Raw genomic sequence first — 144179 nt, forward strand, 5'->3', positions numbered from 1 at the left:
ATATCCGTCAATTTATTAAAAACATATTTGGACTTCATAAATTAAAGACTATCGAACCATCAATTCCTTAGAAACTTTGAGCTTCATAAAAAGAAGTACGACTCCCATGAAAACCCATTCTCATGAAGAAACAAACAGGTTTACACTTGCAATTAGACCTGACAAACATGTCGTGTCGTATCTGGTTCGTGTCGTGTCAATACATGAAATTTATAATAAATAATATATAATTAAACGGGTCGTATTCGAGTCATCTTCGAGTTGAAAGTATTGACCCTAACCTTATCCGTTTAATTATTGTGGCGTGTTGTGTCAACCCGTTTACATAAATGTGTCGAAATCTCTGACCCTAACCCGCTAATTTCGTGTCCGGTTTTCGTGTCATGTCATGTTTTGTCAGGTATACTTGCAATAATAAATGAGATAAAAATTTGTCAATTCAATTGCAAAAACACAAAATGCTATATTTTGATTTTCGTGAAAGAAAATTAACTCCCACCAACCCATTAAATAAGCGGAGGGGAACCCGTGGGATTCGGGTTGCACTTGTGATAACAAGTGGTGATAAAATAGTCAATTCATATCAAGTAGCTTGTAAACATCTATAATTGGATTTCGGGAGATGAAAACCAACTCACACCAATACTCGTCGAATAGGTAGTGAGGACCTAAAAAACTGAAGTGAACTTGAAAAAACAAGTTAATGAGCCGTCAATCCTTTAATAATTTTGGCATTCGTAGAAGGAAGCTCAATTCTCATCAACCTATCGAATAGGCGACGAAGAACCCGCCAAAGCAGGTCAATCCCAACAAAATAGAACAACAAACATCAACCAAGAGATTTGAAATTCATCACAAAACTTAATGTAAATTTGCCTTTTTAAACTCAAAAATCATATAAAAATTTTAAAATTAAGGGCAAAAATAAGATTTTTAACTCATTTAGTGATCATAAAATGAGCACTAAACAAACTTCAAAGGTGAACATGTTGAAAGCGCAATAATAGTTCTGAATTAATCAATATATAAAAATATAAATAAAATTTTACAATGTAATTAAATATTAATAAGTAATGGATAACTATTTGATGCCTGTACTCATGAGATGAGATGCAATCTTATTGATTGATTTTTTTCTTCACAAATATTTGGAATATTAGAATGTATAAATTTTATTTTTTAATTATATTAATAACTTGTTTAAAAGGGTTGTTGGTATTGAGAAAAAACATTCTTTTGGAAGGATGCTTGGTGTGGTACCATGGTTTTGAAGGACTTATGTCCAAATCTTTATGCCTTGGAGGAGAATAAAAATTGTTTGCTTATGGATATAATCAATTTTAATATTGATTTAGGATTAAGGTAGAACCGGAGATGGTCAATGCAAATTAGAAAAATGAGGGAGGAAAATCAATTCCCTGTTTTGAATAGGTATGTGGCTGACTTTCAATTTAATAAGGGCTGTGACAAATAAATTTAGAATGGAAAAGGTGATAATCATGTGTTCTTGATGAAGGCTTTTAAAAATCTTATTGATGATCCAGATGTTGGTAACGAGCATAAATTCACTTGGGTTAATTATATTCCAATTAAACTAAACTGCTTTGTTTGTCGTATGATGAAGAATTGTATTACTTTACAAATCTCGTGATGCATGAGATAGCTGCTACTATGTGTCCTTTCTGTCTAAGCTATGATGAAAATCTTTATCACATGTTTTTTACATGTTCTATTGCTTTTAAGCTGTGGGAGTGGCTGATAAAATGATCTTCAATCCTCAATCACATCCCTGTTTTGTGTGCTGATCTTGTCGAGATGCTGGAGTTGAAGGATAGAAGCTAGAAGGTGACCAAGTTGAAGTTGTCGTTGTTGTATAACACTGTGGATGCTATAGAAAGAAAGGAATGAAATCATTTTCCAAAAAAAGGCGATCAATTATGTTTATTACAGATGATATTAATACATGCACCTTTAATTATATCAAACATAGATCTAAGTTGAATTGCTTGATTGGTTTTGTTGGCATACGTCTCCTATCTCTAACATTATTTTGTAATCTACTAGAGCTTCTTGCTTTAACGTGTTTTGTTTTGTTCTAATATAATTGCTTGTCGTTTAAAAAAAATTATCAAAATTAATAAGATTATCATTTAACGTTATTCTCTCGAAAACATTTTTTTTATTTTTTATGAATCAATTATCAAAGAAATTAAAAAAACAATATTTTTAGAGTATTTATATTCTTATATGAATAAAATACCCTTACTATATGAATATTGTTGTAATCTTAAACGAATAAAACAAAATCTATAATAGAAATACCTCATAATTACAAATAAATAATATATATATATATATATATATATATATATATATATATATATATATATATATATATATAACAAAATAAAAATTACACTGTAGTAATAAATTATTTTACTATAATCATAAGTGAATACAAAATAAATAATCAAATATTCAACAATTTTTTTTTTATAATTATACATGAATTATCTATGATATTTTCCACTTTGTAGTGTTTGGATGTATATTAACATTCCAATATTGTATTTCAAAATAATCTTATTTTCAATGTACATTTTCAAATAAAAAATAAATATTAATTAGGTTAAGTAAATAATTTGTTTTTTTTTTTTTGGAAAAACTCATCGACTCCTTATCATAAATGAGTAAACATGAAAAAGATATTCAATACATCTAAATTCCTAAATTTATTATTATATTTATAAATAAATATACACCTCTAATTATAAATAAATACACCATTATTCATGAATAAATACAAAGAGTATAGATTATATTTGGTTCTAAAATACAAGATATATTTTCCAACCTTGATAAGTATAAATTTAATATGGTTTAATCTTAACAAATCAAGATGAGTTTTCAACGTATTATTAATGTGAAATTGCTAAAAATAACTTTCACAACATAAGAACTAACCCTCGATGCAATCATAATAATAATAGCTATAAAGATTGGCTCACGTCAACACCGCCTCTCTGTATTTTTTTCAATGATCCAGTTCTATGTGAGATTTTATTGGAAGTCATTTCATCCTCTTCAAATGCACTGAGAACGATCTGAATTAATTTAACCAAAAGTCATTACAGAAGAAAGACCATACAAAGACTAAATACTTGGACAATTATACATAAATGACAAAAAGAGTCCTTCAACTATATTTATAAATATATTAACACCCCCCTCAAACTCAAGATGGTTCATGAGGGACCAAATTGAGTTTGGAAAGTAGAATAGAGAAGCGTCTTGGATGATGAGCTTTAGTGAAGATATCAGCAGGTTGGTCGGTAGATGAGATTGGAGATAGAGTAATGGTATTGCGAATGACATGTTGTCGAACAAAATGGCAATCGATCTCAATGTGTTTGGTGCGCTCATGGAACACGTCATTGTAAGCAATCTGAATGGCACTTGTATTATCACACCATATGATGGTCGGTGAAGAAAGAGAAAGACCCATATCTGATAGAAGCCAACGCAACTATACAAGCTCTTGGGTGGTGTCAGCAAGAGCCCGATATTCAGCTTCGGTGCTAGATCTGGCGACTAATGATTGTTTCTTACTACGCCATGAAATTAGCGAATCACCAAGGAAGAAACAAAATCCGGTGGTAGATCGACGATCTGTGATATCCCCATCCCAATCTGCATCCGAGAAGGCACGAAGCTCTAAAGATGAGGTGGATGAGAAGTAGAGACCATGGAATATGGTACCTTTAATATACCGTAAGATACGCAACACTGCAGTATAATGAGTTGTTCGAGGAGAAGCCATGAATTGACTAACAATATGAACAGCAAACGCAAGATCGGGACGCGTAACGGTTAGGTAGACAAGTGAACCGACGAGCTAACGGTAAAGGGTAGGATCAGAGAGGAGAGAACCATCACCCGATGATAGATGAAAGTTAGGGTCTAAGGGTGTATTAGCAACCTTACAATCGGTAATACCGGCACGTGAAATAAGATATGATGCATATTTTGCTTGAGATAAATAAATGCCAGTGTCATGAGGAAGCACTTCAAGACCAAGAAAATAGTGAAGTAAACCCAGATCCTTCATCTCAAAATAAGAACTAAGTGACTGTTTTAGATTAAGAATACCATGAGCATCGCTACCTGTATATGAGCTCGATTACATCATCAGAGGTAAAAGTGTTGAGGCTCTGAGCTGTTGAGGACCCCAAAGGCACATTGGAAGAATCTGGAGCACAAACTGTTGCAGTGATATTTTTGATGCGATCTGGATTCTTAAAACAGTTAGATGCAAAGTGCCTAGGATGTTTCTTTTGACAAAAAATACAAGAACGGTTTGGACAATCCAATAGTTGATGACCATTATCATGACAATATGAGCACTGAGATGATTTTATGTTGTGTGGAAACTGAGCTTTGTTGGATGTGAAGTTTCGAACGCCTTTGTGGAAAGGTACAGCAAGAACTCCATCAGTGGATAAACTAGTTGATGAAGTAGGAACTCCCAACCTGGTTTCTTCTGAGATAAGTTCAGCTATCGCAGCTTCAAGAGTAGGAAGAGGAGACCTATGTAGGAGAGAAGCTCGAACAGGTTCATAAAGATCTTGTAGCGCCATAAGAAAGATCATGAGATGTTGTTTTTGATGGGTAGTTGAAATCATAGCATCCTCTTGACATTTGAAAGTGGGTCCCGCAAGAGTCAGTTGATCCCATATAACTTGTACTTCAGATAGAAATGCACTGATGGTTTGACCTGGTTGTTGACGTTTGCTAAGAAGCCCAGACAAAAGGTGATACTGATGAGCCATATCAGTGGTGGTATACCTATCTTTAAGAAAATCCCATATTTCTTTACCAGTGACAAAAAGCCCAAATTGTTGATTGATTTCTGTTGTTGAAGTATTATACAGAATGGTGACAATTTCTCCATTCTTACACAACCAATTTTCTTCTCTAATGTCAAAGGCATCTTGATCTTCCCTTTCTTTTTGAACTGGTCTAGGTATAGCACCTGTAACAACCCTCCATAGTTTGCGAGATTGAAGATAGCTTGTCATATGTCGAGCCCATATAACATAATTAGATCCATCTAATGTAATTGAGATTGGGCGAGGTGTGACAAGAGGAGTTGTCATTGTTTAGGAAGGAAATACAAGAAAGGAATGAGAAACTTGTAGAATGTTTTGGAAACCTCGTGAACAGTATAGTGAGTTCAATTTTACCAGAAAATAGGGGAGATAATGGTTGCTCAGATGTTATTACGAGAGATAGCTGCTACAGGGGTGACGATGAGAGATTGAATCGACTATTGTTGTAGTGGTAATGAGACACACCACAAAAGTCGACCAGTCAACCGGAGATGGTGAGAGGAGACAAACTTGGTAGCCACTGGAAGCCCTAGCGATTTGGAGCCCTAAGCTCTGATACCATGAGAACGATCTGAATTAATTTAACCAAAAGTCATTACAGAAGAAAGACCATACAAAGACTAAATACTTGGACAATTATACATAAATGACAAAAAGAGTCCTTCAACTATATTTATAAATATATTAACATGCACAATGGATTTAATAAGAGCTTATCTCAAGCGTCGAAAGATATGGTTATTCAGGAGATCACTTTGGAAATTTCCACCAAACTTTGTTTCCGCTTCATCATTCACACATGTCTTTCCTCTCCGTTAATCTCAACTTCATTTTTTGCTACATCCATGATAGATAGATAACGAATAGGTATTTGGTATTTGGAATATATTTTAAGAAAGAAACCACTCCAATGTTTATATCGCATACATATTATAATGACAATATTTAACTATATATTTTTTATGAGAAATGAGCCCTATGAGGGAGATGGAGAGAGCGGCGGCGGGAGATAACATAGAAGGTTGGCAGGAAGTTCGTAACCGGAGAAGACGACGGGAGGAAGACCATCAACTCATTAGCAGGAATGCAATCACCTACTTTTTCCAGAACTTCCCAGAAGATTGGGACGAGAAAGCTCTATGGCATACTTTCCAGCAATATGGTATGATCGTTGACTTATACATAGCAAAGAAGAGAAGCAAATCGAATAATAGATTTGGTTTCGTGAGATTCATTAGAATCAGGGATCCTTCAGCTTTCGCCCGGAAGCTTAACAAAATCTGGATTGGTAGCTTCAAAATAAGGGCAAACATTGCACGGTTTCAAAGAAATCCCCACCTCTTCCATACTCCCATACCTATGAACCACCCACATCTCAACTAGAATTCCCAAAAAAGACCATCAGCTCGCAAACAACCGCACCAAAATTCCTTCCAATACCCACCACCTAGAACGACCTATCAAGAAAGTAATCCCCATATGAATAGAAACTTTTATCAAGTAAACAAAAGCTTTGCAGAGATAGTCTCAGGTAGAAAGGCACACCCCCAATCGCGTGATCAACAACCTCCCCCAACACCTTCATCCCCCAAGATAAAAATGACCTCCACTTTTGAAACTCTAGAGTTCATGCAAAGAGCGCTCGTTGGGGTAATGGAGAATTTTCAAGCGCTAATGAATGTAAAAGCCTTCTGTGAAGTAGAATAATGCCCTACAATAATGATGAGGTACTTAGGGGGACTAAAGATGCTTGTGGAATTCGAAAGTAAGCAGGAGAATGAGAAATTCTTAGTTGAAGGAGAGCAAATTTGGAAACCATGGTTCAAGGAAATGTATCCCTGGGATCCAAAAGAAAACTTCACAGAGAGGATTGCGTCTATTTTAATTTATGGAGTGCCTCAACATGCATGGTGTGAAGAAGCATTTTCGGCCATAACGAAGACTTGGGGAAGGGTGATAATTCCAGACGAATGCTCAACGGATAACACGAATATGGCATTTGGCAGAGTGGGTATTATAACCTCTCAACCAGGATCCATCAGCCAAACTATCACTATTAAGGTTGATAATGATGTTTTCAACATAATCGTTATGGAAGATATACTAGAATCGAATAGACTCAATCCAATAATAGCAACTAATGATTTTATCACTTCTCCTGTTTGGAAAGATTGGGGACGTAACTGTGATTACAGTGAAGAAGAAGAAGACGAAGATGATGGGGAAGAAATTCGTGAATGGGAGTACAATGGAAACAATCGATCGCCGGAGCAAGCTCCGACCAAATCCCGGTGGACGGAAAACTTCAAAGCTGGAATCGAAGAGTCGCTGCCTCATAATGATTGGGGAAGGGAAGATGCACATTCCAAAGCCTCGAAACCTGAAACACCGAACAAATCTCTAGATGATGCGTCGCCCACCTCTGATGCACATTCCAACCGTTGGTCAAAAATGACCAACCCACATAACCTTGACCATATAACCCAAAATACAGACAGCCCAATCCAAGAATCAACAACCCAGGTGGCCTAAAATTCAAGCCCAGTCCCTGAAACCCAAATTAATTCGGAGAAATAGCCTTCCCCTAGCCCAAGAACCAACAATCCTCATGATGCTGGAAATAAGATCTCCAAAACCCAATGCCAGATCGCCAATACAAACCACCCTAAGCCCCAAAAGCTCATCGATCTCAACTCAATACCGGATACCTCAGGGAAAGCCTCCCATCACGATCAAAATGCGCAAACTTCACAGATTTCTTCAAACAGGTCACTTAACAAGGATGATGCCATCACAAACACAGACGAGAAAGTCTCATAGACAATTGCTATTGAGGAGGAAATTGGGTTCCGGATTAATGGCTTCGAAGACCAACTCAGGAATGTAATAAAGAAAAGGAGTGTTAAAATACAAGATCAATGAATATCATGTCATTAAACTGTTGTGGGATTAGGTGCGAGGTGAAAAGGGATTGGATTAAAAGCCTTAAAATAAAAAACCAATTATTTTTGCTAGGTTTACAGGAAACAAAAGTTGTTGGTTTCAAAGGCTGTCTGGATAAAACTGTTTGGGGAAGCAACATGTTTCAATGCGAAGCTAGAGAACCAACGGGTCTCTCCGGTGGTATAGCAACCATATGGAACCCAGACCAATTCAAGCTCTTGCAATCGATCATTGACCATGGATTTCTCATAATTATAGGAGAATGGAGTGCCTCAAAAGCATCATATGGATTTGCTAACGTGTACGCCCCCAACGATCCAGGAGAAGGAAGGAACTATGGAAAAAACTAGAAAGGATAATTAATGAAGATAATGACACGAGATGGATTGTATTTGGGGACTTCAATGAGGTCAGATTCCCGTCGGAGAGAATGGGTTCACAATTCTGCCAATCGGCGGCTACATTCCTCAATAATTTCATCTCAAAAGCAAGATTAATTGACATTCAGTTATGTGGTCGGCGTTTCACATACATGAGCTCGGACGGATCAAATCACAACAAATTAGATCGATTCATGGTAACTCACAATACTATCACGGATTGGCCCCACCTAAAAGCGAACACGTTGCCCAGACTTTACTCCGACCATTGTCCTATCCTTTTAACAACTTGTATGGCCGAATATGGCCCATTCGCATTCCGATTTTTTAACTCATGGCTCAACGATGAATCCTTGGAAGTAGTCGTAAAAGAGGGTTTGGCCGCTGATATGTGCAGTAGTTTCTTCCAGGCATATCTGGGTGCCCGACCTACCCCTTCGGTCCTTACAACCGGATACTGCCAGACATATCTGGGTGCCCGGATCTACCCCTTCGGTCCTTACGACCGGACACTGGGGACTATTTCACCCCCTACTACTACCACATAACACATAGCACATAATCATATCATACTAACACATAAACATGTTACAGATAGTAGCAACCTTAGATGAGCATCACGGAGACAATCATCTATCATACGACTCCTACTGGTGGGCCGGCATTGTGGCCGTAGACCCACCGCTACTGGAAGGTAACTCACCTCAGAGTAGTTGTTGATCTGCGCGGGCACTGACTGTCTGCTGATGCTGCTGCCCCGGAAATCCTCCGCTCCGGCTATAATTCCCACGAAACACTCAGTCAAATACTGCTAACCGACCCCAGGGTAAAATGACCATTTACCCCTAATCAACCAAGAGTCAAAGTCCAAGTCAACTGCCAGTTGACCTGACTCGCCGAGTTGGCTTGCCAACTCGCCGAGTCCCTGTCCCTTAGTCTGACCATAAGTGTGTCTCTACTCGTCGACTTAGGCATTGACTCGACGAGTTTTCCTTCTATACCCAAGGCCAATAATCCTTCATCCTACTCGCCGAGTTGTATGAACAACTCGCCGAGTTCATCTTCATCCGAAGAACACTCTAAGCTGTGACTCGCCGAGTTGTTCTTGAGGCAAGAAGATTGCCTTGAACTCGCCAAGTCATGGCATTGACTCGCCGAGTTACTTCACGAGTGAGTCTAGCTTCCGACCCGCTGATTCCTATCCCACGACTCACCACTCCACCCCGCAAGCACGAAAAGGGGGAAACTCGGGGACTCGCGACTCGACTCGCCGAGTCAGATGAACGACTCGCCGAGTCGACCACATGCAAATACTATACACGCGATTCTGCTTGAATCCAGCTCATGGTATTCATAGATATGGGTTTCTAGGGCATGAATAACACGTAAAGTTTCCAACTTTACGTGTAAATATTCACCAATGAAGGTTTTAGGGCTCAAAATGCACCAAAAAGAGTAGATCTAGGGCTTTCATGCAATATGGCTCCATAAAGGCAGTAGATCTAAGCTCCTGGAGCTCAATCACACCTAGATCTAGAGGCTAACAACTTATTACAAACCATAAGGCACAAACAAGCTTGGGGAAAAACTCAAGAAGGACTTCCATGGAGCTAAAAGGGACTATAAGCATGAAAACAGAGGGAAATCGAGTTATACCTCAAGGAAAAAACTGAGAGCTCAAAGATGCCTGGCCTCTTCCTCTTCTTCTTGATCTACTCTTCTTCCCTCTCCAAAACTTCAAGAAAACACACCAAATGCTTCAAACTCACAAGGAACAAGACTTGAACGAAGTATAGAGCTCTGAGGGTGAAGGGGGCGAGCTTAGGGGCGGATAAGAGGGTTTAAATAGGGTGCAAACCCTTGAAATTTAGGGTTTCATCAGACAGCGGGGACTCGCCGAGTCCAGAATATGGACTCGCCGAGTCGCCAACTTAAACGTGTTCCGGATCCCGTCTCTACTCGGCGAGTCGGACCTACAACTCGCCGAGTCCAAGGCTAAAAATGAAAAACACTAAGATAAATTTTACGTACCAGGAACTAGGTGCTACAAATGTAATTATCCAAAGTAAGTGTTTATGGTTATGTAGTGGGACCCAATTATTAATTGGGTGATGTTTTGATATTGACAGATCGGGGATCTGTCATCCAACAGCTGGGGTTGAGTCCGCGGGACTTCAGCAGTGTGGGATTGTGTCTACGGGACTTCAGCAGTGTGAGGTGAGTTACCTTCCAGTAGCGGTGGGTCTACGACTATAATGTCGGCCCACCAGTAGGAGTTCTTGTTAGATGATTGTCTTTGTGATAATTTTCTATGTTTGCTACTACCTGTTATGTTTATGTGCTAGCATGATATGATGTTATGTGATAGTGGTAGTAGGGGGGTGAAATAGTCCCCGGTTACCGGTCGATAGGGCCGAAGGGGTAGATTGGTACCCAACTATGCTAGACAGATTATGATATATGTGATATGATATTATGTGGTAGTAGTAGGGGTGAAATAGTCCCCACTTACCGGTCGACATGACCGAAGGGGTAGGCCAACACCCATATATGCTAGGCAGTATATGACTTATGTGTTTATGCTATGCTTTTATGTGGTAGTGTTAGGGGTGAAATAGTCCCCGGTTACCGGTTGAAAGATACCGAAGGGGAAGCCAGCACCCAGATATGCTAGGCAGTATCTGGTCGAGAGGACCGTAGGGGAGCCCAGCACCCAGGTATGCTAGGCAGTATCCGGTCGAGAGGACCAAAGGGGAGGCCAGCACCCAGATATGCTAGGCAGTATCCGGTCGAGAGGACCGAAGGGGTAGGTCGGGCACCCAGATATGCCTAACAGTATATGTATGTTATATGATCGTATGGTATGTGGTATGATGGGGGAACTCACTAAGCTTCGTGCTTACGGTTTTCAGTTTTGGTTTCAGGTACTTCGTGTTTAAAGGAAAGGAGTCGGCTTGATCGCAGCGCATCACACTATGGTTTTCCGCACATGAGATCTTTGGGATTACACTCTGATATTGTTTTATGATAACATGTTTGATTATTTCTACTTTGGTTTTGACATGACATGATATTACAAATGTTTTATTACACTGTTGGTTTTATAATGACGTATTTAAAAATGAAATTGTTGGCCTGTATTTTTGGGATGTTACAGTTTGACTGTCTCTGATTTCCACGAAGTCCAGATCACAAACTTTCGAAGTTGAGGGTTGATTAGTATCAATCTTAACCAACAAATCATTAACTTTTTCTTTCCCTTTAGATGATGATGCAACATTAATAATAGACAACTGGAAACAATTGACATCCTCAAGTTCACTAATTTCACTGATATTGTCAGAATTATCCTCAATATCAGCAAAATTAGATTGAGAACTAGATGTTGAATTCTCAATCTTTTTCAAAATGTGAATTTGTTCAGACTTAGTCAAAGTATCATTTACAATATTAACTAATTCAGTTGTATCAAGACATTCATCTACTTTGACTATTCCATATATATATCTATCATCAGGAACTTTGTCAAATTCAGCTATTTCTTTCTCACAATCATACGAAATATTATCTACCTTAGCTCTTTCGTAAGCTAAAAAAGGCAATAATTTTCTATGTTGTTCTTTGCTTATTTCGCAAGAATGATGTAATTCTGTTAATTTCCCATACAATCTCTTAGCCGAATTACATTAAATGTTTCTTTGAGCTAACAACAGTTTTATTTCACTCGACAAATTATTGCTATCAACCATAATGTTTGTAATCTGAAGTTCTAAACAATCTACTTTAGTATTTTTCGAATATAACTTCTTCTCTGTCTCTAACAACTGCATAGAAAGCTTCTTAGCCTCATTGCTAGCAGATACCACAATTAAATCAAAATAAGTAACAGTTTCATCGAAAGATACCAATTCAGAATTATAAGCATGTACTGGAATATTAAAAGATTCAAGAATATTATGTACCTTTGTTGTCATTGGAGATTTGTCTGCAGCCTTTGATATGAAGCATCTTCCTTTTACTTCGTATGCTTCTTCATCAGATTCCTCCTCCATCTTTGCAAACATTGCTCCATGTGTCGGATTTCACATCTCCTCATCATCTGATCCAGATGACCAGACCTGATAAGTTCCATCGTCTTCTTGTTCACCCATGGCAACCAATGACAAGTTTTTCGCCTTCGCACGAACTTCCTCCAATCTTTCAGCATAATATGCTTCATCTTTTATCTTATTCTTCTTATCATCCTTCTTCCTCAACATGCAATCATTGGCTAGATGATTAGCCCTATTACAGTAGTGCCAGTCTACTCCAGCATCTCCCTTCAACTTCTTCTCACTCTTTCCCTCAACAAGCTTCGCATCCTTCTTCTCATCACTTGCAGTTATATTCACTAAACTTCCTTTTATCTCAGTTGACTTAATCTTCGGATTGAATGGCTTTTTGAAGAACTTTTTGACATGGTTGTTCGAATAAAATGCTATCGCTTCATCATAATAATTCATGATGAATCCCTCTTCTTCATCATAATCATTTTTCTCATGAATTTCTTTCTCAGTCATTTTTGAAACTCAAGCCAGTGGACCTCCCAAACTCACCTTCGTTTCATCAGCAATTTCGTTCACTTCATTTTCGTTTGTCACACCCCCAAACCAAGGATGGCGGAAACGTCCGGGGGTGGATGACTTCATGTATAGTATCACAACAACGAGTATATTAGTGCTCAAAGTAAATACAACCAATCATATATATATATATATATATATATATATATATATATATATATATATATATATTCGAAAGAGCTACATCATTGTATGAATTACATGTTCTAAATCAATTACAATATGTAGATAATAAGTATGAAATGTTTGTCGCCTTAACGTCCCATCCTCAAAAGCACTTGGTTACCTGTTTATTGTTTTCCTGAGATTACAAGTAGTTTTGAAAAAGTGTCAACACAAAGGTTGGTGAGTTCATAAGCTTTTGATGGTAAGAGTTTAAAATATCATCTTTGTAAAACGAGGTATGATACCCAGAAAATCCAATATTTTCCTTATAAAAGTTATGTAGTCCTAAGTACCGGGACCAGAAATGAACAAGTATTTGTCATACTTAAAGATGTAAAGTGGTTTTAAATTGGCGTAAAAACCCTTCTAAATTTGAGAAAGACACGTAATGAATGATGTGTAGTCTTAAAATACCAAGACCGAAAGTATACCATAATACCTGTAATTATTGATATAGAAAGTGATTTTAAATCGACATAAAATCCCTTTTTGATTTATACAAAAAAAGAAAAATCTCGTAAACTTTATGTGTTGTTAACTCCCTATGTGAGCGCTATAATCATACTATGACTAATGAACATGCCACGACGTTTCTCAGGCGTCGCAAAACTGATATGACATTTGTCACCCGTAGACCTGCAGGTTCCACTGTAGCTAGCAGCAAGGTGTGGGGTGTCAAACCCAATATAGATCTATACACAATTATCACGTTCTCCCTACAAGAGACTCTGATTATAACTACCAGGAATTCTAACTCGTACTCTAGGAGTACTGAGAAGGATAACTCACAATTTAAGCTAACAAGTTTATGTGTGGTGTGCGTGAGTGTAAAAACCCTTTTTCTATGGAAATAAAACCTTCCGAAATGTATTTGTTGTGTTAATGGAAAACATAAACCATACCTATTATAGTTTATCCGAAACGTTTGTAATGATGATGTACGTAAACTATATTCAATGTAGTTTATTCAATTGTTTAAGTAAAATGGATGTACCTTGATTTAAAACAAATGTGTTATCCTTTATATTCCGGATGTATTTTCAATATATCAAATCCATTTATTAACTGATGCATGTTTATAAACTAAGGCAAAATGTCATTTATTTGCAATAACACACATTCATATAAAGATATACACCTTGCTCAACATGTTACAAGGTGATAAGAAATTGTTAGCATTTTTCTGTTATTACTAGTTTCGATCGTTATTATTGGAACATTTATAAAAACTTCTTAACAGGTCCAAATCAGAATCCGTAAATTCCGGGAGTTTGGAAAATGAGTCTAGTTTATTCATAAATTTTTCCATGATTTTTAGTGACATTTAACTTGTGTGATCAGATCCATAATCACAGACTGGTCCGGTTTGATGTTTGAAATGATAGACAGTTTTGTAAAAATCACCATAAATTGTAGAAAATCGTATGGAGATGTGCAAGTAGTCATTTTAAAGCTAGAAACTTGAACTACATGCACCTAAAACAGTTTTAAAAACTAAAATGTTTAAGTTGACCAAAACAGTCCGTGAATGGAGTCCAACTTTTCTGATGAAAGCTGTTAGGAAATTTTAGTTATGTTCTTGGTGTTTTAACTTGTATTCTCCCCCTTAAAACTTAAGAAAACATGATAATGGAGGGGTATGAACTCACCTTGAGTGATTTCAGTAGATGGATGTTGAAGAATTGAAGTGTTCAACTCAAGAACACTTGAAGAATCACTTGAAGGTCCGAAGATCTAACAAGAATGTGATGATGTTTGTGTAAGAAATCAATGATTTGAGTAGAATGAAGTGTAATAATCACAAGGAGGATGAATTATACTTACCAAGAGAAGAATAAGGCTTGAAAATCAGCCTTGGAGACTTGAAATGGAGAGAAAAAGTTTGAGAGAAAAGTGGTGTTTGATTCTTGGTGAAATGAGAGCAAATGAGAGAAGTGAGGAGAGAGGATGAATATCCAGCTCTCAAAAACGTGGGAATAACTTTTTAGAGAGATAAAAAGGACAAGGAAGTGACAAGGTATGGTGGGGAGGAGTGTGGGTTAGTCATGGAGTGGGTATGGTGGTTGCTTGAGTCATAGAATAAAGGAAAGTCAACACTCCACCTCTTGTACTTCACCCACACTTTTTGGATAAGGTTTTATCCTTAAAAACGTGATAAATTAATAATTATGGGTCCTTATATGTTAAAATAAAGTTTTGGGTGAAAATACCGCGTTAAAATAATTAAAAACGGGCCTTAAACGCAAAACTACGCGAAAACCGGGAGAAAATGAGTTTCCAGCGAGACCTCTTGGTCCTAGGCCGAGGTTCGGTCCTTGCTGTGGCCGAATCCGAAATGAAGCGAAACAGAGGGAAGCGAAGGGAGGGCTCGGGTTCGCATGCCAGGCTCGGTCCGAAGGTAAGAGGCGAAGATGGTCAGACCCGAAATGTACCGAAGGTTCGGGTTCGGGTGATGTGCGAGGTTCGGTTCCAGGAGCCTTCGGGTTCGGTTCTTTGAGTGAGGTTCGGTTCAGCAGCCTTCGGCTCAGAAGGGTTCGGGTCCTAAGAGGACTTTCGGGTCCTAAGAGGGGTTTCGGCTCCTTAAGTCCGTTTTTCGCGTAGACTTCCGTTTTTGGGCTGTTTTCGCCAAATTCGAGGGTCAGAATGCCCCGAGTGATTATAGAAAGTTGAGAGAGATTTCGAGAGAGATTTGGGAGAGATTTCACATACTTAGAGAGATTTGGGAGAGATTTGACATTCTTGGAGAGATTTCTCATACAAAGAGATACTTGGGAGAGATTTCACATACTTAGAGGGATTTGGGAGAGATTTGACATTCTTGGAGAGATTTCTCATACAAGGAGATATTTGGAAGAGATTTCACATACTTAGAGAGATTTGGGAGAGATTTGACATTCTTGGAGAGATTTCTCATACAAAGAGATATCTAGGAGAGATTTCACATGCTTAGAGAGATTTGGGAGAGATTTGACATTCTTGGAGAGATTTCTCATACAAAGAGAGATTTAGGAGAGATTTCACATTCTTGGAGAGATTTGGGAGAGATTCTCGATAAGAAGAGATGGAGTGAAAACGATTGAGAGCGGTTTTGTGTGTGACGAATGTGAGTGTCCGGCTTCGCAATGCAAGGTCCGTAAACCCCGTTAAGCCTTGTTTAAGGATCTTGCATACTCCCGATGAGTATGCAACATTGTTTTATCGGTTTGGCTCGCCACGTACCATAGTTTTAGGTTAAGGAGATCTAGATGTACGCACTTTTCGATTTATGATCTCTCATTAGAATAGCGAGTTGTTTAGAAATTACATAACGTAAACTCTAGTACCTACGGGCAAATCGAGTTGACCGGTTTGACTTGTTGACTTTAGTTGACTTTGACTTGACTGAAAATTGACGGTTGTCACATCGTGTGATTTTAACTGATTGTACAAGTCATTCAAAGTTGACGTATCAAAGCTTTGTTGATTCTTAACCATCATGCTTGCACTTCGCCACTCCTTTCTAAGACCCATAACGAAGATAAGATTGAACTCCATGACTGATCTGGTGATTCCATATCGGTTGCATCGATAGATTAATTCATTCAAATTATCGTAGTATGCCTCAATAGTTTCACCGTCTTTCTGTCTGAAGTCTTTCAGTTCAACCAAGCATTGTTTCACTGAGTTAACTCTCGTCTTCTCGCTTCCTTGAAATTTCTCTTTTAGATTGTTCCAGATCTCCTTTGCAGTTGTACAACTCCTCACATAGTTGTACACAAATGGATGCAAAGCTCCTCGCAGTTCTCTCATGCATCTCTTCTCCAGCTTTTTCAGACGATCAGATTAATTCTCTACCACAGAACTTCCAGAAGAAGCTCCAATTGGTTGAACATTCGATGGAGGATTGAGATTACCAGAAATACAAGTCCACAATTCTTCATCCAAACCATTCAGATAATCCTCCATACGATCAGCCCACTGATCGTAATACTCAGGGATTAGCATCGGAATTTTTGTTGATGATCCTAACAAATGAGAAAATGAAGTCATGGAATTAAGATTGAATAACGTCATTGTTGTACGGAAGAAAACTTTGAGAATTTTGAAGAAACTTTGACAATTTGAAAGCAAACTAGTTGATTTAAATTGAAATCACTAGATGAACACTCGATTCAACAATTCAAGTGCAGAATCGAATCACAGACTTAGATCCAATGAATTTTTCACTTTTTAAAAAGTGCGGAAACTTTTAAACCAAAAAAATTGATTTAAAAACTTTTGAAAAGATGAAAATCAGATCAGAGATATGATTCCTTCTCTAATACCAAATGAAGAATCAAATAATCGAGTATGAATTTTAATCAGAGTTTGAAATAAAAAAATGTATGTAAGATTGAACACCGATATAAATAAGATCTTGTTTCAGCTCAATATTACGCTTTTAGGTTTACAGAGTGCAAAATAGACAAGACTGTAAAAACCTTATCTAACTCTAGTAAAGACTCCTATTTATAGGAGAAGAAAAGCGTACAAAAAATATACTAAGGACTAGACCATTAAGCTTCGAATAATGTGCACTAGTAAAATAGATTACAGAGAATATGAAGACTGTACTATATACAAAGACCTATGACTCTTCGACTAATTACAACCAATTTAGCCCTTACAGCTTCCATTTTATGTAATAACCATTTTGAGAGATTAGTCAAGTGAGAGAATTATTACATAACCCACTTTGTAATAGCTTACTAGATCTAATGAGAGCTTAAACATGTTTGTTTATATTGTGTGTCTTCGTTATTGTTTTAGATTCACTTGATCATTACAATTCAACATACGCCATCATAATCGGGTCACTACACTCATAAAAGAAATTGCATTATAACTTTCCATGAAAACAAAGTTATAAGAAATCAATAATTTTCCTACATAAATGGTTATTCTTCTTGCAGCTCTAGAGTTGGCCCACACCGGCCCATCCATGTTAAATGGAAAATTAGGTAAAAGATAATTTTTTTCCTTGAGAGATGCAAGAGCTTTCAATATACATTGAAATTGAAACTCTCAACTATAGATTTTAAGACTTGGATCCTTGACCCTTTTTTAAATATACCTCCCAACCGACTTCAGTTAGGTGTGTAAACATGTAGTACATGCATAAATAAAAGCTTTGTGTACACGATGAACATATTTAAACTTTAGTACACTGGACATGCAAACACTTGAATTTATGACACATATTTAGTACATTACAGATGCAACCACTTGAATCTAGGGATTTAAGACGCTACGAAGAAAGCATGAACGCATACAATAAGAACATGTTTATAGCAAAAACTCAAACCAATAGAATTTTTGACAAAATTATTAGAGTAATCGGCATATTTTGACCAAAACGGACGAAGATGCCCGAACCCAATCTCTAGCTATGGCTTCGATGCTTGTGCTCTTTTGGTAGCCCAACCCCAACACTTGCTATGATGGCTCAATTGTTTGAATTTGACCACTAAATGCAATAAATTTTAAATAACACAAAATCCTTAGTTGTTTAAACACCCCAACATCCATGACATACAGTACCTCTAATTTATAAAAAAAGCTAAGTATTTCTATCATTCTTTTAATTTAGCTGTTTTACCAAATCTTCTTAGTGATTATTTTTTTTTCTTAGTGATTAAATGATTCTATCTTTTCTGATTGTTTGATGAGAAAAACATTTTTTCTGATACTGAAAAAGGGAAAAACAACACATGTATTCATTAATTTATAAATTTTGCCACTAAACTATTAGTTTTCATTGATTGTTAAGACTTCAATAACTAAATCAATAAAAAAAACCGCTAGTTGAGAGTATATTAAGAAAAGGCTAACCTTTTTCTTGAGGTGCTTGGTTAATACCTACATGCATGGTTGTAATGCTACAAGGAACATCACAAAACTGACTCATGCATTCTCCAACCGTTTTACTGTTCTCCAATACTTTTCCATTACTAATTAATTTTACATCTTTTATCGTTCTTGGAGCATTTTCCTTCCCTGTAGAAAATAAAACATAGAATTCTTTCATTTAGTCAAGAAAGAATAACAATATGTTTTCTTAATGCAAAAATAAAAGTCTGTTTAAATTGATGGAATGGAATGACGAATAAGGAAAATATCGAAGAAATGGAATGATCAAGTTAGTAGAATAAGAAAGATAACGAAATGAGTCATATATATTTGTGATCATGTTGGGTTGCTTAGATTGAATGAAAATTATTTTCATAATTAAGAGTATTTAATATTTATGTAAATTCTAAGTCTTGTTTTAATACTAGTCTATATGTTATTCAGCTGTTATTATAGAAATTATTATTTACAATACAAAAAATAACAGTAATAATAAAAGCTATAGAAACCACATTAAAATAACAAAAATAAAAGTTCTGGTTATTTTTAGAAAATAAAACTACAATTTAATTAAAATCATGACTCTCAAAAGAATATGTGACATTGAAAGTTCTATAAAATTTTGGTTATATTACAATTTTCCATTCGACAAATAAAAAAATAAAAAAAAAAACTTCACTGACACTCCCGTGACACTCCCGCACGAGTCAGGAATGACATTTGACAAAATATGAGAAATCAGGTCCAATCCATTATATCTATATCTGACAAAACTTTGATTCCAATACAACAAATCATTTTTTTTATTCAATCATACCAAACACTACCCCAAAAAATGCATCAAGAAAAAAAATATTTTCCAACCTTCAGGCCATTGAGAAATGATACTTTCTTTCAAAGAAGCCACACTTGTGGCTATTGGGAAGCTTGAAGGACCAATAACCGATCCGTCAATCAAAAGAAACTTGATCTCAAGTGAATCTGGCACCCCTGACACTAAAAACACGATAATCATGCAATCATTTTCTAAAGACACATCCAAAACACCCTTAGTTGTTATGTAATTATTTAAAGAAAAAACAAGAACAATCGTAGCCAAAAAAAACAATTATATTTACTCAATACAAATGCAAGAATCAAGGTGGCCAGAGTTTTTATGAGTATTTCAAGGAAGTTAATGAATCAAAACCAAGTAGGTTAACAAAATGTATCCCAAAAAAAGTCATGAAACCACCAAAGAATATTATTAGAAAGGCATTATTAAATTAGTATTTAGTATATTATTGGAATTACTAAATTAGATTCTAAAAGTGTTGGTAGTATATTAGGAATCCATATGCTTTTGAATAAAATATAGATAAGCAATTGATTCAGAAACTTTTAAATATACCAACTATTAAACTTCCAGTAGGATTTAGCTTCAAATAAAGAAGCACACAACTTTTTAATATGAAATTTGCAAAATTAAATAATTAATGCCTTCAAGAAAAGTCAAGAGTCGATCAACCACCTAAGAACATAGCTTATAGTAAAATTCTCAAGGGTGTTAAACTTAAACCTATAAATCAAGAAAAGAAGAACTACCCACAAATCTTTAGATTTGTGTAGTGAAATCGTTAATTGGAGCGTTCGAATTAATATAAACAAAAGCCAATAATCACCAAAAACATCTCATCTGCTAAAATTCTCAAGCGGGTAACATCTATACCACAAGTCAAGTCAAAATTAAGAACAAAGTCAAGATCCAAATCTTCATTTACATGTACAATGATCATAGAATAGAAACATATTACATGGATCAAAAGATGCTTACTTAGATCAAAGAAATCGATCTGGATTCTGGATTCAACTACAGTGATGAATTTCGTGAGAACAAAGACGATAGGTTTTCTTTGCTGATGAATTTGAAAGAAAAAAACAGAGGTTTATATAAATCGCGTGAAGAAAATAATAGGAAATGTGTAGGAAAGGAGACTGTAATTTCTATGAAATTTGAACTTTGTGGGGTCATATCAATCGTGTGAAAGAAAGAATGAGAAAGGACTACTGAAGACTTGTTGATGCATTTACACTGGCTTTTCAAAGAACTTTCATACACTTTTTCAAATGACATGGAAAAGACGCTTCATCATATCACGTGATCCCTTGGAAGATGAATTCATTTAATTTTGATTAAGATAACTTCAAACAATGAGTGAGGATAATAATATTGTTAAATGTGGTTACTAAAGTTTTGATTGATGATCTCTAGTTAGAAACTAGGGATGTTTAGCCATCTTTTTCTTGACTAGTGAGTGGAATCCAATTTCAATCTCTTTTAAAAGTTAGGCATATTACTATAAACAAGTTAATATTTCCAGTGATGGTTTCATATTTTTAGTAAAACTATTAAGCATTATTTACTGTTAAATTAACATAAGTTTTATTTCTAGCTTCTACACTTACATTTTCTAAAAAAATGAAACATAAACCAACAATAGTGTATGGTCGAAAACCATAATCAATTTACAAGATATAGCAATTATTATCTTATAGTTAAGTAAAATATCCAACAACGTTAACCAATGAGCGTTTAATTAAATCTTGAGCGATATATGTCGTCCAATTCATTCATTCATGAGATGGTGTCTCTACTTTCCTTGAAGTAGTTTTAGTTATGAAATATACCAAACAAAGTTAGTTGATTGTGTATAAGAATTTATATACAAAGTTTCCTTTGATGTTTTTTTTCTATTTTTTTAGTAAAAAGAAGCAAAGCCTCTGGCACAAGGCACGAACATGGAAGTAATGAAAAAGAAAAAGTTTTGTAGTTAGACCATTCGTTCTATCCATTCTAGTGTTTCCTTCTATAGAGAAGATGAGACCCTAAAAGTGAAAGTGTTCGCAACGCATACCGAAAGGGTATCAATGAAGCCGAGTAGGGCACAGAACAATGGATCAATTTATTCAACAAGATCCATTCGAATCAAACCAGACCAGGGTGAATGGGATTGGTTTGACCTCTCGCTCGGAATTCACCCACCGCCGACAGATGTCCCTTGCCATGTTTCGTGAACAGTTATGCCCGAGAATGAATGAATTGTGATATAGCGCCAAATAAGTCACAGCTCTGTAACTAACTTGAAATCCATAAAGGACTTTAAGTGAGAGAAAATAGGGGGCCCTAAAATGCCTCAGAACGACTGCACATTACATCATATCAGCACGACCAAATGGAGGCGGAAAGCTGATGGGCGCTAGCGCTTTATATTATATCAATAAAATTTGAATTCAATTAAGTTAAGATTTTTTCCTTTATTAGTAAAGTTGCTCGAGGCTGGAAAATGAGAATACAATCTAGAAGATTTGGTCGAATGGTAGAAGAATATATGGATTCGTTAGGAATTGATAGTCGTTGGCTAGACATACAAGTCGCAGCTGGCCGGGAATAAGAGGGATCAACGACGTTGCTACTAGCTACTAGTATCCACAAAAGGCCCAATCCACCACAACTTAACTAAAACTTTTTCACCCACTACAAAAAACTCAATCCACAATGAAACTAAAACTCTTACACTACAATAGCTGGTGAGATTTGGCCCCTTTCCTTTTGCCATAGGTATACCACCTCAAAACCATGTATGTTAGACCATGTAGGCAAAAACGATCAACTTCACTTAGGCACATTAGGCCTTCCGGTATACGTGCAACAAGGTGTCTTGTGGTTGAGGTGGACCACGACCACGGCCGTGCACACCATCCCGACCGATCATAGTCGTTATGGTCCATATTCCCGACGACGAAATGAAATGGCCAATGAAAACGTTTTCCTTTCTTTTGACTGTTCAACGGTCATTTTTTAAGTTTTAATTTTTTTCTTTCAAAAACTCAATACATATATCTAATAAAACCATCACATTTTACTCTCGTTCTATAAACCAAAACACACATGGAGGATTTGGAATTGTTAAAAATTCTTGACTCGGATGATGATGGGGAATTCATCTCGACCTTCTTCGATTTTGTGCAACACATTCACGATGAAGAAAGTTCGAATGTTACTTGTACAAGGGTGGTCGTCAATCGTGATCGCCAAACCGCACACAAATTATTGGTACATGATTACTTCGCCGATAATTGTATTTAGAATGATGACGCATTCGAATGTCATTTCCGTCTAAATAAGGCTACGTATTAGTAATGATTTAGAAGTTCGTTATGATTTTTTCAAACAAAAACCCGATGCTAGATGAAGAATGGGTTTTAGTAGTATACAAAAGTGTGCGACTGTGTTTTCAGTTTATCAATAATCACAAGCCATAAAATAAACGCATGGCTCGCAATATTATCACCAAACCAAACAGAATCCGACCAGCTCACCCTCATCCTACTATCCCTTATATCATTCCAAACACATTGAGTAGAAAACGGACCCTTAACTCCCTTATTATCCACCCACACAATACTATCTTTTTGATTATGATTCTTTATAACAAATCTGTCCCCAAAAAAATCTTGATTACATTCAATCCAATTATTTAGCCAATTAACATTACATCCTTCAGCTAAATTAGCAACTTTAGTACTATCAACAAAACCAGCCTCTCTAATCATTCTTCTTGTTATAACCTCACTCAAAACCCCTTTCGGGTACCACCAATCATGCCATGCAAAAACCTTATCACCAATTCCAACTTCATGAAAAATATGTTTCCTTATAAATTGCCTAATGTTCAAGAACCTTTTCCACGTCCAGCTCATATTATTCTTATTCATAATATCCCAAAAATTCCTATCCTTCACATGGTAATCCTTGACCCATTTCACCCACAGCGAATTATGCCCACTAATAATTTTCCACACATGTTTAGTAAGTAAAGCAATATTCCAGGTTCTTAGATTCTTTATTCCCAATCCTCCTTCCTTCTTAGGCATACAAACATCATCCCATTTAACTTTAGCATTCCCTTTTTTCAATTCCCCACCACTCCATAAAAAACCCCTTATAATCTTTTCAATTTCATAAATCGTATTAGCAGGAATTAAAAAAACAGATGCCCAATAAACATGCATTGTCACAAGGATAGAATTAATAAGTTGAATCCTCCCTGCAAAAGACAACATTTTATTCTTCCAATCCTGAATTCTCTTTTTCACTTTATCAACCAAAACCTTACAATCACTAATATTAGCTTTACCAGCTGTTAATGGCACCCCCAAATATCTAACAGGCAATATACCACTCTTGAATGGTAAGATTCCTAAAATCAACCTTCTCATGTTTGGTTTAACTCCACAAAAGAAAATTTGGCTTTTTGGAATACTAATACTCAATCCCGACACCAGTTTAAAATCATCCAAAGCTTCCTCAACAACACGAACTGAATGAGTATTGCCATAATAGAAAATTAACAGATCATCCGCAAAACTCAAGTGAGTAATTTTCTGAGATTTGCATCTCCAGTGGTATTTAAAATCACTATTATCCATAATTTTCTTCTTAAGAAGTAAGCTGAAAAATTCCATAACAATGGTAAACAAATACGACGATAGCGGATCACCCTGCCTCAGCCCACGTTTTCCTTCAAAAAAACCATGATCAACACCATTGATACAAACCGTAAATTTAGGTGTCGACACACAAGTCATGATCCAGTTAACCATGAATGGGTGAAATCCAAATCCAACTAGAGCCCACTCCAAGAACTTCCAATCCACAGTGTCATAAGCTTTCTGGATATCAATTTTCATCGCACACCGAGGAGGACTCTTATTACATTTATACCCCTTCATCAAATCTTGAGACAACAAGATGTTTTCAAAAATCGATCTTCCAGGGATAAAAGCCGATTGGTTTTCATCAATTATACTTCCCAAACAACTTCTGATTCTATTAACAATAACTTTGCTGATACACTTATAGATAGTGTTACAACAAGCTATTGGTCTATAATCCGTCACCTTCTTAGGCGCAACAACCTTTGGAACTAAAACAATTCGAGTAGCATTTACCTCCTTTAACAATTTTCCACTCCAAAAAACTCCCTAACAGCCTTACACACATCAGATCCAATTATTCCCCAAGCTGCCTTATAAAATTTTGAAGAAAAACCATCAGGTCCAGGAGCCTTCAAGTCATCAATATCGAACATTGCATCACGAATCTCTTTATCTGAAATTACACGAATCATGTCAGTTGCCATATTCTCATCTAATTTGTTCTCAAACAGCGCTCCAAAAGTAGGATTTATCTGGACAATATTTTCCAAACCCAGAAAATCCCTAAAATGTCCCACAAATCTATTTATCATATCTTTCCCTCTAATCCAACTTCCTCCCTCATCCAAAACAGCTTCAATTTTATGCCAATTCATATTACTCCTAAGAGTATTATGAAAAAAAGTCGTATTTTTATCTCCTTCACTAAGCCATTTTACTTTAGATCGTTGCTTCAAGAATTTCTCTTCATCCACACATAAGGAATAATACTCATTCATCACATTAGCGAGATCACCTCTAACTGCCTCATTATCAGGATTAGAATCCAACAAACTTTGGATATGATCCATATTATTCCTTAATTCTTTTTTCTTAGCTTCAAAGTTACATGAAAACACAGGATAAAATGAAAAAATGGGGAAAAAAAGATGGATTGGTTTGTGTTTTTTTCAAAAATCAAGAAGATTCGGTGAAGCATTTGTTTTTTGAATGTGAGTTGCCTAAAAAATTGTGGATTTTTTCAAAAAGTAGAGCTGATATTGGCAATTGTCCTAATAATTAGGATGATGTGCTAAATTTTTTTGTGAATAATGTTAAAGGGAAAAGTTTGAATAATGTTGTTAAAAGATTGATTTTGGCATGCACAGTTTATTTTATTTGGAGAGAGAGGAATGGAAGGTTATTTAGTAATAGAAGGTTGGAGTTTGATTCTATATCTAAAGAGATTGAGGACTCTATTAGATTGAAACTATTAGGAATGAAGAGGCATAAATTGGTTTCTAATCTTGATTTATGCAGTAAATGGGGAATTGTAATTAATAGGAGGAGAGGAATACAATTTTAATTTGAATGTTTCCATGGAGTGTGGGAATAAAGTTTGGAGCTGTATGATTAAGCTGGTGTTCAGAATTGTCAACTGGGTGTGTAAGTGGAGTATTTGGACTAGTGTAAATTCGTTATTGATCCCTAGTAAGTATTGGGATTCAATTGAAAGTGTGAATAGTTTTATAACCAAAGGAATTGACGGATTAGGTGTTAAAGGAAGTTTATCTCTCTTTAATACTTTTTGTACCTCTCAAAGGAATATAAGGAATATGATCTTTTTAGAGATTATTCTTTTATATTGCTTTGGACACGTGATTGATGCCGTGTCAAGTCTGGAACTTGTTAGAATTGACGGAAGGGGTTTCGGGGTTCATAGGGGCATTTTTGTCTTTTGGTATTTCTTTTGTTTAGGTGTTTGCAATTGGGAGTATAGGATGTTATTTTTTGAGGAAAATATTCTTTGGTTTGATTTGTTTGTTTGTGGAAATACAATTTTGGGTTTTTTTAAGGGTCATAACTCTCATTGTTTTGTTATATATAAGGAGAGCAGTTGGTTTGACTATATAGGGATTTGTTTTGATGAGTTGATGATACCTTTTTTCCCATTCTATTGTGGTATTTCCTTGTGCAGGATGTATTGGCAAAATGGTGTGAAGAGGATTACTCGAAGAATGGTTGGAGATGAGATAAAAGATGGGAGTATACAAGGATGGAGTGGCGACTATATTGACACATTTCGGGGCTGGTCTAGAGTTTTGAAGTGCAATCTGATGAGAGGAAGCATGGAATATGAGGATTATGTGTTGTTAAACTTTTTGGTTGTTTTTTTCTTTGGGAATTATTTTATGGGGTTTGTTTGTGTTGGTTATGGGGGTGTTTGGATTAGAGGGTGGAATGTTTTTTGTGTTAGGAAGTGGATGTATTGCTGGTTATGGATTGGTTGGGGTAGATTAGATGTGGGTGTTGGTGTTTATTTTGTTTGAACTTTAGTCTTCTTGTATTCTTTTATTTTTTTAATATAGTTTTGCCGAGACTCCGGTCTCTTCCAAAAAAAAAAAAAAAGTGTGCGACTGTGCTTAGGTATTTGGGATACGGTATAACATTTGATGCAGCTGACGAATACTTCAAAGTATCCTAAAGGACCGCAATTGATTGTATAGATTGGTTTTGCGCATGTATGTATGAGGTTTTTCATCAAGAATATTTGTGTAAACCAAGTCCATGTGATATTGAGAGATTATATTTGGCTCATGAAGAGAGGCATGGATTTCCGAGTATGCTTGGCAGTTTAGATTGTACGTATGTGGCTTGGGAAAAATATCAAAATGTATGGCGTAGTCAATTCACTTGAGGAGATATATGTGAACCAAGTATAATCCTAGAAAGTTGTCGCATCTCAGGATTTATAGATATGTCATTCCTTTTTTGGAGTCTCGAAGTCTAACAACGACATTAAAGTTTTTGGTCAATCTCCACTTTTTAACGATCTTTGGATCAGCAAAACACCAGATATGACGTTCACGGTGAACGGACATTCGTATAAATACGGTTACTACCTTTGTGATGGGATATACCCGGATTATTCAACACTTATGAAGGCATATTCGATTCCTCGAAGTGAAAATGCAAAGTTGTTCACAAAGAGACATGAATCAACGATGAAGAATATCGAGAGGGCATTTGGAGTCCTCAAACAAACGTGACATGTAGTGAAATACGTTACACGACTTTGGGATAAGGATTGAATTAAACGAATGGTCCTAGCATGTATTATAATGCATAATATGATCATTGAAGATCAAGGTCGAGTGATTTGCACGTACGATCCAAACGATGTCGTCATCCCGCTTGAAGTGTTTGTACCCAGAACTAATGAATTTTTATCACGAGTTGTTGAAATTCATAACAACTAAACGTGTTTCAATCTTCGAGAAGATGTCGCAGATCATTTGTACCAACTAAACATGAGCAAAGATTAGTTTTTTTTTTACTTATGTTTGTTTGTTTGTTAATTTAGGTTATTTAAGTTAATGTGATGTTTTTTTATTCTAGGTTTGAAGTTGTATTTATTTTTATAATTAATGAAAAACTAGTTAAAAAAACTCAATGTTTTTTTTCTCAATAAAAAAAATATAATTTTATGATATTTTAGAATTAAACATAATAATAAAAAATGATGAGTGGAATAGTTAGTGGTGGACATCTCATAAATTTAATGGTAGTTAATGATGATGACATGACACTCACGACTATAATGGTTAGTGGTGGGTATAACGGTTGCATACAAGATGAGCATTTTTAATACATTGAGGGATTTAAGACTTAATACGCAACTAAGAAAAGCATAAATACACACATTATAAACATGTAGATACCAAAAAGAATTTACTGCACATTTTAAAATGTTTCTCATGAATCGTACATATCACCAATACCGACAGATATAACCTAAAAATAATGTTCCCCCTCCTGTAAACAAACAAATTCGAACCCACCCTCTACATCCCTAAAATTTGACACAATTATATAAAAATAAACTTATATGGTAACAAAGAATCATATCTTTTTTTTCTGAAGCTAATCGAGCCAAAGTTTTAAATACGCATCTTCTCCATCAATCTCGGCCCAATACTTAATTTCTATTATTTCATCATCCTATTGATTTAACGTATACGCAATGCTCAATATATATTATCAGAATAAATTAAGGTCCAGGGTTTAGGGTTTAGGGTTTAGGGTTTGGGGTCCAGCCCTTTGAGCAGCATTGCATTGTGTTGACAAAATTCTTTGTTTTTTACTTTGATGTGGGCCATAGCTACTCCATGATGTGGCAGTTTTTGACAAAATCATTGGAGTAATTAACGTATTTTGACCAAAAAGGGCGAAGATGGTCAAACCCGATTTCTAGCCATGGTTTTGACTGACCATTGTAGTGGATTACAGCTGCTTTTTTTACACTTTGGATGCTTGTGTTCTTTTGGTAGCCCAAACCCAACATGTGCCATGATGGGTCAATCGGGTGGATTTGACCTCTAAATGCAATTAGGGCTGGTGGTAGGGTTCCAAGTTTCCATAGTGACAGATTTGAATTTAGATTCTGCAAACAAGAAAACAAAAAAACTTCATAAGAATGTTATAATGGTTAGGGTGAATTACGTTTTTGGTCATTTTTGGTCCTTGAGTATATCTGGTTTTTGCAATTTTGGTCCTGATAACGTTTTCACTTGCAAATTGTGTCCTTATTTTGAAATTTCCTAACTAGATTCGTTGCTTTGTCGTCTAAATTAACAACCTAGCTGTTCAAAGTTTTTTTTTAAATGACCATTTTGCCCTTGGACCAAAACTGATTTAAAAACCGTATGAATTAAAAAATGTTGCAAATTGAATATGTGGACATAAAATGTTTGTAAAACAAAAATGTGGGCACTAAAATATTAAACTTCTGAAGTACCAAAAAAAAACTAAGGATAAGGATCAGAAGAGTGTAGAGAATAAATAATAGAATAATATAGTTTAAAATGGCTAGTTATATTAGTATATAAATGATTTAAAATATTAACAAATAATTCAAATATTTAGAAAAGCCATATGCATATACATGTTATAGACCTTCAAGAGAGAGAGAGAGAGAGATAAGATTACAAACATGGTCCCTGTGGTATACTTTTTTTCAGTTTTGAGCCAAGGGCAAAATGGTCATTTTAACAACTTCGTGGGTTAATATTAACAAAATGTTAAGACCTTCATTTATTTTTTAAAAATATAAAATTACAAACATGGTCCCTGTCTTTTTTTTTCCCGAGTTTTGTTCCAAGGGCAAAATGGTAATTTTAACAAATTTGTGGGTCAAAAATAATATATTAACAAACTCTTATAAACCATAATTAAAAAAATAATACGAGAAAATTACAAACTTGATCAGTGGTGAACCTTTTTTTCAGTTTTGGTCCAAGGACAAAATGGTCATTTCAACAAACTTGTGGGTCAAAAGCTAATATATTAACAAAATAAAATAGACCTTAGTCAATAGTCAAAAAAAAAAATACAAACTTGGTCCCTGTGGTAAAATAGTCATTTTTAAAAAATGTGGGTCAAAATGAATATACTAACAAAATGTCACACAACTAAGACTGTTCACTATTTGGATAAAACCGAATTGTCCAATTGGACAATTTGGATCGGACTATTTGGTTCGGATATTCGGATTTTTGGATTGGTTTTCAACAAAACCGAATTATTATTTTGGATTTTGGATTGGTTTTGGTTTATAAACTAAGGACCGAATAGTCCAAAAAAACCGAATAACAACTTATTATCTATTTTTCATATGTATCTTTAACAATTTATAAATTTACTAAATTATTATTTTTAGTTATTATAAATTTTCATCGAATATACTACTTTAAAATTACTTCTTATCAAAAGTTTTTTGTCAATGAAATATTAACTATAATATATTTTCTTAGTATTTGTTCATAAATTATAATTTATAAAAAAAAATAGTTTCTTTATAGATTTTGCTAATATTCAAGTTATATAGTTTCAAAATGTCTTGCCTCTTGAAAACCGAATTGTAAAAACCGATCCAACTGAATTGTAATTTGGTTGGATCGGATCGGATTTAAATTTAGTTTGGACTATTTGGATCAATGTTTTGAAAACCGAAATCTATTCGGATTCACTTGATTGGATCGGATCAAACCGATCCATCCAAACGAACACCCTTACACACAACTTAATTTAAAAAAAAAAAAAAAAAAAAAAAAAAAAGATGTGATGAATATTTGTTTTGTTGGCTTACCTCTTTTAGCCACGAGTGATATGTTTCTCTGATATCAGTCTTTCTCCATGCACGCAAGTCAAAGATGTTCATCCCAAAAGCCCAAGCACATTCCTCAGGGTCCAAATTTTTAGCTACAAGCGGATGAGAAAAGTTGAAGTAGATTTTGAATCGCTTACCCATCACCCATGAATCTTCACCTTTACAAGTTTCAACTGCCCCGTTGACTTTTCCACCAAGGTCAATGTCCCAAAGTGGCGATAAATCACGTTGTATTACAATATCATCATCCAAGAAAACCACCTTATCAAGATTTGGGAAAAGCTGTTCACACAAAAGTTACCATTAAAATATCAGATAATAGCAATATAAGGAATGTACTTTGTTTTTTTAACCTATAATAGCAACATAATTACATTTCTTTATATATAATACCAATAATGTACTATGGAAGTTATAAAAATGACTTTCGTTATTGCTATTACAGGTAAAGAAATAAAATTATGTTAATATTTGAGCAAAGAAAAAAAAGATCTTACATTTTGGGTTTTATTTTCTTGAAAAAAACCTTGCATTTTTTCAATTTATTCCAATTTGGTCCTTTTAGAGGTTTTTCAGCAATCTTCCGGTTTTGAACACTTTTCCAGGAAAAACCCAAAAAAACCCTCAGATTTTTTATTTTTTTTTCCAAAAAAAAAAACACAACGTTTTTCTTCCGAAATAGGGTTAATCTAAAAAAAAACCCTTATATTTTGTGTTTTTTCAGGATTAAGCCTCAAATTTATTTTTTTCCTGAAAAGGAGCTTGTATTTTTTTTCATTTTTTACGAAAAAGCCATCACTTTTATATTATTTTTAGAAAAAAACCCTCAACCTTCTAAATGCTTCCAAATAAACCCTCAACCTTTTTAGTTTTTCTCGAAAAAACCCTCACATTTTACAATTTTTTTGGAAAAAATGACTAAAAGGGCCAGATCGGAAAAAATGAAAAAAATACAAGGTCCTTTTCAGGCAAAAAAAAATTTAATTTAATCCGGAAAAAAACACAAAATATAAGGTCTTTTTCGAGATTAACCCTCCAAAATAATTCTCAAATGTGAAGGTTTTTTCAGGAAAAAAAAAGTAAAAATCCAAGGGTTTTTTCGGAAAAAAAAATGAAGGTTTTTCCAAAAAAAAAGCTGTCTAAAACCAGAAGATTACCGATAACTCTGCTAAAAGCCTAAAATGTAAGTTCTTTTTTAGGAAAAATATATAGTTGAGGTTAAATCCGAAAAACACCCAAAATATAAGGTGTTTTACGATATTAACCCTATATATATATATATATATATATATATATATATATATATATATATATATATAATATAGCATGAATTTGTGAATTAGTGATTACCTCAGGCAAATATATGCGAATATGATTGAGCAATGATATATATTTAGGGCTTCTAGCTTGCAATTTGGATGCAAAAACTCTTGGTGAAGTAACACTAACATTAACATTAGCACCTGCAACATGATTCCCATGATAATAATTCCTAACTCCATTATGATTCTCCATGGCTTCAAGAACAGGAACATTATCTCTAGTCAACCAGTCAAAATGATGAATCCCTTTCACTTCAACAATACTAGGTGACACTGGATTCAAAGCAAACCATGAATGCATTCCTGCATACGTTTTTTTATCAGTGATGACATGGAAGACGATTTTTTCAGGCCTTAGAGATGACTGAATGGCTGAAGTGACTACAACTGAAGCTGCAAGAATGTTGTCTGTAGAGACTATGAAGTGGTGATAGGAGTTGTCTGAAAGAATTGGGAGTAATTCGGGTGATGGGAGTTGTTTTCTTGCATGTGCATTTGAAGAGTATTCATCTGTGAGGCGTAGTGAGAGGCAATGGATTCCTTTTGGGATTGATGTTGCTGCAAAGTGTTTGTTCATTAGTTCTTGAAATTTTGATTCTCTTATCTCCCTTTCGGATCTTTCCATCTGTCAAAGTGTGAAAAAAAAATGATTCTCAAACCAAAACAAACCAGTCTCATGCAGTTTGGTGTTGATCATTATATTTATAAGATTAGAATGTAGAATATGATAAACCAAAACATGCTAAGAATTGCAAAAGCAACTTATTCCCTGTTCAGATGTTGGCAATTCATAATAGTCAAAACATATAAATAACATAAATACATTGAATTGACATACCATTCCTTTCAATATAAGCCCAAATGCCTTGGCTTTGTATTTGTTGCTTTTCATTTCGGAAATAAGTTGTTCAAAGTTTTCTGGAAGCTGTAGATCATCTGGGACTTCTTCAGAATTCACTTGTTCAAGGACCATGGAGAAGTCCCTAAGAAACCTCTGTTGCCACCAAAATGAAAAATGTTAAAGAGGCAAGATGAACATGGGATTTGACACAGTTAAGTGATCAAGAGATGTTTATACAGAAAATTGAAAATAATCTTACCTCTGAATCATCACCCCTTCCCAGAAGCTTTGGTCCTAAACGCCTACCTAAACAATCTGAAGCATGAAAGAATTAATTAATGGGGTGTCTGTGATTAACATTCCAATAAAATTATGGTGGAGAGATCCAAAGGTTCAATAGAAAACGAATTCAGATTGCTAAATGAGCTTTGATTTGAAAAAGGTAATCCCAAAATCCATCCAAAATCTAATTTGGCTATCAAAAGTATGACAATGCCAGAGAATATAACCAAGATCTAGAACCACCAAGGTAATACCAGGATGAGTTCTACTTTTCACTGATAGAATTAAGAAACGTTAACACATCAAGATCTAGGATGGAATATGTTTATGCATAACAACTAAAAGATATTGAAATCAAAAAGTAGATCAAGGAATGATCGACAGACAAAACTTTAAAGTTAGTGGTGTACCGATTGATGAGCACTTGTTGACTCCTTCCAAGGTAACAAGAGCAGTGAGGATGAAAACAAATGGCAATAAGAAAGCCAGGATAAGAATAGTATGAAAAATAGTACGGTAAGAAATATGGCGAGCTGCGACTTTGATCTTCATCAAGTCAGTAAACCCATTGTTGCTCGATATCGTTATACTTCTCATGCTATGTGAGAAGTGTAGCTGCATAATGATCCCCTAATTTCTTCTCAAACATAAAAACCCTAGCACCACCGACGCCGAACCCCCTCCAATTGATCCTCTCTAACGTATAAATTAATCGTCCGGGTAACGTTCTCATCATAATCAGATCCACACAAATGGCAAAATCTAGATTCGCGCTCCTTCCTATTACTAATCGAATAATTCAATCTATTTGCCCAACACCAATGCATTGGGTTGATTTCATTGAACAAATGCGCGAGAGATTAGGGGTTTAAACACCAGATACAAATCTATAAACCTTGGAATCTATGAATTTAAAGTTGTATCAATCTGCAATCTTGCGTAGATTTGTTCATAGATGATTGACTTTTCTCTCCCATGTATCAGAGAGAGAGAGAGAGAGAGAGAGAGATATGAAATATATAATTTGCTTATATTGCGTAGCCTTTCCTTTTCCAAACTCTTGAAAATGGATACTTATTTGTCAAATGATCGGATCTACTATTCTTTTTCTTTTTAGGTAATTTGTAAAAAAAAAGTAAATTATAATTTTTAATTCTCTAAATAGGAGAGCATGATCGGATCTACTATTATCTTTTAGGTAAATTGTACAAAAGAGTAGATTATGTAAACTATTTTTTGTTAATTTATTATAAAAAAAAATGTCATTATTTTATTATTTTGTTTAATGTATATATAGCATATTATTTAATTGTTCAAAGTAGCAATTTTATTACTATATGTGCATAAATTGTGTAACCCATCTTAAAAAAGAACTTGGAATGGGAAATGTCAGCATTGAGGGTTTTAAGTATGTACCTTGCAGCATGAGAGACCATTTCATAATTTTGTTACACATTGATTATTACTTTTACATTTTATTTTACACACTAGGATTATTTCTGTAACTTTCTTTATATAGGGACCATTTCTGTAACTTAATCTATTTCTCACAGAAGGACAATTTCCATAATTGTGTCTTACACGGGATTGTTTATGTTATTTTGTTACATATGAATAATTTATGTAATTTTTTCTCACACGGTGACTATTTCTATCATTTTGTCTATTTGAAACATAGGGACTATTTTCTAACTTTATTTCACATAGAGATCGCTTATGTTATTTTGTCTGTTTGAACACTATAGGGACCAAAAGTGCAATTCACTTTTCAAACAGGGGCCAAAAGTACAATTAACTAGAAGAAGAATATCGTAGCTCGATTTGACCTTATGAACATTATTTAACATTTTGATAATAATGGAAGCATTCGTTAGAGGACGTAGTTAAAGTTTCAAAATGATAATTAACTATAAACCTTCTGCAAGTCTGGTTTTTGTGAATCATTTGAACACACACTCAGTAATTTAAGAACTAATCTTAATCGAGAAAACATAAATTTTGGTATGTGCTTCTATACAATGAAGATGAAAAATGAAGAAGAAGAATAAATGGATGAAAAGATGTTTTCTTGGGGAGTTGGAGGGGGACTATGGTTAACTATAAGTAAAAGATGAAATCAAAAAACATCTTCAACAATTATGATTAGATACAATGTGACAAAATTACCATCACATGAGAGGCACGTGGATCACTTGTGTCAAAAAATTCACATAGAGACTACATTTGCTCTATATAGTAAACCATGGGCCATTTGTGTAACTTTCTGCATCCTTAATCAAATTCAAACAATCGCTTCATAATCAACTACCTTCACTTGAAACTAGAGATCAACTTATTATTAACTTGTACACCAAAAATTAGATAATATGTAAATCATCGAGACACCATGTTTCTTTTTCTAAAGGTGAAGTTGTATATAAATCCAGCAAGACAAATAACCCATCCTATTACCAAACAAGAAATAATATTTTCTATCAAAACAAGCAATTAAGTACCATGTTTACATCTCATCAAAACTTTTTTTCTTTTATTAAAAAGAAAAAAAAAACATGAACAATGATGTAAACAAGTTACACAAGTAATAAAGTTTCAATTTACCAAAAACAATGTGTCCCACTCCATATCATATTACCTTCATATTGACATCACCATTCTCAATCTCAATCTCAATCTCAATATCTAAACATTCAAGAATGTCTCAAAAGATTCATCAATTTCTTCTGAAAGGCCATTCTCGATATTTGTTAACACATTTACAATGGGCCATCTAAACTATCAAATTCAGAGTCACTTGAAATTACCATTTTGCCCCCACTCAAACCCCTTGAGAGCATCATCAAACACAAAGCCCCTTCTTCCACTTCATCATCATTATTCTCACCAATTGATGCAAAAGAACTCAAACTAGTACAACTAGAAGGATCACTATGTTTAGTAGGGTTGTACCTTGTGCATGATCTCTTTCTCCTTACTGGATTTGCTATTTCCTTTTTTACCCCTCCATTCCATTTGCGATCTTCTGATGATGTAGAAGAAGATGAAGATGATTGATTGGACAACTGAGATAACTTGATGGTATGACATCTCATATGACCATACAAAGCCTTCATTGAATCAAAACCCTTACCACATTTTGTGCACAATATTTTCTTGCTTAATTCTTTGCTTTTAAGTGAGTGAGATCTCATATGAATAGAAAGAGCTCTCAATGAGTGAAACCCTTTACCACATTGCTTACAAATTAAATCTGATATTTGTATCGGATTCAAATTTGAAACCCTCCAGGATTTCTTGGGGTTTTGTCTCAAACCATAAGAATTTGCACCAGAATCTTCACTGTTCTTGATTATTTCTTCGTCAAATTCAATACCCATTCCGCCATTAATGGATTCTTGATCATGTTCTTTCATGCTCTGTTTTTTGCTAGCTGAAATCAACGCCATGTGTCCTCTCATATGACCTCCCAACTTCTTCCCATTTGAAAAACTCTGTTTACAGAACTTGCAGACGTAACATTTCTTGTGTTCTTGATCTTCTTCCATGATTCATAAGCAAGAAAACCCACAAATTCCAAACAAAAAGAACCTAAAGTTTGAACGATACTCAAGAACAGAGGAAGCGATCAACACCCATTAGAGATATCAGAAATCCCAAATCGAATACTCAAGAAAAAGAAGAATCTACGAACACCCAATTCACAAGTCTAAAATCCAAGATCGGACGATTAAGAAACAGAAAGAATCCATGAACACCCACTTCAGAAATCAGAAATCCCCAATCGATTGATCAAACACGAAACAGAGGAAGCTATGAAAACCCACTAGAGAAATAAACCATCCCAATTCCCAAATCAAATGATCAAGAAGCAGATGAAGCTATCAACAACCACTACAGAAATCAATAATCTCAAATCGAATCAGTAAAGATAAGTGAAAAAAAGAAGCTAATTTGATCAATGATGGAAACCCCATTTGGTAAAAAATGGGATTTTTAGCAAGAACAAGATCTTTATTTCTCTCACTACATTTTCCAACTGCAAATTCACTATCTTTCACACAAAAACACACACTTGGTAGCAGGGAGGAAGTCTCGTAAGGAAGGACATGTACAGTAATCCGGGATCATTTTTCCCATTGAAGGAGAAAAAAATATTAAATAAAAAATTAATTTAGCTGAATAAATTTTTTAGGTTTTTTTCTTTAATTTAGTGAATACTGAGTAATATATAAATTGTGAATTAGTGACTAAATTATTTTTATAAGAGTTTAGGAAAGGATTTTGTTATTTCAATGCTTTTAGTAGAATTAAAAATTAAATAAATTCATTAGATGAACATATTTTTAATATAGTGTAACTTTACAATCAAATAACAAATCCAGTTAGAATTTAGAAACCAATGTTGGTAATCTTTTTTTTAACGGTAAATGAGTTTTTTACTTTTTTATATACTTATAAATTTATATTATAGAGTTTTAGTAATGAAAATCTACGTATATGAAAATCTTTTTTTATGGTTAGCACTTCAGGAAAGTATAACATTTATCGGATGTTAAATGTAAATCATAACCATTGTTTTTAGGATGTGTATGGGGCATTTTAGTTTGGTTATAGGCCAAATAGAAACCATAACAATTACAATAAGTTAATGCATTTCGTTAGACACTGGTTATCGGTTAATGATTTTGGTTATCAATTAATATCGGTTAACAATAATGGTTCATTTAGCAGAATGTACATTGCAATTGAAAATGATAAATAAAATGTGCATTGCCATAAATGGTGATCAACAAGTATGTTGCTATAAAAATCACAATAAATGAAAGTTTGTTGATGTTTGTTAAATATTATAATGGTAATTTATACTTTTTAGCATCTCATATTCTATTAATTTCAATTTCTTATTTAATTAATATAATTACCCATATATACATAAAGTTTTTAAAAATTTTTATATATTCATATATAATGGTTCAATTCGGTTATATATGGGACGGTTGTACAAAACCTAAACCGAACTATTTGTATTCATTTAATGGAAATCAAAAAACCAACCACCATTTTCAGTAATAATTTCGTTGTATCGGTTAATTTGATTATAATTCCGTTTTTCGATTTGTAAGTTAACCCAAATTGTCTGGTTAAAAATATTATGGTTATGAAATCACTTGTCTAAAATTCTCCATCTACATGTTATTAGAAACTATTTTAATATTTACTACAATAATGATAGCAGTTGAATTATACAAAACCCAAACCTTGTAACTTTCTTACCATAATGAACAAATTGAATAATAACATGATGACCGATATTTTCATACTAATTAAATCCGTTAATTTTAAGTAAGTTCATAAATATATTACTCATTAAGTGATATTCTTCTTAATTATTTTGGTACAATATAAAATCAACATCATTATACTATATCAATATTTTCAATCTGTAACTTGGTAGATTAGATACGTGTTAGAGGGAACTCTAACCAAACATGTCGCCAACACCTAAATACAAAAGGAACACACTTTGTGACACAAATTTTTTCGTAACACCTTTATTGAACTTTCTATATAGGATACTAACTTGGTCGTTGATATACCACTAATGATCCTTCATTTAGTGAGGGATACCAGGTTTCCATCTCTCTAATCAATACTCCTACAATGTTTGACCCATATATCATCATTACAATAACTTAGTAATGACATCATGCCTAACTAATATAGCTAGTTAAATTTAAAAAAATGATTGATTTATGCCCAACTCAAAGTTGTTTCTTTTTTTCTTATAGTCTTGTATAGATATCGTGTTTGAAAGGATAATAATCTTGTCTGGATAAATAACATTTTTCACATAAAATTTGTTTTTAATACCGAATTAACGGTGTAAAAAACTATTTTACCCGTTATGAAAGAAATTATGATAAATGACAAATAAATGTTTGATTTCGATTTTATCTAAATTGTTATTTATTTTTTTGATACCCTTTACTTTTGCACAATTTTAAAATAGCTTCAATTATTAGGATGTGTCTTCAAAGAGGAATTAAGGGTTCTTCAGAGCTCCCTTTTTGAACCATGGCGAATCCATGATTTTGGAGATTGTGTAACGACAATCTGGTTCGGGTCAAGCACTTTCGTGATGGATTTGTCGTATATCGAACGAGAACCACGGAGGACACCTAAAATTTCCTCGGTAATCTTGTAGTACATTGCCACAACCATTTTATCTTGGAAAGTAAGAATTCGATGAAAAGGTCGTAAAGGATGACTACATAAGACTGTTGGATTTGGTGTCTAAGTCTATAACTATAACTGGGATGTACTTTACCTGATTGTAACATGGTCCTTTTGAGTTGTCTCCATCAGTGCAATTTGATAGGATGAACTTTTGAGAATAAGGTTATTTGTGATTTATTAACATATTTGCAACACCGTAAATTTCCAACTAAATTTTTCATTTAAAATTTTATAATTCTCATAACACTTTTCACAAAAATCTCATTTATTTAATTTACAAATTGCAACCCCATAATTGTTTGATTAAAATCCAGGATCCTCAAAACATAACTCTTTTACTGGTGTGTACAATCAAGTCGGTACCTTCCCTTGATCCTGAGAAAAACTGAAACACATAACGCATAACACGGTAAGCATGAAGCTTAGTAAGTTCCTCAAAATACCACATACAACACATTAGCCACTTGAGGATATAACTCTGTAAGATCCTCCGGTCTATGTGTCTCAGTGAGACCCTCCAGTCTCACGGCTCGTTGGACCCTCTAGTCCGGTCTCAGTGAGGACCCTCCGGTCTCACAGCTCGTTGGACCCTCTGGTATGGTCTCAGTGAGGACCCTCCGGTCTCACAGCTCGTTGGACCCTTCGGTCCGGTCTCGGTAACACATAACATAGCATATATATCACACAGACAAAATGCATAACTCAAGTAAGCACATAAGACCCTCTGGTCACACATAAATACCACTCAAGGCAAAGTATAGTGAGAAGACTCATCTTGCGAGCAACAAACAAATAACCTCGCACCCGAATCTCGAACTAGCCTCCGCCTATCACAAGGATGAATATCTCTAATTAATACTCTTTTGCACAAATCTAATAACTGAAGGCTATTCTTTCTCTCTCTAACTCTTGAATTGGGTAAAAGACCATTTTACCCCTCCACGGTCTCCATTACTCATGTTGACCAAACCCTAACGTCAACAGGAGTCAGACTCGACTCAACAATCCATGTTTGAACCGACTCGTCTCACTAGATCCTTAATCGAATTTACGCGAAAAAAGAAAGAGAACATATAAGGTATATTCCAAGCCCAATAAACATGTAAGCGGACAACTAAGGCCCACTAAGCATGAAAATTATTTCCAGGCTCAAAAGAAATGTGAATATATATCTCGGGCCCAATATACATGTAAAATGACAACTAAGGCCCATTTAACATGAATATTATTTACAGGCCCAATAAAGACGTGAATACCGAAATCGATCCGCGGTTTGTTACGTTGGTTGTTTAAGCTATGTTGTTTACCAAAGTGACATAAAAAGCTCACCTTTTTGTAAAAAGTCGTTTTTGGTCCTAAAAACTGAAAATTTACAATTATGGCACATTTTTGGTAAAAATGACATTTTAGGTCCTTCAAGGCCAAAATTTGCATTTAAGGCTAGTTTTAGGCAGAAATAACATTTTTAACTCATTTTTGTCAGAAATATCATTTTTGGCTTGGTTTTATGAAAATATGCATTTTCGGCCCATTTATAAATAAATTTATCTTTTTTGGCCCAAGTTTTAATAAATTCACATTTTAGTCCTTCTTATAAAAAATTTACATTTTTGGCACAACTTTGTTGAAAATGACATTTAAGCCTACAAAAGTCCAAAAATTCACAAACTTGGCCAAAAAATTCGTAAAAGCCCAAAAGAAGCCCATTTCTGAACTTTTACACTCCTAGCCCTTTTTAAGATCACAAATACCATAAAGATTCATATTTGTCAAAATACATCTCTCTTGGTCCCTTAAAAACCATGAGTTATATAGAAATACATCATTTTTGATTATTTTGTCATTTTTGGCCCTTCTGTGCAAATTTCTTAGTTTTAAGTAACTTTGATGTAATTTAAAACCTTTTCTTTGCATAATAAGTTGAAATAAGTGTTAGGTTCTACAAATATCATCACATTTTAGTAGATCTTCAAGTTCATGGAGTTTATAACACATAACCACACATATATCATGAAAAACACACAAAATCATGCATACACACATAGATCTACACAAAACAACTTGTATTCTCCCCTAAAACATAGTAAAAACCGAAAATAGGGGGTATGAACTCACATAGGTTTGAAGATTTCGGTTTTTGGTAGAAGATTGGAAGAGGTTTCGGCCTAACACACTTCCTTGAGAGGTTCCTTGAAAAGTATGATGATTATAGGACTATAAACATAAGATTTGAGATGTTTTGATGAAGATCTATACATAAGATGGATTTATCCAAGCTAAGAGTGAAGTATCTTACCTAGTATGTGAGTTTGAAGAGCCTTCTTGTTCACACACCTCCACTTACGGTTTATGAAAGAAAAGGGGAGGAGTTCTTGAGGGTTGGGGAGTGAAATGGCGTTTGAATAATCTTGATGAGGAAGAATGACCTTGGGCCGAGAATAAGAAGAGAGAAAGAGGGAAGAGAGAAGTGAAAAGAGAGAAATGAGATGTGATGTTTCTGGATACTTGAGATTGCATAAATATTTGTGGGATAATTTGCATGGATATCCTCCATGCAAATATTATGTGTCATCCTTGGAATTAATTCAACCTTTTTTTATATATAACCGAGAATGAGGGGGAGGGGGAAGGAAAAGAGAAAGAAGATTTTGAGCCATAATTGAATATATTCGAATGTTATAGGGTCTAATATGGAAATTTCGGCCCATTGGGCCCCTTGATGGGTTTACGGCCCAATAGCAATAAAAAGAGAGGATTTTACGGCCCATTAGGGTTTAAGAACCCATTTATGGCCCATTAGGCCCATGATAATAAAGTGAGTTATTTTTGGCCCAAGTTATGCTTTGATGAATGTGGGTCCAATTAGAACCCAAATGGGGTTCCTTGGCCCAAAATAATCAAATGAAAAGTTTACTGGCCCATTAGGCCCAATAAAAGGATCCTGGTCCATACTGAGTTTAAACCGGAACATTAGGGTTTTAAACCTACAATTGAGTATCTGAGATGTATTAAATTAGGTTTTGGACTTCACTCAGGAGTTTTGATTCAAATAGATGTTTTTGATTGAGTATAGTACATGATATCCACTTAGATTACAAGTTTTACAAGAGTTGATGTTTACATGAAAACAGAATTTCCTAGCTAAAAATGCTAGTTGTGACGTATGTAGATGACCTTAAAAAGAATTTAGAATAAAAAATAAAAAATAAAAACTAAAAATACTTCACTCTTTTTTTTCTGGTGATGGTCAATTGGTGATTGTCAACTGGCAACATGTTTCACCATTTGGTTTTGGTGATGGTCAACTAGCAACATGTTGCGCCATCAAGCATCATGTTACGCAATATTGGTTCCTTGATGAACTATGGTAACCCTGATGAGCCACGTATTGTTGGATAAGGTGTCTAAGTCCATAACTATTTCTGGTCAATACTTGACCCGACCCAGCATGGTCCATTTGGGTTGCATGGCACCATGCAATTTGATAGACTAAATGAGAGAAATAACACTTGGAGACTATTAATATATTATAAGTTCTAATATATTAATAATATTATTTAAATTAGTTTGATCAAGAATTATTTTAGAATTAATTAAGTGATCAAAAGATAACTAATTAAATATATGGGTTGATTATGTAAATCATCCATATCTTGTATAGTGGGCTAAGAGGCTCCATGGATTATCAAGTTGGGTTCTACCCATAGGATGCTCCATGGGAGTTACAAACCCATGGATCATGGAAATGAAGAGTCATGACACATTAGGGTTTACATGGTGTAACCCTAGATGTGTCAACACTATATAAGAGTCCCATTCTCCACCAAAATTGGCTACACATATGAAACAAGAGGGCTAGGCCGATTTTAAGAAGTGTATATTCTCTCAAAAGTCTTTCCAAGAGCATTTGGTGTTTTGTGAAGCATTTGAGGCATCACACTTGGGGTGCTAGGCTCACAAGGTTTCAAGGAACATAAGCAACAACAAGGTAAGTTATTCTATCTTTCATTCAAGTTAAAAATTGTTCCCCATGTATGCTAGATAGGAATATAACCTTGGAATACAACTTTGCATGATAATTAGACAAACATAGATCCAAGGTTATTAGGGTTGCATGTACACTTAGGAAGTGTTAGAATGCTCAAAACCCATCAGTGGTATCAGAGCCTAGGCTTGTTTGTTTGTTATTTGTGCTAAATAGTTGAAAAAAGTCGATTTTTTGCAATCTGCCATGGGGGGACTCGCCGAGTCCATGGGGGGACTCGCCGAGTTCATGTGTATCTTCAACCTACTCGCCGAGTAGGTTCGTGCACTCGGCGAGTAAGAGCCTCAGAATGCAGATTTTCGACTTTAGTTGCTGGAAATGGACTAGAAACATTACCCTAAACTGTTTTGTTACTTAAAAACATGTTTTAGATGGTGTAATGTCTTTGCTAATCCATTTAGAACAGCAAGTTATCAAAATTACAAAGTTTTAAGTGTAATTTTGATTCATGAAAGTGTTCATGTTCATGTTCTTGATCTTATGATGTTTAGATGATCATAGGAATTGTTTGTAACCTATGTGGTAGATTAATTCTTGATCATTATGTGTTTTAATGGAGTCCATAACTTGTCCTCAAGTTATGGAAAACCAAAAGTCACTTTGCTTTAAAACCATTAAAAGAACACATGGGTTATGAAAATGAAGAGTCTTCATTTTTAATACCCTAATAAACTCATAAGTTACAAGAAATGAAAAGTTTTGAAAGTTTACAAAACTTGCCCTCAAGTTTTGGAACAAGTAAAGTCATGTTAAAACTTTAGTTCCAACCCTTAGAATTTTAAAAGTTAAAATTCTACCCTTATACTTATAATATTCTAAGTTAATAATATATATATATATATATATATATATATATATATATATATATATATGATCAAAGTCGTCTTACCGCTAGTACGCCTCATTCACGAAGCCGGTCTATAAGGTGAGTATAAGGTTGTTGCCTATAAAATGGCAACTTAATGGGTGTCCACTCTCACCCACCGTTTGCTTGACTGGTGGAGGGTCGTTAGCCGAACGGGTAGGACAAGGACTTATAAATTCTCATTAAAAGTATGATGAATATTATAAAGTAACTAAATGTTTTTATTAAATTCCCAATCTTAGTTACTTTAGAAAAAATGTGAATAAGGTGCTAATCCATGAAATTACACTTTACACTTTGTTTAAGTCGTTGGTGGAGCGTGTGTGGTTAACCGGCACACTAACTTGGACTTAACAAGGTAGGTAAAGGGTGACTTAGGGTTTATCATAGTATCGGTGGAGTGTGTGTGGTTTACCGGCACATCGATTGAGTGATAAACTTTAAGGGTACCAAGTGATTTGCATGGTTACTTCACACCTCATTTTGTGATCCTCATATCCCAGTCACAAAACTTGGAGGGCACACTCGAGATTGAAACATACCTTCGAAAAGTTCATTGAATCTCAAAAGAATCTAGGAATTTCTAAGAACCAATCAAAAACCTAATATTTAATATTTCGGTTTTCATGGTGGAGATTGGTGAATCGTCATTCACCTACCTTTCAAATATGTTATAGCTTGGATTACGACATACCTCTTCTAAGTTATAATATATTGTGATTGAATCCTAGCCTTAATATTACATTTGGGTGTTTTATTAAGGACTCTCTTAATATCTAAACTAATATTGTCCTCTTCCTTCAGATGTCTTCAAACAATGCTGCTTCTGGCTCTAATCCTAATGGCTCATTTACCCTTATGAACTTGTGTGGGAAAGTCACTTTTGATGGATCCAACTTCAATGAATGGATTAGAAACATCAGGATGATTACCCGCTACGAGGACAAAGAATATGTCCTCGACAAGGAGCTTAAGGAGATTGATGAGACCACTGCAACTCCCCAGGAGATCGCTGACTTTCAGGCACATGAAAGGGATGCTACCAAAGTGGCATGCATCATGATGGCCACGATGACAGCGAAACTCCAAAAGTCCTATGAGGACTTCTACCCTTTTGAAATGCACCAAGATCTGATGGAAAGATACCATCAAAGTGCACGACAAGAGAGGTATGAAATCATCTGCTCCATGATAACAACCATGATGAAGGACGGGGAATCCGTCACGAGCCACATGCAGAAAATGCAAAGGTATGTAGATCGGTTGCTGAAGCTTAATGTGAACTTCCCTGAGGAGCTTGCAATAGATATCATTTTGCACTGCTTTCCATCGTGCTATGATCAATTTAGCATGAAATATCACATGAATAAGGAAGAGGTCACACTCAGCAAACTTCAGGGACTTCCCAAGAAACAGGTCTTAAGGGGAAGTCGGTTGTTAACACTCCTACTCCAAACTCCACTCCGGTTTTGGCAATCGGGAAAAGTCGAGGGAAGAAGAGAAAGAGCTCTTCGAAGGGTACCAAGGTTAGGACCCTTGATGGCTCTTCTTCAAGTGGAACTAAGAAAGGTTTCGTCACTCCTTCTTCTGACCCAAAAGAGGCTGAATGATTCTATTGCCATGAAAAATCCCATTGGAAGCGAAACTGCCCAAAATACCAGCAAGATGTGAAGGATGGAAAAGTTAAACCCAACCATGCAGGTATTTACACTATCTTATCTAATAACTCACCCCATTCTAACTATTGGGTCCTTGATACTGGTTGTGGTATTCATATCTGTACTGATTTGCAGGGACTAAGAAGAAGTGAGAATGTGGAGCAATGAAGAATAAACTTAATCATGGGGAATAGGAAAGCTTTACCTGTCACCAAGATTGGAGTTTATACTTTATCGCTAGGTAGTGGGTTTAGTTTAGATTTGAATAAGTGTTGTTATTCACCAGAAATGGCAAGAAATATTATTTCCTATCATGCATTGTATAAACAAGGTATCACCTTTCATTTGATAATGAAGTTGGTTCGATTAATGCTTTCTTTAATAATGTTCTTTATTTTAAAGCATTACCTTGTGTTGGCGTGTATGAAACAATATATGTGGTTGATAACCTAGGAAATAATATATTGTGTATTGATTCTGTTAATAATAACCTGGATAAAGCATCATTATGGCATTGTCGTCTTGGACATATAAGCAAAAAACGCATAGGCCAACTCCAAAAGGATGGAGTCTTGGAGTCATTTGACATAACGTCAGATGATAGTTGCAAATCATGCTTACTTGGAAAAATGACAAAGTCACCCTTCACAGGTTCTTGTGAGAGGGGTGAAGGTTTGTTGGATCTTGTACACACGGATGTGTATGGGCCCTTCAAACATGCCACAAGGGATGCTAATCGTTATTATTTGACTTTTACTGATGATTATAGTAGATATGGATATGTCTACTTAATCAAGCATAAGTCAGAGACTTTCAAAAAGTTTAAAGAATTTAAACAGGAAGTCGAGAATCAATTGGGTAGGAACATTAAGATGCTTCGGTCCGATCGAGGTGGTGAGTATCTTAGTTCAGAGTTCCTTGACTATCTTAGGGAATGTGGGATTGTCTCACAATTGACATCTCCCAGGACACCGCAGTTGAATGGTGTGGCTGAGAGGCGTAATCGAACCTTGTTGGATATGGTTCATTCCATGATGAGTCGAGCTTCGCTACCAATCTCATTTTGGGGGTATACTTTAGAAACTGCCGCCCATATCCTTAATCTAGTCCCTACAAAGAAAGTTGCCAAAACTCCTCATGAGATGTGGACTGGTAAAGTACCCAAACTAGACCACATCAAGATTTGGGGTTGCGAGGCTTTCGTGAGACACGAGACTCATGATAAGCTCGAACCTCGAAGCGAGAGGTGTATTTTCAGCGGCTACCCACAGCAACCCTTTGGTTACCTCTTCTACAGACCTAGTGAAAATGTGGTCTTTGTAGCTAGGAGGGCTTTCTTTAGAGAGAGAGAGAGAGAGTTCATAAGCCAAGGAAACAGTGGGAGGCAAGTTGATCTTGAAGAAATTCAAGAGTCAAGCGGTGAAGGAACTTCAAACCCTAGCACTCAACTTGAGGAGGAAACTCCTGTTGAGCCAATTGACAAGTATGTACCTCTGAGGCGTTCCACAAGGGTTAGGAATGCACCTGAGCATTACTATGGATTCCATATTACTGCAGAAGGTGATACACTTATTAGTGATGAGACCCTGATAGGTCTGGATGAACCTAACAATTACGCGGAAGCCATGGCAGGCCCTGAGTCAGCGAAGTGGAAAGAGGCAATGGACAGCGAGATACAACCCATGTATGACAATCAAGTTTGGAACTTGGTTGAGAATGTACCAGGTCGTAAGACAATAGGGTGCAAATGGATCTTCAAGAAGAAGACCGACATGGATGGTAAAGTACACACCTATAAGACACGACTGGTTGCAAAGGGTTTCTCACAAACTCCGGGAGTTGATTATGATGAGACCTTTTCTCCAGTGGCCAAGATTAAGTCTATTAGGGTTCTGTTAGCCATAGCTGCATTTCATGACTATGAAATATGGCAAATGGATGTCAAAACAGCTTTCCTTAATGGAAAGTTGGCTGAAGATGTTTACATGAGTCAGCCAGAAGGTTTTGTCAACAACAAGTACCCTAATAGAGTGTGTAAGCTTGAAAAATCCATTTATGGGTTAAAGCAAGCACCTCGCAGATGGAATCTTTGCTTTGATGAGAAAGTCAAGGAATTTGGCTTTTCTAGGAGTGAAGATGAATCTTGTGTATATGTCAAGGCTAGTGGGAGTATAGTTAGCTTTTTGGTATTGTATGTGGATGACATACTACTCATAGGAAATGACATCCCAACTCTGCAGGAAGTTAAGTCCTGGCTTGGGAAGTGTTTCTCTATGAAGGACCTAGGAGAAGCTGCCTATATTCTAGGGATAAGGATCTTGAGAGATCGGAGTAAAAGACTAATTGGACTTAGTCAGAGTACCTACTTGGATAAGGTGCTGAAGAGATTCAGCATGCAGGACTCCAAGAAAGGAGAGTTACCCATCCAGAGTAACGCCAGATTGAGTAAGACACAAAGCCCTAGCACTGAGGCTGAGATAGCAGAAATGAGTCGAATACCTTATGCTTCGGCTGTAGGATTGATCATGTATGCTATGACGTGTACTCGACCTAATGTAGCCTTTGCCCTGAGCATGGTTAGCAGGTATCAGGGGAACCCTGGCAAGGCACACTGGACTGCGGTAAAGAATATCCTCAAGTACCTACGGAGGACTAAGGACTGGGTCCTTACCCTTGGTGGGAGTGATGACTTGAGGGTTGTAGGTTATAGTGATGCTAGCTTTCAGACTGATAGGGATAATTTCCGCTCTCAGTCAGGCTGGGTCTTATGACAACCCTATATTTTTTTTTCCAAAAGCAATGTAACACTCAAAAGGAAAATACAACGAAAACTATTTGGAATCAACGAAATTAACCTCAAAAATAAAGTGTTCAAATATCTAAATTGGGATGCATCAAATGTTAGATATCGTTCCAAGGTTTCCAAAAACATAAAGAACATTCGAAACCGGGTTATATTGAAGAAACTATAACCACTCAAATATTTGCGACACACCCGGTAAAACACTATTTAACGTAAAAAGTGAAATTACAATAAAATGCATTTTAGCCTTAAGTATCTAAACAAAAGTTGTAGAGTTCGTTAAACTGTAAATGTACATAAAAAGATCGCACAAATTGGACCTCGTATGAAGAAGTTACGAATTTTCTAAGTTTCGTAACAATAGTAGAGGGCTAAAAACTCAAATTGTAGATCGAGCATTATTTAGCTAACGCAACCTAAACGAAAGTTGAAGGTCTCCACAATAGGAGTAAAATGATAAAAAGACAAACGAAAATCGACGTCGGATAAAGAAACTATGAATTTTTAACGGACTTTAGCAGTCCCGGCCTATTAAAAACATATCATTAAAAATAAAGTAAAAACTAGCCGACAGAGTCTAAATGAAAGTTGTCGAGCATAATCTCACCTACGCGTGGATATAAAGAACGCAAAAAACGGAGCCCGTATGCGAAAGTTACGGAATTTAGAAGACGGAAGCCAGGATTACGCCCAACGTAATGTAGGAGTACGCCCAGCGTACTCAGGTGCAGGGTCGAGTCCCATCGACTGCAGCTCTACGCCTAGCTAGACTCGAGTCGTAAGCCATGACGCAAAGTTACACCCAGCGTACTCCGGTGGTACGCCCAGCGTACTCGTCCTTCCAGCCCTATAAATAGAAGGCATAAGCTCCAGATTTTTGGCACACATTCTCAAACCCACACTCACTCTCACACATTTACAAGCACCAGAAGCCGTCCCGAAACCCTCGATTTCCGCACCTGAGCCCCTGACGAAGGTTCTACGCTACCGAGATCCCCGAGAAGCTCGAAGACGCAGCTTTCCGCGGTTGAAGCTCTGCTCGACTCTAGCCCCACTCTATTCAAACCAAACAAGTGAGTTCATACCCCTACTTTTCATGTTTTAGGGGGGAAATACAAGTACAATACAAGTAAACGTATCGTTTATAAACATTAATGCAACATCTATCTTATTATTTATCGATACCAACATCTTACTTTACGTATAAAGTTTAGTATATCGTCAAGTTATTTTCACCAAATGGAACATACTTTCTGAAAAACTATAATGGGTATAATTAGCAAGTTATTCATACATTCTTACGTATACATCTTGAAAAACGAAATACTTTCAACAAAAAAAATGAAGTAAAGTCTTTCTTATCGTAAATCTATTTATACTAAGTGATGTGAGATATTCAAAAACGTACTCTTATGTATGCATTACAAGTCCTGTATTATATACCATAATCTCTTGGAGGGAGAGTGTGATACTTGTGTATAGATCTATATGGGATTGACAACCCCGCACCTAAACTGTTAGCTACAGTTAGACCCGCAGGTCTGGGGTGACAAATGTCATAACACTACAACACCTGAAGAATGTTGTTACAGGCAGTCTGTGTCAATAGTATGGTTATAAGGCTCACATGAAAGTATAAAAACAAGTTTGATTTACGAGATTCATATATGCATTCAATATTTACATTATTTTGAGCACAAAGTTTATCTTTATCATCCAAGTACGAAAAATACTAACGCCCTCCAACTTTGGGAACTTTTCAAACTATATATAGAAAATATTGGATTTTCTGAAAACCACGTTCATCGATTTTCTACCAAAAAGACATACTTTTCAATACAAAACACTTATGAACTCACCAACTTAATTGTTGACACTTTTTCGAAACCACTTGTATTTCTCAGGGAATCAGTAATACAGGTAACTACCAGCTTTTGAAGAATGAACGCTAAGGACGTTTACTATTATTAAACATTTTATATCATCATATTGTAATATTCTTTTGGAAACATGTATAACGCAACAATATACATTTTTATTATATATATATGATGGTTGTGTTACTTTCTTTACAATATTCAATTGTTATGGTACTACGTGAAGTCATCCACCCCCAAATGTTTCCGCCATTCTGGTTTGGGGTGTGACAGGTCTTTACCCTAAATGGAGGAGCAATTTCTTGGAAAAGTTCCAAGCAAGAGACAGTGGCTGATTCAACTTGTGAATCACAGTATATTGCCGCTAGCGAGGCAGCAAAGGAGGCGATATGGCTGAAGAACTTCATTGGAGACCTTGGAGTTATACCAGCTATTAAAGAGCCAATGGAAATTTTCTGTGATAGTGAAAGCGTTGTTGCCTTAGCCAAGGAACCAAGGGATCACGGGAGATCCAGACACATCGACAGAAAATACCATTTTATCAGACATCGAATAGAAGAAGGATTCCTCGTGGCAAAGAGGGTATCATCGGATGAGAATCCAGTAGATCCCCTCACGAAGGGACTGACTCAGGTTAAGCATCTCCAGCATGCTCGGAGCATAGGGCTGAAGGATGATATTAGATTTAGTAGTTAGATAACCTCGAAATTTGTAAAGTGTAATTGACATTAGATGATGAATAAAAGGTGTTTTATTTATGAGTAAAGTGTTGCTATCTCTTGTCAATCGTTTACTATATTTCTTTTGCATATTTTGACTTCCAGAATAATAATGTTTGGTATATCATATTATTCAAACCTCCACAGTCGGTCATATGTCGGAAGTAGGTATGAATCAAGACTGTTATGATTGGTTGCAGAGGTCTAAGGTGTTGGACAAGGCTACAACAATCATGAGTGCTCATAAGTTCTGAGCATTGGACTCAACCCACGCTCACTGGAATCAATTCATGGAATTTATCTCGAGTGATCGTGAGACGGTAATATCATATAAGTCTTCAAACCTAGAGATATGATTTATTACTTACGAGTTGGTTATGCATTGATTGTATGAAAACGCATTGGTAACTCGATGTTATAAAACGTACTTTTGTGTGTAATTCAATGAGTGATAGAACAAACATATGAGTCGAAGTTTATCTGTTCATTCTTGGATTAGAAGCTAATATCTGGGCCCCTCAATGATTTTGTTTTGACCTATGTACCGGGCCCGGTTAGAACTAAGTTGATGTGTTCAATTAAGTTCTTTGTCAAACAAATCGGAAATCGGGAAACAAACTGTTGGACAATAAGTAAGACATTGTTCCATGTATTTGTCCGGCTGATATCTAGAACAGAGGATTATATGATCACTTATCTTAAATGACGTATCGTCATCTTCTTAGTTCCGAGAGACCTTGAAAGAGCTACGATTGCCGGTCGGTTCCTGAAGTACTAGAGTTATAGTTATTAGACTTATCCATGTGGGAGACTGTTGGATAAGGTGTCTAAGTCCATAACTATTTCTGGTCAGTACTTGACCCGACCTGGCATGGTCCATTTGGGTTGCATGGCACCATGCAATTGGATAGACTAAATGAGAGAAATAACACTTGGAGATTATTAATTTATTATAAGTTCTAATATATTAATAATATTATTTAAATTAGTTTGATCAAGAATTAATTTAGAATTAATTAAGTGATCAAAAGATAACTAATTAAATATATGGGTTGATTATGTAAATCATCCATATCTTGTATAGTGGGCTAAGAGGCTCCATGGATTATCAAGTTGGGTTCTACCCATAGGATGCTCCATGGGAGTTACAAACCCATGGGTCATGGAAATGAAGAGTCATGACACATTAGGGTTTACATGGTGTAACCCTAGATGTGTCAACAGTATATAAGAGTCCCATTCTCCACCAAAATTGGCTACACATATGAAACAAGAGGGCTAGGCTGATTTTAAGAAGTGTATATTCTCTCAAAAGTCTTTCCAAGAGCATTTGGTGTTGTGTGAAGCATTTGAGGCATCACACTTAGGGTGCTAGGCTCACAAGGTTTCAAGGAACATAAGCAACAACAAGGTAAGTTATTCTATCTTTCATTCAAGTTAAAAATTGTTTCCCCTGTATGCTAGATAGGAATATAACCTTGGAATACAACTTTGCATGATAATTAGACAAACATAGATCCAAGGTTATTAGGGTTGCATGTACACTTAGGAAGTGTTAGAATGCTCAAAACCCATCACGTATACTATGAATTCCTTTATGATGCTTAAGATTGTTCAAGGTTGCTCAGAAGTTGGTGATGCTCATGAGGTTGAATGTCAGCTTAGCACCTCTAGTTGAGATTCTAACCATTGTCAATATATCAAGGCTCATGAGGTTGAATGTCAAAGGATAGGCAAATGTTCAAGAAGCAGTGGGAGCTCCGGTAAACCTGGAAAGAATGGGAGCTTTGGTGATAATAATTAGGAGGGTGGAGTTGTAGATGTTCCAAAGTTCAAACCACCTATTATCAAGAGGACCATTAAGAAAAGTACTCTAGTGAGGCATTCTCCATCAACCAATGACTTGTTGATGTGTGAGAATGGGTCAAAACCAAAGGCCTTGAGGATGAACTCCATACAGTGGGAGAAGGTTATGGATGACAAGTTGAGCGGACTGCAGAACAATCAAATGTTTCAGGTTAAGGATGAGATAGATGGGGGTAAAACTTGTAAGGGAAGATTAATGGTCAAGGGAATCCAACAGAAGAGAAAGGGTTCCAGTTGCAAAGATGATTACAATCACTTCTATGTTGCATGCAGTAGCCTCTAAAAATCTCCATCAAGAGCATCTAGATGTGAATACAAGTAATCTCCTTGATGATAACTTGGAAGGAGACATCTGGAAGGCACAGTCAGGAAGTGCTCTTACAGCCGGTAAGAAAAAGTTGGTGTTCAAGAAGAAAGAAAACCTATATGGCATGAAGCAAACTGTAAGCAGTGGTACTTAAAGTTTGATAAGATAATGAAGAGGAGTGGGTTTAGAAGACGTGAGGTTGATCATGGTTGTTACTTGAAGAAGTTAAGCTCCTCATATTGAATGTTAATGTCATGTTGATTGTTGGTTTCAACACGCAAAATATCAATGAGCTTAAGATGCGGCTGACTAGAGAGTTTAAGACAACGAACCAATGGGGCTACTAAGCTAAAGAAAGCCCTTAGTATGGAGAACTAAGTAGATGAATGTACTAAGGTGTTTACCACTGAAAATTTGAAGCTAGGCATGGCTTCAATTGCCCTTCCAAGATTTTGAGGACAAGGGTCGGCGTAGAGAGAGAGAGAGAGAGAGAGAGAGAGAGAGAGAGAGAGAGAGAGAGAGAGAGAGAGAGAGAGAGAGAAAGGGAGGGAGAAAGAGAGGGAGAGAGAGAGAGAGAAAAGAATGATGAAAACCTTTGAATGGTAGATGAAGTTGTTTAAGCCTTCAAGTGGGAGATTGTTGGGGTATGAAGTCTAGTCCAACATGGAGCACTTAGAATCAAGTAGATCACTTAGGGTTGCAATGGAACAACTTGGAGCCACTTGGAGCAACTTGGAACTCAATAGAGCACTTGGGGTTCATGGAGCATGTAAAAAGGAACAAATCATCTGAGAAGGCAATGGATCATCTGACAAAGGAACAAATCAAGTGTCATATGTACGGATCGTCTGGAAGAGGGTTTGGAGCACTTGGGAGTGAAATGGAGCAACTTGTGCACAAGTTACGCCATCTGTTTTCTGGTGATGGTCAACTGGTGATGGCCAACTGCATCATCTTGGTTCCTTGATGAACCATGATAACCCCGATGAGCCACGTATGCTATGAAGTCCTCTATGATGCTCAGATTGTTCAAGGTTATTCGGAAGTTGGTGATGCTCATGAGGTTGAAGGTTCTAAAAGCATCTGCAAGGCACCCCGTGATTGATTGGAAATTAGGGCATTCCCTTAATGGGTTAATTATGGATGGGCCTGACCCATCATATTAAGGTTTCCCATGCTTGCCTATAAATAGTTTCATATCTCTATAATTGTAAGTGTGCAGAAATTTCAAGAGAGTAATCATTGTGAGGTTGAGAGCACTCATTTCGAGAAGTTAGTAAGCAAGAGAGATTCTTTTGTTTTGAGAGCTCAAGTTAGGTGTAATTGTTTTTGTAAGTTAATAAAATCCTCTCCCTCTCTCGTTTACCTGTGGATGTAGATCATTTTGACCAAATCACGTTAAATATTGTGTTTCTTTGATTTATGTTTTTTTAGAAGTTTTAATTCCGCAAATTCACCGAAGTTTGTTTTTGATATTTGTCTGAAATACTTAACTTATTTTATTGCAACCCAAAACTTTTACGACATATATTCAATTTCTTTGTATTTTCGTCAAGTACACCATATAAAATACATTTTTTTGTATTGTTTTGTCAAGCATATCATATGAAATACAACTTCAACGTTTCCCATGTGTTTATTGTTTTAATTTTTACTTAGAGACTTTTTTGAAGTTTCATATACTTAGGATTGATAACTTAATTGCTGTAAAGCTTTCCAATCCATTCAAATGAGCATTCCTAAACTGATATTGCAAACCAATTAATGGACCAATTTTTCTAATATCCATCTTTTTTCTCTTTAGTGGAAATTAATGAACAAACTTTGAGGCAAACCAATTATGTTTTTATTATCTTTATAACCCATATTTGTTGAATGTTTCTGCAACTTTTCTTCAAACCGTGTTCTTTCAAGTGGTATCAATGATTATGATCCAATTTCAACCAAAAAAAATTGATTTTTTTTCCAGGTGGATTCGACCTTTATTATTGTGAGCTTGCCGTTGGAAGAATTTGATGAAGATTAGGTTTCTTTGGATAAAAAGGAGCCATAGCACTATGGGGTCTCAATTATAAAATTCACAAAATTAAGGATATGTTATATAAAACGAATAGTCCAAGAATTCAACAATATCATCTCTTACACAATACTTTGCTCAAAATCTGATACACAGTGTAATGTAATGTAAAAAAGCAAAACATAAAGTTTCTTAAAAAAAAAAAGACAGATATACGAAAAGGAGATCACTGTTTTTACCTACTTAAAAAGAAACGAAACGAACCGAAAATGACGTCGTTTTAGTTTTAAGCAATAGCAGGCATGTCCTTAAGCCAAGCATCCAACGGCTTCCCAATCGAGTAAACAATAAACCCAATCTCCCTCAACTTCTCAAGATCCACAACATTCCTCCCATCAAAAACAAAAGCTGGTTTCTGCATATTATCATAAATCCTCTGATAATCCAAACTCTTAAACTCATCCCACTCCGTCAAAATACAAATCGCATGCGCACCCTTCGTCGCCTCATACGCGTCCCACACAACCGCCACCTGTTTAACCGCGGTTGGACTCATCGGTTGCAAATGAATCGGATGGTCCCAATCAAACTTATTCAAAGTCAAATCCCGTTGGATTTGATCCTCCGTGACTTGCGGATCATATATACTCACACACGCTTTATCCCCCAACAACCCTTTACACACATCAATCGCGGGTGTCTCACGCGTATCCCCCGTATCCTTCTTAAACGCGAACCCTAGTATCGCGATTTTTTTATTCGAAACCGTGTTGAACATCGACGCGACAACACGGTTTACAAATCGCGACTTCTGGTAGTCGTTAATTTTAATCACTTGTTTCCAATACTCCGCAACTTCAGGTAAACCATTGCATTCGCATATGTAAACCAAATTTAAAATATCTTTTTGGAAACAAGATCCTCCGAACCCTACACTCGCGTTTAAAAACTTCGGACCGATTCTCGTGTCTTTTCCAACCGCGTACGCGACTTGGTACACGTTCGCGCCCGTGGCCTCGCATAACGCTGACATGGCATTCACGGAGGAGATACGTTGGGCTAAGAACGCGTTGGCGGCGAGTTTCGAAAGCTCCGCGGACCATAGATTTGTTGTGATGATGTTTTCTTCTGGGACCCAGTGCGCGTACACGGATTTTAACGTTTGGATTGCTTTTTGTCCACCTGGCGTTTCGCGTCCCCCGATGAGGACGCGATCGGGGTGGAAAAGGTCTTGGATTGCGGTTCCTTCCGCGAGAAACTCGGGGTTTGAGAGGATTTGGAAGTTGATTCCTTTGCTGTTGTGTGTGAGGATTTTTTCGATGGCTTCAGCGGTTTTGACCGGGACGGTTGACTTTTCGACGACGATTTTGTCGGATTTTGACACGTCAGCGATCATGCGGGCGGCGGATTCCCAGTATGTGAGGTCGGCGGCTTTTCCAGCACCGAGGCCGCGGGTTTTTGTCGGGGTGTTGACTGAGACGAAGACTATGTCGGCTTCACATACGTGTTTTTCTACATCGGTGCTGAAGAAGAGGTTTTTGCCTCTGCATTGCTTTACCACATCGTCTAGGCCTGGCTCGTAGATCGGGAGATTGTCGCTGTTCCAGGCGGTGATACGGGGGACGGAAATGTCCACCACCGCCACTTGAATGTTGGGGCATTTCAGTGCTATCACTGCCATTGTGGGACCCCCGACATATCCAGCTCCAATGCAACAGATCTTCAACATTTCTATTTGTTTCAGTAAACCAGGAATCTGAAATCAGAATCGGAATCGGAATCAGAATTGGAACTATGTAAAGAAAAATTGTGCAAAAAGGTCATACAGGATCTGCATTCATGAATACAATTGCGAATATGTATGAAGGAAAAATGTTTTTAATGACTAAACCCTTTCATAATTTCGTGATCTAGCTAGCAGTTTCATACACTAAACAAACATGGATATTCGTATGAATATAAGATACATGTAATTGAACATGGAACGCTAATTACAGAGAAAAATTTCGGTTAAATTTACTGTTCCTGAAAACCTAGAAAACTCAAACCGACAGAAGATTTATGTGTCTATCAACTTAGTATTGCATGGAACAGAACACTCAGATCTGCTACAATATGAGCAGCTGAATAAACAGATTTAGTAAAATTAAAACACTGTAATTCGATTACAAGTAAACATCCTTCACCGCATTTATAATCGACACATAAAACACAGATCTAACGCAAAAACTTCCGATTTAGACAAACCAAACCAAAATTCAGTTCATAAACAGCACTAAATTAAAAGGATCTTGCACAAACACTCAATTAACTTCACGAGAAATTGATATAATCGAAGAAACATAACGATTAATACCACACTCAACAGTAAATGATAGATCCGTTCCTCTAGATCACCGACAACTCAATTCGCATCAATAATTGACAAACAACAGATAAAAGACGAAAATTCAGTCAACTATAAACAATCATGAGCCGAATTGTTACCTCTTAGATCGATTGATCGTGAATCAGACGTCAGAAGGAGTGTTTGCTTCTCTTACAGAGATCTGTCAAGTAATGTGTAGGATAAATCAGTGAAAGCGGGGACAGGTTTATATACTTGTGGAAAGTGCTTGATTTGCCCTTGAGATATAAAATAATGACACTTAGCGTCCCTCTCGTAAACTTACGTTTTAAATCGCTAGAAAATATTGCACTAACCTCCCCTAATATTTGGCCATATTACAACAAGTACCCTTCACTAATAGAGTTTTTGATTTTTTTCAGCCCTACATACTACAAATGCATTAAAACCTAATAACGCCAGCAAATTAAGTCGGTGGTTTTTTGTTTGGTTGGATTCCATATTTGTATTTGCGTATGGGTAAAGGGCAAATATGTAATTATATAATACAATATGATCAAAATTCAAATACGGTGGGTTGTTGGCATAGTAAAGGATTTTGAAAACCATTGACGTGGAGAGCTCAACGCGTCAAACCACAAACATTGGCGGATTAACACCTAGGGGTAATATAGTAATTAGACTTAATGCTCATAAGGTTGGGGAAACACAGATTATGAAAAGAAATTCCTTTTCCCTTTAATAGATTATATCTCCATTTGAAAATTCTATAATCTTAGGTTTACTTTTTTTTTTTTTTTTTTTTTTGTGTGTGTGTGTGTGTGTGTGGGGGGGGGGGGGGGGGGGGGGGGGGATATTATTAGAAAGGGATATACATCATAGTTACCATAAATCAAATAGATATTATATGGTACTAATTTATAAGAAACAAATTTTTAATATATATAATAATTCATGATTTAAAATATTATATTATTTAATTTTATAAAACATAAATTATTGTGTAAAGAAAAAAAGATTGTGTATAAATCACTTTTATTACATAGTGAGTCAATGCACCATACATTTTATTTTAAAATTTTAAAATAAATTGATTTTTGGATTTGTTTTTTTTTCTTTTTTTACTTCAAAAATCTGAACACGTATAAAACTTTTCGATTATATGATGGTGGCAAGACATTTTTCAAAATAGGTATATTTACTTTGAAATTTCAAAACTGCTTATCATTTGCTAAGAGACAATGTTTTAGAAAACGCATCCTAGAACCTAAACAAAATCGTTAATGGATTAAACATGACAAAAATATAGAGGTTTTTTGCATACCTGGAGGAACATGGCAAAAAATAAATGGTGTTATGTAATAGATAACATTGAAATGGAGTAAATATGGTATAGATTTGCAAGCAAATATAAATTATGTTGATTTGGTTCGAGTTGTGGTTAGCAAAGTTAATACAAAATAACACGGTAAAATTATATCATTGAATGCATAATGTAATTGAAATAGTTGACGATAGTGACACAAGACACTTTGTGGGTGTTGTGTGTTCTTTGTTTCTAGGGATGTTACTTTTTTATGTAGTTGTCACGTATGTTCAAAATAAATTTTTATAGTTTTTGATGTTAAAATAATTTACATATTGTAAAAATATTGTCTAGTGAGTGGACTCGGTCTCATGGAAATCGTTAGGTGTATCATCGTTTGGGTGGAAATTTGTTAATTGGAAATGAGTTGAAGCAATCAGTTGAATAATATGTTGACTATGGGGATCGGACACATGAAAGCACATGCTATAAAAATGAGTTTGTTCTTTACGATAACGATGCACAGGCTCATTATGGTTTTCCAATGTACAAAAATCTCACCTTCTTGCACATTTTTTCATATCCATTTCTTTTTTCCTATATTAGGCACCCATCTGATATTTCACATATCCAAACATTATATTTTGTGTTTTCAGTTATAACCTCTATCAAACTTGAAATAATGGACTTTAACATCGTTTTAATACATACCCTCCCACAACAAATAGCCCCTTCTTAATCTACATCCATGAACATTACCTCTCTTCAAGTACTTGTAACCATCTTGAAAGCATTACGTGCCCAAGCACATAGAGATAATACATTAGTTTTAGTCCAAACCAAATGTTCCTCAACCACAAATTTCTTTGTTAACAGCTTTAACTCCTTAAAATACCATTTACTATCTTTATGTTGTTTAAATTTTGTTTAAATTTAAAGCAAAGAACTACAAGATTTTAATTTTCATTATACACATTGTTGGAAATTTTAGTGTCACCAGGACATTTATTGTAATTGAAACTTACATGTGAGCTAAGGGCTTTGTAATTTGTATTCTAATATATATTTGGGAATATGCATAGTGCACACATGATAAGATGAAATTAGAAGCCGGTTCGATGACAAGTCTGGGGTCCGGAGGCAGCGCCCTTAGATTCGGGGTTTCCAAAGGGGAACGACCCTTTGGCAGGGTCCAGGGGCAGCGCCCCCGCAGGTTTGGGGCATCGCCCAAAAAAAATTCTTTGGATTTTACAAGTAGGTACGTAGTGGAAAAATTGAATTCTTGAGGGTGATTATGGTAAAATTGACTAAGATCGTTAGTTTTGGAAACCATTGATTTCCTAATTCCGGAATCCATTGATTTGTTTCCAAAGAAATTGATGATGGCCAACCGGCCCAACCCTAAAAACGAAACTTTTACATCTCGTTTTCTATATAAAAGGACTCTCCTCTTTGAAAAGGGATACTCTTTAGGTCTTGTTTTTCTTCATACGAACTCAGTATTATCTAGCAATTTGTCTTATGTTTTCTGTGCCTAGATACATATGTGTCCCATTGGGATTATCCTAGGCTGAATTTCTTGTAACCCGGACATAGGGTAGAAATATCAGTTCGGAAAGAGTTTACACGATCCAAGGGGTATACGGATCTCCACTATAAACTCTACCTATTTTTCTAACAAATGAAAGGATATTCGCTGTTTCTGGAGATGGGTGATTCAATCCGCAAGATAACCACGAAGTTCGCAAAACTGGAGAAGTCTTAAGGCGTCAATTTCAGGCGTTGGAAGAAGAAGACGCACTTCATCCTGACCACTCTGAAAGCAACATTCGTGTTGACAACTCCAAGACTGTGACAACCCGATATTTCGAGACAATATGATGGAACACAAGTCAAATTTAGGTCAAATTTTAACTTTCCTAAAATCTCATTTGGGTTAAATAAAGTAGTAGGAATCGTATTAAGGTTTTCGTACATATAAAGAACCCTAAAATCCGAGTTATAACGAAGAAGTTATGACCAACCGAAGATTCTCGGCCAAACCGGCAACACTGATAGACGTAAAACGCGAAGTTTCAATACAATAATTTTTAGCCTTAGGTATCTAAATGAAAGTTTTAGATATCATTAAACCATAAACGTACATAAAAAGAACGTCCAAATCTGACTTCGTATGAGGAAGTTATGATTTTTCCAAGTTATGGATATAGCAGTAGACAACTAAAAACTCGAAATAGAGAACGAGAGACTTTTAGCCGACACAAACTAAATGAGAATCGAAGGTCTCAACAATAGTAGCGCAACGGTAAAAAGTGTGACGAAAACGGACGTCGGATGAAGAAGTTGTGGAACTTTAACGGACTTTTCCTGCCCCGACATATTAAAAATATAATATTAAAAATAAAGTCAAAAATTGCCGACGGAGTCTAAACGAAAGTTGTAGATCGTAGTCTCACCTACGCGTGGATATAAAGAACGTCGAAAACGGAGTTTGTATGATGAAGATGTGAATTTTTGAAGTTTACTAAACAATTAAAATATAAATTTAATTCAAAATCCGGTATTATCCGAAGGAGGAGTCATCGGACCAATCCAAGTTACGCCCAGCGTACCTTCGTACGCCCAGCGTACTCGGGTGCTAGGCCTCGGCTCGTCCACGTCGCTGCAGGTCCCATCCAATGCTCCGTCCGAGGCTACGGTAAGCGCTGACGTCGCGTACGCCCAACGTACTCCGAAATTACACCCAGCGTAACGAGTACGCCTAGCGTACTCCGAAATTACGCCCAACGTAATCCCTCTTCCAGCACCCTATAAATATCTACGAGGCTGCCCGAATTTATTTGCTTCCTTACACATTTCTTTCACCTTGGACCCCCTCTAAAGCCCCACTAAACCACCCGAAAGTCCCGGTACACCCCTAGTACACGACGCAAGGTCCAAAACCCCGAGATTCCCGAGAATCTCGCCACTTTCCGGTCGAAGCGCCGCCCGAGAAAAAGCTCGTTTTCTTTGAATCGTTGCACTTTCTTCGGTGAGTTCATACCCCTATAATCTACACTTTCAAATGCTTTATAAATGCTTTTTATACACTTTTAAGGGGGGGAATACAAGTAAACACACGGTTATCCCCGTGGGAAAGACATAAATCTTTGTTATACTTTTTGGTTATGTAATCAATCACATGTGATTTACAACTAGCATACAATTGGACTTACTACACTTTTAGCCGTTTCACCAAACATTGTACTTCAAATAGCTTTCTCAAACGTTTTTTTACATGTTAAAACACTTTTAGAAAGTGTCTTACAAACTGTATGTTTCCTTTTTGAATCTGTTATAGTTGTGCTTCAAACAAAAGTTCCTTTATACTTAAACCGTTTTTTTCAAACAAATACTTTCAAACCGTTTTATAAACTGACATCAAGTCGATCTTTTCTTAGGTATTAATCTTTTTCAAAGGTTTTATAAAACTCCTTATATGCTTTTATATTGTCAATTGCATGCCTGTATGTAACAGCCCGGAATTCAGGTATAACCCTTTAGCCCTTCATCTTTTCATAAATATCATGTTGGCCCTTTTGTGTTGGGGCGAGTACGCTGGGCGTACAAAGAGTACGCTGCGCGTACTTGCGCGCTTAAATTGAACGCGTTGCCACTCGGGTACGCTGGGCGTACCTTAGGCTACGTTGGGCGTAACCGGTCCAGACCCAAAACCCTAATTTGAGTTGTTGGCTATAAAAGGAATGAGATGGCTTGGTTCCTCAGCCACCATCCTTCAGAAAGAAACCCTAAGAGAGTGTCCCTTCGTTCCTAGCCCTTTTTGTGAGTGTTCTAAGCTTGGTGGTGTCTTTTCAAGGTAGCAAAGGAGAAGAAGAGTCCATTGTGAAGGCTAGAAGCTGGTGTTCAAGTGTAGATCCGGGCTTGGCAAAGGTTGGAGCTTCTTTCTAAGGTAAAAAGTTTGGATCTTGACTTGTAGATCTTGTGGTATGCTTTATGGACCATTTTCTAGGGTTTTGGTCCCAAAGGTGGAGACTTTATGAGCAAGTGGTCTCCATTAGCTTAGATCCATCATATTTCTGGTCCATTTGAGTTGTAGATCCATAAAAATGTAATCTTGGACGTGAATGATTAGCCATGCATGAGATCTAGATCCTTGAGTTGAAATGGAAAAGTGTTAAGAAGTATAAGAGCCTTTATAGCCATGCCAAGGCTTAAAGGTTCCGACTTTATGAGTAAGGATGCTTAAATAAGGTTGGATCTAGAAGTTGAAGTAGTGGCTTAACCGATTAAGACCAGAAATGAAGAATGTCTAGATCTGACTATTACGCTGGGCGTAACTCCCAGTACGCGCAGCGTACTGGGTGGAGACCCCGATTATTGAGTTGGCGATGTACGCCCCGTGTACATCAGTCTGTACGCCCCGCGTACTGAAGATGTTGACTTTTGCTGACTTTTAGGGTTTTGGTCAACATGTGGACTTTGAGTCAAGGGAGGGTAAAATGGTCATTTACCCCTCTGAGGAATGTTAATAAGGGGTAAAGTCTAGTGGTGGAAGTCTATATTAATTAAAATGATATTCGTCATGATTAGGCGAGGTTGAGTCTTCGTTTGGGATTCGGAGATAGCGAGCACGTGAGATTCTAGACTTTCCACGAGGTGAGTTTTCTCACTATACTGTACCCGGAAGGGTTTTATTGTGTGACTGGAAGGTCGGGTATGTTATGAGTTGTATGCATTGAATGTGATTAAGTTAGCCGTTTATATGTGCTATGTAAGCTTTGCTTGATGTGGGCCGGAAGGCATTATGTTATGGGCCGGATGGCATTTGTGTTATGGGCCGGAAGGCATTGTGGTGTGGACCGGAAGGTCGACGCGGGTAAGACCGGAAGGTTTACCGGGTTGGGACGGAAGTCCCCTGAGACACATGGACCGGAAGGTCATGGCCTGGAAAGGCGTATGTGCGTAAGAAGTATTTTGGGGAACTCACTAAGCATTTATGCTTACAGTTGTTGTGTTATGTGTTTCAGGTACTAGCGAGGACCGTGGGAAGGCGCCGGCATGATCTGTACACACTGATGGGGAATTTATGATCTTGGGATTCATATGATTTGTATTATGATACGATACATTGGATCTTTATGACTTGTTTTGGATGAAAACATGTTTTTAAGAAATGAAAATTTTGTTTTGAAAATTTACGTTGTTACACTGTATATGTATAGTTATATAAATAATGTTTAAAAGACTTAGGAAGGCTAACCCGCTTTATTTCCTTTTCCCCGTTGGGATGTGGGCTGGTAGGGTATCGGGTATCCGTCCGAAGGTCGTTTAACTATCAGTTATATATCATGTATGCATATAGAGACATAAAAGTTTTCCTTAGTCGGTTCAGTACCTTTGGGTAGCAAAGGCATACTTCAGGTTATACACGTACATGTTAGTAACTATTATAGGTATAGTTAGGAGATACCACTTACTATTCCAAGTATAGGGAAATCACACAAGAGTCAGTTCATTCATGAGTCTATACTAGTACATTACATGATACATGAGTACATTACATGATACATGAGTACGTTTACATAGATACGCTTACATGAGTACGTTTACATGAATACCTTTACATAAATACTTTTACATAGATACTATATGATAAGATACTATTACGTATTATTAGTGTAGATATTATTAGATTAGATCTGTCGATCCTAGTACCAAAGGATACTATAAGGGGTTAACCACTCCTAATCCCTCAGTTAGCTACAGAGGTAAATGCACATCTACGAATGTCTACGGTTGATACCATTATAGGTATACTTTAAGGGACTAACTATTCCTACACCCAGCTGTTAGCTACAGAAGTAAATGTATATCTACGGATGTCTTAAGTTAACACTGTTAGTGATCCTAGTACAAAAGGATAATACTTAGGTCATTATATTATTTCTTCCTTTACTTTGTGACACATTCACATGATCGACGATGTAGGATATATTTGATATAGATAACTAATTTCCTTATTACCTTTATAATGTGACTCATGCACATAAACGATGAGGTATACTATAGTTTTATACTAATAGTTAAACAGGGGAAAACCATCACGTTTACAGAGATGCTTACTTTCAAAACAGTAGGGTCTTGGTAGAAGACTACCCTCAAAACAGTAGGTTCTTGGTAGAAGACTTCATTTATAGGGATCATAGGGATTTCTAAGGTTATTCAAACACTTTCCATTACTTACAAACCTTTACATACTTATACAAACTTTCTTTCAAAACAATGTCAAGACTTTCATTACAAGTTTTACAAATCAACGACACATTAATACTTATGAATTCACCAGCTTTATTGCTGATACTTGCTTTCAAAATAACTTGTATTCTCAGGTCACAAATAGACAGGTTCGACGACCAGGTTTTGTGAAGACGGAGAAATCAAGACTCCTCTTTTATTTTGATTGTTCATTATGTTGTCTTATACTATGAAATAACACACTTGTAATTAAAATTATACTATTAATGCAATGGATGTTGTTGTTGCTTGTTTACTACTTTTCATTGTTGTGATACATTACATGACGTCCTCCGCCCCAGAACGTTTCCGCTGGTCTCGGTTTTGGGGTGTGACAAAGACCACCTAAGGCGGAGGAAGGTGTTGACGAGACACTTGAAGAGACCAAGAAAAGGCAAAAGTGGGACAACGATGACTACATCTGCAAAGGTCACATCTTGAAAGGTATGTATAATGCTCTATTTGATATCCATGGTGATGCTTTAACTGCAAAGGAATTGTAGGACACCCTTGAATTGAAATACATCACCGATGATGCTTCTAGCAAGAAGGTTTTGGCTAGGGACTGATATGCCCATATTTATACATATATTTAGGTAGTATTTTAATACATTTCAAGCTATATTTTGGTTAATTGCAAAGATATTTGGTACTTATTAAGTTAAATTACAATATGAAGCCAAATGGAAAATCTTGAAGGAAAGGGACCAAAGATGGAAAAAGTTAAAATCTTGGAGGCCAAAGTTAGCAGCAGTGTGGAATTGGAAGAGAAGTCGTGAAGTTTTGTATGCCACGATGTGGCGATCTCAAGGACACGACGTGGCCACATGTCTTAATCTAGAAGCTTCGATGACTTGTCGCATACGAGATTTCATAGAAGACCAGGAAGTGGTGGCGGTCAACCACATCATGGTGGTCAGATATATAGCAACTATAAATATGTGGATATTAGGTCGAATTTGGGAGGTTGGCTTGAGGAATAAGCTTTGATTTACGACTAAAAACCTCTGGAAAACCTGGAGAAAGCTAGGAATCGATTAGATTGCAAGAGTTGAAGAGAATTAGAGGAAGAACGTCATCAAATCGTTCGGTTTGCTATATTTTACAATGTATTTTCTAATTAAATTAGATTTATTTTTTGTTTCTAATTTAGTTATGGGTTAATCACCCCATACTTCTGTTTGGTGAAGATGAACCCTGATCATATGTGTTTATTTCGAATATTGGATGTTTTATATTGATTTTACTTATGTTTGACAAACCCTATCTTGTTTAGTTATAGTCTTTGAATGCCTTGATATGAGTTTAGTGTAGTAGATGATATTTATATTTGCATAAACTTGTTTTCCTAATTGTTTATGATCATTAAATAATTAGAGCTAGGATTAATTACATCTGATACTAGGTAATTAAAACTAGTAACTTTAATCGTGTTAGAGAGCATAGTCAATATTAATTTGTGCTTGGTTGCTTAACTTAATCATAGGAAAGTAACTTTTATCATTCATAGTCGAATTTGTGCTCACTATCAATTTAGTGTTAAACTTGTGCATGATCATTGCATGGTAATACATAAACTGGTAAGTCTAGATATTTGATCATATGTAATGTCCCAAAACTCAGAACCAAAATTTTTTGTTTTCATATTAATAAAACATCAACCAAAAAGGTTTATCAAAACCATAAGAAAATCAGAGTATATCAATAATCATCCAAAAGTAAATCCGAGTCGGTAAAGCGGTAAATCATGGTGTGTGCAATGCGATCATCCCTGCAACATCTGATCCATGTGTGAATCAACCTTCTTATATTTTCTTTAAAAGGGGTAGCCACGACATGGTGGAGCTTCACCACGACATGAAGTATCAGTTTCGACCATGGGATTTAAATGATCTACCACGACGTGGTCAATGGGCACCATGACATGGCAGGTGTTTAAGTGAAAACCCGAATCTTGAGTCTTGGACCATATATAAGGAACATTAAGGCTAGGGTTTCAGCCTCTATCTTCCTCCCAACCTCAGAAACCCTAACCCTAGCCTACATTGAAGTTGTAAGCTCATTCTTAGCTCTTTTGGTTGATTTTAGAAGGAGAAGGAAGCTTTTGGTGAGGTGGTTACTTGGCAAGCATCATTTCTTTAGCTAAGCTTATCTCTTAGACCTTGGTGAGTACCCACGACTCAACCTTTTCTTGCCATGTTGCTAGATATCTTGTTTTTGTCCCCTTTTTCCATGATTTAGATGGACTTAAGTGATGGGATCTCATAAAGTTTGCAACTTTATGAATTACTATGTCAAAATGAGCAAGTAGTATCTTGGATTCGGATTATAATCAAGTTTTGATGTCATGCATGGGATTTTAGTCATTAAACCCTATTTTTTTTACCTGAAATGGAAAAGGGATGTTTTGGACACGTAAGTCCATAAAGCCACGATTTTTAAGGTCACTTTGGAGTGTGAAACCACTCTGGAAACTTTACAGGTGCAACTCTAAGGATTCGGTGCTTAATGAGAATCTTGATGCATTAAGTCACCATTAGTGGTTGGGTTTGGGATTTTGGCTTATGGAAGGGTTTGAGGGATAAAGGTTGAAACTTTACCCATCAAGACCATGATAAGGACCAGATCTGAGCCTTGGAGTTTTTGTAGTTAAAGGAAAAAGGACTTAATGGTTTAAGCTGTCCAGACAAAACACCATGGCATAGTTGAGGTCACCACGGCATGGTGACTTGGTCAAGACTCACCTGTTTTGTCGGTTTGTAGCCATAACATGGCGACTAGCTGGGTTGACTTTTGACTTTTGATTTTGACCAAAGTTTGACCTAGGGGTATTTTGATTTATATTATGAGTTTTGGTCACTGTATTTATAAAGGTGATCAGTAGAGTTGATTTCGGAGCAACGTATTGTTTCAGTTTTTCATCTGCCTGTGAGGTGAGTCTCCTCACTGTATCTATGGGTCGAAGGCACCAATGCCGGCCCATTATTCAGTTATGTAGAACGCTAGCTGCTATGTGATATATACTTTTTTGTATGATCGGGTTGAAATACACCCAAGGGTGAGGCCTACTATTATATTATCGAGTTGAAATCCACCCTAGGGTGGGGCCCATTATTGTATGTGGGGTTGAAATATATACCATGGCGGGGCCCACTATGACATGTTCGGGTTGAAATATACCCTAGGGCAGAGCCCATATTTGTTTATTGGGTTGAAATATACCCCCGGGTGGGGCCTATATTTATATGTTAGGTATGTGGTACTTTAGGGAACTCACTAAGCTGTGTTCTTACAATTTATGTTTATGGTTTCAGGTAGATCCGATTTGAAAAAGAAGGGCCCGACGTGATGGCAAAACATCCTCCTCTCATGATTTCCACACTTTTTGGATATTATTACTCTGATAATCTTGATATTGTACATTGTGAATGTTTTGGAACAATTTTGATGATTGAATTGTTGAATTTAAAATGAACAATTTTATCATTACTTTTGGGTTGTTGCAATCTTGAGCTCTTTCCCTTCGATCCGGAAGTACCATAAACATAAACTGAAAACTGTAAGAACAAAGCTTAGTGAGTTCCCCAAAATACCACATACCATACATATACATCAACGTAAGGCTATACCAGGTCTATTTCACCCCTGGGTCTATTTCAACTCATATGTCAGCACTAGGCTGTACCGGGTCTATTTCGCCCCCGGGTCTATTTCACTCCAGAGTCTGTTTTAACTTATATGTCAACACAAGGCTCTATTGAGTCTATTTCACCCCACATACATATAGCAAACAGGCACACAAGCACAAAAGCATACAACATGAGTCACAAACACTACAAGCACCTTCACGAGATCCACAACCTTGTTTCACAGAGTCTTTGTCCTCCTATCAAGGATCGTCACTAGTCTATTTATATAATTTAGGTGATCATCCACCTAAATTTGCTTTAATGGAACCGCTGCGGAATCATCAACCAAACATTTTCGCAGCTAAGAGACATGAAAAGTGTTATGGATCTGACTGAGCTCATATGGAAGATCTAAACGATACGCAACCATGCCTACCCGGGTTATCACCCTGAAAGGGCCAATATACCTGGGGCCTAGCTTACCCCGCGTCCTAAATCGGATGACACATTTCTAAGGTGACACCTTCAGGAGTACCATGTCCCAAACCTAGAACTCTAAGTCTGATCGACATCTATCTGCGTAACTCTTCTGTCGGCTCTATGTTGTCTGAATTCTTCCACAAACTTGCCGAATTAGTTTCGTCGTCTTGATTACCACCTCTGTACTCCCCATAATCCATGGATCGAACTCACCCCAACATATCAGGGTTCTACACTTCCTCCCATAGAGCATCTCAAAAGGAGGTCGATCAATGTTGGCATGATAACTATTGTTATACAAAAACTACGCCAAAGGAAGATATGTATCCCTACTCCCACCAGAATCTAGCACACAATCCCACAGCGTATCCTCTAATGTTTGGATAGCCTGCTCACTCTGACCATCCATCTGCGGGTAGAAAGTCGTGCTGAAATGCAGACGAGTACCCAACTCCACGTGAAATCTCTTCTAGAATCTGGAAGTAAAACAAACATCCCTATCAGAAACCACTAAAACCGACACCCCATGTTGTGCCACGACCTCTCGAATGTAGACAACGACCAACTTCTTAGCCGAAATACTCTCCTGGATCAGGTATAATATGTGCGCTATTGGTCAATCAATCCATGATGACCCATATCTAATCCACTCCGCGCGTCGTATGAGGTAACTTCATGATAAAGTCCATCGTAATCTCTTCCCATTTCCAAGCGGGAACACCCAATGACTCCATTTTTTATTGAGGTCGCTGATGATTGGCCTTAACTTTTCTGAAAGTCAAGCACCTTTCCACATACCAAGCCATGTCTCTCTTCATGCATGGCCACCAATAGTCAAGTCGGAGATCTCTATACATTTTTGTCGCTCCGGTATGAATAGAGAATCTCGACTTGTGCGCCTCCTCCATCAAAACCTGACGTGCACCACCCCAATATGGAACCCACATCCTCCAATGAAGGGTCAATCACCCTCGGCTATTATAATCAAAAGAAGCCACCTAACCCACTATGCGCTCACTTTTTTGGTGTTCTTCTCTCATAGCCTCAACTTGAGCCTCTCGAATTTTATCTAAGAGTGGGGTAATCACGGTCATCCTTAATCATACATCTCTGATCTTGGCAGTAACCGCATTGTGGTTAAGAGCATCGGCCACCACGTTGGCCTTCCACAAATGATAAAGGATCTCACAATCATAATCTTTCACCATGTCCAACCATCTACACTGCCTTATGTTTAGATTCAACTGATCCATCATACACCTCAGACTCTTGTGATCTGTATAGATAGTACAATGGACCTTATAGAGGTAATGTCGCTAAATCTTGAGGGAGAAAACCACAGCCCCCAACTCCTGATCATACATAGGATAATTCGTCAGCCGCCTCAAAGCGTAAGCGATCACACGACCCCGCTACATAAGTACTGCACCCAGACCAGTGATTGACACATCATAGTATACCATAAAATCCTCAACTCCCTCAGGAAGGTTCAGAATCGGTGCCTCACACAATCTCTGCCTCAGAGTCTCAAAAGTTGTTTGCTACTTAGGCCCCCAATGAAGAGTGACAATATTCTTCATCAACCGGGTCAAAGGAACTTTTATCTTGGATAAATCCTAAATGAATCTCCGATAGTAACCTACCAATCCAATGAAACTCAAAATCTTGGATGCAGACCTTGGAACCTCCCACGTAATCATCGCCTCAACCTTGGCCGGATTGACCAAAATACCATTCTGGTTGACAAGGTGTCCCAAAAACTTCACCTTGCGCAACCAAAACTCACATTTGGATAATTTCACATACAACTTCTCCCTGCTCAATGTCACCGATACCTCTTTCAGATGCTCCTCATGCTGATCCTGGGTCTTGGAATAGAACAATATGTCATTAATAAAGATAATCACAGACCAGTCCATCAAAGGCCTGTATATGCGATTTATGAGATCCATGAATGCGGTTGGAGCATTGGTGAGCTCAAAGGGCATCACCACGAACTGTTAATAACCATAACCATAACCATTTTGGAAGACCGTCGTCTGCTTATCGTCCTCTTTGACCATCATATGGTGATATCCTGAACACAGATCAATCTTGGAAAACCAAGATATGCCCTGAAGCTGGTCAAATAAATCATCAATCATTGGGAGTGGGTAACAGTTCTTCACCGTTAGCTTATTAAGCTCCCGGTATTCGATACACACCCGATACGACCCATCCTTTTTCTTCACAAATAAGATCGACGCTCCCCATGGTAAAATACTTGGCCAAATGAATTCCTTGTCTAACAGCTGCTGCAGCTGCGTAGACAACTCCTACATATCAAGAGGTGCTAACCGATAAGGTGCCTTGGCTATTGGAGCCACACCTAGAACCAAATAAATTCGAAACTCCACCCGCCTCTCCGGAGCCACTCCAGCCAAATCCACCAAAAAATAGCCAGGTATTCCCGAACATTTGATACATTGCTCACATGTAACATCCCTTCATTAAGGTACTTCTAATTTTAAGCCTTATGAATTTATTATTTGGAAATTTGGACCCTTAGGGCTTGCATGTGTTCAATTAAGTCGTGGTGGCATTTCCATAATTTTGAGGATATGGGATTACACCATGCTTATGTGAGTATGTTGGGCGTACTAGGGCACACCCTAGTACCTAAGTATACATTCGTATGTTGTGCGTACGTGGCCAGACCCCAAACCCTAGTTTTGAGGGTTTTACACCTATTTATGTAACATTAAGCCTCATTTATCTTCTCATTTCTAGCCTCCATCACCATACTAATGTTCTCTTGCAAACCCTAGCCTCATTTAAGCACTTGGAAGATTTAGTGTGAGTTTTTGTGTATTCCAAAGGAAGAGGAAGGTGGTGGTGATGCTTGGAAGCCAAAAGCAAGCTTGGACCTGAGAGTTTTGCATCCTTCTCCATCATTAGAAGGTAAAAGTTCAAACCTTGATGGCTAGTTCATTAGATCTTTATTATGTGCTGATTTTATGTCCTTTTTTGGTCCAAATTGTTAAATCTCAAATAAGGTATGTTCTTGACTCAATAAGTTGTATATTCAGACTCTAGTAGTGGAGTTAAGTGATAAAAATGGAGCTTTAATGGCAAATTTTGTCCCATGCGTGTTAATGGGAGTCTTGAGGCTTTAAGGTGTTGAGTCTTTAGGGATTAAGCACTTTGTGTGCATGCAAGGTCATAAAGTTCCCAAATTTATGTCTCTTTATGGCATTTGGACCTTGGATCTACATTTGGGTGCATTAAGTCATTACAATAAGATCTTAATGAGGGAATCAAGTTTTTTGGGGTTACGCCTCACGTACCTTGGAGTACACCCATCGTACGTAGTCAAAGGTCCCGATGAGGTCAAAGAGGAGTACGCCCATTGTACCTCCAGAGTACACCCTGCTTACTCACTCTAGGTCGACTCGGATGAGTTGACTCGGCTGGTTTGACTCAACTGGATTAACTCAGTTGACTCATTGGTTTGACCAATTTGACTTTGACCAAGTTTAACCTTGATGGTATTTTTGGTATTTTGGGATTTTGATGGAATTTTTCATTGGTCGGATTAAGTGTCAGTTAGTGAGCTGAGATTCGAAGTCGGGATCTCATTAGCTTCTGTCCAGTTTATGAGGTGAGTTTTCCTCACTATACTTGTGGATCAAAGGCACCATGGCCGGCACATTGGATTGTATATATATATATATATATATATATATATATATATATATATATATATCCTATTATGTGATAGTATGTTATTGTGCTATAGTGATCTGTTAGATCGGTATCCTAGTATATAGGATGATACTATACTTAGTGATCAGCAAGATTTATCTGTTTGTCTGCTGACTGGTTATATATGTTTATCTGTTATGTATATGTAGACATGTTATGTGTGGTTGGGTTAAGGCGGACCAGCGTGGATAGAAGGCCAAGAGACCCAGGGCATCCTGGATAGATTGCAAGCCTGAGGGGCATACCAGTTAGGCCAAAGGCCCGAAGAACATTCCAGATAGGCTGAAGGCCTGGTGAGGCGTACTAGTCATGCTGAAGGTTCTGTGAGCATAACAAATAGACTGTAGGCCGATGGGGTACTCCAGTCAGGCTGCAGGATCTGTATGCATGTTGTTTTTTTGTTATTGTTATGTGTATTATGTATTGGTATTTTGGGGATCTCACTAAGCGTTGGCTTATACTTTTGGGTTATGTTTCAAATACTTCGGATGATCGCGGGAAGGTGAAAGCAAGATCGTACACAACCTTACATTTTTTACTTATGATTTTGGGAGACTCTAATGCTAAACATGCTTTGAAAACTATGTTTGTAAATATTTTTAAAATTGGTTGGAGTTAAAAAGCTTACAAGCTTTCATGATTTTTATGAGTGTTACAAGTTGGTATCAGAGCCTTGGGTTGAGTGAATTGGAGGAACACTCATGTGAATCTAGTCTCAAACTAAGGAAAAAGATTTTTACAAACGATTTTTAAAGTATTTTCAAAATAATCAAAGAGGATGCGATGTGCAAGATCAACTGGAGATAGTAAGTAGACCCCAAACTACCACATTATTATTGATTTTGTGATATGTTAGAACAACATGCTAGTGATAGGCTAGGAAGGTTCAATAATTGCATGTTAGAATTGCCTTATTATATGATGCTTGATAGCTTAGGGTTCTTCCTTATATGACATTGACATCATTACTGTAGTTGCTTAGTGTATGCATCATGATTATACATAACTAAGACTCTTTAGCTTGAGAATGTTTGGTTTGGCCTTATTTCCTGTTCTTTTCTGATGAAGGGCTTAGGGTAGGATCAGATATTCGACTGTCTGTAGGGTCCATTATTATGTATGATTAGTATACACGAGCGCTGCAGGTTGGTGGAAGTTTCATGGATAAGTTGTGTGAGGTCAGCCGACCAGTCTCGTGATATTTATCCTTCCTCTAGGGAGTGAGGAGTGAGCGTATGCGTCTTCTTATGTGTATTGCTAGGGTTGTTGTGATGATCCTTGAGACAAATACGGGTAGTTGTGGAAGGTATTATGGGCCCGTACTACTGAAATCACATGACCTGTAAGTGAAACAGGGAAGCTACAACCCCTAGGGCTTTGTTGGAAGTTGGTTCCCTTGATATGATATGCGTGTTATCTGATATCTCCTTGGTTTATTTTCAGTATGACTATGACGAGATGATTTGAGGCTGGATCTGGTTTGGGATCAGAAGCTGGCAGTCAAGATGGGCCAGTTGTGTCCGAGGACAGGATTAAGAAGATTCTTCAGGTGGAGGTTGTTGCTCACTTTCGAGCATAGTTTCCAGAGATGTTCGGGTCTATTAAGACCGCCATGAGAGAGTATTTTGATGAGTATTGTGTTGCTTTGTCTGAGGCTGCTGTTGCTGCTGCCACTACAGCCATTGCCGCTGTTGGGGTTAGTGCTGGGAGAGTCTTCTAGTATCGGGACTTTGCAATACGAAACCCCCAACATTTGATGGAATTCAAGACCCGATCATATCCATGAGGTGGTTTTATGACATTGATGGGTGTTTCTTCACTTGCTCCTGTCCAGCTGACTAGTAGGTCAGGTGTGCTCTAAACCTTCTGAGGTTCAGAGCGAAGGATTGGTGGAGACTTGTTACTAGCTTGTACTCTATTGAGCGGAGAGTTGGTTTTTCTTGGGAGCAGTTCTCAGAGATGTCCTGCTGTAGATATATGCCGCTAGTGGAGTGTAAGAGGTTGGCCCAGGAGTATTTGGATCTGAGGCTGGGGACTGAGTCGGTGACGGAGATCACCAAGATGTTCATGGAGAGGGCCATGTTTTTCCCTGAGTTTGCTGCTTCTGAGCAGGCTCAGATGACCCGTTACTTGAGCATGCTCAAGATGGATATCATACAGTTTGTATCCACTCAGTGATATGGTTCTTTGTTGGAAATGTAGGAGGTTGCTAGGTAGCTTGGGATTAAGATGGAGCTCCAGACGAGGGAGCAGAGACTGGCCCCGGTGCAGTTGCAGCCTATTCCAGAGCGGTTCAAGGTCGCCGATAGTAGATCTGGGAGTCAGAGGAGTTGCACTTGTGGGAAATGCTGCAAGGTTCATGATGGCGCCTGTCGATCCGGAGGTGTGTGCCACAAATATGTCAAGGAGGGGAGCTATACGAGGGATTTCTGCTAGCCGGCCCCGGCTCCATGTTACAGGATTTGCTATCATTGTGATTAGGTTAGACATGTGAAGGTCAACTATCCATTGCTCGCCACCAAGCCCGCACAGGCCCCGACGCCAACTACTTTTAGGATCACTGATGGGCACCAAGGAAGGGCGGAGCCCCCGAGGGCTTGGGGTTGTGCTTTCCAGCTCAATGCCGAGGAGGCCAGAGCAGCTCCATATGTTGTGACTGACATGTTTCTATTCATTATTATGTTGATTATGTTATATGTTATGCTTATATACATATTCCTCTGATAGGTACGTTCTTAGTGAACTTTTTTCCTATTCTTGTGTTGTTTGACTCGAATACGAGTCAGTGTTTTGTTTCTCGATCATTTAGTAGGGAGTTTGATATGGCTATTAGGGAGTTAGAGTGTCTGTTGCGGGTTTCTATCGCGAACGAACATCGGGTTTTTGCATCTGCCTTATATCAAGGTTGTGTGCTAGAGATCTTCGGGTGTACTATCCGATTGATCAATATTCCCATGGGGGATGTCTACGCGATAGTGGGTATGGACTGGCTAAGCAGGTTTGGTGCCATGATTGATTGTGAGGGCTAGTGAGTGGTAGTTCGAACCCCAAGTGGGGGAGAATTGGTTATTTATGGAGAGGGCACCATGGTCGGTTCATTGGTTTGTTCGGCCACCAGGGCTTGTTAGTATATTCATAATGGGTGTGCGGGTTATTTGGCTTATGTGGTTGACACAATTTGGGGACTAGATTTCAGTTTCAGAGGTTCCAGTGATCAGGAGTTCGTGATGTATTCCCGGAGGAGTTACTCGATGTGACTCCCGAGAGGCAGGTCGATTTAAGGATTGACCTTGTGTCGGGTGCGGCCCCGATTTCCAAGGAACTGTACTAGTTGGCACCACCTGAGATGCAGGAGTTTCCATCTCAGCTGCAAGAGCTGCTTGGTAAGCAGTTCATCAGGCCGAGCAGTTCTCCGTGGGGAGCACCGATACTGTTCGTCAAGAAGAATGATGGTTCACACCGGATGTACATTAATTACCAGGATTTGAACAAGTTAACGGTGAAGAATCGTTATCCCCTTCCGCGAATTGATGACCTCTTTGATCAGTTGTCGGGTGCATCTTGGTTCTCCAAGATAGATATGAGGTCTGGGTATCATCAGGTGAGAGTAAAAGAGGAGGACATGGAGAAGACTGTATTCTGGAATCATTATGGGCGTTACAAGTTCGTGGTGATTCCATTTGGGCTCACCAATGTGTCTGCTGTGTTCATAGATTTGATGAATCGGGTATGCAGGACGATGCTCCACTGATCCATTATTGTGTTTACTGATGATATCTTGGTGTATTCCAATACCAGAGAGTAGCATGAGGAGCATCTTCAAGAGCTTTTGGAGGTTTTTTAGGCGAGAACGACTTTATGCTAAGTTCTCGGAGTGCGAGTTTTGGTTACGAGAGGTACAGGTCTTGGGGCACCTCGTTAACCAGGATGGGATTTTGGTCAATCCAGTCAAGATCGAGGTTGTGATGCAGTGGGAGGTTCTGAAATCCCCTTTATAGATCAGGAGTTTCTTGGGTTGGGAAGGGTACTATCGGAGATTCATTCATGATTTCTCCAAGATTATGGTACACCTCATTCGTCTGATGAGGAAGAGGGTGGATTTTCAATGGGGCCTTGAGCAGCAGTCTGCATTTGATACTCTTCGACATAAGTTATGTGAGGCCCCGATATTGACCCTCCCAGAGGGAGTTGAGGATTTTGTTGTATTCTATGATGCATCCATCTCCAGCTTAGGGGAAGTCCTCATCCAAAGAGGACGAGGGATTACTTATGCTTCGTGACAGCTGAAGCCGCATGAGACGCAATATCTCACTCATGATCTAGAGTTGGGGACAGTGGTCTTTGCCCTCAAGATTTGGAGACATTAACTTTATGGAGTCTGATGTATGGTTTACACATATCACAAGAGTTTGAGACATATTATGGATCAGTCGAACTTGAACATGAGGTAGTGTAGGTGGCTGGATCTGGTCAGGGATTATGACTGCGAGATCCTTTACCAATCAGGTAAAGCGAATGTGGTAGCGGATGCTTTGAACCGCAAGTCAGCTGGATCTTCGGTCGGGGAGATGTGTATGAGGATATCTATTGTTTCTCCGCTTTTGGGTTTGATTAGGGAGGCTCAGGTTGAGGGAGTTCAGATGTAACATCGAAATTTTTCAAAACAAAATTTTCATATTTAAACATAAAAATCCCATGTAATATTTCCTGAAAATCTCAAGTATCACCATTAATACAATTTATTTGTCAAAGGTTGTTTATCACATAAACCAGGATCCTCCAAGACATATCTCCAATGCAAGTGTGTGTACAATCAAGCCGGGGCCTTCCCGCGATCATCAGAACTACCTGAAACACATGACACATAACAAGGTAAACACGAAGCTTAGTGAGCTCCCCAAAATACCATATACAACTCAAAAGCCACTCTAGGCTATAACTCGATAAGACCCTTCGGTCAATGTGTCTCAATGGGACCCTCCGGTCCCAACTCAGCAAGCTCATAATAACAATACTCTGCATAAATCACAAAGACATAATGCAGAATATCAAATACACAAATAATCTCAATAAGCAGCTCAATCATACAAGGTACCACTCAAGGCAAGTATAGTGAGAAGACTCACCTTGCAAGAAGTCAGCAAAACTCGAACTCAAACTACCGGTCTAGCCTCCGCCTAACATACAAAACAATTATCCCTAATTAATCAAGGCTCTCAAGAGGCTACACTATCTCACAGAAGGGAGAAAGACCATTTTACCCTTCAATGGCCCTAAATGTCCATAATTTGACTCAAACTCTAAAAGTCAACAAAAGTCAACGGCAGGAAGTATGCCGCGCATAACAGCTCCTTACGCTGGGCGTACTCGGCTCCCATACAGATATCAAAGATGCGCGACCCCTATGCTGCGCGTACTGGAATTACACCCGACGTACACTCCAGTTTCACCCTTCTCACTTTTTTGGTCTTAAACAGTTAAGACCTTGGCTCATATCTCAGATCTAGACTCTTTAATAGCTCTTAACCCATAAATACGGGGACTTTAAGCCTTTGCATGGCTTGAAAGGTCCCAAACACACAAAACACTCACCATCTTATGACAAAAAGCACATATCTCATGCATGGCTTGATCCCAACGTCCAAGATAGGATTTTTATGACTCTACACCACTGAATATACTCAAAGGGGGTGGATCATGGTCTCTGGAGTACAATATCACATAAAGTGTCCAACTTTTGGGACAAAACCCTAGAAAACTCTACTAAGATGCAAACACCAAAAGAGTGAGAAAGTTATGAGCTTTATACCTCAAAATGAAGCTCCACACTAAGATAAGCCAAGATCCAAGGCCTGAAATCCCACTCCTTCTTCTTGAAGACTCCTTCACTCCAAAGAAACTCATGAATGCTCTTAAGGCTCTCTAATGCACTCACGAGCTCTAAGAACGAAAACTAGGGTTTAGGAGGGTTGGTGACTGAGAATGGTGGCCAGGAATGAGGCTATAATATCCTTTAAATAGGGGTCTCACCCTAAGTTAGGGTTCCCACTTTGAGCCTAGTACGCCTAATGTACCCTCTGGTACGCCGAACGTACTAGGTGGCTTCCGCGTCAAATGCACGCATATGAGTACGTTGAGCGTAGACTTGCATACGCCCCGCATACTCATTCACCACCTTTTCTCATAAAGGACTAAAATGGCCAAACACTCAAAAGACCAAGGGTCACAAGGCGTACCTGATCTCGAGATGTTACAATTCCCCCCCACTAGGATCAGACTTCGCCCTTGAAGTCATGCTCCGAAAATAAATCGGGATATTGCTCTCGCATCTCTGACTCTGGCTCCCATGTCGACTCGGACCGTCTATGATGTTGCCACGACACTCGAACCAGAGACACCTATTTGTTCCTCAATACCTTCACCTTCTGATCCAAAATCGCGATCGGCCTCTCGATGTAATTCAGGCTCGCATCCACCTAAAGGTGTTATCATACCACATACCATACAATCATACATACTGCCGGACAATTCTGGGGTGCCCGACCTACCCATGTCAAGCCATTCTGGGGTGCTGACTACCCGTGTCAAACCATTCTGAGGTGCTCACTACCCGTGTCACGGGGACTATTTCACCCCTACACTGCCTACCCTCCAGTCTATCTCACTCGGTCACGAGGACTATTTCACCCCTACTACTATCACATAATAACATATCATAAACATGTTGTCAGACATATATGGGGTGTCCGACCTACCCTTCGGTCCTAACAACCGATCGGGGGAATATTCTTCTCCTAATACCACTATCACATAAAACATAACATACTAGCACCTAGAAGACATTAAGTAATAGCAACCCAAAAAATTATCATAAAGACAATCACCTCAGCTGTAATCAACTACTAGTGGGCCGGCCTTGGTGCCTTAGACCCACTTCTACCCGAAGGTAACTCACCTCAATGTCGCGTAGTGTCTGTACTATCCTCGGCGTGAAAATCTACTTTCCTCGACTCCTCAATCCCTACACGACAACTCTTCTAAGTTATCATATCGTACTCACAACCCCTACAAGGGTCAACTCAAATCCAGGTCAAAGTCAACCTCCAGTTGACTTGACTCGCCGAGTTGGTCTACCAACTCGTCGAATCCCTATTCCTTCAAAATGATTCAACCCCCGACTCTACTCGTCGAGTCTAGCAACAACTCGATGGGTTCTCCATCAACCATAATATCGGGACCATCTTCAACCGACTCATCGAGTTCACCCTTGAACTCGTCGAGTTCATCTCTCTCATATGAATGTGTTCAGTCTATGAATCGCCGAGGTGTATGAACAACTCGTCAAGTCTATCTTCATGGGTTGGGATATTGCCTTGGACTCGCCGAGTTTGCTCATATACTCGCCGAGTCCCATGATTCCCAGGTCCATGATCACATCCATCTTTGTTGAGTCCCCTTCTAGACTAAACCAGATTCCTCCGAAACAAAAGGTTGGGGAACCAACGCTCGACCTGCCGAGTCCCAAGAACGACTCGCCAAGTCCCCTAAAGTCCATGTCCATAAACTCGATTTCTGTTGAGCTCATCTCATACAATGGGTAGATCTGACCTACTAGGGTCGATATAACACGTAAAGTTATGAACTTTACGTCCACGCATGGGTCTTTAAGCTCAAAAGGACCAAAAATGAGACCTACAAGATGCATGGGGCTCTCATGGCCATAGATTTGGCACCTTTATTCCATGAGAACCTTCGAAAGTCCAAGATTTGAAGCCATATCTCCACATTACACCCCAGAACCCGAAAATGGCTAAGAAATGCCCTAAAGATACCAATATCCAAGCCCTAAAGTTGATTAAACACATGGAAAGTCAAGATTGAAGCTTTTTACCTTAAATGAGCCAGAGATGGAACATAATCTCTGGATCTTCTAGCTTCAAATGGAACTCCAAAGTTCCTTTCTTCTTCTCAAGCTTCACAACCACCAAAAATGCACTAAAATGGCTTAAGAGCACTCAAAGAAGGCTAGGGTTTTAGTTCAAGGTCTTCTGTAAGTGTGAGGGACGATGGAGGCTGATATGGGAGGAAATAAGTTGTTTAAATAGGGTGAAAACCCTCAAATTTAGGGTTTCTCTCAAACAACATCTACTCGTCGAGTGGGTCTCCCGACTCGTCGAGTAGGTTACTTAAACCCCCGATGAAAGACGAGTCTACTCGACGAGTTGGGCCTCCAACTCGTCGAGTCCCAGAGTAAAACATGAAGTTTTCTTGAATTTAATACGTACCGGGAATCGGGTGTTACACATATCCCCGCTTATCTTAGACTTTGTCACACCCCAAAACCAAGAATGGCGGAAACGTTCTAGGGCGGAGGACGTCATGTATAATATCAACAACAATGTAAAGTAGTAAACAAGCAACAACATCATCCATTGCATTAATAAAATAATTATTATACAATTGTATTCTATCAAATTTTGATAAACACTAAAGCATAAATCAAAATGAAAGATAAGTCTTGAACAAGCTCCATCTTCCTTTCTCCTTGCATCGGTACCTGTCTATGATGACCTGAGGATACAAGTAATTTTGAAAGCGAGTATCAGCTTTGAAGCTGATGAGATCATAAGTATTTAGTGTCTTAATTTGTATGTAAGAATTTGTAAGTATATGTATTGTAAGTATTTGAAAGTGTATATGAACTGTAAGTGTTTGAAAAACCCTAGAATCCCTATGATTCCTTCTAGTATATGAAGGTGTCTTCTACCAAGACCTAACTGTTCTGTATGTGTGTCTCTTGTAAGAGTATGTATTTTCCAAAGTATAACTATCATTATCCAAAAATATAGTTTGTACATTAATGTTTAAGTGAGGTTATCACTAAAAATATGTAATGGGAAAATTAATGTAGTACTAAAACGTAGCTCTCAAAGGACTACTACCATACTAACTACCTTAAACCGGATTTTAGGCTAAGGCATTATGTGATAAATTGCACCATACTATCGACTAGTAACAACGACATAATGAATGGTCGTAATAACGAAATGACGTTTGGCACCCTCAGACCTGCAGGTCCCATTGTAGCTAGCAGCGAGGTGTAGGATTGTCAATCCAGTATAGATCTATACGCAAACTCACGCTCTCCCTCCAAGAGACTCTGGCCACAACTCGAGTCATGAGGTTTAAGTCATGCTCCGATTTAAATCCAGTAATTATCGTATTCTAGTATATGTAATGTAATGAACTGTTCTAGCTGTAATGTACGTGCTCTCTACCTAGCAAGTATAGTAATGTAATCGTTCTAGTATAGTTGTATATGTTCTCGTCCTAGTATAGTTGTATATGTTCTCGTCCTAGTATAGTTGTATATGTAATGTATAGTAATGTTCTAGAAAGTATTGACTCATGAATGAACTGACTCATTGTATGATATCACGTTCTAGTAATGGTTCTAGGATCTTCCTAAACTACCCATATGGTAGTTTACTAGTAATCTAACTGGTATGTTTGGTCATGGATGTATACCCTTGCTACCCAAGGGCATATGATGAACTGGAAGGACCTTTTATGACTATATATGTACACATGATATATAACTAATATTTAAACGACTTTCGGACGAGTACCCGATATCCCACCAGACCACATCTCAAGCGCGAAAAGGAAATAGGGTGGATAGCCTTCCTAAGTCTTTTAAACATTTCTTATATAACTATACATATAGAGGCATGCAATTTATAATAATATAAAAGCATAACTAAGTTTTGTAAGACATTTGTAACATAAATATTATTTTAAGAAAAGATCGACTTGATGTCAATCTACAAAACAATTTGAAGGCATAAGTATGATAAAACAGTTTTGAGTATAAGGAAACATTTGTTTGAAACATAGTTGTAAATAAGTTTGAAAGGTAATGTACAGAGTAAGATGTACAGTGTAATAAGTAGTTTAAAGCATGTAAAATGTTTATAAAAATCATTTGAAGGAAACTGTCTAGTAAAATGGCTAATGAGTAGCCAAATCTTTTGAATGCTCTATATTAATCACATGTGATTGATATAATAACTAGCGTAATTCTACTTATTAATCGCATGTGATTGATATAATAACTAGCATGATTCTACTTGTATCCCCCCATAAAACATTTAAAAGTAGTTTAAAACATTAGTTAAGGGGTATGAACTCACCTGCAGTAAGTGACTAGAATTGAACGGACTGTTATCGTACGGAAGGATCGGAGAAGTGCTTGGTGTCAAGTGAAGACTTAGACACACACAATGATCCTAATTACATACGAAGACATATGTATATAAATAATTAGAGATTAAATCACTAATTATACAAGTAATGACATTTAAGCGAGAGGAAAACACTTTTGGTCAAGTGCTAGGAGGCTAATGGGTTGAAACAAAGGAGTGCAATGCCCCTAATGTGAGTTTAAGGTCTAATGACCATAATCATTGGAGTTTACGGCCCAGGGGAGTAAACTCCTAGCCGTAAACTCTCAACCAAAGCTTGAAATGGTGCTTAGAATTACTACAACCCTAGTGGGAATTGTTTCAAGGCTTATACAAGTGTTTGGGCACCATATTGACTCCTTTGGGGAGTTTACGGCCCAGAGACCACTTTCCCTTGGAGTTTATGGCCGTAAACTCCCTTGGGAGGGTTTTTATGGTGTTTTCAAGTGTCAAACATTTCTAGGAATTAAACTAGGCTTTGGTACTTGGCTTTAGAAGAGTTTATGGCACATTTGGCACCATTCTATGGAGTTTACGGCCCTGGAACCTTTTGGGCCGTAAAATCCCTCACTCATGGAGTTCTAAGTGTTTTAACTAGTCCATAACTCATTTAGGTACATGCCCAAATTGTTTCTTGGCTCAAGGAAGGGTTTAGGGTGTCCTTTGACCCCTTAATAGGAGTTTATGGCCCAAGAACTACTCTTGGCCGTAAACTCTTCAGCACTTGTGTTTTCTTGTGTTTGCTAGGCTATAAACACTTTAGGGTACTTGTCCTAATTAAATCTTAAGCCTTAGGAAGTGTTTGATAGGATTTTGGCACTTAAAACTTGGAGTTTACGGCCTAAGAAGCTCCTTGGCCGTAAACTCCCTTCTAGTCATAGATCCTAATTGTTTTGTGGTATAAAGCATGAATTGAAGGCTCCTAGTTCGAGTTCTAAAGCTTTGAGGGTCATTTGAACCCTTAAGGACCTTAAAATGGAGTTTACTCCCCAAGAACTTTCTTGGGCGGTAAACTCCCGGATCTCTTATATTTGACTTACAATCTATGTTAATAGGCATAAAACAAGCATTAAAACACAACTAGAGAAGTGTACTCACGATTTGGGATAAAAACCTGAAGATCCGTGAGAGAATTTGGCTTTTCTCTAATTGGAATTGAACTAATGAACCAATTTGGTTCAGAATTCTATTTATAGTCCTGAGATTTTTGGCAGAAAATATTTCTATTCTCAGAATGAATTCTAATGTCCTAGAGTATTGGAATTATAGTGTTGCACAAAACCCTAGTGCATCCACTCTCCTAATATCTCCTTAAGTGTAAAATCCTGAAAACTGCCAAACTTATACTCAAAATCTAAGTTTACATTGTAACTGATCTACATCTATTGGCTTGATATGGTTTGTTCAGAATAAAAATTTCGGGTTGTCACAGACTTCATCCTCGAAGTCTACTATTGAGTTTTGGAAGAGCTCGGGGTAGTGCTCCCTCATCTTGTCCTCCGACTCCCAGGTCCATTCCGAGCCCTTGCGGTGCTACCACTGCACCTTCACCAGCTCTACTCTCTTGTTCCTGAGATCCTTCGACTTCCTGTCGAGGATCGCTACTGGCCGCTTGATGTAGTTCAGGCTGACATCTACCTGAATATCCTCCAAGGGCACTACTGCAGAATAGTCCACCAGACACTTCCGTAACTGGGAGACATGAAAAGTGCTATGAATATGACTGAGTTCGGCTGGCAGGTCCAGCCTATATGCCACCTCGCCCACCTGGGCTACAACCCTGAAAGGTCCAATATACCTGGGGCCCAACTTGCCCTACTTCCTGAATCGAATGACGCCCTTCCAAGGCGGCACTTTCAGGAGTACCATATCCCCGACGTGGGACTCCAGGTTCGATCGATGCTTGTCGGCATAAATTTTTCTACCAACTCTGAGCAGTTTGAAGCCTGCTCTGAACCTAATAGATCCTATTTGTAGTCCTGAGTACCACTTCGGTACTCCCCATGATCCTCTGACCAACCTCACCCCAACATATCGGGGTCCTGCACTTCCTCTCATACAAAATGTCGAAAGGAGGACGGTCAATACTCGCATGATAACTATTATTATAAGAGAACTCAGCCAAAGCAAGGTAAGTATCCCAACTACCTCCAAAGTCTAAAACACATGCCCGCAGCATATCCTCTAGAGTCTGGATGGTCCGCTCGCTCTGACCATCCGTCTGCGGGTGAAAGGCGGTGCTAAAGTGTAGACGAGTACGCCGATCGTCATGAAACTTCTTCCAGAACCTAGAAGTGAACCGCACATCCCTGTTAGAAATCACTGAGACTGGAACTCCGTGCCGTGCCAGTACCTCCCTGATATTGATGTCGGCCAAATTTTCGGCCAAGATGCTCTCCTGAATCGGGATAAAATGGGCGCTCTTAGTTAATCGATCAACAATGACCCAAATCGAATCACTCCTCGTGCGGTCCTGGGGAGCTTCGTGATAAAATCCATAGTAATATCTTCCCATTTCCACATGCGAATGTCCAACGGTTGCGTCTTGTCGTGAGGCCTCTGGTGCTCGACCTTGATCTTTCTGCAGGCCAAGCACCTCTCGACGTACCAGGCGATGTCCCGCTTCATGTAGGGCCACCAGTAGTCGGGTCGAAGATCTCTACACATTTTCGTTGCCCCAGGATGGATAGAAAACCTGGATTTGTGCGCCTCCTCCATCAATACCTGGCACACACCTCCATGATATGGGACCCACACCCTACGGTGAAGAGTCAATAATCCACGGATGTCATAGTCGAAGGAGGGAACCTGAACCACAATACACTCACTCTTACGATGTTCCTCTTTCATGGCCTCCTGTTGGGCCTCCCAAATCCGCTCCAACAACAGAGTCACAACTGTCATCCTCATACATATATTCCTGATCGGTGCTGGCTTGCGGCTAAGCGCGTTAGCCACGATATTGGCCTTCCCCGAGTGGTAGAGGATCTCGCAATCATAATCCTTTACCACATCAGGCCACTGACATTGCCTCATATTCAGATTTGGCTGATCCATGAGATACCTCAAGCTCTTATGGTCCGTGTAAATGGTACAACGAAACCTATAGAGGTAATGACGCCAAATCTTGAGGGCGAAAACAACAGCCCCCAGCTCCAAATCATGCATCAGATAGTTCACCTCGTGAGGCTTCAGCTGCCTCGAAGCGTAAGCAATAACATGCCCTCTCTGCATCAATACCGCACCCAAACCAGAGATGGACACATCGCAATATACTACAAAATCCTTCATGCCCTCCGACAGGTCTAAGATTGGCGCCTCACACAATCTCTTTCTCAACGTCTTAAATGCGGCCTGCTGCTCGGGCCCCCAACGAAAGACCATGACTTTCCTCGTCACCCGAGACAGGGGCACGACTATCTTGGAGAACTCCTGAATGAATCTCCGATAATAGTCTGTCGGTCCCAGAAAGCTCCGAATCTCAGGTGGAGACCTCGAAACCTTCCACCTCATCATGGCCTCCACCTTGTAAGGGTCAACCGAAATCTCGTTCCGGATGACAAGGTGCCCAAGAAACTGCACCTCGCACAACCAGAACTCACACTTGGAGAACTTAGTATACAAGCTCTTCCTCCTCAAAATATCCAGAAGCTCCCGCAAGTGCTCCTCATGCTGCTCCTACGGTTGGAATAGACCAAGATGTCATCGATGAAAACTATCACATAACGATCCAACATCGGTCTGCACACGCGGTTCATGAGATCCATGAACGCGGCAGGAGCATTGGTGAGCCCGAAGGGCATCACCACAAACTCATAGTGACCATAACGCGTCCGAAAAGCAGTCTTCTGCACATCCTCCTCTTTGACCCTCATCTGATGATAACCTGAACGCAAATAAATCTTGGAGAACCAAGATTCTCCCTGTAGCTGGTCAAAGAGGTCATCAATCCTCGGGAGTGGGTAGCGGTTCTTCACCGTTACCTTATTCAGCTCCCGATAATCTATACACATCCGATGCGACCCGTACTTCTTCTTCACAAATAAAATCGGGGCTCCCCGGGGTGAACTGCTTGGTCAAATGAATCCATTGTCTAACAGCTCCTGTAGCTGTGTAGACAACTCCTGCATCTCAGGAGGAGCCAACCGATACGATGCCTTGGCTATCGGAGCCGCACCAGGGACTAAGTCGATCCTGAACTCTACCTACCTCTCCGGAGGTATCTAGGCAACTCCTCGGGGAATACATCCATGAACTCTCGTACCATTGGCACATCGCCCACCGTCGCCTTACCCGCCTCCCAGGTATCCATAACATAGGTGACATATCCTGCGCAACCCTGCTGGAGGTAGCGCCTAGCCCTCGCTGCTGAACATAAGGCTGGTCCTCGCTGTGGCCTCTCGCCCCGAATCACCAGTTCTCCGCCACTTGGGGTCCTGATCTGCACCAACTGTTGCGCGCAGTCGATGACTGCCCCATTAGGGATTAGCCAATCCATGCCTATAATAACCTTTTTCCCCTGTAAAGGTATGGGAACCAAGTCTACCAGGTAGCGCTTCTCGAACAATCTCAAAACACAATCCCTGAAAACCTCTGATGCTCGCACTGACCGATCGTCCGCAATCTCGACCTCTAGAGGGCAATCCAACATGGCTGAGGACTCAGGAAACATCTTGCTAAGCGCAAGAGAGACAAACAATCGGGTAGCACCCGAATCAAACAACACCTGAATTGGAATACCATCACATGGAACGATCCCGTCACCACATCGAATGCGCCGCGTGCCTCTTCGGATGTCAACTGAAATGCTCGACTCCGCACCACTGGAGCCTCTTCTTTGACCTTCCGGCCATCCACAACTCGTGCTGTCGCTAGAGTCGGCGCCACCATCGGCGCTGCAACTGATGTTGCTGACAACCTAGGGTAGTTGGCCTATTTATGGCCCCTCTGATTGCAATAGAATCAAATTAGTTCTGATGTCTGAACTGTGGGGGCGGGGGCAGTGCAATCCCTGCCAAAGTGCCCCGTCTTGCCGCACTTGTAGCAGCCTGACGATCCCACTCTACAAGCTCCCTTATGCATCTTGCCACATTACCTGCAACGGCTCGGGCCCGACTGGCCCTTCGACCTATTGTCGGATCCCTTGGGTTTCTTCCTTGAAACCCCCGTAACCTGCTCAGTCTCTGCCTTCCTCTTCCTGATGTGCTCCAAATCAATCTCCCTCTCCCGCGCCCTGGCAATCATGGACTCCAAGGTGGGGCAAGCTGAAAAGCTTACATGCTCCCGGATATCAGCCCTCAACATATCATGGTAGTGGGTCTTCCGCATCTCCTCATCCCCCGCGTACTGAGGTACCAGCAAGGCCCTCTCCCTAAACTTGGCAGTGATCTCCACTGCTGTCTTGGTCGTCTGTCTCATGTCAAGAAACTCCCTGGCCAGTTGCTGAAGATCCACAGTTGGCGCAAACTCAACCCTGAACCTGGTCACGAAATCTGACCAAGTCATGGCCTCGATGGTTGGGGCTCCCAATGAGTCACCGACTGACTCCCACCAATCCCTAGCTCTATCCCTCAAACACCCTACAACAAAGAGGACCTTCGACCCCTCCGGGCAGAATCTCGTCAACTGCTCAGACTCAATGTTTGCGATCCATCTCCTGGCAGCAATGGGGTCCTTCACCCCATGAAAGTCTGACGCACCACTCCCCCTGAAGTCCTTGAAGGAAAGTGTGCGCGTACCCGAATGGCTAGATGCCAAATCACTCATGTATATCCGGAGATGATCCTCTATTAGCTCAATAATCCCTTCCTTGATCGACCAGAAAATGACCGGGGTCGCCTCAAGGATACCTTTCGTGATCTCAGACACGATGAACTCGTGCAGCCCGTCATCAACCTTATCGGATCCCGCACCCGAGCCTGATCTTGATCCTGACCCAGATCTTGAACCTCCTGCTCCATGTCGTGTGATCACCATACTGAAAATAAACACATAAATGTCAGGATCATACATATTCTCGAGAGATATCGCACACTCTCCAAGTTTCCTGGTTCCATCTTGGCCCTCCTTGACTCAAGTACGGATCCTCTGCTTCCAGTAGTACGGGCCCATACTACCTTCCACATCTATCCGTACTTTCCTCAAGAATCGCCTCAAATTCATCAAGTCCCTTTTTACTAATACAACTTTCCAACTAATCTCATCCTAGGCTTGTCCTAGGTCACTCTCCGACCTACTCTCCACCATCATCTGCACAAGGAGTCCCTACCATCTTTCCCTAACTAGCTTGTAGATACTATTACATATCCGCTTACTAGTTAGTTAAAGCTAGCCGGAACCCCTATCAGCACAAAGCAAGCAGCATTCGTGCATTGAGTAGCCAAATCAAGCATACCCTACTCAGGCTACCATACTGCTGACTAACAACTCTAACATACTGCTCAATAAGCTCCTACAACAAGCATACAAGACATCCTTCCTAGATCCTTAGCCTTATTCTAGCATGCAGTTCTCATAAGCATATATCAGGCATACAAGGCATCCTCCTAGATCCTTAGCCCTAATATAGCATGCAATTCTCATATTCATATCATATAACATAACGTAAAAAGTATGGGTATCTTGGGGAAAACTTACTTGAGCTCGGCTGGTCACATGCATCACACACCTCAACATTCTTTAACTTAGATTTTAGAAAACTATTTTCCTGTAAAAATCTTTCAAGCCCTTGATTTGAGTACAGACATCCCCGAGGGTGTGTCCGAATCCCTCATACCAAGGCTCTGATACCAACTTGTAACGTCCCAATTTTCAAGGCGAAAAATTTCATTTTTAATTAAGTAACTTATAATATAGTTTACCAAAAACATTGCCAATGTCATATATTTATAAAAACCGTAACAACGTGTCTCAAAACCATATCATCAATAGTAATAAAAAAATCAGAGTAAAATCCCAGAAAACTCAATACAGAAATCATGTATGTGTGTGATGCGCTGCTACACTGCCGACTCCTTCACCTTGGATGAAGAGGTACCTAAAATCAAAACTGAAACTGTAAGCAGAAAGCTTAGTGAGTTCCCCCATCATACCACATACCATACATTCATACATATTGCCGGACAATTCTGGGGTGCCCGACCTACCCATGTCAAGCCATTCTGGGGTGCTGACTACCCGTGTCAAGCCATTCTGGGGTGTTGACTACCCATGTCAGGCCATTCTAGGGTGCCTGCCTACCTTCCGGTCTATCTCATTCGGTCACGGGGACTATTTCACCCCTACTACTATCACATAATGACATGTCATAAACATGCTATCAGACATATCTGGGGAGTCCGACCTACCCTTCGGTCCTACCAACCGATCGGGGGAATAGTACCCTCCTAATATCACTATCAGATAGAACATAACATAATGGAACCTAGAACACATCAAGTAATAGAAACCCAGACAATTATCACTAAGACAATCACCTCAGCTATAATCTACTATAAGTGGGTCGGCCTTGGTGCCTTAGACCCACTTCTACTCGAAGGTAACTCACCTTAATGTCGCGTAGTGTCTGTACCGTCCTCAGCGTGAAAATCTACTTTCCTCGACTCCTCAATCCCTACACGACAACTCTTCTAAGTTATCAATTCGTACTCACAACCCCTACAAGGGTCAACTCAAATCCAGGTTAAAGTCAACCTCCAGTTGACTTGACTCGCCAAGTTGGTCTACCAACTCGTCGAGTCCATATTCCTTCAAAATGATTTAACCTCCGACTCTACTCGTCGAGTCTAACAACAACTCAACGGGCTCTCCGTCAACCATAATATCGAGACCATCTTTAACTGACTCGCCGAGTTCACCCTTGAAGTCGCCGAGTTCATCTCCCTCATATGAATGTGTTCAGTCTATGACTCGCCAAGTTGTATGAACAACTCGTCAAGTCCATCTTCATGGGTTGGGAGATTTCCTTGGACTCGCCGAGTTTGCTCATATACTCGCCGAGTCCCATGATTCCCAGGCCTATGATCACGTCCATCTTTGTTGAGTCCTCTTCTAGACTAAACCAGATTCTTCCGAAACAAAAGGTTGGGGAACCAACGCTCGACCCGCCGAGTCCCAAGAACGACTCGCCGAGTCCCCTAAAGTCCATGTACATAAAATCAATTTCTGTTGAGCTCATCTCATCCAAAGTGTAAATCTGACCTCCTAGGGTCGATATAACACGTAAAGTTACGAACTTTACGTCCATGCATGGGTCTTTAAGCTCAAAAGGACCAAAAATGAGATCTACAAGATGCATGGGGCTCTCATGGCCATAGAGTTGGCACCTTTATGCCATGAGAACCTTCCAAAGTCCAAGATCTGAAGCCATATCTCAACATTACACCCCATAACCCGATAATGGCTAAGAAATGCCCTAAAGATACCAAAATCAAAGCCCTAAAGTTGATTAAACACATGGAAAGTCAAGATTGAAGCTTTTTACCTTAAATGAGCCAGAGATGGAACACAATCTCTGGATCTTCTAGCTTCAACTGGAACTCCCAAGTTCCTTTCTTCTTCTCAAGCTTCATAACCACCAAAAATGCACAAAAATGGTTTAAGAGCACTCAAAGATGGCTAGGGTTTCAGTTTAAGGTCTTCTGGAAGTGTGAGGGACGATGGAGGCTGATATGGGAGGAAATAAGTTGTTTAAATAGGGTGCAAACCCTCAAATTTAGGGTTTCACTCAAACAGCACCAACTCGTCGAGTGGGTCTCCCGACTCGTCGAGTAGGTCACTTAAACCCCTGATGAAAGACGTGTCTACTCGATGAGTTGGGCCTCCAACTCCTCGAGTATCAGATTAAAACATGAAGTTTTCTTGAATTTAATACGTACCAAGAATCGAGTGTTATAATCGAGAATCTCGATCTATGCGTCTCCTCCATCAGAATACAGCGAGCTCCACCTGTATAGGACACCCAAATCTGCCCATGAAAGGTTATAAGACCACGACTGTCCGTCGCGAACTCGGGCGCCTGCCTAACCACACATTCTCTCTTGCGGTTCTCCAACCTCATAGCCTCCACCTTGGCCTCTCAAATGGTATCTAAGACTGGAGCCATCACTATCATCCTCATACACATATCTCGGATCAGAGCACTCTCTGATCTGCGGATCAAGGCATTGGCTACCACATTAGCCTTTCCTGGGTGGTATAAGATCTCACAGTCATAGTCTTTCACTACGTCCAACCATCTCCTCTTCCTCATATTTACATTGGGCTGATCCATCAGATACTTCAGGCTCTTATGGTCTATGTATATGGTACACCGGACACCATAAAGATAGTGGCGCCAAATCTTTAGGGTGAACACCACTTCCCCTAACTCCAAATCATGAGTGGGGTATCTTGTCTAATGAGGCTTTAGCTGCCTCGATGCATATGCTATCACAATACCCCTCTGCATCAACACTGCACCCATCCCCGAAATGCACGCGTCACAAAAAACTACGAAGTCTTCCACTCCCACTGGAAGAGCCAATACCGGAGCTTCGCACAATCTCTGGCGAAGAGTCTCGAAGGATGCTTGCTGCTCAGGCCCCCAAACAAATGCAACGCCCTTCCAGGTCAATCTGGTGAGAGGAACCGCAATCTTGGAGAAATCCTTGATAAATCTCCGATAGTAGCCGGCCAATCCCAGAAAACTCCTGATCCCAGATGGGGATCTCGGCACCTCCCATTGCATGACTTCCTCAATCTTGGTCAGATCGACGAAAATCCCATTCTGATGAACGATGTTGTTGGATTAGTGTCTAAGTCCATAACTATTTTCGTATGTACTTGACCCGATGGTGCATGGTCCTTTTGGGTTGCCTTCACCAAAGCAACTTGATTGGAGAAATAAATAGAGAGAGAGGTTATTATGATTTATTAATATGTTATAAGAATAATATATTAAATGAGAAATCATATTTGTTTAATTAATATTGGTCAATAATTAATTAAGAATTAATTTTGTGATCAAATGTAATTAATTAAACTAGAGGGGCTGAATTGTAATTATGTGATAGTTACAAAATAAGGTAAGGATTATCTTAATGATAGGTTGGACGAATTTGAGGTGATAAGGACCTTAGAATTCGACTATGATAAGGATTCAAGGCTTATCTTATGGGTTGCTTGGTAAGCAAGCAACTAGATAAGGATAAGGACTGAAACCCTATCTCTACACCTATATAAACCCCCTTTGGCTCTTGATTTCGTCCAGACCTTCCCAAGGCATCTTAGGGACGAATTCTTATACCTCTCCTCTCTCTTTATACCTTCTCCATTTGCTCTTGGTGTTTGTAAGCCATTAGAGGAGTGACACTTTTGACTCTAAGCCTTCCAAAGTCAATTCAAGGAAGAATTGGGGTTGTTATTGCAACATAATAATCAAGGTAACATCTTAAACCTAATTGTATGTTAATATCGATTCCCATATGCTAGAATTAGGGTTTATAGCCTTGGATAACTTGCATGTACAATAGAGAAACCTAGATCCAAGCATTAGGGTTTGTATGAGCACATAGGATGTTCTTAGGACCAAAACCCATCAGAGGTGTCCTAGGAACTGGACCTCTTGTAACCAGAAATCACACTTGGAAAATTTAGCATATAGCCTCTCCGACCTCAATACCCCAAGAACCTCATGCAGATGATCCTCATGCTGCTCCTTGGACCTCGAATATACCAAGATATCATCAATTAACACAATCACCGACCGGTCCAACATAGACCTGCACACCTGGTTCATGAGATCCATGAAGGCTGTCTGTGCATTGGTGAGCCCGAAAGGCATCACCATAAACTCGTAATGCCTATAACGAGTCCCAAAGGCTGTCTTCTGAATATCCTCCTCTCGTACTCTCATCTGGTGATACACAAATCTTAAATCAATCTTGGAAAACCAAGATGCCCCTTGCAACTGATCGAATAAATCGTCGATTCTCGGAAGTGGATAACGGTTCTTAACCGTTAGCTTTTTCAACTCCTGATAATCAATGCACATCTGGTGTGAACCATCTTTTTTCCTGACAAAAAGGATTGACGCTCCCCACGACGAGCTACTCGGTCGAATAAATCCCTTCCCCAACAGCTCCTGAAGCTGTGAGGATAACTCCTGCATCTCTGGCGGCGCAAGGCGATAAGGTGCCTTGGCGATTAGTGCTGCTCCCGGAACTGAGTCAATCCGAAACTCCACTTGCCTTTCGGGAGGCACACCCGATAACACCCCGGGAAAAACATCAGGAAACTCGCACACTATCGGAACCTCAGAAATAGAACTCGGCTTCTCTGACACAATTCGCGTATCCATCACGTATGCCAAGAAACCCCTACATCCCCTGATCCGACATTGTCCCTGACCCTCTGGTTGCTCTCCGGTATGGTGTTAGAAGGTATATGCAAGGCCACACGAAAGAACAGCCGTCAGCCGCTTCCTGGGAGGAGGCTCCTGGAAGAGCGCTTCAACGGTCAAGTTAGATGGAGTTTTTAGTGTTTCTTAAGGAAATTTCTCTTAGAAAAGATGGCTTACCTTTAGGGCTCCTGAGTGCGCCCTTTTATACCTAGCGATCCTGCTTGTCCGTACAGGATATGATCGCTTTTTAGGGGTACTGCCATTGGCTTCGGTGGTAATGCTCTGACTCTCTGCCTTGTCGCTTGACCGTATCCTTTGTCTTGACACTGGGAGCGACTCTGCCGAGCGCGAGCCTTTTGCCGGGGCACCCTGCTCTTAGGTGCGCTAGCGGGCGTTGAGCCCACTCCTCTTGGCTCGGCCGGAGCGCCAGGTATCTTAGGCAGGTGTGACTCTTCCGTTCCAACTTAGGCACGTCATAAAGTCCCCCAGTCCAGTAGCCGTAGCGTTGTGCTGCTAGATACGATGTTCTAGGCTTGATTACTTTACACGTGTTACTTCCCTGTTCATTCGTCGTTCTGGTTTTAATGGCGACGTGACCGCTCATGATGGCTAGCGGTTACGTCAGCATGTCAGACATTTTGAACATCCTGCCCTTTCCAATTTCTTATAAGGGTACTTATCATGCCTTCTTATCTACGTTTCCTCTTTCTTTCTATCCCTCTTCCTCAACTGCATTTTCTCTCCTTTCTTTTCATGGCGAGTCCCCCAGGCATTGTGCCCTCTACTTCTGAGTACTCATTTCTCGAAACCACTTTTGGCCTTACTTATCTTGATGGTGTGGAGTTTCCTTCACCAGGTTATTCTATCCTTTCCCCCCCTCCCGAAAAATTCGGAATCTACCAGAAAACCCTAGACGGTGGCCTTTATCTCCCCTTGAATGATTTCCAGGAGGAGGTGCTCCAGAGAGACAGTTGTAGCATTTAAATGCTACCACCCAATGCTGTAAACAAGGTTGTTGCTTTTGAGATGATATGTCGGGCTAACGGTTATCTTCCTAATTATTTTGTGTTTAAATACTTCTTCTGCTTTTGTTGCATCAGTCATTAGTTCATGTTTTCCGTTCGCCGGGGAGGACATACCCTAGTGCCTGACGGCCGTACGCCCAAAAATGGGCAAGATAAGTGGGTTTGGGTTAATCAGGGCTTGGTGGGTAGAGGATGCTATTGTGCCAACACTTTTGCTAACACCACCCCTAAACTCTTTCCCCATAAACAGGGCGTGGCTGATTTTCTCAAGAACATCCAAGTGTCCCCCGAGGACTACTCTGAGGCCCTTCTCTCCGGTGTAGGAATGAGTCCGTCTTGGAGACGTCGCAGTAAAATGGCGGTTTTCTTTTGCGTCGTGGATGGTAAGTGTCTGCATTCTCGTTTTGTGCATCGATGCTAGGGTTTTATTATCTAAAAATCTTCCCTTTTTGACTTTCCTTAATACCTTAAACTCACCAGGTAACGAGTCTTCTTTGTCTATGGATTAGGTGCTTCGGAAACGCTACAGGGGTAAATTGGATCACTGGGAATAAGATTTAGTTATCGTCTTCCCCCCTCGCCGTTGGACTAGCTTGCTCTTACTGCCGCTATGCCTACTCCTCCGACGACAAGCGTGGATCCGCCGTCTGTCGGGGTGGATCCCCTTGCTATTCACCCACTTTCTTCTGTTATGCCTTTAGGTGGCGTTCATACTACTTCCACCGAGGGTGACGAAGACAACAAAGATGGCGTCATTGCTGATATCCAGCGACTGCAGGCCAAGCGGAAGGTTGTTCTAGCCATGGGCGAGACTATGAGTAGTGCACCTAATGTCGCCAAGTGAGTTCAAACCAGATGTAGTTTCTCGTGCCTTCTAAGCTCGATCTCCTCGTCACCAGCACCCGTTGTTTTTATCCCTGATGATGACGCTCAACAGTCTGAAGGGATTGATGGGGCGCATAAACAACCCGTAGTTCCTGCTTCAGTTGTTAACCCTATTTCTACCAGCTCTTCTCCTCCAAAGGATCTTCGTGACCCGGACCCCACCCCTGTTTCTTCCATCAAGAACTTAGGTGGAGGTTCTTCAGGACCCTCTCCTTTTGTCCCCACTTGGAATCTTCACAATGAGTCACGTCTCTCCATTCGTGCTAATGCTCTAGAGTTCGCCCAACATGCCTTTACTCCTGCCACTGCTGCTGTTATGGAGGCTTTGGGCAGTCCTGCCCTGTCCCATAACATGACTTGTGTCGCTGCACAAGTCGTGTTTTATCTTGTTGCCGGGGCTCTACGTATTCAGACGCTCAACGAGATGGAAGTTGTGCATGCCGGTTGTGGGGCCTGTGTAACCGAGTTAGAGCAGCGCATTTCAGAACTTATTGGTGATCTGCAGCATGTAGAGCAAAGGTATCAACTTCTGGCTTCCGAAAAAGCTGCGATGGAGGAACTCAGGTCCTGTTTGGAAGCCAAAGTTGACTCTCTTTCTCAGGTCAACGAGGGTTTAATGATTCAGGTCGAAAGCCATGAACGCTACGCAGTCGATCGTGATACGATGGTTTCTGACATGCAATCAAATGTGACCGCTACACAGCGTGACCTGAACTGGTTATTATAGGTTGGGCTTTTGCAATTTGTTGATAAGCTAATCGAGCATCCGGAGTTTACGGGGGCGGTGAGTCTCATCCGTCACGCTGCCTTTGTTGCCGGAGCGGAATCTGTGTGTGCTGCTCTGGTCACAGCTGGTCACCCAGGTCTTGTAGATACCCCTGCTGCTGGCCCCGTTACTAGTGTTAACGAGGCTCTCTTAGCATTTTCTAGTATGGATCACACTTCATTTCCAGGGTTAGGCGATTTGGACATACATGGGGTTCGTGATCTTTGTGCTTTGTCTCGTTCCGGTGGTACTCCTGAAGATGTGGTGGATGGCAACGATGGAATTGATCATGGTAAGAGAACTGTTGGTGGTGGTGAGGGTGTAGTTAACGAGAGTGGTGGTGGTGGTGGTTTTGGCGATCGTTTGGATGCCAATGTTTGTCTGGTAATGATGATGTTTCCGAGCCAGGTTGTGTTGATGACATTGTTGAGAATGTTGGAGGTGTAGAAGATGTTGCTGTGTGTGGAGGTGGCGGCACGAATGCCGAAGGGAATGGAGATGATGGTGATGGTATGGTGTAGGTTTCGTGTGCTTCCCCTTATGGGGCGTGAAGACTCTTGTTTGTTTGTTGTTTTGATGTTTATGTCTTGAACTCTCACGTGTGGTTATTTTGGCTTTTTTTTTTGTTGACGATGTTATCCTTGCTGTGACATTTTGATGATATATGCAATGTAATCGCTATGTGTTTATTACTCCATATTTTGTTAGTTGCTAAATTTATTAATGCTATAGGTCCATGCACTAAGAGATCGACCTTGTGTTGAGCATAAAGGTGATGTCTTGATTAATTCGACGCACTAAGCATCCGCATGAGCCAGTGTGTCGAGCCTCATATGTGTTGGCTATAAGGCTTAATACTCTAAGTATTAAGGCTGAATGCATTGGGTTTCAATATACCGAGTATTTAATACACTAAGTATTATCATTGAATGCACTAAGCATTGTAATTTAATACGCCAAAATTTAAGACTTAAATGCACTAAGCATTAAGCGCGTTAATCATTAAGAGTTTAGTACACTAAGTAAAAATTTCATCATTTTAACTACTTAGATTTGTACACTGAATACAAAGCTTTAAACACATCGAGTATCAGGACCTTCTTTAGTGCTCACGCGCCCGAGTTTTGGTCTTGGATTCTAGCGCTTTGACACTCAGATTATTCACCAATACTTACTCCAACCTCGTTACTTTCGTGTGGGGGCTTTCTACTAGAAGTAGAATTTTCTCAAATTCCTTGCGTTCCACGTTCTTGGAATTTGCCTTCCTTAAATTGTTTCTAGTGTGTACGCTTCATTCTGGTTTGCTTCTACAACCTTTTATGGACCCTCCCATATGGGTCCTATCTTACCCTGAGGCCGAGCCCGACTTGCCTCGTTCTTTCTTAGTACGTACTCTCCCACTTTAAATGCTTTTTCCTTGACTCTTTGATTGTAATATATCTCTGTCGCGCGCTTGTATGCCGCCTGGTGTATGCTTGCCTTCTCTCGCCTTTCCTCAAGGATATCTAGGTTCATCCTCAAGTCTCAGGAATTGGCTTCTTCATCGGTATGGCTTGTCCTTAGTGTACCTATCATCACCTCCGCTCCATATGTCAAACTGAATGGTGTCTTCCTCGTGCCTATTCGCGGGGTGGTCTTATACGACCATAGCACCGTCGGTATCTCTTCCGCCTAATTTCCTTTGGCGTTTCCTAACTGCTTCTTAATCCCGTTCACAATGGTTCTATTGGATACTTCTGTCTGTCTGTTTGCTCGTGGGTGTTCCACTGACGTGAACCGTTGATTTATCCCCTTGCTGGCGCACCACTTCTTAAACGGGTTTTCAACAAACTGAAGCCCATTGTCACTTACCAGCGTCCCGTTATGTCACACCCCAAAACCGAGAACGGCGGAAACGTTCTGGGGCGGAGGACGTCATGTAAAGTATCACAACACATTATAACAGTAAACAAGCAAACAACATCATCCATTGCATTAAATATATAATTTTAATACAAGCGTGTTCCGTACAGTTATAGAGACCAAAAAGTAAATCAAAATAATAAGATGAGTCTTGAATACGCTCCATCTTCTCAAAAGCTGGCCTCGGTACTTGTCTACTGATGACCTCAGAATACAAGTTATTTTGAAAGAGTTTATCAGCATTAAGCTGGTGAGTTCATAAGTATTTTAGTGTTGGTGTTTGTATCAAAACGTTTGAATGTGGTTTAAAGTATGAGTTTGTAAACATTGGTGATAAATGTATGTGAATGTTTGTAAAAGTTTGAATCTCTTAGAAAAACCTATATTTTCTATTAAAAGTAGCCTTCTACCAAGGCGTGACTGTTTTGTATGTTCGTTTATTGTAAAAGTGTGTAATTTTCCCAAGTGTAACTATCATTAACAAAATATAGTTCATACATTAATGTTTAAGTGAAATGATCACTAAATATATGTAAAGGGTAAGTTAATGTAGTACTATAGTGTTGTATTATAGGAACTACTGCTGTACTAACTACCTTAAACCGGATTTATATCAAGGTATTATGTGATTAATTGTACCATACTATTGACTATGTAACACGACAATGTAGGTCGTAAAAAGGTATGATATTTGGCACCCGCAGACCTGCAGGTCCGGCTGTAGCTAGCAGCAAGGTGTAGGATAGTCAATCCAGTATAGATCTATATGCAAACTCACGCTCACCCTCCAAGAGATTCTGGATACAGCTTGGGCCATGACATTGAAGGCATGCTCCGATACAGTGGATCACAATTACGTTAACATATTCATGTATATGTAATGTATTGTTAATCGTTTTAGTATCGTCGTATATGTTCTCTTTCTAGTATAGTTGTAAATGTTCTCTTTCTAGTATAGTTGTATATGTTCTTCTTCTAGTATAGTTGTATATGTTCTTCTTCTAGTATAGTTGTATGTATTCTTCTTCTAGTATAGTTGTATATGGTCTTCTTCAAGTATAGTTGTATATGTTCTCATAGTAATAAGTACCGACTCATGAATGATTTGACTCATTGAACATCTCATTGTTCTAGCAATAGTATAAGTATTATCCTGTGCTACCCCGATGGTAACTTACTAATGATGTAACTGGTACGTATGAATATGGAAGAACTTTTATGACTATATATGTACACATGATATATAATTAATATTGAAACGACCTTCGGACGGCTACCCGATACCCCACCAGACCACATCTCAAGCGCGAAAAGGAAATAGGGCGGACGACCTTCCTAAGCCTTTTAAAAATTGCTTATATAATTATACATATATGGGCATGCAATTTATAATAAGTATAACAGAATTTAAGTAAAAGTATTTGATAAGTAAAAGAATTTGTAAAACAGTTTGAACAGTAATAAAATCATTGGTTTTGTAGTTATTAATAACATGTGATTGATGTAATAACTATAAGTATTCAACTTGTATCCCCCCCCATAAAAGCATTTAAAACATTTAAAAGTATTTCAAAGGTTAGTTAAAGGGGTATGAACTCACTTGTAGTGAGTGGATTGGATTGAAGTGTCGGATACGATGCTAGGTGACAAATGGAGACTTGTACACACACATGCGCCTAGTTGTCATATAATGAACATATATATATATATATATATATATATATATATATATATAACTAATTAGTCAATTTATAACTAATAAATTAAGTTAAGACACTCTAGAACATGAAAACACTTTGTTTCAAGAGTTCAAAATCACAAGGGTTGCATCCAAGTTTTTGTAGGGCAAAGCTAGAGTGTTTGGAGTTCAAGGGTAAACTCCTTTGGAGTTTACGATTTTAATGACCATTACCCAAGGAGTTTACGGCAGTAAACTCAAGGGTTTATGGTTGTAAACTCTACTTCCTAAGACCATATGTTGTTTTGAGGTTTTACAAGTCTTTTGAAGCATTTCTACTTGGTGGTTTGGCCTTTGGAAGGGACTAGGGCAACAAAAACACCCCTTTGAGGAGTTTATGGCCTCATGGTCATTTCCCTTTGGGTTTACTATCGTAAAACCATATGGGAAATGGTATTTATATGTTTTCAAGTCCTTAACTCATCTAGGTAATTGTCTAGGTTAGTTTTTAGGCCTAAGGAAGGAATATGGCCCATATAAAAACACTTTCGGGTGTTTACGGTTTTGGGAGCTCCCCAAACCGTAAACACTTATAAATGTTGGACTTTGGTGTTTTTCAGGCTTAAACACATCAAGGGAAGGTTGAAACATATCAAGGAAGGCTTAAACATCAAACTAGGGATTAGATAAAGGACTTAGGCACACTTTGGTGCCTTTCTTGGTGTTTACGGCCCAAGAACATTCTTGGACCGTGAACACCTTATTTCTTGTGTTCTTGACATATTTTCTTGATGCTAACATGTAATACTAGCTTAATAAGACTTAAGGATGGAAGTACTTACTATAAGGAAGCTTGGATTGAGCTAAAAGTCCAAGAACACTTAGTGTGTGTTCTTGGTGTTTTTGGAAATCTAATCAAAATACAAAAATGAATGGATGAATAGATGCACAAACACTAGATTAAGTTTTATACCAACTTGAAATGGTTAGAACACTTAGTAGTCTGAAGATATTGAATAAATTCTAGGATGATACTTGAGAGGTTTTTGAGTTTACTCTTTTGGTGTTTAGGGAGTAAACACAAAATGACTAGCTTTTGGGGAGTAAACTCATGCTTATGCATGAGTTCACTGTTTTTGGGTGATTTTTCGACCCAAACATAAAAGTTTGGCCGCGAATTTCTAAGACACGAGGTGTTTGCGGTTTTCAAAATTCAAAACCCGAGACGACAGTTTCTTTCACCCGTTCGTTTAAAGAATAATATTAAAATAATCAAACAAACTTTAAATTTGTTAAAAATAAGAAATAATGACATTAAATTATAATAAGAGGTGGTTGACTTTTAGGGTTTGACCAAATGGAAATTTCGGGTTGTCACATCATCCCCCTGTTAAAGGGAATTTCGTCCCGAAATTAAAGTCTAAAGAAATAAAGTAGTTACAAATAACTAATAAAAAAGATGAGGATATTTCAGTTTCATCTGATCCTCACGTTCCCAAGTGAATTCCAGTCCTCGCTTGGCGTTCCAGCGAACCTTCATAATCGGGATATGGCTTTGCTTCGTCTGCTTGACCTCACGGTCCATGATCTCTACTGGTTCATCCACGAAGTTGAGGCTCTCGTTGATCTCGATCTCATCGAGTGGGATTACAAGAGTTTCGTTGGACAGACACTTTTTCAAGTTAGAGACGTGGAATGTAGAATGTAGGTTACGAAGTTCGTCGGGTAGATTGAGTTTGTAAGTTATAGGGCCGATTCTTGCGAGAATCTCGAAAGGCCCTATATATATCGGATTAAGCTTCCCACGCTTACCGAAGCGTATTAAGCCCTTCCAGGGTGAGACTTTAAGAAGGACTCGGTCTCCCACCTGGTATTCCAAAGGTTTCCTTTGTTTGTTAGCATAGCTTTTCTGTCGGTCTCTAGAGGCTTTCAATCGTTCACGGATCTGAACGATCTTCTTTGTCGTTTCCCGAATGATTTCTGGGCCTGTGAGAGTACTATCAGAAACTTGCCCCGTAGCTAACTGGGTATCACCCACTTCAGCCCAACACAGAGGGGATCTGCACTTTCGGCCATAGAGGGCTTCAAATGCAGCAGCCTTGATGCTCATGTGATAACTGTTATTGTAGGAAAATTCGACAAGGGGTAAATGAGTATCCCATGCCTTTCCAAAGTCAACCACACAGGCTCTCAACATATCTTCCAGTGATTGGATGGTCCTCTCACTTTGTCCGTCGGTCTGTGGATGGTAGGCTGTGCTCATGTCCAGCCTTGTTCCCAGGGAATGTTGTAGCGATTGCTAGAATCTTGAGGTGAACCTACTATCTCTATCGGAGATAATGGATATAGGTACACCATGTAGTCGTACGATTTCCCTAATGTATGTTCTCGTAAGCTTCTCCAACTTTTCAGTTTCTTTGATAGACAGGAAGTGTGCAGACTTGGTCAATCCATCGATGATGACCCATATGGTATCAAGTCCACCCGTTGTCTTGGGTAACTTGGTTATGAAATCCATAATGATCCGCTCCCACTTCCATTCTGGAATCTCTGGTTGTTGTAGTAAATTGGAGGGCTTTTGGTACTCGACCTTAACCTTTGCGCAAGTAAGGCATTTACTTACGAAGGTAGCAATCTCTGCTATCATATTAGGCCACCAGTATAACTTTTTAAGATCCAGATACATCTTATCTGAACCTGGGTGGACAGAATACCGAGTGTTGTGCGCCTCGGTCATAACCAAGTATCGGAAACCACCGTGCTTCGGTGTCCAGATCTGGTTCATGAAATATAAGGCTCCGCCACCCTTGGCTTCTAAATTTTTATCCATTCCTCTAAGGGATTCACTCATCACGTTTTCAGGTTTCATGGCTTCAAGCTGGGCCGCCTGAATTTGCTTAGACAAGTGTGAATGGATAGTCATCGTCAACGACTTGACTCTTTGACCAGAATATTCCTTCCGACTTAGGGCGTCTGCTACTACGTTGGCTTTACCTGGATGATAACGAATATCGCATTCGTAGTCATTGAGTAGTTCGACCCACCGTTGTTGTCGCATGTTGAGCTCCTTCTGATCAAATATGTGCTGTAAACTCTTGTGGTCGGTAAAAATTGTGCTTTTTGTGCCATATAGGTAATGTCTTCAGATCTTCAAAGCAAACACAACTACTCCTAGCTCAAGATCGTGGGCCGTGTAGTTAACTTTGTGTGTCTTCAGCTGTCTCGAGGCATAGGCGATGACCTTACCCCGTTGCATCAGAACACAACCGAGCCCTTGATTTGACGCGTCGCAATAGACAACGAAGTCTTCTATCCCTTCGGGGAGGGATAGTATTGGTGCGGTGCACAAGTCTCGCTTGAGCGTTTGGAACGCTCTCTCCTGTTTCTCTTTCCAGTAAAAGGCCATGCCTTTCTGGGTCAGTGTTGTAAGATGTTTCGCAATTCGGGAGAAGTTTAGTATGAACCTGCGGTAGTAGCCAGTGAGACCTAGAAATTGACGAATTTCTATAGGCTTCTTCGGTGCTGACCAGTTCTTAATGGCCTTAATTTTGGATGGGTCCACGTGGATTCCTTCTTCGCTTACCACGTGTCCTAAGAATTCGACTCTTCGGATCCAAAATTCACAGTTAGAGAACTTCTCATAGAGCTTCTCCATTCGTAAAGTTCCTAGAACTTGTCGCAGGTGATCGCCATGCTCTTCCTTACTTCGGGAGTAGATCAGGATGTCATCAATGAAGACAATGACGAACTGATCCAAGTAAGGCCGACATACTCTATTCATCAGATCCATGAAAACTGTGGGCGCATTGGTCAATCCGAATGGCATTACCACGAACTCGTAGTGTCCGTAACGCGTTCGGAAGGCTGTCTTCGGAATATCCTCCTCTAGCACTCGTAACTGGTGATATTCGGATCTTAGATCAATTTTGGAAAAGTAGTTCGCCCCTTGTAGTTGGTCAAATAGATCGTCTATGCGAGGTAGAGGGTAGCGATTCTTGACCGTCAGTTTGTTGAGTTCTCTATAGTCGATATACATACGGAATGATCCGTCTTTCTTCTTAACGAACAAGACCAATGCTCCCCAAGGCGAGAAACTTGGTCTTATAAAGCCCTTGCTGAGCAGTTCGTTAAGTTGACCAGATAGTTCCTACATCTCTGCTGGTGCTAATTGGTAGGGCGACTTGGCTACTGGGTTAGCTCCTGGGACTAGGTCGATTCTGAACTCGACATGTCGTTGCGTAGCTAATCCTGGTAGCTCTTCTGGGAAGATGTCGGGAAAGTCGCTCACTACTGGAATGTTCTTTAGTTCTTTCGTTTCGAGGCTCGTATCAACAACGTGAGCAAGGAATGCATGGTATTCTTTACGTAGATACTTCTGTGCTTGAATACTTGATATAATATGAAGACTCGCACCGGGTTTGTCGCCGTAGACGATAAGAGTTTCGTTAGACGGGAGGTTTGATGGACTGCTTTCTGGTAGCACATGATGTCGACGCGATGAAGATTCAACCAATCCATGCCGATGATAACGTCGAAGCTTTTAATCGATACCGGCATAAGGTCGATTGGAAATGAATGGTTATCTAGAGTTAGGGTACAACCTAAGTATATGCTATTTGTGCTTTCTGTTTTTCCATTAGCCATTTCTACTGTGTATTGTTCTTTAAGTGTGTGTGGTTATTGTTTAAACATGCGAGCAAATTTATGGTTCACGAAGCTTCGCTCCGCTCCACTATCAAACAGAATGCATGCATAAGGGTTATCGAGGAGGAACGTACCAGTCACCACCGTCGGGTCAGCAACTGCTTCCCCATGGTCTATTGCTAGTACTCTCCCTGCTCCGACAACATTCTTTGCTTTGGGGCAGTCCCTCTTATAGTGGCCCACATCGCCATATCCATAGCAAGCCTTGCTCACGCCAGTTCCGGGGACTTGGGTGATCGGCCTCGCCGGAGATATACAGAATCGGACTATGTGTCCTTTTTTGTTGCAGTTAGAGCACTGCATTTCACGGCAGGGCCCGTTGTGGTGAAAGTTGCATTTGTTGCACTTAGGCAAACTTCCAGCATACTGCCTCACCGGAGCAGTAGCAGCAGTAGGGGTTATTGCGGCCTGCACAGCTACAATTTGCTGCTTTTTGGCAGCTCGCTGTTTCTTCTGGTCATCCCAGAACTTCCGCTTAGTGTCCGCGGGTTTGGAGGGTTCTGAGATGGCTAGGGTTGTTGTTGCTGATGGGGCTTTGACTCCATGGTCAATGAGTCGCTGTGCCAGTCGCTTGGCACTGTCGAAGTTAGCGGGGTTTGATGATAGGACATTTCCCTGATACGGAGGCACTAGCCCCCATATGTACCTCTCGATCTTTTTCCCTTCAGTGGGAACCATATTGGGGCAGAGGGACACTAGTTCGTTAAATCTGGCGGTATATGCGACTACGTTGGAGCCCTTCATGGTTAGGCTCCACAGCTCCTGCTCCAATTTCTGGATCTCGCCCCTCGGGCAGTATTCCTTAATCATGAGGTCCTTCATGGTTTCCCAACCCATGTCATTGGCCACTACGAGAGTTAGTGCTTTAACATGGCCGTTCCACCACGTCAGGGCTTTTTCTTCAAAGGTGCATGCAGCATATTTGACTTTGCTCGCAGCAGGGCACGAACAAATTTCGAAGACTGATTCAGTCTTCTCGAACCATTGCGAGAGGGCAATGACTCCGCCGGTTCCCTTGAAGGACTTCGGCTTGCAGTTGGTGAAATCCTTGTAGGAGCACTCTCTCGAGCGCACAAGAATTTCAACAGGAATAGAGTCAACAGGGGTTCCGCCTCTGCTGGCATCAGTAGAGTGATACTGAGCCATGGCAGTTGCCATTGCCGCAGCTACTGCAACATTAAGGGATGCAGTATCGATGACTTGAGGAGGAGGAGGTGGAGGATTATGCCTAGGAGATTTGCGATGAGGCATCTTTCAGCTATAAGTTAATAAAGATTAACACAATGGTAAGAATCGATTGTAAGTGGGGTGAGAGTGACACATGGACTAACTAACCATAGCCCAACAGTTGAATGAGTGTTTGAGATCACAACATAGAAGATTAGTAGGAAAACACAAGTGTGAAGATTTTTCACATAGATTAGATAGCTGTCTATTATACTGGTATTACTGATGTAATAAGTTCAGGGAAAATCGACCTAACAATAGGTCTTACATCATACCATACGGAAAAGTTTGACAGTTCCTAGATTCCTAGTTAGAGTACTGAAAGTTAGGAAATTTTACAGACAAGTGCTACTTGGAGCACAGATACTAAAGGCTATTCCTTAACCAAAAGACAAAGATGTACTAGACATCTTCTAACGGCGATGGGAATTCCTCGGACGAACCCTGAGGTCTACCACTTGACGAACCACTTCTTGAAGGTATCGTTCATGAGCCCTCTGGCGAACTCGAATCTCTATGACTTCGGCTCGGGAGGCAGCTAGTTGTTGTTGCAGGGTTTCATTGGTTCTCTTGGTCCTTTCCATTTCTTCTTCAAGACGGTGGATGCGGACTGTGTTGACACCAGAGTTGGCATCAATTTCCATGACCCGGTCGATGGCTGCTTGACCTTGTTCAACATTACGAGCTATTCTGCGGACAATGACGGGCAGAGCTCGATCCGCAGAGCCACCTTCGCTGAGATTGTAAAAGCTTCTGTCCCCAAAGTAAGGTAAGGGCTGACCCTATTCGTCACTCCAGCGATTCAAGTTGGTTGCCCACAAGGGTGTGGGACGTGGGAAAGCTGGTCGGGGATTGTTGTTTGGGACTTGACCTACTGGCGGTAGGTTGTTGACTTCAGGCTCAGAGTCAGGTCCATCCGAAAAGCCTTCTGTGAGGTGATCATCCAAAGGGATTGGATGCTCATCTTCGGGCTCTTCTTCAATCCATCCAGCATTGCCTTCATTTGGGAAGTACGGATCGCCATGATGGAATCTAGCCATTTAAAATCTACGCGAGAAGAGAGGTATAAGAATCTGGTATATAAGTAGCTTGTAGTAGCACAAAATACCCCTATAGTATTTTAAGTTTAGGTTCTACTGTTCTCCTTATGGTATTGTTGGTAAGTTTTAGACTTGCTAACATATCACAACCATTCTAAGGCATATGCTAATCACTCCTCGAACAAGCATAGTTGATCAGGCTATGCCATTCCCAGGACTGACCATACATCCCCGAGCTCACCTGTGATATTTAACAATCGTAATACTTTTGTTCTTGTCATTGTGACACTGATTTTAGTATGAATGTAGACTTGTATACTTAATTAAATATTTTAGTATTTCAAGTATAGACTCTTGGTCAGAGTGTTTTAATCCCAAATGCGTTTATAGTTAGTATATCTTTTATGGGTTGATATACTCAATTCACTATAAACAATGCTCTGATACCAATCTGTCACACCCTAAAATCGAGAACGGTGGAAACGTTCTGGGGCGGAGGACGTCATGTAAAGTATCATGACGCAGTATAACAGTAAACAAGCAAACAACATCATCCATTGCATTAAATATATAATTTTAATACAAGCGTGTTCCATACAGTTATAGACACCAAAAAGTGTATCAAAATAATAAGATTAGTCTTGAATGCGCTCCATCTTCTCAAAAGCTGGCCTCAGTACCTGTCTACTGATGACCTGAGAATACAAGTTATTTTGAAAGAGTTTATCAGCATTAAGCTGGTGAGTTCATAAGTATTTTAGTGTCGGTGTTTGTATCAAAACGTCTGAACGTGGTTTAAAGTATGAGTTTGTAAACATTGGTGATAAGTGTATGTGAATGTTTGTAAGTGTTTGTAAAAGTTTGAATCTCTTAGAAAAACCTATATTTTCTATTAAAAGTAGCATTCTACCAAGGCGTGACTGTTTTGGATGTTCGTTTATTGTAAAAGTGTGTAATTTTCCCAAGTGTAACTATCATTAACAAAATATAGTTCATACATTAATGTTTAAGAGAAATGATCACTAAATATATGTAAAGGGTAAATTAATGTAGTACTATAGTGTTGTATTATAGGAACTACTGCTGTACTAACTACCTTAAACCGGATTTATATCAAGGTATTATGTGATTAATTGTACCATACTATTGACTATGTAACACGACAATGTAGGTCGTAAAAAGGTATGACGTTTGGCACCCGCAGACCTGCAGGTCCGGCTGTAGCTAGCAGCAAGGTGTAGGATAGTCAATCTAGTATAGATCTATACGCAAATTCACGCTCTCCCTCCAAGAGACTCTGGCTACAACTCGGGCTATGACATTGAAGGCATGCTTCGATACAGTGGATCACAATTATGTTAACGTATTTATATATATGTAATGTATTGTTAATCGTTCTAGTATCGTTGTATATGTTCTCTTTCTAGTATAGTTGTAAATGTTCTCTTTCTAGTGTAGTTGTATATGTTCTGCTTCTATGTCACACCCCAAAACCAAGAACGGCGGAAACGTTCTGGGGCGGAGGACGTCATGTATAGTATCACAACACAGTAAATGTAAATAAGCAAACAACATCATCCATTGCATTAAATATATATAATTTTAATACAAGTGTGTTCTGTACAACTATAGACACCAAAAATAATGAAACACAAAATAATACGAGATGAGTCTTGAATGCACTCCATCTTCTCAAAAGCTGGCCTCGGTACCTGTCTACTGATGACCTGAGAATACAAGTTATTTTGAAAGAGTTTATCAGCATAAAGCTGGTGAGTTCATAAGTATTTTAGTGTCAATGTTTCTTGTAAAAAAAAACGTTTGAACCTGTCTCAATGTATAAGTTTGTAAAAATGTAAGTAAATGTTTGAAGGTGTTTGTAAAAGTTTGAATCACTCAGAAAATCCTATATTTTCTATAAAAGTAACCTTCTACCAAGGCTAGGCTGTTTTGTAAACTTTTCTGTTGAAAAAGGGGTGTGATTACCCAAGTATAACTATCATTTGTTAAAAATATAGTTTGTACATTAATGCTTAAGTGAGGTTATCACTAAAATATGTAATGGGTAAATCATTGTAGTACTGTAGCTTTGTATAATAAGACTACTGCTGTACTAAATATTACTACCTTAAACCGGATTTATATTAAGGCATAATGTGATATATTGCACCATGCTATCGACTGGTAACAACGACATAATGAATGGTCGTAATAAAAGAAATGACGTTTGGCACCCGCAGACCTGTAGGTCCGGCTGTAGCTAGCAGCAAGGTGTAGGATAGTCAATCCAGTATAGATCTATACGCAAACTCACGCTCTCCCTCCAAGAGAATTCTGGCTACAACTCGGGCCATGACATTTAAGGCATGCCCGATACAGTGAATCACAATTATTACGTATTTATGTATATGTATTGTTTCTCGTATATCTGTATATGTATTGTTTCTCGTATCTCTGTATATGTATTGTTTCTAGTATATCTGTATATGTATTGTTTCTAGTATATCTGTATATGTATTGTTTCTAGTATATCTGTATATGTATTGTTTCTAGTATATCTGTATATGTATTGTTTCTAGTATATCTGTATATGTATTGTTTCTAGTATATCTGTATATGTATTGTTTCTAGTATATCTGTATATGTATTGTCCTGCGTTACCCCGATGGTAACCAACTAATGATTTACTGACGAGTATGAATATGGAAGTACTTTTATGTCTATATATGTATATATGATATATAAGTAATATTGAAACGACCTTCGGATGGTCACCCGAAATCCCACCAGACCACATCTCAAGGCGCGAAAAGGAAATAGGGCGGACGGCCTTCCTAAGTCCTTTAAACATTATTTATACATCTATACATATATGGGCATGCAATTGAATATATAAAACATAAGTAAGTTTTTATAAAACATTTGAAGCATAAATATGATTTCAAGAGGAGATCGACTTGATGTCGATCTATAAAACAATTTGAAGGCATAAGTTAATAGAACAGTTTAAGTATAAGAAGCATTTGATTGAATCACAGTCTATAAGTAAGTTTGGATAGTAAAACAGTTTATAAAACATTTCAATAGTAAAGCAGTTGAAAAACAGTTTGAACAGTGTGAAAATCGTTGTTTTCCTAGTTATTAATCACATGTGATTAAACACAATCACATGTGATTGAAGTAATAACTTATAAGTATTTGACTTGTATTCCCCCCCATAAAGTGTTATAAAACATTTAAAATCATTTCAAAGGTTGATTCAAGGGGTATGAACTCACTTGTGGTGAGTCGTTTGAATTACAGTGTCGGCTACCGTGCTAGGTGACAAACGGAGACTGGTTTACACGCACGAGCCTAGTTATCATATAATTGACATATATATAACCAATTAGACATATAATAACTTAAATAAATAAGTTAAGACACTTAGAAAACATTCAAACACTTTTATGAGTGTTTAAGGTTCAAATGGTTGCATCTAAGTTGCTACGGGACAAGGCAAAAGGGTTTGAAACATCAAAGGGCCTTGTTTAGGAGTTCACCAACCAACAAACCCCACACCTTGGAGTTTACGGCCGTAAACTCATAGGTTTATGGCCGTGAACTCCTCAAATGGTGTTTTTGGGTGTTTTGTGGTGCTATCTTGCATCTAGAACACTCCTATCTTTATTGGAATAATGCATGAAGTAGTTTTAAGGCTCTAGAACACTCCATAAGGGAGTTTACGGCCTAAGGTCCTTCACCTTAGAGTTTACGGCCGTAAAATCTAAGAAATAAATTGATTTGAGGCACTTAAACATCAAGATTAGCATCCATGATTTTATCTAAGGCTAATGGGGACAAGAGGCACACTTTGGTGCCTTCACTTGGAGTTTACGGCCCAAGTCATGTTCCTTGGCCGTAAACTCCTTCCAAGGAGTTGTTTCTATGTGTTCTTCTCTCCCTTCTAGTCTCAAAGGTGCAAGGTAAATTGTCTAAAGGCTCAAGGATAGCTTGGAATGATTTTTGTCCCACAAAAAGGGGTTTACGGCCCAAGAAGGGTTCTTGGCCGTAAACTCCTAAAAACTTATGGTGTTTATGGGTTTTTGATGTTCTAATCAAGCACAAGTACTAGTAGGTAAAGTCCTTAAGCATTTGGGGAGAGTTTTAGGGCATTTAAGCCCTTGAAAAGGGGTTTACGGCCCAAGGGAGTTCCTTGGCCGTAAACTCCTAGAACTTATGTTTCTTGAATGATTTCTAGGCTATAAATATCATACACAATGTCCTTGATAAGTCCTCTAACATGTGGATGGGTCTAGAAAGCATTAGAGTTCCATTTTGGAGTTTACTCCCCAAGAACGATCTTGGGCGGTAAACTCCCGGATCTTGTAATCTAAACATGTAATTTGTGTTAATGAGCATCTAACAAGTGTTAAAACACATATAGAAAAGTAGACTCACAATCTGGGATGAAAACCCGAAGATCTGTCAGAGTGAATATGGCTTTTCTCTATTTGGAATTCTGAATAATGAATTAATTTAATTCAGAAAACTATTTATAGTCCTGGAATATTTTAACAGAAAATATTTTCATTCCTGATGTTGGACTGTAACAGTATGAAACTTGAAATGCCCAAGTTTCACAAAACCAGGAGTATCCACTCTCCTGATATCATCTAAAACATAAACCCTAATGTACACAAACTTGTTCGGAAAAGCTTGAAAATCACTGAAACTGAACTAGCTTCTATTGAATAGATGAGGTTCGTACAATGGAAATTTAGGGTTGTCACATCATCCCCCTGTTAGAGGGAATTTCGTCCCGAAATTAGAATTTAAGCAAATAAAAGTTACAAACAATTAAGCGAAAAGATGAGGGTATTTCAACTTCATCTGATCCTCGCGTTCCCAAGTGAATTCCGGTCCTCGCTTGGCGTTCCAGCGAACCTTCACGATAGGGATACGGCTTTGTTTCGTCTGCTTGACCTCACGGTCCAAGATTTCTACAGGTTCTTCCACGAAGTTGAGGCTCTCGTTGATCTCGATCTCGTCGAGTGGGATTACGAGAGTCTCGTCTGACAGACACTTTTTCAAGTTAGATACGTGGAATGTAGAATGTACGTTACGCAGAGTGTCGGGTAGATCTAGTTTGTAAGCTACGGGGCCGACTCTGGCAAGAATCTCGAAAGGCCCTATGTACCTCGGATTAAGCTTCCCACGCTTGCCGAAGCGTATCAAGCCTTTCCAGGGTGAGACTTTGAGAAGGACTCGGTCTCCTACCTGAAACTCCAAAGGTTTTCTTCGTTTATCGGCGTAGCTCTTCTGTCGGTCTCTAGAGGCTTTCAATCGTTCACGGATTTGAACGATTTTCTCTGTCGTTTCCCGAATGATTTCTGGACCAGTGAGAGTACTGTCGGAAGCTTGCCCTCTCGCTAGTTGGGTATCACCAACCTCAGCCCAGCACAGAGGGGATCTGCACTTTCGGCCGTAGAGAGCTTCGAATGGAGCAGCCTTGATGCTTGTGTGATAGCTGTTATCATGAGAAGATGTCCCCGAAAATTCCCGAAAATAAGATCCAATCTCACGTAATGGCCATAGATACTGAAGAAGAGATAATTTTTGAGTTTCTAGAAGCCTTAGAAGTTGAACAAAAGCAACCCAATCCAAAGTCAAAGAAGCACAAGCTCGAGAATCATGATACTGCTGAATTGACGAACTCACGACGTGAGCCATATAAGCTCACGACGTGGGCCCGTCATGAACATAAAAATTATGTAGCTGTTTCGGTTTATCAGCCGCCTTTTCCGTTTCCTTCCCGAGCTGCCCTTAGTCCACTGGAAAGAGAGCATATAGAGTTTGTTAAGCACGTGAAGGGTATCCCAATTAATACTCCCTTTGTCGAGTCCTTATCCAAAATTCCCGAGCATCAAAAATTACTACAAGACTTGATAGACACTCGCAAGCAACTAAAGAAGAATTCTAAGGTGATTCTAAGTGAGCAAAGCTCAAAAGCTGTGTTGGGAGAGATACCTAAGAAGATGGGGGATCCTGGACGCCTCACTCTTCCGTGTGAGGTTGGTAACAACATGAAGGTTGATGCTTTAGCCGATTCTAGGGCTAGCATAAACTTGATGCCTTATTCGTTTTATCAGAAATTAAATATCAGAAGTTAAAGGCTACAGGAACGACTATTCACATGGCAAACCGTTCAGTGACACAACCCCGGGGCATTGTGGAAAATATTTTAGTGAAAATTGGAAAAGTCGTTTTTCCAATAGACTTTGTGGTATTGGACATGAAAGAAGATCCCGATGTACCGATTATTCTTGGTTGTCCGCTACTTAACACGGCTGGAGCTCTTGTTGATATTCGCGAGTCTAAGCTCACCTTGAGGGTTGGTGAGGAAAAAGAAATCTTTGGGATAGAAGATGGCTTTCAATAGAATCATGTTCAAGAAGAGGTGTTCACCATTAATGAAGACAATGAACTTGAAGAATTAGAAAAGCTCATGGAAAATGAATTTAAGACAATTCATCAAGTCAAAAGAACAAAACCAAGAGCATCTGTTCCCTATTTAGTTGAAGTCATTGCTTACAAGAGTCCACCTTCTTGGGTGAGCACGGAAGATGATGAGATGACAAGTGATGAAGAAGAGGTTACTTCAAAGGTGACAAAGCCAATGGTGAAAGAAGAGACAAATAGTATGGAGCTTAAGAGTGAAGAAAAATTAAAGACTCAAGGGATTAAACACAAGCTCGATGTATATGAAGTCAAGACAAAGAAGGAGAATTAGAAAATGGCATACAAAAGACGAGTTCAAGCTTACAAGAGGCGTTTCAAGGAACAAAAGGTCCAGCTGGTGATGGACTCTTCAGAATATTCAATGTAGGAAGCACGGAGTCCGGCTTACGACTCCTTCAAAAAGAAACGCTTCTCGGGAGGCAACCCGAGCTCGGTTTGAATTTTCTTTTCCTTCATTTTTTAGTTTAGTTATTTTAGACATTCAATCATCTAAATCATTAAAATTAAGTGGCAGCAAAGTTTTCGGATGTGGGATTCCTAAATTAAGTGGTAAAATAAAAAGAAATGATAATTAAGATAGGCTTATTTTGATTAAACAGAACTCACGAGGTGAGTTTGAAGAAACTCACGAGGTGAATACGTCCTCCATACACGGTGAGTCTATAAGATATCCGGGAAAACCCAATAAAATTCTTAGCCAAAATAGTTAAAATAGACGGCCAACAAAAGATAGCCTAATAGGATTTACAACGTGAGTCCGAGTAAACTCACGACGTGAGATTTGAATAGCATGGGACCACAGTTTAAACAAATCAGAATCCCTTTTGACTCACCCACTTTTTGATCCTCACGAAGTGAAGACAGTTCCTTGGTCCCCCATCTGATTTTGGCTTAAATCAAGTATATTATACTCTTGTTGCTTACGTAATCTACTCTTTAAGGTAATTATTCTTGCATTTCTCTTATTTATTTTTCATGAATTTGTAGATTTAGGGGTTAGGGTTCCTCATATGTATCAATATCGAAATTGGACTCGATTATGTGATATTCATCCATCATTTGTTACTTAATTGTGCTTGAAAATGGTTAATGAGTAAACCCTAACAAGGATTGAGTCCCGATTTTCTGACTTCTGAGATGATTCCTCGCTGAGAATCGCGAACTCACGAGGTGAGTTTTCAAGGACCCACGACGTGAGCCCGGTAGATCCACAAACTGTTCTGTGGTTTGCTGAATTTTTTTGGATGTTTGGTTTTGTGTTTGTTGCTTGTTTATTTTTGCAGAAAATGGCACCTAGACGGGGGGCTAGTGACATCCAAGGAGGGATTACTAATTTGCACCCGTTTTATGCATTCCCGACGAACATATCTAGGGATGTGCTCACCCAATAGAACACTCGATTGGGATGGTCATACAACCGCGAGTTTGCGGTTGCACCGACCGTTAATTGGCAAAGGCTTTAGGAGGTTGGATTAGTTGAAAGACTAAACCAGTTTCTTATCAAGACTTTTATGGGAAATGGGTATTCATTTACATGCAAAGGATGGAGTAACTTGTTCGCCATCCTGGAAAGGGTTTACAAGGAATTATGTGTGGAATTCTTTTCTACTGTGGTGTTCCATGAAAATGTCCAAGACCCCAACTATCTCCAAACATTGGTTTTTCGTTTGGGTGGGGAATATAGGGAGTGTAGTTTGGTAGAATTTTCATGGAGGATGGGTTTATACGAGGCCCACGAGACCATGACCCCCGAGTTTTCTATGTTCTTACGGGATGCTACTCGTTCTTATTCCGGGGAAATGACGAGATATGAATTCTGGAGCCATATCGCCTCAGGTGCCTTCAACTCCGGGGTGTCGCCGAAAAGCAGCATCAAATCACCCATTCACCGGTTGATTCACAGATTGATCACATTCTCCATCCACAATAAAAAATATGGAGACAAGGTCACCAAGATTAATCTATTTTTCTTGTGGTATATTCTAGCAACCGGGTTTTTTCTGCAATCTTCCATATTTCTTGGCTCGTTACTTGGCAGAACATGCGGTGAGTTCCCGACACGGGAGCCCAATCTGTGGCGGCCATTTTGTCACCCGCTTAGCTAGGTCATATGGCATGCTCGTTCCCACGTTTACATGGACACTCACGTGTATGCAAGGGAACAAATTTTCTATGGGATATCTTGAGACCATACAGGTGTTGGTCAATTATAGAACGCATTATGGGATCCCTCACAGCGATGACGAGGGCGAGGACCAACCGAATGAAGAGCCCGAACTACAACCACGACCTCGAAGACAGAACGTGAGAGCCCGGGGGGAGATGAGTAGATCCCAACCATATGAGGGTGGCATGCCTAATGACCTATTCCAAAGTCGGATGGGCTCTTATTTAGATAATTTACGTGGAGGGATGTCTTATAACATCCAAATGATGGAAGCCATGTTCTCTCACATGAATGTGGCGAGACCAACTACCATGCCACCTCAATGCCCTTATATTCCTACATGGGAAGAATTGTAGATGCCACGAGGCGATGGAACCTGGACGAGCAGGGCGAACGAGGATGAGGAGGATGATTGAGTGTATGTTTATTTTTATATTGTTATGTTTGTTTTGGTTTGTTTTTATTTTGTTTTGTTTTGTTTGGTTTTATTTTGTTTGGGATTGTAAAAAAACTATTAAGATATTATGTTACTTTTATTCTTCTTTGGTTGTTATTTCTCAGAAATTGCTAGGAGCACCTAAAAAGGATATCAAGATATAAGTGCATATGTGTTTAGCCAAGAGTGTTTAAAGTCGAGAGTCGAGACCCATATTTTAAATTAAGTATGGGGTGAGTCAAGTGAGAAGAAAGTTAGAGAGAAGAGTCCAAAATAGTAGAGATAGAAGAATCTTAATCCATTAAGATATGGGTTCAATTCAAGAATTGAAAGAAAGGTTGGAGGAATAGTATTTCTGGTGTTCCATTTTTCACGACGTGAATCTGTTAAGGTTCACCTCGTGAGTCAGCATATGGTGGTCTTCCAGAACCCGCTTCACAACGAGTTCACTTCGTGAGTTTTAATACATTCACATCATGAATTTCTATTTTTCACAAAAAGGAGTTATATTTTTCCATATTCATTGTGTGGTTTACCACTATTCTTTTGGGGGAATAATCTGAAGATTATTATGATTCATTTTCACCACCAAACAATATGGTGTATCCTTTCCCACATTGTTCGTTCTATTTTGGAGATTTCCACCACATTTGTAGAAGATTGAAGGCTCGATTTCATATTTTGTCGGTACATTACTTATCTCGCGTGTTCAAGATCCAAGTTTCTATTTCTCAGAGTCCATATTCGAGATGCACGTTTTCCACACTTTTGGAGATGCTTACGCCACTATCCCAGGGGATTTTGTTCCTTTTTCTCCCTTCTCTTAATTGTTATATTATTTTGAGCATACAATGAAGGCATTGTATGAAATAAGTGTGGGGTTGGGGGTAGAAAATGTAAATTGCTAGATAATGGTAAAATTTAAAATTTTGAAATTTTTAATAATTAAATCTAGTAATAATAATTTGAACTGTAGTTGCTAGTGTTGCATGGGATGATCCGATAAGAGCTCAAATGTTTAGTTGAGCCAATACAAGTTATAGTGCATTTGTGGCCTCCCTTATTTTAGTGAAATCATGGAACAAAAACATAACCCCGCTTAGTTTGAGGGATGCAATATGTTTAGCAGCCTAAACCTGAAATGTATCCAGGAAAGCTGTGTCTTAACCAATAAAGGTTGAAGTTAAGCGCCCCTGCTTAAGCATGTAGGTTTTGAGTGAAAAAAGTGAGTTATACATGTAAGAGAGAGAGAGAGAGAGAGAGAGAGAGAGAGAGAGAAATTACCAAAAAGTAAAAATTCTTGAAGAATTCTAGAGCTATCAAGTTTGAAGATCAAAGTTCTAAAAAATCAAAAGTTAAAGATGCCAAAAATCATGAAAGAAATGAATTCAAAGAAGTTAAAGATAAAAAATCAAAGGAAGTGAAGAATTCAAGAGCTCCAAGTATTGGTATCTTAAAGTTGTAATTCTCTAGTTTATGTATGCTTGGGTAGCTTTACAAAAATACTTTGAGGTTAAGTAAGATTTCTGCGGATGGATTCGGAGGGTTGCATAAAATGAGCATTGTTCGAAAGAAGTGGGTGATTGTTTATGAAGATTGAGAGTATTTAAAGTATGGGGGGTCATTTAGGAAAAATTTTAGACACAAATGCATGTGTTTAGGTCTTGGCATAATGGCTGAGCTGGAATCAGATTGTTCTATGTGATATTAGTAATAAAGGGTTAAGTTTAAATTTGCGTGAGGGCAAGCAAAGCCCAAGTGTGGGGTATGTTGATATTGCCATATTTATAACTAAGCCTTTTAAACAATGCTTATATAATTATACATATATGGGCATGCAATTTATAATAAGTATAACAGAGTTTAAGTAAAAGTATTTGATAAGTAAAAGAATTTGTAAAACGGTTTGAACAGTAATAAAATCATTGGTTTTGTAGTTATTAATCACATGTGATTGATGTAATAACTATAAGTATTCTACTTGTATCCCCCCCATAAAAGCATTTAAAACATTTAAAAGTATTTCAAAGGTTAGTTAAAGGGGTATGAACTCACTTGTAGTGAGTGGATTGGATTGAAGTGTCGGATACGGTGCTAGGTGACAAATGGAGACTTGTACACACGCACACACCTAGTTATCATATAATGAACATATATATAACTAATTAGCCAATTTATAACTAATAAATTAAGTTGGGACACTATAACACGAAAACACTTTGTTTCAAGTGTTAAAAATCACAAGGGTTGCATCCAAGTGTTTGTAGGGCGAAGCTAGAGTGTTTGGAGTTCAAGGGTAAACTCCTTTGGATTTTACAGTTTTAATGACCATTACCCAAGGAGTTTACGGCAGTAAACTCAAGGGTTTACGGTCGTAACCTCTACTCCCTAAGACCATATGTTGTTTTGAGGTTTTACAAGTCTTTTGAAGCATTTCTACTTGGTGGTTTGGCCTTTGGAAGGGACTAGGGCAACAAAAACACCCCTTTGAGGAGTTTACGGCCTCATGGTCATTTCCCTTTGGGTTTACTACCGTAAACCCATATGGGAAATGGTATTTCTATGTTTTCAAGTCCTTAACTCATCTAGGTAATTGTCTAGGTTAGTTTTTAGGCCTAAGGAAGGAATATGGCCCATATAAAAACACTTTCGGGTGTTTACGGTTTTGGGAGCTCCCCAAACCGTAAACACTTATAAATGTTGGACTTTGGTGTTTTTCAAGGCTTAAACACATCAAGGGAAGGTTTAAACATATCAAGGAAGGCTTAAACATCAAACTAGGGCTTAAATAAAGGACTTAGGCAAACTTTGGTGCCTTTCTTGGTGTTTACGACCCAAGAACATTCTTGGACCATGAACACCTTATTTCTTGTGTTCTTGACATATTTTCTTGATGCTAACATGTAATACTAGCTTAATGAGACTTAAGGATAGAAGTACTTACTATAAGGAAGCTTGGATTGAGCTAAAAGTCCAAGAACACTTAGTGTGTGTTCTTGGTGTTTTTGGAAATCTAATCAAAATACAAAAATGAATGGTAGAATAGATGCACAAACACTAGATTAAGTGTTATACCAACTTGAAATGGTTAGAACACTTACTAGTTTGAAGATCTTGAATAAATTCTAAGATGATAGTTGAGAGGTTTTTGAGTTTACTCTTTTGGTGTTTAGGGAGTAAACACAAAATGAATAGCTTTTGGGGAGTAAACTCATGCTTATGCATGAGTTCACTGTTTTTGGGTGATTTTTCGACCCAAACATAAAAGTTTGGCCGCGAACTTCTAAGACACGAGGTGTTTGCGGTTTTTAAAATTCAAAACCCGAGACGACAGTTTCTTTCACCCGTTCGTTTAAAGAATAATATTAAAATAATCAAACGAACTTTAAATTTGATAAAAATAAGAAATAATGACATTAACTTATAATAAGAGGTGGTTGACTTTTAGGGTTTAACCAAATGAAAATTCCGGGTTGTCACATCATCCCCCTGTTAAAGGGAATTTTGTCCCGAAATTAAAGTCTAAACAAATAAAGTAGTCACAAATAACTAAGCAAAAAGATGAGGATATTTCAGTTTCATCTTATCCTCACACTCCCATGTGAATTCCGGTCCTCGCTTGGCGTTCCAGCGAACCTTCACAATCGGGATACGACTTTGCTTCATCTGCTTGACCTCACGGTCCATGATCTCTACTGGTTCTTCCACAAAGTTGAGGCTCTCGTTGATCTCGATCTCATCGAGTGGGATTACAAGAGTTTTGTTGGACAGACACTTTTTCAAGTTAGAGACGTGGAATGTAGAATGTACGTTACGAAGTTCATCGGGTAGATTAAGTTTGTAAGATACAGGGCCGATTCTTGCGAGAATCTCGAAAGGCCCTATATATCTCGGATTAAGCTTCCCACGCTTACCGAAGCGTATTAAGCCCTTCCAGGGTGAGACTTTAAGAAGGACTCGGTCTCCCACCTGGTATTCCAAAGGTTTCCTTCGTTTGTCAACGTAGCTTTTTTGTCGGTCTCTAGAAGCTTTCAATCGTTCACGGATCTGAACGATCTTCTCTGTCGTTTCCTGAATTATTTTTGGGCCTGTGAGAGTACTGTTGGTCTCTAGAGGCTTCGTCATGACTATCAGGTAGGACGCGTTGCTATAAGTAGTCTATTAGTGGGGTCATCCATGTGGGTCCCGCCGTCGTGAGTGCGCCTACCTGCCGTTCCTCTATGCTCCTTTCCTTGAGCACCTCGACCAAAACCTTATTTGATAGGTGATCGAAACATGTCGACGCCAGTTTGCTTAGGGCGTCTTCTCTCCTATTCTCACTCCTTGGGATTTACTTGATAGTAAACTCCATAAAGGATTTGGTAAGCTGTCGCATTGTCTTAACGTATCTTTTCATTCTTTTGTCTCTTGTCTCGAAGCTTCCATTAACCTGGTTGGCAGCCATTCTTGAGTCCGTCAGCACAGCTACGGCCTCCGCCCCCATTTGTTTGGCCAAACGTAGGCTGGCAAGCAATGCTTCGTACTCCGCCTCATTATTGGAGGTGTGGAAGTCGAAATGGAGGGCATACGTAACCTCTTCTCCTTCTGGGCTGGTTAAGATTAGGCCAGCCCCCGAGCCCTCCCTGCTGGACGCTCCATCGGTGTACAATGTCCATTTTCTATTTCCCTCTATAATTTATTTTACCGCCATGATTCCTTTTTTTATTACATCTCCTTCCCTTGGGACTTCAAGTAGAAAATCTGCCAGTGCTTGCCCTTTGATGCTTGTCCTTGGCCAGTAGCTAATATCATGTTCACCCAATTCGATCGCCCATTTTGTGAGTCTTCCTGAGGTTTCGGGCTTGAGCAAGACTTGTTTAATCGGACAATTCGTCAGGAGCTCTATTTGGTGGGCCTGAAAATACCGTCTCAACCGTCTCGTAGCATAGATCAATGATAGCACCAGCGTTTCCAGAGAGGGGTAATTAATTTTAAGGCCTTGTAGCGCTCTGTTCACGAAGTACACTGGATTCTTTTCCCCTTCTCGTTCCACAACTAGTACAGAGGATATGGCTTCGACTGAGGTCGATAGGTATACCTGCAATATATCCCCGCTGTAAACTATGCCTTGCCCTGGCAGCAGAGCAGAAGGCTGACTCGGATCTAGTACCCTCGCCATACACGGTAAGCACTTCCCCACTGGGGTCTCGTATAGTCACAAACTGACGCTCGCAGTCGATTACTGCTCCAAAACGGCTCAACCAATCCATGACCACAATGACACAGACATCATCCATCGCAATCAGTAGGTCAATTGAAAACTCGACACCAAAATCTCCAGCACACATCCCCGGAACACATCAGTAGCAAAAGCCGCTTGCTCATCGGTTATAGAAACCCTCAAAGGTCGACTCAACTATTCATGTCGGATACTGATGTGATGACTAAAAGCTAAAGACACGAAGGATCGACTCGCACCCGAATCATATAACACTAAAGTTGGTACAAAGTTCACAAGAAATGTACCTGGACATAGCACAAAATAAACACCAAGAAATCTCATAAAAGAAAACAATAAAGAAATGCGTACCAACCACGACATCAGGAGTTGCGCGGACTGCCTCTGCTGACAACCGAGAAGCTCTCCCACGAGCCTTTGGAGCCTCGGTCTTCTCTGGCCGAACATCAGCAGCACGCAAAGCAGCAGGAGTGGAACCCTAAGCTGATCCTTGAACAAGCTGGGAGCACTTGGCCTTCCGATAGCCGGTCTGATTGCAATGAAAGAAGACTGCAAATCCCTTGGGGCAATCCTTCGCCATATGCCCCTCCTTGCCACATGATATTGCCATATTTATACCTATTTTTAGGCATTATTTAAGTACATTTTTATACATAAGTTGGTAATTTGTTTAGAATAATGGTACTTATGAGTTTAAATGTTATTTGCAGCCAAAAAGAAGACATTTTGAAAAAAAGGGACTAAAAACGTTAAAGGAAGAAACGTTGGGAGTTAAAAGATTAAAGGATAAGAAAATCAGGGAAAAGCATTCTCATGACGTGAGATCTGGAAGACTCAGGAGGTGAGTATGGTATTCTAGAAGATAACCATCACGGGTGAAGGAATTTGTGTCGCATACGGATAATTACGTGCTCACGACGTGAGAATTAGGATTCTCACGAGGTGAGTCCGGTAGAATTGAAAACTATATATATCCTCGATCATTACGAATTGGGGAGACTTTGGCTAGCTTAGAGGGGTTCTTGGAGACAAATTTCAGAGGAGAAAAAGATCTGGAAGCTGGTTCTAACACCAAGGAAGTAGAAGTACATAACTTAATTCATAGTTTGGTACACTTTAACATGTTTTGAATTATTGAATTCGTTTGTTTAGCTGTTAATATGTCCAGCTAAATCTAGCTGCTTCTGTTAGCTAGATGAAGCTGGAACTCATGGTTTGAATGCATTAGATTTGACTTTATTTGTTGGTTATATGCTTGTGTTGATTGATTATACCTAGCATGTTTAGTTAATGATTTAATTGCTTTAAATTCTTGTTCTGTGTAGTTAGTGAGCACAAATATGCATGAATATGAATACCTAATAACAAAGTGAACACTAGTTTATTAGAGCTACGATCAAACCAATCTTAGATAAGTAATTGAATCATTGAATTAAGCTATGTTAGAGAACACATATTATGATTGTAATTGTGTTTTGATTAATCAATCTTCATAGCTCCAATCTTATTTAATAATTGATTCTGTGTTAACTATTGTGTGACCATACATAGATTTACATGAATTGACTAACAATTAGTAGGTATAGAACTAAACTGCTAATACTTCTTAAATTGGTAACCAACGGTAATAGTTTTGACTAATGTATAACCGTTGAGTGAAAGTGGATTCGAACTAACAGAAGTATTTTGTTTATTGACTGAGTTTTTGTTAAAGAATTAAGTTCATCTGAACTTGCAAAATTAGATACAAACCCTTTTTAGCTTATTAATAATTAGATTAATTTAGTAGTGAATATATTAATAACACCGTTGCCTGTGATCGACACTCGACTTAACTAAACTATACTATAATCTGACTAGGTACACTGCCTATAAGTGCATAATTAGTCTAAGTTTGTTAGGTTATAAATATTAAAATTAGTGGGTACTTTCGTGCACACAACCACACTTGTAGCAAATCCACGCCCAGCAAGATCCCTAATGACTCTTGTCGCACTTGCCACAAGTGCGGCCATTCTGGCCTCCTGATCTCGAATCGGCGGGCTTAGCCAGCTTGGCTGCTGGCTGTGACTGCACCAGCCACTGGTCTCTCCCCTGAGACTCTGCATCCTCCCTAGCATGGGTCTCCAACTCGATCTCCCTCCTCCTAGCATTTTCCTGAAGCTCTATAAATGTCCGATAAGATGAGTTCGCCACGAACTCTTGAATATCCATCCTCAGAATGCTCAAATAACGGCTCATGCATGCCTGCTCAGTCGACACATGCTCAGGGCAGAACAACGCCCTCTCATGAAACATCCAAGTAATCACAGTCACCGACTCCATCTTCTGTCTGAGAGACAGAAACTTCTGGGCCAACTGTTCCCTATCCACCGGGGGAACATAATCATCATGGAACATCATCTCAAATCTCTCCCAAGTCTCTTCAGTATGCTCTGCAGGTGTAAAGTTGGCTATCGCAAAATTCCACCAGTCCTTCGCTCCCAAGCGAAGCTGGTTTAGCGCGAAACGCGCACTCAAATGCTATGGGCATGAACCGGTATAGAAACATCCCTCGATGTCAGAGATCCACCTCATCGCATCAATCGGATCTTGAGTCTCATCAAACTCTGGTGGCTTCGTGTTGCTGAACTCCGATACAGCAACGAATCACCCCCCTGCGGCCTGGCAGCAACGACAGCTACATTGGCTGCAGCAGCCGCCGCCTCCGAAACAGCAACATAACGCTCATCGAACGTCTCGATCAGATTGGTCTTAGTAGACCCAACCATCTCTGGAATAGCCTCCCGTATAGCTACGGCCACCTCATAATGAATCATCCTACAAATCTCATCATCGCTAAATCCAATGCTCTCAGGTGTGTGGCGTGTAGCTACCATGATGTCTCTGAAACACAATACAAAATCATCAGAGACTCGCTTGAGTATACTCACACTCGATCACTTGCTCCTAGCACCCTATGGATTCGTACTTAGGCTGCCTGCAGATCTGGTGCTTCCAATAGTACGGGCCCAATACTACCTTCCACACCAGGTCCGTAGTCACCCGAAGTCCTCCTCCCAGGATTCTAATTCACAAATACTCTATATCTGGAAGACTCCTCTCTAGCTCATCTAGGTATCTCCTAGATTATCTCTCGACTCAAAACTCAGCACATACTCCTAGGCTAAGGCATCACAAATCAGGCAACTCTATCCCTAGAATATGAAATACCTAGCCTAATTTCTATCATGCGACCCTAACAGAACATTCGAAATATCTCATATCACAAAGTAAGGGTATCTTGGGAAATCACCGTTCGGCTCTGGCTGATTGTACACACCGCTCCATCTCGTTTTCTCTTAAATCTCTTTCTTGTTTTAGAAAAATCATTTCTTTTCAAAGTTTTTCCTCAAATCCTCAGTTTGAGTCCAAACACACCCGAAGGTGCATCTGAATCCCTTAAACCAAGGCTATGATACCAACTTGTAACACCGAAAATTTTCAAAACAGATTTTTCATTTTCAAACATAAAAATCACATGTCATATTTCCCGAAAATCTCAAGTATCAACATCAATACAATTTATTTGTCAAAAGTTGTTTATCACATAAACTAGGATCCTCCAAGACATATCTCCAATGCGAGTGTGTGTACAATCAAGTCGAGGCCTTCCCGCGATCATTGGAACCACTTGAAACACATAACACATAACATGATAAGCACGAAGCTTAGTGAGCTCCCCAAAATACCACATACAACTCAATAGCCACTCTAGGCTATGACTCGATAAGAGCCTCCGGTCAATGTGTCTCAGTGGGACCCTTCAATCCCAACTCAGCAAGCTCATAATAACAATACTCAACATAAATCATAAAGACATAATGCATAATATCAAATACACAAATAATCACAATAAACAGCTCAATCACGCAAGGTACCACTCAAGGGAACTATAGTGAGAAGACTCACCTTGCAAGAAGTTAGCAAAACTCGAACTCAAACCACCGGTATAGCCTCCGCCTAACATACACAACAATTATCCCTAATTAATCACGGCTCAGAAGAGGCTACACTATCTCACAGAAGGGCAAAAGACAATTTTACCCCTCAATGGCCCAAAATGTCCATAATTTGACCCAAACCCTAAAAGTTTACAAAAGTCAACGGCAGGAAGTACGCCACACGTACCAGCTCCTTACGCTGGGCGTACTCGGCTGCCATGCAGATATCAGGGATGCGCGCCCCTTACATTGCGCGTATTGTAATTACGCCCGACGTATGCTCCAGTTTCACCCTTCTCACTTGTTTGGTCTAAAACAGTTAAGACCTTGGCTCATATCTCATATCTCAGATCTATACTCTCTAATAGCTCTTAACCCATAAAGTCAAGGACTTTAAGCCTTTGCATGGCTGGAAAGGTCCCAAACACACAAAACACTCACCATCTTATGACAAAAAGCACATATCTCATGCATGGATTGATCCCAACGTCCAAGATAGGATTTTTATGACTCTACACCACTGAATATACTCAAAGATGGTGGGTCATGGTCTCTGGAGTACAATATTGTGACATCCCCAAAATCTCGGCCAGAAAAGACCGATTTTCATTTATGCTTTTAAATATTTTCAGAGTAAATCCTTTTGATTTGAAAGAGTTGCGGAATTTGTTCCCAAAAACAAAACATGATAAAACATTGTTTACCGAAGCATTTCATAAAAGAAATGTATTTTCATTATAATCAAAACTCGGGGTGTCATGTTCCGATACAGACCAATAAGCATAAACGAATACATTACAAGTCATATAACAAATATAAACATATGCAGACTTGTAAACAAAACAACTTGATGGTTCATCCATCTCATGCCCTTCCGCCACTACCTGTAATACAATTTAAAACTGAGTGGGTCAGGCTTGGGAGCCTGGTGAGCATATAGGGTTTTCAACCCACAATAAATATCATATTTAATTTTCACCAACCAACAATAACCCAATTACCCATTCCCGTTATTCTCACTTTAATGTCCCTAAAACAACTAACATAAGGGACCTAGTCTAAGAATATTTCATCGGGGTGACAACACATGCTTCGGGGGTACCTCAGCAATATAAGTCAAATAAGGCAACCATGAGGGGGATGGAGTACAGCGAATGAACACCCAAGTTCATTAACACCTACAGGTGGCGAACCTGCTAATGTTTCCACAAGATTGTCTAGAATAGCCAGTGGTCGTCATCTAAACTCCGCTAGATGACTCAATCAAACAACAACGAGGCCTCTCATCTGTTTATTACACACCAACTGTCTACCCATGTTCTACCCAACATATTAGTAGATAAAAATATACATTTGTATACATAGTTTAAAGAAAACATGTATAGCATGCTTTAATCAACACATATATCACATAACAGATGAGGCACACACACACATAACACATATCTCATAAAGAAATAAGCAGATCTATAAGATAGAAGAGAGTGAATACTCAATCACACATAACACAACCAAATATATACACATAGCACGTATTTTTATATAAAATACTTCGTATTATTGTATTAGAAGAAATAACTACACACTCACTTGATCAGAAGATGATCGGACAGCACTACGGCTTATAGAAGTAGTAATCCACAGCAGATCTGGAAGATCTCCTCGAAAATCGAATTTCTCGCGGGCAGAGCTTCGACTCGGGAACCGCACTTTTCGGGATCTTCAGGATCTCGGGACTTGCCTCGGGGCTAGAGTATGATACCGGGACTTCGGGGTAGCTTCGGGGGTTTTTGCACAGAGCTTCGACACGAAAACGAGAGGGAATTGGCAAAAGTACCCGGAACCCTCGCATCCTATTTATAGGAGGCTGGAGCCTCGGAGTACGCGGGGCGTACTGCGTTACGCGGGGCGTACTACCCAAAACGTCATTGCTTACGTATCCGAAGTGCTCGAGTGCGAGTGTCGACATCCCTCGGAGTACGCTGGGCGTACTCGAGTACGCGGGGCGTACCTCGGATCAGATCGGTGACTCCTTCGGATAATGCTTCCGAATTTTGATTTAAATATAAATACAAAATGATTAATAAACTTCGGAAATTCATAACTTCTTCATACGAACTCCGTTTTCGACGTTCTTTATATCCACGGAAAGGTGAGACCATGCTCTACGACTTTTGTTTAGACTCCGTCGGCTAATTTTGACTTTATTTTTATTAATTATTTTTAATAGGCCGGGACAGAAACTTTCGTTATAAATTCATAACTTCTTCGTTTGACGTCCGTTCTCGCCTAACTTTTTATCGTTTCAATACCAACAATGAGATCTTCGATTCTCATTTAGATTGTTTCGGCTAACAACCGCTCGATCTCAAATCGAGTAAAACAGGCTGTATATCGCTAAGCCGGAACTTCGATAAATCATAACTTCCTCATACGAAGTCAGATTTGGGCGTTCTATATATATTCGGAAACCTCGTTTCAACTACTACAACATTAACCAAATATATTAAGTTTATTTTACACTTAAATTTTGACGCTTATTTTTATTCTTAATTAATCAAACCGCATAATTAAGCAATTAAGCACAAAACACACAATACTCAAATAATACAATCTTATTATTTCAAAACGGGTTACAGAGGTTAACCTAGACTATTACATTGCTACAAATGGCAAGCCCGAAACACAGGCGTTACAATTCTCTCCACCTTAGAATGATTCCGTCCCCGGAATCACACATCAACAAACAAATGCGGATAGCGACTCAACATGTCACTCTCCGTCTCCCAGGTGAGATTCGGCCCATTCGTGTGTTTCCATCGGACAAGCACTAACCCAACCATTTTGCGTCGCAACTTCTTAGTCTTTCGGTCAACAATTGCCTCTGGTTCTTCAATCAACCTTTTGTTCTCATCAATTCTCAATTCAGAAATTGGAATTATATCGGGAACTTCTCCCGTGAACTTCCTCAAATAACACACATGAAAGGTGTTGTGAATTCCATTCAGTTCTTCGGGTAATTCGAGCTTGTAAGCTTGATTCCCAATCCTCTGAAGGACTCTAAACGGTCCAATAAACCTTGGACTCAACTTTCCCCTTTTACCAAATCTTATAAGTCCCTTCCACGGCGAGACTTTAAGCAAAACCGAATCTCCAACCTCAAAAGTCATCGGTCTTCGCTTCTTGTCAGCATAGCTCTTTTGACGATCTTGAGCTGCTAACATTCTTTCCCTAATTATTTTCAACTTTTCAGCAGTTTGATGAACCAACTCTGGTCCCATAAACTGCTTTTCCCCAGCCTCAAGCCAACAAGACGGCGTACGACACTTTTGTCCATACAAAGCTTGGTACGGTGCCATTTTAATGCTCGAGTGAAAACTATTATTATAGGAAAATTCTACCAACGGTAAATGTTCATCCCAATTACCTAGGAATTCCAAGGTACATGCTCTCAGCATATCTTCAAGTGTTTGTATTGTTCTTTCACTCTGACCATCAGTCTGCGGATGGTAAGCTGTGCTTAAACATAACTTGGTACCCATTTCCTCTTGTAGACTTTTCCAAAACCTTGAGGTGAAACGGCTATCACGATCCGATACAATCGTTAACGGAACACCGTGAAGCCTCACAATTTCCTTCACGTAAGAATTCGCAAGCTTTTCCATAGACCATTTCTCCCTGGCCGCTATGAAATGCGCACTCTTAGTGAATCGATCAACGACCACCCAAATCATGTCGTGACCATTCTTTGTTCTGGGCAGTTTAGTGACAAAATCCATAGCAATGTCTTCCCACTTACCCATAGGCACAGGCAAAGGTTCTAAACTCCCGTACGGTTTCTGATGTTGTGTCTTGACTCTCGCACAAGTCACACACTCGGCCACATACTTTGCAACATCAAGCTTCATCGTCGGCCACCAGTAGTAGGGTTTCAGGTCCCTATACATTTTAGTGCTACCCGGATGAATCGAGTACATGGTCTTGTGAGCTTCTTCCATCAGAAGATCCCTAATTCCTCCTGACTTAGGTACCCAAATACGATCTTGGAATACCTTCAGTCCATGACCGTTAGTACCAAACACCAACGTTTTACCCAAACGTTCCTCCTTTCGGTCATTTTTCTCAGAAGCTTCCTCTTGAGCTTTCTTTATACTTTCCACAATAGTCGAGACAACTTCAATTTTCAACGCTCTTGGCCTCTTCCTTTCAAGATTGACTTTCCGACTGAGAGCATCAGCAACAACATTAGCTTTACCGGGGTGGTAAAGTATCTCGCAGTCGTAGTCTTTAAGTAATTCTAGCCAGCGTCGTTGCCTCATATTCAATTCTTTCTGATTAAAGAGGTATTGGAGACTCTTATGATCAGTGAAAAGTTTGCACTTCGTGCCATAGAGATAATGCCTCCATATTTTCAGAGCGAAAACTACCGCTGCCAACTCCAAATCATGAGTCGGGTAATTCTTTTCATGCTCTTTCAACTGTCGAGACGCGTATGCTATCACCTTTTCTCTTTGGGTCAAAACACAACCCAATCCAACACCAGACGCATCGCTATAAACAGCGAAGTCTTCGACTCCATCGGGTAGAGAAAGTATCGGTGCCTCGCATAGCTTCTTCTTTAACTTCTCGAATGCTTCTTTATGTTTCTCACTCCAAGCATAAGTAGCTCCTTTGTGGGTCAAAGCTGTTAATGGAGTAGCAATCAAAGAAAAACCTTGGATAAACCTTCGGTAATATCCGGCTAATCCTAAAAAGCTTCGAATCTCCGTGGGACTTTTCGGTTGTTCCCACTTCATCACAGCTTCGATCTTCGCTGGATCAACCATTATCCCTTCTTGGTTGACCACGTGACCCAAGAATTGGACCTCACGAATCCAAAAATCACATTTGGAGAACTTTGCATAAAGCTTCTCCTTCTTCAAAACTTCTAACACTTCTCGCAAGTGTCTGCCATGCTCCTCCTGGCTTTTCGAGTAGATCAGAATGTCGTCTATGAACACTATCACGGATTTATCAAGGAAAGGATTACAAACCCTATTCATCAAATCCATGAACGCTGCTGGAGCATTGGTTAGTCCAAACGACATAACCAAGAACTCGTAGTGTCCATATCTAGTTCTGAATGCAGTCTTCTCGATATCTTGCTCTCTTACTTTCAGCTGATGATATCCTGACCTAAGATCGATCTTCGAGAAATAGCTCGAACCTTGCAATTGATCAAACAGGTCATCAATCCTCGGCAACGGATATCTATTCTTTATTGTTGCCTTGTTCAGCTCTCTGTAATCGATGCACATTCTCATACTTCCATCTTTCTTCTTTACAAATAACACCGGAGCTCCCCAGGGCGATGAACTAGGTCTAATGAAACCTTTGTCCAACAACTCCTGAAGTTGCATCATCAGCTCCTTCATCTCCGTCGGTGCTAATCGATAAGGTGCTTTTGCTATTGGCGTGGTTCCTGGTAACAAGTCTATTCTGAACTCCACTTGTCTATCAGGTGGTAATCCAGGAAGATCCTCGGGAAATACTTCCGGATAATCACACACCACTGGAATGCTCTGCATCACCTTCTTTTCCTTCTTAGCATCAATCACAAATGCTAAATATGATGTACATCCCTTGGTCAAACACTTTCTGGCTTTCATTAGAGAAATGATTCCAGAATTCACTCTGCGTTTGTCCCCATACACCATAAACGAATCTTTCCCAGGCGGGTTTACTTTAACTATCTTCTTCTTGCACAAAATTTCGGCATCATTGGCGCTAAGCCAATCCATTCCCAAGACGATGTCGAAACCATTTAGTTCGATAGGCAATAATTCCTCGAGAAACTTATTCCCATTAAGGTCGATCAAGACGTTTTTCATACGATGGCTAACAGGTACAAACTTGCCACTAGCTACTTCGACTAATAAAGCATTATTTAGTCTATCAACAGGCAAAGCTAGCTTTCTACCAAACTCATGCGAAATAAAGGAGTAGTTGGCTCCAGAATCAAACAATATATGAGCAGGTAATTCGTTTACGAGAAAGGTACCTGAAGCGACATCAGCTTCATCTTTCGCAGCCTCAAGTGTCATCTGGAAGGCTCTCGCCTTCGGCTTTGGTGGAATGTTGGGCCTAGCTGCCTCCTTCTTCTTCGGACAGTCTTTCAAAATATGCCCCTCTTCATTACAACCAAAACACATCCTTTTGTTGTTCGGACATTCATTGGCAAAATGTCCAACCTTTCCACACTTGTAGCAGGTTACATCCTCGCTACATTTCCCAAAGTGCTTTTTCCTACACTTATCACACCACTTCGCTTCGCCTCCTTTTCCTCCAAACTTTTTCGAATCAAATTTCGAAAATTTACTCTTCTTACTGGAACCAGATGTTCCTTCAAACTTCCTTTTCTCACCAACCTCAACCTTGTCGGTGGTTCTTCCCTTTATCATGTTCTCCACAGACTTGGCAGCCCAGATAGCTGCCTCTAGAGTAAGTGCCTGACGTACCGGCACCTCGTACTCCCATGGAAGTCCCTTCGCATACCGATCCACCTTTGTCAGCTCGTCTGGGACGATACGCAAGGCAAACTCCATCTTATCGGTGAAGTTATTGGTGTATTCATCTACTGACATGCTACCCTTCGTCAATGTCAGAAACTTGTTCTCCAACTCCAACAGATTTTGAGCCGAGCAGAACTTGCGCTTAAACTGCACCAAGAACTCTGCCCATGACAATTGCAGTGGCTCGCTAGGGCTTAAGGTCTTCCCTAGAGTGTTCCACCAACGAACGGCTCCACCTCGGAATTGTCGCACGGCATAGATAGTCTGCAACTTGCCTCTACAGCCACATGTCATAAAGGCTAACTCCATTTCGGAGATCCAATCCATAACCCCAATCGGATCCTCCTTTCCATTGAAGGTCGATGGTTTACAAGTCAAAAAGTCCTTGTACTTGCATCCCATTCCATCATGGTTATCTTGCCTAACTATCGGTGGGTTGGCTGGACCAACAGACCCACTGAAGTTTCCACCTTCCGAGTGCCCTTCATTCAGTTCAGGCTCTTCCACACGAATCGACAGTTCTTCACGATTTTGTTGAAGCAACCGTCTAGTTTCATCCATCTGACGATCCAACATCGTCTGAATCATCAATTGCACACCAGCCATGGTTATTGGCTCAGGTGCTGCTGCTACGACAGGTATTGGCTCAATCACTGGTGGTTGATTCCTGTTTTCGTCAGCATTTCCAACTCCACTTCTTGTTCTCACCATTTTGATCTACACCGAATAAGGTGAAATTAGATCCTCAATCATGATGGATATTCAAATCATCCTTATCACTCCGAAACGTTTACATGCTAGTTCTAATATCGTAGACGTACGCTTAGAATCCTACACACATAAGGTTTCTAGATCCGGTCGGCAACAGACCATAGATCCGAACAAATAATATCATATATGGCAACATATAACATTTAGCACATAAAGCATTTTAGGCAACTTTCCTAAAATAAACTAGTGCTCGTGTCTAAATCACAACAGACACACATCTCAAAACTTCACTTAGCATTCTAAGTTTAAGTCTAGAAATCCTACAAATTCCTAGTTCGCTTAAACTAATGCTCTGATACCAACTGTGACATCCCCAAAATCTCGGCCAGAAAAGACCGATTTTCATTTATGCTTTTAAATATTTTCAGAGTAAATCCTTTTGATTTGAAAGAGTTGCGGAATTTGTTCCCAAAAACAAAACATGATAAAACATTGTTTACCGAAGCATTTCATAAAAGAAATGTATTTTCATTATAATCAAAACTCGGGGTGTCATGTTCCGATACAGACCAATAAGCATAAACGAATACATTACAAGTCATATAACAAATATAAACATATGCAGACTTGTAAACAAAACAACTTGATGGTTCATCCATCTCATGCCCTTCCGCCACTACCTGTAATACAATTTAAAACTGAGTGGGTCAGGCTTGGGAGCCTGGTGAGCATATAGGGTTTTCAACCCACAATAAATATCATATTTAATTTTCACCAACCAACAATAACCCAATTACCCATTCCCGTTATTCTCACTTTAATGTCCCTAAAACAACTAACATAAGGGACCTAGTCTAAGAATATTTCATCGGGGTGACAACACATGCTTCGGGGGTACCTCAGCAATATAAGTCAAATAAGGCAACCATGAGGGGGATGGAGTACAGCGAATGAACACCCAAGTTCATTAACACCTACAGGTGGCGAACCTGCTAATGTTTCCACAAGACTGTCTAGAATAGCCAGTGGTCGTCATCTAAACTCCGCTAGATGACTCAATCAAACAACAACGAGGCCTCTCATCTGTTTATTACACACCAACTGTCTACCCATGTTCTACCCAACATATTAGTAGATAAAAATATACATTTGTATACATAGTTTAAAGAAAACATGTATAGCATGCTTTAATCAACACATATATCACATAACAGATGAGGCACACACACATAACACATATCTCATAAAGAAATAAGCAGATCTATAAGATAGAAGAGAGTGAATACTCAATCACACATAACACAACCAAATATATACACATAGCACGTATTTTTATATAAAATACTTCGTATTATTGTATTAGAAGAAATAACTACACACTCACTTGATCAGAAGATGATCGGACAGCACTACGGCTTATAGAAGTAGTAATCCACAGCAGATCTGGAAGATCTCCTCGAAAATCGAATTTCTCGCGGGCAGAGCTTCGACTTGGGAACCGCACTTTTCGGGATCTTCAGGATCTCGGGACTTGCCTCGGGGCTAGAGTATGATACCGGGACTTCGGGGTAGCTTCGGGGGTTTTTGCACAGAGCTTCGACACGAAAACGAGAGGGAATTGGCAAAAGTACCCGGAACCCTCGCATCCTATTTATAGGAGGCTGGAGCCTCGGAGTACGCGGGGCGTACTGCGTTACGCGGGGCGTACTGCCCAAAACGTCATTGCTTACGTATCCGAAGTGCTCGAGTGCGAGTGTCGACATCCCTCGGAGTACGCTGGGCGTACTCGAGTACGCGGGGCGTACCTCGGATCAGATCGGTGACTCCTTCGGATAATGCTTCCGAATTTTGATTTAAATATAAATACAAAATGATTAATAAACTTCGGAAATTCATAACTTCTTCATACGAACTCCGTTTTCGACGTTCTTTATATCCACGGAAAGGTGAGACCATGCTCTACGACTTTTGTTTAGACTCCGTCGGCTAATTTTGACTTTATTTTTATTAATTATTTTTAATAGGCCGGGACAGAAACTTTCGTTATAAATTCATAACTTCTTCGTTTGACGTCCGTTCTCGCCTAACTTTTTATCGTTTCAATACCAACAATGAGATCTTCGATTCTCATTTAGATTGTTTCGGCTAACAACCGCTCGATCTCAAATCGAGTAAAACAGGCTGTATATCGCTAAGCCGGAACTTCGATAAATCATAACTTCCTCATACGAAGTCAGATTTGGGCGTTCTATATATATTCGGAAACCTCGTTTCAACTACTACAACATTAACCAAATATATTAAGTTTATTTTACACTTAAATTTTGACTCTTATTTTTATTCTTAATTAATCAAACCACATAATTAAGCAATTAAGCACAAAACACACAATACTCAAATAATACAATCTTATTATTTCAAAACGGGTTACAGAGGTTAACCTAGACTATTACATTGCTACAAATGGCAAGCCCGAAACACAGGCGTTACAAATATCACATAAAGTCTCCAACTTTTGGGATAAAACCCTAGAATACTCTACTAAGATGCAAAAACCAAAAGAGTGAGAAAGTTATGAGCTTTATACCTCAAAATGAAGCTCCACACTAAGACAAGCCCAGATCCAAGGCCTGAAATCCTACTCCTTCTTCTTCAAGACTCCTTCTTCACTACAAAGAAACTCAAGAATGCTCCCAAGGTTCTCTAATGCACTCACAAGCTCTAAGAATGAAAACTACGGTTTAAGAGGGTTGGTGACTGAGAATGGTGGCTAGCAATGAGGCCATTATATCCTTTAAATAGGGTTCTCACCCTAAATTAGGGTTCTCACTCTGAGCCTAGTACGCCCAGTGTACCCTCTGGTATGCCCAGCATACTAGGTGGCTTCCATGTCAAATGCATGCATATGAGTACACTGAGCGTACACTCGCGTACGCCCCACGTACTTATTCACCACATTTTCTCATAAAGGGACTAAAATGGGAAAACACTCAAAAGACCAAGGGTCACGAGGTATACCTGATCTTAGGATGTTACATCAGAAAGAGAATTGGAAACAAAACATGATTAGGGTGAGATTGACAGATTTGTCACGGGTAGTCAAGGGTTGTTGACCTGGTGTGGCGGGGTTTGGGTTCCAATTTCTGGTGGGATCTGGCAGATCATGTTGGAGGCTCATAAGTATTATTGTTCTATTCATCCAGGGGCCACCAAGATGTGTCGGGATTTGAGATTAATATATTGGCGGTCGTGTATGAAGAGGGGATAGCCTGGTATGTTGAGAGATGCTTGCCTATCCCTGCAACCAACTGACCCCAAGCTAGAATACAACCTGATCTTGGGGTCACAAGTCTGCTCACTCCTTCGAGCTTGAAAAACTGAGAAGGCACAACCCTTGCCCTATAAAACAACAATCCAATCCATCGATTGACCATTCCACTTCCAGCTGCAAAACCCCAGCTGAACATAATCATCACTCCTTTCCGAAGTCCCTGAGACTCACATTCCGACCTTAAGCAAATCCCCGAGCCTCAAATCTAGAAACTCATGTGCTAGCCTCTCCTGCTCAACCAGCGGAAATATAACGAGTACAGATCATCTTCCTGATCTCAGATAACTGCGGCCCTCTGCTCATCAGAATATGTACCAACAACAAATCCCTATACTGGAAAGCTCGACCGGCTCCTCTCTTTTCCGTCATTACAGTTGCTGGAACTATTGCGGCAACCATCTCAATAATGGTTGCACAGCGCTCGACAAAATACTCAACCATGGTGGTCTTGAAAGACCTAATCATCTTCGGAATTTGTCCCCGAAAGATCTCGATCACCTTCTCCCGGATGATCTCCCTGACACGATCCTCTAACAAAACTGGCCTATCCTGACTGCCAGCTCTCGATCCTGATTCGGATCCGGTCTCAAAATGTCTCGAACAATCCGTCCCATAATAGGGAACGAACTTCCAACTAAACACCAGGGGTTGTGACTTCCTTGCTACGCGTATGGGTCCTGTGCTTTCAGTAGTACGGGCCTATATTACCTTCCACACCTACCCATATATGTCTCAAGTATCACCACAACACCCTGACAATATACATAAACATAGCAAGCGCTCAATCCTCACTCCTACAGGAAGGCTAACTGTCTCACAACTGACCTACCAGTCCCACACAACCTACCCATCTATGACTTTCACCAACCCTGTAGCACTAGTGTATGCTAGCCATACATAACGCTGGACCCTATAGACTTTCGAATATCTAATCCTACCCTAAGCCCTCAATCAGCTAAGAACAACACATAAGGCCAAATCAAACGTTCTTAGGCTATAAGATCTTAATTATGTATAACCGTGATGCATACACTAAATAACTGCAGTAATGATTTCAATTTCATTTAAAGGAAACCCTAGGCTAGCAGGCATCATGTAATCATGAAATTCTATCATGCAATTCCTGAAGATCCTTAGCCTAGTACTAGCATGTTGTTCTAACATATCACAATATCAAACAACCGTATGGTATTTTGGGGTCTACTTACAGGCTCCGAATGATCGTACACTTCGCATCCTCTTTTACTTATTTTGAAAACCATTTAGAAAACATTTTGAAAATCTTTCCTTGATTTGAGACTGGTATCACACGAGTGCTCCTCCAATTCACTCAAACCAAGGATCTGATACCAACTTGTAACATCCATAAAATTCGAGCCAATTTAAAATTTTTTAAATCATTTAAAATCATCCAGTTATTACATTTTTCTTTCAAAATATTTTAAACATCAGAGTTCCCAGAAATCAAAATCATCATTCGAGGAAGTGTACGATCACGCCTTCGCCTTCCCGCGATCATCCGCCGAACCTGAAACAATAAACTGAAACTATAAGCCTGAAAGCTTAGTGAGTCACCCCTAAAATACCCATACACAGAACAATACACATAAAATAACAAACAACATACTATGGGTCCAATCATCCATCGGGATGGAATACCCCAGGCCCTCAACCATTGGGATGGAATGCCAACATACCGATACACTTCGCATGACACATATACGACTAACAACATGTAATGGGTCCACAACTTTATAGACTGGATTACCCCTGCGCCCACAATGTGAGTCTGGATTGCCTTCTGGGCCCACAACACACGTCTGGATTGCCATCGTGCCCACAATACGAGTCTCCCTCAACTCATATCTGAAATGCTCCCGGATATGTTGGTTACCGCACGGAGCAGTTTCACCTCAACCCATCCCACATAATATGTCGACATATAACACAACTAATGCACATACATATAATCACATAATACTACAGGTAGTCCCACAGATCTACCTAATTGGCATAACAACTAGCATGCAGACAGTCAGACCTACTATAGGTCACTAAACATAACCACATTCAATCTACCAGGATACCGATCTAACAGATCATACTAGCAAATAACCATCTAATCTACCAGGATACCAAACTAACATATCACAATAGTAATAATCCGAATAACAAAACAAAGGGCCGACCTTGGTGCCTTAGACCCTTGAGTACAGTGAGGATAACTCACCTTGCAACTGATGCACTGAAGTGATAAGCTCAACTCTTAGATCACCGTCACAAACTCCACCACCTATATCCACCATATAACAATATCTATAAATTTCTAATTTACCAAAATACCCTAGAAGTCAACTAGTCAAACGTTGGTCGAAGTCTAAGTCAATGGTCAAGGTCAACAATCCATGTTGACACGACTTATTGAGTACAACCATCCACTCGTCGAGTTCCTTGCATAACTCGCCAACTCGTCGAGCCACTCTACTGACTCGCCGAGTCCATGACAATCTTCACCGGACTCGCCGAGTTGACCATGCAACTCGCCGATTCCCTTCATTCCATTATCCATTCAGATGCTTTATAAGCCATCTCAAGGTTCCATAATGCAGTTCCAACTTCCCAAGGCATGTTTATCACGTAAAGTTGCAAACTTTACGTGCATGCAAGGCTCTAATGTCTTATAATGAAAAAACCAAGCTTGCGACGGGGTTTTACACTTAAGGAGAGGTTCACACTTGCTAAAGTTGATAACTTTATGGGCTTAGAGACCAAAGAGATTTCAGATCTAAAGTTACAACTTCAGATCTTAGCTCATACCAAGAATAGCTTCTTATTATGCTAGAAAATCCCAAAACTTCACCCAAATGAGATTTAGAAGGAAAAGAGGCCAAGATAACGACTTGATACCTTCCAAGAGATGCGAACTGAGGTAGATATCAGATCCCCACACGTTCTTTTCTCCTAGCCACTTGCTCTCCAAGTTCTTTTCACCAAGAATCCTCTTCCAAAACTTAAAATACACAAATGGAGCAGTTTCACACGAATTAGGGTTTATGGACTATCAAGAGGATATAAGGGGAGGCTGAGGAGAACAATGATCCTTTAAATAGGGTGCAAAACCTCGAAAATTAGGGTTTCATCCTCTAGCTCCTACTCGTCGAGTCCCTACTTGGACTCGGCGAGAGGTCACTTCAACACGTGCACCAACTCGCTGCTACTCGACGAGTCAGGCAACCAACTCGTCGAGTAGACCTTGAAATCATGAGAATTTATAAGCATGAATTGATACTCGAGAATCGGGGCTTTACACTATACCATTGGCACCTATTTCTATCCGTTGTGATAACGTTGCCTCTTCGACACTTAGGTGTCTGACACAGTATGGTTAGAGAACTAATCATTAATGGTGTAATTTCGGTTGAGTTTGTGAAATCGCACCATAATTTGGAAGATCATTTGACTAAGGGGTTTTTAAGAGACTTAGTTCACAAGTTTGTGATTAGGATGGGATTAAAGTCCATCTAATTATGTAATGGTGAGAAACCCAATTCCCTTATAATATGGCATTATGAGCTTAATTCAATGTGGAAATCTCACACTTATAGATTGGAACACATGAAGTATTCATCCAAGGTAATGTGTTCGGTTCTGTTGGTGACCAAGTTGAAGTTTAACTTCTTAATAATTCCTTTGATTAAATGTATATGCAGATACATGGAAAAGAATTACCTATGTGATTGTGAAATGTGCCGCATTTCTAGAGCTTAAGGGCTTGTCCTTGATACGATCATGAGAGGATTAGGACACACAACTTAATAACATTGTCAAGTTGTATTTTGCTAGAAACTTCAATAAACTAGTATGTATTTAACTTTCTTCTATTCAAATAGGGTGATGGGTTTAATTCTTACAACACCATGATTCTTGATACTTTGTAAGAGTATGATAGTAATTGGAAATTCAGCCATTGCGACATTTTCATTTATGTACTAATTTGGTTTTGTTTTGATGATGTTATTTTTGTTAAAAGATTACACTAAAATAGGGGATGATTGTTGGTGATTTTAGTGTCACCGGGTCATTTTGTGTAATTGGAACTTACATATGAGCTAAGGGGCTTCGTAATTTGTACTCTAATATATGTTTGGGAATGTGTGGATTGCATGCATGTATAAGATCGAATTAGATGTCGGTTCGACGACAAGTTGGGGGTATGGGGGCAGCGCCCCCAAGTTCGGGGTTTCGAAAGGGGCAGCACCCCTTTGGCAGGGTCTAGGGGTAACGCCCCTAATGGGATCAAGGGGCAGCGCCCCCGTGGGGTTTGGGCAGCACCTAAAAATGAACTCTTCATATTTTACAAGTGGGTACATAGTGGAAAAATCCAATTCTTGATGGTGATTATGGTAAAACTGACTAAGATCGTCAGTTTTGGAAACCATTGATTTCCTCATTAATTCCGGATTCCCTTGATTTGTTTCCAAAGAAACTCATGATGGCCAACCCTAAAAACAAAACCCTACATCTCGTTTTCTATATAAAACAACTCTTCTCTTTGAAGAGGGGGGGGAGGGGGGGGGGGGGTACTCTTTAGGTCTCGTTTTTCTTCATACGAATTCAGAATTATCTAACAATTTGGGTTACATTTTTTGTGGGTAGATACGTAAGTGTCCACTTGAGATTATCCTAGGATGAATTTCATATAACCCGGTCATATGGTAGAAATATCAGTCCGGAAAGTGTTTACACGATCTAAAGGGTATCCAGATCTCCACTATAAACCTTATCCAATTTTCTAACACACAGAACTCACGAAGGTAATTAACATCCACATCTTTAAATGCTTCTTTCTTGCACACCAAATGCAAATGTGCATTAAGATGTACGTCATGTTCTTTATGGTATTAAATCTTTCTTTAAGTTGTTGATATGGATTCAAATATGTGTTTCATGTAATCGCAGCCAAGTTTATATCTTTGAAAGACCCAAGCCCCCCACCCCACCCCACCATTGAAGTAGCCGGATCCCTGCAGTCAATGTCAATGGTTGCCAGGGTAGATGGTACTTTGTTTCGACTTATTTCATCGGTTGTTATGTAAAATATGAACTTTAAACATGTAACAGTCGTTTTGTAACAGAAAATATGATATCTACAAAATAATTAATTACTATAACAAGCTTTAATACTATTTAAGATTTCAACCATTACAATAATTATCCTATTACGATGTTATAAAACATTCGTTAGAGTGCTCGTTTGTTTCTGTATGAATCATCGAAATCCTCTAACATAAAATAAATGTGCTTATATTTTAATGGTCCAAATGGAATTATTGAAAAGTTAGCTTTGAAACCAAGATTCAAAATTGTTTTCTGTCTAAAGTCGCTCACGGCTCACACTTGAGTGAACTCTAAGTCTCAAACTAATTCTACTATTTTTATATTAAAAATTGATATTCTATTTTATTTGTTTTCCATTTTGATAAATAAACGATACTCTACTTGTGAAAATATTACTTTTTAAAATAAAAGAATTTGAATTAAAAATATTTTAGTAAAACACATATTATACATAGTGATGGCAATAAGGCTAGGTTCACCATTCTTGTCCCCGTCCCCAAGACTCTAACCTTGTCCACATCCTCATCTCCAATGGATGTTGGGAACTTAATCTACTTCCCTTTAGATTTTGAAGTTCTCGCACGTCCTCGTCTCCAATCCATCACCGATCTATCAACATAATAAATCAACGTACGCAAAAAATAATTTCAAGTTTGTTAAGCTATCAAAACCAGAGCTCATAATTAGATTGTGTTTACATCAATTATAATGGTTAATTGCCATCAAAAAACGAGAACATAGTTATACAGAAGAAATTTCAATTATTTGGTTCTATTTGTTTCTGTGGAAAATTAGTCAAGATCATCATCAAATGCAACCGTCTCATCAAAAGCTTTTGGTCCTTATTGATTTTTACTGAAAACATATAAAACTTATAGCTAGACAAAATAATATTTATACACAGATATAAAAATTGATATATTTATCAAAAAAAGTTTGAAGTTCCTTCTGTAACCAACTTTGGCTACACATTAATGTCACGAATGTTTTTGGTTTGAGTTGGCAACTTTGTTTCATCACCTTATTCCTATTCATGCTAAAAGTTGATTTCGAAGCAACCATAAAAATTGGAATGGATAAGACATCTCTAAGAAATATTATCTAATATAGGAAATGTAGAACCATTACACTTCCGACATATCAATATCTTAAAACATGTCTTATTCTGTAACAATTTTTGACTTTTAAAAGTAGAATCCTATCCCTTTGACTCCATTTCATTTTTTTTAAAACCATCATCCTCAGAAAGCATAGCCTCGAAATCCAACTCCCGTGTTGATTTTTTAAAAGTAGAACCCCCTCCCTCAAACTCTTGGTGGCTTGACCATTAGATATGGAGATCAGAATCCCGTCCTATCCACCCGAACCGTCGTCATCGCCTTCTTTTGTCTGATACTTTTCCTTTTGAATTATCTTCACATGTCTATTGAGATCGATATTAGCTTCTTAAGTCAGAACTAGAAAGAATAGTTAATAGAATCGTTGATAGAATTCATATGAGAAAATGAGATGATTCCTAAGACAGTGTAACTTTGTAGAGGGTTTTCTCTCATTTCTCTTCTTTTGTATCAACTCCGATGTATATTTCTTCATATGTCATGACTTTGTTTCAACACAATTTCTTTTTCGCTCGTTAGGCCTCCTATATCTCTCATTCACCCTTTCTCTTTCCACGTTATCAACGTCCGTTGAAAACTCCTTAAATCATGTTTTTGTACTTTAAGCTTAACTTGGACCCTATCATTCCACCACTGTAATTCTTTATGACCTTGGCATTTTCCATCAACATCACAAATATGTCATTTTCAACCTCTCTCATGGTGACAAACACACAAATTCCATGGCTATTGCATAATCCTTGTATAATTAGCCCTAATTTTTCTTCTAAAATACATCACCCTAAAACCATATGATGCCACAACCTATAACTTTTTCTAAAATAGCCATGTTTCTCATTAGCTCTT

At 39.1% G+C, this 144179-nt stretch overlaps 5 protein-coding genes and 1 long non-coding RNA gene across 6 annotated transcripts; all 6 read right to left on the bottom strand.

The window, feature by feature from the left end:
• Nucleotides 1-4160: 4160 nt before the first annotated feature.
• Nucleotides 4161-5156, bottom strand: LOC145099738 (uncharacterized). The gene has a single exon (XM_079037255.1). It carries the CDS (start codon nucleotides 5154-5156, stop codon nucleotides 4161-4163), a length of 996 nt encoding a protein of 331 aa, XP_078893381.1.
• Nucleotides 5157-18088: 12932 nt separating this feature from the next.
• On the bottom strand, nucleotides 18089-20861 carry LOC145097674 (uncharacterized). Its single transcript, XR_013704455.1, has 4 exons — nucleotides 20681-20861; nucleotides 19732-19863; nucleotides 18850-19014; nucleotides 18089-18484 (listed from the first exon to the last, which is right to left on the bottom strand). It is a non-coding gene; the product is annotated as an uncharacterized LOC145097674 (long non-coding RNA).
• A 2248-nt stretch (nucleotides 20862-23109) lies between these two features.
• Nucleotides 23110-25415, bottom strand: LOC145099739 (uncharacterized). Its single transcript, XM_079037257.1, has 2 exons — nucleotides 24959-25415; nucleotides 23110-24833 (listed from the first exon to the last, which is right to left on the bottom strand). The coding sequence occupies exons 1-2, from the start codon at nucleotides 25413-25415 to the stop codon at nucleotides 23110-23112; spliced, it is 2181 nt and encodes a 726-aa protein (XP_078893383.1).
• Nucleotides 25416-28262: 2847 nt separating this feature from the next.
• Nucleotides 28263-34200, bottom strand: LOC145097675 (putative galacturonosyltransferase 14). Its single transcript, XM_079035298.1, has 6 exons — nucleotides 33568-34200; nucleotides 33135-33190; nucleotides 32873-33028; nucleotides 32063-32659; nucleotides 30692-30994; nucleotides 28263-28987 (listed from the first exon to the last, which is right to left on the bottom strand). Exons 1-6 carry the CDS (start codon nucleotides 33776-33778, stop codon nucleotides 28706-28708), a joined length of 1605 nt encoding a protein of 534 aa, XP_078891424.1. The 5' UTR covers nucleotides 33779-34200; the 3' UTR covers nucleotides 28263-28705.
• Nucleotides 34201-35657: 1457 nt separating this feature from the next.
• Nucleotides 35658-36699, bottom strand: LOC145099740 (uncharacterized). Its single transcript, XM_079037258.1, has 3 exons — nucleotides 35949-36699; nucleotides 35790-35836; nucleotides 35658-35681 (listed from the first exon to the last, which is right to left on the bottom strand). The coding sequence occupies exons 1-3, from the start codon at nucleotides 36697-36699 to the stop codon at nucleotides 35658-35660; spliced, it is 822 nt and encodes a 273-aa protein (XP_078893384.1).
• An 18954-nt stretch (nucleotides 36700-55653) lies between these two features.
• LOC145097676 (UDP-glucose 6-dehydrogenase 1-like) lies at nucleotides 55654-58182 on the bottom strand. The gene is made up of 2 exons (XM_079035299.1): nucleotides 58036-58182; nucleotides 55654-57304 (listed from the first exon to the last, which is right to left on the bottom strand). Exon 2 carries the CDS (start codon nucleotides 57275-57277, stop codon nucleotides 55835-55837), a length of 1443 nt encoding a protein of 480 aa, XP_078891425.1. The 5' UTR covers nucleotides 57278-57304; nucleotides 58036-58182; the 3' UTR covers nucleotides 55654-55834.
• Between the last annotated feature and the right edge of the window lie 85997 nt (nucleotides 58183-144179).

This window comes from Lactuca serriola, chromosome 4, assembly GCF_051521515.1.
Source record: "Lactuca serriola cultivar US96UC23 chromosome 4, Lser_US96UC23_V15, whole genome shotgun sequence".
NCBI lineage: Eukaryota > Viridiplantae > Streptophyta > Magnoliopsida > Asterales > Asteraceae > Lactuca > Lactuca serriola.

Excerpts from the sequence above, each read along its gene's own strand:
- LOC145099738 (XM_079037255.1), bottom strand. The coding sequence starts at position 5,156 with ATGACAACTCCTCTTGTCACACCTCGCCCAATCTCAATTACATTAGAT.
- LOC145097675 (XM_079035298.1), bottom strand. The coding sequence starts at position 33,778 with ATGCAGCTACACTTCTCACATAGCATGAGAAGTATAACGATATCGAGC. Across the intron at positions 33,191-33,567 it reads CAACAAGTGCTCATCAATCG|ATTGTTTAGGTAGGCGTTTA; the intron begins GTACACCACTAA and ends TTCATGCTTCAG. Across the intron at positions 32,660-32,872 it reads GGCTTATATTGAAAGGAATG|ATGGAAAGATCCGAAAGGGA; the intron begins GTATGTCAATTC and ends ACACTTTGACAG.
- LOC145099739 (XM_079037257.1), bottom strand. The coding sequence starts at position 25,415 with ATGGATCATATCCAAAGTTTGTTGGATTCTAATCCTGATAATGAGGCA. Across the intron at positions 24,834-24,958 it reads GAAGGCTCCTGGACCTGATG|TTCCAAAGGTTGTTGCGCCT; the intron begins GTTTTTCTTCAA and ends GAATTGTTTTAG.
- LOC145097676 (XM_079035299.1), bottom strand. The coding sequence starts at position 57,277 with ATGTTGAAGATCTGTTGCATTGGAGCTGGATATGTCGGGGGTCCCACA.
- LOC145099740 (XM_079037258.1), bottom strand. The coding sequence starts at position 36,699 with ATGGAAGAAGATCAAGAACACAAGAAATGTTACGTCTGCAAGTTCTGT. Across the intron at positions 35,837-35,948 it reads GGGCAAAATGGTAATTTCAA|ATATTGAGATTGAGATTGAG; the intron begins GTGACTCTGAAT and ends TTGAATGTTTAG. Across the intron at positions 35,682-35,789 it reads ATGGTGATGTCAATATGAAG|AAAAAAAGTTTTGATGAGAT; the intron begins GTAATATGATAT and ends TTTTAATAAAAG.